The 142127-nt window shown below is 47.5% G+C and overlaps 5 protein-coding genes, 1 long non-coding RNA gene and 1 other non-coding gene across 10 annotated transcripts; 4 read left to right on the plus strand and 3 right to left on the minus strand.

The window, feature by feature from the left end:
- Window positions 1-1870: 1870 nt before the first annotated feature.
- On the plus strand, window positions 1871-2677 carry Pnma8c (PNMA family member 8C). Its single transcript, XM_076926969.1, is given in 2 exon segments — window positions 1871-2463; window positions 2465-2677. Coding segments are annotated over 2 exon segments (606 nt in total). The 5' UTR covers window positions 1871-2061; the 3' UTR covers window positions 2669-2677.
- Window positions 2678-11971: 9294 nt separating this feature from the next.
- On the minus strand, window positions 11972-12128 carry LOC143440525 (small nucleolar RNA SNORA76). The gene has a single exon (XR_013108173.1). It is a non-coding gene; the product is annotated as a small nucleolar RNA SNORA76 (small nucleolar RNA).
- Window positions 12129-12815: 687 nt separating this feature from the next.
- Window positions 12816-16574, plus strand: Ccdc8 (coiled-coil domain containing 8 subunit of 3M complex). Its single transcript, XM_076927382.1, has one exon. It carries the CDS (start codon window positions 13610-13612, stop codon window positions 15713-15715), a length of 2106 nt encoding a protein of 701 aa, XP_076783497.1. The 5' UTR covers window positions 12816-13609; the 3' UTR covers window positions 15716-16574.
- A 6735-nt stretch (window positions 16575-23309) lies between these two features.
- Window positions 23310-49453, minus strand: Ppp5c (protein phosphatase 5 catalytic subunit). The gene is made up of 13 exons (XM_076927383.1): window positions 49238-49453; window positions 43866-44107; window positions 36766-36913; window positions 30301-30422; window positions 27998-28063; window positions 27608-27706; window positions 26729-26834; window positions 26112-26254; window positions 25884-25971; window positions 25189-25229; window positions 24917-25095; window positions 23929-24010; window positions 23310-23839 (listed from the first exon to the last, which is right to left on the minus strand). Exons 1-13 carry the CDS (start codon window positions 49356-49358, stop codon window positions 23777-23779), a joined length of 1500 nt encoding a protein of 499 aa, XP_076783498.1. The 5' UTR covers window positions 49359-49453; the 3' UTR covers window positions 23310-23776.
- A 3335-nt stretch (window positions 49454-52788) lies between these two features.
- On the minus strand, window positions 52789-81136 carry Hif3a (hypoxia inducible factor 3 subunit alpha). Of its 2 annotated transcripts, none has more exons than XM_076927384.1 (15): window positions 81076-81136; window positions 75092-75282; window positions 73267-73412; window positions 71051-71135; window positions 70312-70424; window positions 69734-69942; window positions 68549-68655; window positions 68146-68293; window positions 64650-64762; window positions 63854-64044; window positions 62229-62330; window positions 60705-60976; window positions 59687-59798; window positions 58228-58309; window positions 52789-57052 (listed from the first exon to the last, which is right to left on the minus strand). In XM_076927384.1, the coding sequence occupies exons 1-15, from the start codon at window positions 81099-81101 to the stop codon at window positions 56955-56957; spliced, it is 1995 nt and encodes a 664-aa protein (XP_076783499.1). In that variant the 5' UTR covers window positions 81102-81136; the 3' UTR covers window positions 52789-56954. The 2 variants fall into 2 exon arrangements, with proteins under 2 accessions (XP_076783499.1, XP_076783500.1); XM_076927385.1 differs by lacking the exon at window positions 81076-81136 and adding an exon at window positions 75403-75699.
- Window positions 76951-93349, plus strand: LOC143440497 (uncharacterized). 3 transcript variants are annotated; one of them, XR_013108153.1, is made up of 3 exons: window positions 77309-81406; window positions 81712-81848; window positions 87340-87943. It is a non-coding gene; the product is annotated as an uncharacterized LOC143440497 (long non-coding RNA). The 3 variants fall into 3 exon arrangements; XR_013108154.1 differs by adding an exon at window positions 90221-93349 and having other exon boundaries at window positions 79719-81848; window positions 87340-87531; XR_013108152.1 differs by having other exon boundaries at window positions 76951-81848.
- A 14586-nt stretch (window positions 93350-107935) lies between these two features.
- On the plus strand, window positions 107936-118575 carry LOC143440310 (pregnancy-specific glycoprotein 22-like). The gene is made up of 5 exons (XM_076926970.1): window positions 107936-108017; window positions 110008-110355; window positions 113189-113548; window positions 114647-115006; window positions 118292-118575. Exons 1-5 carry the CDS (start codon window positions 107936-107938, stop codon window positions 118573-118575), a joined length of 1434 nt encoding a protein of 477 aa, XP_076783085.1.
- Window positions 118576-142127: the final 23552 nt, after the last annotated feature.

Raw genomic sequence — 142127 nt, forward strand, 5'->3', positions numbered from 1 at the left:
AATAGATGCACACTACATTTCCCACACTGCATAAGCAGTCAATGTCAATTTATATTCAGTACAATTACTTTGAAAATATTTTAATATTTATTTTTACTTGAGTGTGTGTGTGTGTGTGTGTGTGTGTATGTGTATCTACCTATGTGGGTGCCTGAAGAGACCAGGGAAGGCATCAGATCTCTGAAACTGGAATTACAAGTAGTTATATTAATTAATTAATATTTATTATTACTATTATTGGGGTTCTTTCCCAGACAGGATTTCTTTGTGTTCCTAGCTATCTAAGAACTCTCTTTGTAGACCAGGCTGGCCTTGAACTCACAGAGCTCCACCTGCACTTGCCTCCAGAGTGCTGGGATTAAAGGTAGATGCCATCACTGTCCAGGACAAGTAGTAAGGTTTTTAATATTTGCTTATTTAGTGCCAGGCTCAGTATGCAGCCTTTGCTGGACTGGAACTTACTTTGTTGATCTGGTTATGTAAACTAGGGTGGCTTTAAACTCACAAAGAGGAACCTTTCTTCCTCCTGAGTACCGGGAATAAAGGAGTTTGACGCTGCCCTCGGCTACAGGCACTTGTGAGCTACCGTGTGGGTTCTTGGGCCCAAACCCAGGTCCTCTGCAAGAGCAGCTAGTGTTCTGAACAACTGAGCCATCCCTCCAGGTCCACCTCCTGATTTACCCCAGGATCTGTGTTCAGTTGGATGTTTTCATGAGGGTCAGCTCCCAACTGTAATTCAAGTTCCAGTGGATCCAGTGTCCTCAGTCTGACCTCTGTGGCCCCAGGCAGGCATGTGGTACACAGACAGACATACAGACAAAACACTCAGACATAATATATAAAAAGACATTAAAAAAGGAAAGATGTTTAAAAATAACTTTCCACCTGTGTATATTTACATGGCCCCACCTGTTCTTATTTTATTCAGGAAGTGTCGATGTTTGTTACAATCTGTTGATTTTAACATTAATGCTAAGGCAGGGGTGTTTCTCAGTTGGTAGATGCTTGCCTGGCATGCTAGGAGCCTGGTTTCCATTCCCAGAGCTACGGTAGACCAGGCACCGTGGTGCAGGCATGTAGTAGCCCCGGATCTTGAGAGGTGGAGGCAGGAGGATCAGAAGTTCAAAGTTCTGGCTATATAGCAAATTCAAGACCAGCTAAGGTGACGAGATCTCAGGGACAAAAAGAATGAAAAAACGGAACCTTGTTGTGGTAGTGATGCTCAAATTCTCTGAATTGGCTCGTGGTTACCTTTCAAGCTGGCTTCTGCGTCCTTAACGATTATGTCCTTATTCTTTGACTATACCCCAACTTTCTGAACCCAAGCCTCATCCAAGGCTTACTTTGTATCTTCTCTGTGACCCTGCTCACACCCTGCCTGGAATCCTCTCCTATCTCAAACGAGAAAGGTATGAGACCTGACCCTTCACTGCCTAATGACCTCTCTTTACTGGCAGCCTGATCTGCCAGTAGTGGAGGTGAAGCTCTGGAGGTTGCCATAGTGACTGCATAGGGCTTCAGCGCACAAGGAAACTATGACATCACTGCTGGAGCAAGTGCAGCCGCTACTGCCACATCCTGGTCTTTAACTCTGTCACAGGGCACAGGGCGACCTCTGGGCCAGCAGTAAGAAGCGACCTACTCCACCTGTCTAGTCGACACTCACGATGGTGGCAGCAGCAGGTGGGAGACCAGCGGCCTCGGGTCCACAGAGATTGCCAAAGGCCACCGACAGTGCGGGGAAAGTTTGCATCTTCAAACTCTTCTTGGAGCAGCCTTGCCTAAGACCTGGGAGCCAGGATCACCCAACTCCAATTCTGTGGCTGACGTGATTCGTGAGTCGCTAGCAAGAGTGAGCTCACAAGGGGCAGGCTGCAGACGGCTGGGGAATCCCCTTTATTGAATTGGACCAATTGGGTCCATCAGTAGCCTCACCGGTGAGGCCTTGTTTTCTCATCACCCTTGGAAAGAGATCTCGGCATCCTGGATCCTTCTGTGGGTTCTCGAGGCAGCTCTACAACGTGGCAGCGCGCATACAGCTGCCTCAAGGAGTTGGGCAAGATGGTATTTGGAGTCCAGGACATTGCATTGTTAGAACATGGTTGCAAGGGCTTGGAGGTAGACAGTTACAAGTCCTTGATGATCCTGGGGATCCCAGAGGACTGTAGCCACCAAGAATTTGAAGACATCATACGGGTCCCCCTCAAACCACTGGGCAAGTTTGAAGTGGCTGGGAAAGCCTTCCTGGAGGAGGACAGATCCAAGGCAGCTATCATTAGGTTGGCAGAGGACCTCAATTACGATGTGGTCCCCAGGCAGATCAAAGGCAAGGGCGGTACGTGGAGAGTGGTCTACATGCCCAAATGGCAGGACATTGAATTCCTCACCAAACTCAACTTGTTCTTGCGGAGAGAGGGCAGGACGGTAGAGGATATGGCACGCATCCTCAGGCAGGAGCTGTGTCCCACCAGGTCTTGGAGAGCTACCTCCCAGGAAGTGCTGCCTGACTCCGCAAGGGGAGAATGCAGACAAAGAGGGCATCATCAAGAAGGATGGGGTCCCGCTGGAGGACCCAGAGAAGGAGGACAAGCTCGAAGAAGGAAAGAAGGGCAAGAAGAAAAACAAGAAAAATCGGTGTCGACAGCAGGCTTCTGATAAGAAGCTGTGAGTTTAATTGTATGAGTGTGTAAGGGGGGCACGCTAAGGGAGGGCGGGAGTCATCTGAATGGGTTGGGGTGACTTCGGGAAAGTACATAGCATTTTGGGACAGAGTGTCTGTGGATAGGTGATAGACGACTTTATTCTGCTCCATCTGGAGGACTGAGGGAGTGCCTCAGGCGTGCTCCACAGTCCCTCTATCACTGAACCAAGCACCTGGCCCGTCACTGGGAGAGTCTAGGCAAACTCTTTGTTAATGAGCTATATCGGCAGTCTGAGCCTGGTACGTCTTAACTTGTGGGCTACATCTGGTTGAGTATGGGTCATATCTTTGTTGTTGCTACTCACTCTGTATATGCCTATTTCACTCCCACTATATTCCAGAATGGTATTTGGATCTTGGGATAAAAAGGGAGAAAAAGCCAACAAAAATATCAGTCTGTGACACTCATGATGATAGCAGTGTTACTCAGATACAGCTAAGTGTTTTCATTTAAGTAAATTTAGATAAAGTTGAGGGGTCATATGTGGCTGAGTGTGAACTTTTATTCATTCCATCATCAAAAATCTCCTTGGCATTGACAACTTGCCCGGTACAGGACATACAGTCAATGGTTCTTAGCCTTACCCTCATGACTCTAATTCTGTATTTGAGGAATTGTGGGTAATGTTTGAGACTGTGCAAGGAACATGGAAGTGTAGGTGTGTATATGTATGGGGGGTATTGCTTGAGCGAAGGAGAGTAACTTCTGACTGAGAAAGGTCCCAGAGACTTGTAGAAGACTTCTAGCAACTTTGAGGCCAGCAGGACCAGCTCCACAAAGGGAACCAAAGCCAAGACAGTGCACGTGACTGTTGCCATAGAGACAGCAGAGGGGACAGGTGCCTGCTAGCCATTGCTTGAACAGAAGATCCATAATGGCAAGCTTTTGAAAGTGTTTTGCTAGACTTGCCAAAACTGGAGCTGACCCCAGAAGAACCTGTCATGAAGGAAGATCCTTGCACGGAACTGGTCACTATTCTTCAGGCACCATCGCCAGAGACTTCAAGTGGAAGACAGTTCATGAACCACGGTTGACACACAGGCTGCCCACCGTGGCACTGAGGACTTTGCTGTTCTGCATGTGTCCTGAAAAAGGCTATGGCCGTTCAGTACATGGTGACTCTTTCTTACTGAAAGGAGGGTCAGGGGTGAGACCCTTCAACTCTGATTGGCACCTTGGTAAGCATGTAGGTCTCCCCAAATTAAATCCCAGGAATCATGACTTGTAGGGGAGAGACACACTCTTTTCTTTAAAGGGGGGGTGTGTGTCAGACTTTCCAGAGAGAGAGAGAGAAAGAGAGAGAGAGAGAGAGAGAGAGAGAGAGAGAGAGAGAGAGACTGACTAAACCACTAAACCAGCCATGATGGCCCATGGTATCTCAGCACTTGAGATGTGGAAGCAAGAGATCAAGAGTTTGAGGCCAGCCTTGGCTGTATAGCAAGTTTGAGGTTAGTTTGGGCTACATGGTACTCTCTCAATAAATAGCGAGTCCTCAACTATATAAACTGATAATCATGTGAGGATGAGGAGGAAGGAAAGCATCGGGAGTATCATCCTGTGAAGGTCTTGAGCCCACAGAGCTCCAGAGAATCCCAGGAATGTTAAGTACACAGGGCTGCCTCTCCAATGGGCAAGAAGATAAGCCTGTTCTCTGCAGAAAGCTGAGAACTGGAAGCTGTGATCTGTGTTCTGTTGGTCCAGGCTGTATTAAGCTCCCACGACTAGGACCAGAGGTGGCTAATAGCCCAGATGACCTCCACACTGTCTGTGTGACCAAGACCAGGCCACCCTTACTTAGGCCCTTAAGCTAGTACAGGTAGCCTATGTCTAGAACCCATCTTCTTGGAAGGAGTGACATGCACCCTGAGTTGAGTTTCAATGTAATTATGCTTCCTTGTGCAACAGGGGTTGTATTACACCAGGAAACCTTTTTCCAGTTGATTAAATACATTGGGTTAAATACACTGGGGATAAACCATCAGTTATTAGACTCCCCAAAGTCTGATCCAGGTCGAGGAAGTCAATCTGCACTGGGTTTTTATTATCTCTCCTCCCTGTTCATTTCTGTGTGTGGTACCTACCCCTTCTGAATAACAAGTACCATGGAGTCCAGTTGTGGATGGGTGGAGAGAAGGTCTCTTTGGGGCACCTACAAGCTTCCAGTACTTCAAGGATCTGAGAGGGCTCCAGGTGAATTGCATTTCACAAATGTAATTTGTGTGATACAACATTTAATGTTTTGAGACCAAGTCTTGCTATACAGCCTATGTTGGTCTGGAACTTACTACATACCCAAGGCTGGCCTTCATTTAACTCATGATCCTTCTGCCTCAATACCCCTTGGATAGTAATTACAAGCTTGCATCACCTATGCCTATATGATTTTTCTATTATAATATAAAGAACCCCTTGTATCTTTTTGTTTGCTTTTGGACACTGTAGCCCTGCAATCATCAAACTCACTCAATCCTCCAGCCTCAGATCTGGTCAAGAAGCCTGTAGCTCTATAGGCTGGAGAGATGATGAAGCCAGTTTAGCCCTTGAGGGCTTCGAAGCCCGACCACATGAGTTTGATCCCCAGGTCTCTGTAGTGGAAGGGCCTCCATGTGAGAGTCATGGCATGGCCACCGACCCCAACACAGAGACACAGATACACACACACACACACCACACATAGTCATACATACCACACACACATGCACATACACACACATAGACCACACACACACCCTAGACACACATCACACACACACTTAACACAGTACACCCAGACACCACACACACACAGGCACACACATACACATACACACACATAGACCACACACACACCCTAGACACACACCACACACACACTTACACAGTACACCCAGACACCACACACACACAGGCACACACATACACATTTTAATAAGGAAGAGGTCCTTGGCTCTATATTTAATTTTTCAGTCCTTGCCCAGGTGTTCCCACTCTCAAGAACACTGCGTCTGTGTTCATTATTACATTAGTCTGCTCTAATGCAGATGCTGCCCAGCCTGCAGCGTGTCTGCCTGATGCACGCTGTTTAACATTAAGGCACAATGGCTGAATAATAAAGGACAGCGTGACTTTTCTTGCCATTGTTTCGCAGCCTGAGATGTGCATGTGTTTTCGGGCATTTCTCCTATGGCCATTGTATTTGTGACAGGCAATCTGGGTCATTATTAAATTCTGCCCACGAATCCAGAATCCATGAAACCATTTCCCTCAGGAGATTGTTGGAACTGGGTGATATTTCCTGACATTGTTCTGCCGGCTGTTGTGTAACATGAACAATCTGAGGTACTTACCTGCATCCATGCGGCAGATGTCTGGCAGAAATCCCCAAAGAAATTACAGCAACCCTCCCCACAGCCCCACTTAAGAAGTGGGGTTTCCCTTCCTTTGTTTCTGTGGCTGATATTCTACTGTACAAATATGAGCTGACGAAATAAATAAATGCTAATAAAACCACAGTGTGTCCTGAGCATGTTGGGAGGTGGGGGAGCCGCGTGAGACTTCCTTTGGGAAAATGATCTCTTTGCTTAAAAAAAAAGTAGACCAGTAAAATGGTTAAGCAGATGAAAATGTTTTAAGCTAAGTCTGGTGACTTGAGTTTGATCTGAGGCACCCATAAAGTAAAAGAAGCAAGCAGACTCATAAGGTGTCCTCTGACCTCTACATATGCATGTGCTTGCTCTCTCTCTCTCTCTCTCTCTCTCTCTCTCTCTCTCTCTCTCTCCTCTCTCTCTCCTGTGTGTGTGTGTGTGTCTGTCTGCCTGTTTCTGTCTCTCTTTCTACACACACACACACACACACACACACACACACACATTATTTTTTAAATTCCAAAATCTAAAAAAGGAGCTGTTATCTGACACCATGGGCTGAGAGAACAGGAAACACACAGCTTTCTTCTGTCTGGTGGCTTCTGGGGACCCCAGGCTGTTTTCCAGTGCTGGAGTGAGAGGCCAGACATTTTGTTTAGAGTAAAAACAGATGGTGGAGAAACAGGTGTGCCCAGCTGTGATTCCGGGTCTTGGGAGGAGCAGACTAAAGGCTACACAGGGCTACCTTAAGGCCAGCCTTGGCTACATGAAACCCTGTCGCAAAAAACTTAAAAAAGGGTCTGAAGAGATGGCTCAGCGGTTGGTTAAGAGCACTGACTGCTCTTCCAGAGGTCCTGAGTTCAATTCCCAGCAACCACAAGGTGGCTCACAACCGTCTGTAATGGGATCTGATGCTCTCTTCTGGTGTGTCAGGGACAACATATTCCTATACATTGAATGAATGAATGAATGAATGAATAAATATGTTAAAAAGTCAAAACAAACAACCACCCCCCCCCCCCAAACAAACAAACCAAAATAAAAAAGCCAGGCTGTTTTTGTAGTTCAGTTGTACGGTGCTTGCTTAACCAGCTGGCATGCAGAAAGCCCCTGGGTAGGAGGTGTCATTCCAATACTGAGAGGAAGAGGCAGGAGAATTAGAAAATCAAGGTCACTGTCAGCTATATACTGAGTTCACTATGTCTCAAAAATGAAGTGAGGTGCTGGCAACATGGCTCAGCAGTTAAGATCACTCACTGATTGCTCTTTCAGAGGACCCGAGTTCGGTTCCCAGTACCCAAATAATGACTTAGTATAGTCTATAACTCCATGTCCAGGAGACTCACTGTTCTCTTCTGTTCTTTGCAGGTAAGAGGTACAAACATGTACATGCAGGCAGAACCCTCGTAAGTGTGAAATAAATTTTGTTTAAAAATTGAAACACACACACACACACAACAATGATAGGTCCCATGCTTCAGGCTAGGTATAGTGGTACATACTTTTAATTCCAGCAGAGGAGTTCTGTGAGTTCAAGACCAGCCTGGTCTACATAGAGAGATCAAGGCCAGCCAGGGCTGCCATAAACCAAAAAAACAAAAACAAAAAACAAACAAACAAACAACAAAAAAAAACCAAAACCACCACCACCAACAAAACAACCAGAAAACAAAAACAAAAATCAAAACAAAACAAAAACCCTCTTCTGATACTCAAACCATCCTTTCCTGTGCCCGAAGGGGCTGGGGGTGGAGGGAGTAGCCCCTTCCCACACTTTAAAAACATGGTTGCATTTATTTGTGTGTTTGTATTGGGATGGTGGTGAGGGTCACAGTACAACTGGGAACTGGTTCTCTTCCTCGATGGTATGGGTCCCCGGGATTGAAGCAGGCTTCAGTGTGACAAGTGGCAAATGCCTTTACCTGCTGAACCATCCTCCCAACCCCTTCATTTTCTGAGACCTAAATGCATCAGATCCTAAACTCCCAATCGATTTTCTCTGCTTTCCAAGAACTGGAATCGTGGTGAGCTATGCCCCTTGTTCTTGTGAGGATTCTGGCTCTGTGGTTGTAACTATTACAAAACCAAATTAACAAGAAAGAGCCAAGACAAGAATGTTTTGTTTTGTTTTCTTAAAGTTACATGTCTGGGGATCTTCCCGAGAAACCGGAAGTCTAAAGGCAGTAAGCAAAGCAAGACACAGATACTTTGAGATCTTAGAAAATAAAGAAGCATTGTTTCTGCTTGTGGGTGCTGCAGATGGAGCTCAGGGTGTCTTCCTCAGGCAAGAGCTCTGCCACCAACTATGCCCTGGGCCCAAGAACAATCAGAGCAAGACAAGACAGGCAGGGACAAAAGCCCGGAAACTGTGGAATGTGGAATGCAAATAAGGAGGAGGGGTTTCTGGCGGGGTCCTCGGGAGCTCTCCCCTAGGACAGCTCAGTTGTCCCGGTGGCAGAGGATTTGTGTCCTACCTTGAGGCAGACAGAGGGAACAGACAGTGAGAATCGCTGGTACTAACCTTCAGTTCAGTGACCCTCAGGACTGAAGGGAGAAAGATTAACATTTTCAAGTTCCTTCATCTGCAAACTACTGCACCACAGACCCATAATGCTCTGGTGTACTGTGGTTCAGATATCAAATTTCAGTGTTATTAAAACAATAATAATATCATTATTGATGTATTGATGGAACCCAACCCAGAGCCTTGCCACCTATAAGCTATCACTGTATCGTTAGGCCACGCTTCCAGCCCCTCACTGGGGGTTCTAGGCAGAGGCTCTACCATTGTGCCATAAAAACTTCTTTTAAACAGTATAAAGTTATATTATGGTTCTACCTCAGGCTGGATGATTTAAAACACCCAGCAGAAATGACCGGGGACTGGTAATTATAAGAATATCAAACATCTGGGATTTTCACTTCTAAGATGTATGTGTATATGTGTACACACACACACACACACACACACACACACACACACACACACACAGCTAGGAATTATAGTTAGAAATTGAATCCTTGAACTTCTGATCTTCCTGTCTCAGCCTCCAGAGACGCCTGGATTACAGATGAGCCATTAGACCAAGGTTAAGATTTTAAAATTAGATCTATTTTACCTTGGAAGTCAAAAGAAGGCATTGGATGCCCTGAACCTGGAGTTACAGATGGTTGTGAGCTACTATGTGGGAGCTGAGCTTGGACCTCGGCAAAGAGCAGGAAGTGCTTGAATTCCCCGAGGAACATCTCCAGCCCCAGGATTTAGGTTTTTTGTTTGTTTGTTTGTTTGTTTTTTGTTTTGTTTTTGTTTTTGTTTTTGTTTTTGTTTTGTTTTGTTTTGTTTTTTTTTTTTTTTTTATAACCCCCACCTAATGCTTGCTAGGCAAATGTTCCCCCACGGAGCTAAATCCCCAGCTTCAAGACTTAGAATTCATCGCATGCCATTACTATTAAAGCCCTTGGGAGTCTTGGTTTCTCTTCAAAGCACCTCTGCTTTGAGGAAGAGGCTTAAGGAACGCTAGAGGGGCCAGAGGAAGGGCTGCCTCTGTGCCTGCTGTGTGCAAGTTCCCAGCATCTCCCCTAAGCTCAGCCAGGGCCCCTTGCATGCCCGGTTGCGTTGGAGACAACTAGTCACCGTTCAAGGCCTAGGGTTGAGCGGCTGGAATTCTGCCTTGTGAAGAGGAAAGTTCAGTTAAGCAGAGCAAGCAAAAGCACCTTCCCCAACCCCCAACGGGGGGCGCTGTAGCCAGGACAGGACCCATACAAAGAGCCCCGCCCCACCCCACCCCAACCTGAAAGAGCCTCTCCCGCACCTTCTTTTTCTCCCTCACTTTCCCCTTCTTTCATTGCTCATGAAATGCCTCCAAAGTCTTCCATCACAAATGTTTATTTTACTTTATTTTTTTTTTAAAAAAAGATTGTGCATACGTGCTTCTTGTGGAGATTAGAAGGTGTAAGATCCCCTTCAACTGGAGTTTTGGGTGACTGTAAGCCACCATGTATATGCTGGGAACTGAATCCAGGTCCTCTACAAGAACAGCAAGTGCTTTTATTCACAGAGTCGTCTCTAGACCAGCCCGTAGGTTGTTGCTTTTTGAGAAAAAGTTTCTTATAGCTCAGGTTGGTGTGAACTCTCTTTGTAGCTGAGAATGACCTTAACCTCCTGCTCATCTCTGCCTCCAGTTACTGGGATCACAAATGTACACCCCATGTCTGAGATATGCTTTTATATTGATATTAACGTTACTTGCTTACCTGGCTTTTGTTGTTGCTTAAGCCTGATATGGTGGCCTCTGTAAAGTCTAGTAGACAGAGGCTGAGGCAGGAGGATCACTGAAAGTTTGAGGCCACATGGGATACATAAATTAAGAACTGAGGGCACAACAACTCTGTGATCTTAAAGATTTATTTTTATTTTATTTTTTTTGAGACAGGGTTTCTCTGTGTAGCCCAGGCTGTCCTGGAACTCACTCTGTAGACCAGGCTGGCCTCGAACTCAGAAATCTGCCTGCCTCTGCCTCCCAAGTGCTGGGATTAAAGGCGTGCACCACCGCCCGGCTTGTTTTTATTTTTAAGAAAATATTTTATTTTTTAAAAAAAATCTATTTTATATGCGTTGCTGTTTTGCTGTATGTTTTGTTGTGTGGGGGTGTTAGATCCTCTAGAAGTGGAGTTACAGACAGTTGTGAGCCACCATGTGGGTGCTGGGAACTGAACCCAGGTCCTCTGAAATGCTCTTAACCATGCCAGTGCTCTTAACCATGGAGCCATCTCTACAGCTACAAGAAATGAATTTACTTTAAAAACTTTTTTTTTTTTTTTTTTGAGACAGGGTTTCTCTGTGTAGCCCTGGCTGTCCTAGAACTCACTCTGTAGACCAGGCTGGCCTTAGAACTCAGAAATCTGCCTGCCTCTGCCTCCCAAGTGCTGGGATTAAAGACTTGCGCCACCACTACCTGGTGAGTCTACATGTCTCGTTCACTGGTCTTTCTCTGCAGTAACTAAAGGCAAGACAAGATAGACCACAATTGGAGATTCCAAGACTGCACCCTGCTGAGCTTAAAATAATGTGGAAACTTACAATCACTTGCATTGTTTCACAAAACAAATCTCTCATGTCAAACAGCAGACAAGCATTTTATTTTTCAGAGAAGCCCACAGGAACATGAAGGCACTGAGACTCTCAACAGGCTAGTTTTAGCCACCCTTCAGCAATGTTGAGGTGAGACTTGCAACTGAAGAAATGCATTATTCTGTCCTTATGGAAAAATTAAGGCACCACAAAGATGGAGGAATTAATCTTGTTTTCTAGAAAAACTGGTCTTTGGGATCTGCCCCTTAAAGCTTCCTTTCTCTTGACTTTTGTTCCATCCAAATGCCAGGTCTCCTCATCTTTGTTAGCTACTCCGTTGTGATTGCTTGCTAGTAAGCTCCACCTAAGCAACTTCACTCTAATGCTATTTTCTTAATGGGAACATTAAGAATTCTGTCTGTTTCTAGGTTACTGATCTCAGTTATTCAAACCCGATTCTGCTTAATGGATTTGAGTGCGTGCTACTTGTCTACCCTACCCAGTAGTGCAGGCCCGACCTCTGGCTATCTGCTATCCAAGCACTCTGATCCCTAGCGTCCTTAACTCCCCTTGAGGCCTGATTCAATTACCAACCCCCACCCCCTTAAGGCTTCAGTCATCCCATTCCCCCGTGTGCCACAGATGGCATCCATACACCTCCGGAGTTCCTCCCATTTCATCTTAACGTAGGTCCACATATCTCTATTGCCCACACTTGGGGTTAGGACAAAGGACAGGACCTACTTGATCAAGGATCACTCGGACCATCGTTACTCCCAAACCTAGGCCTCTTAAGGCCTGGGGCACCCCATCTGCTCTCTACTCCCGAAGTGCCGTGTAGTAGGCTAGTCTGAGCCTGTGGCTAGCGGTGAAAAGGGCCGCCTACGAAGGGCAGGCCCCAGTTATGCGCCAGCAACGCGCTATGGCACCACAGCTTAATCCTGGCACCACGAGGTGTGCGGGGGGGGGGGGGGGGGGGTGGTGGGGGTGGGGGTGGCTCAAAGGCAGCGCGTTAAAAAACGTTTTTTATCGTGTGTAAATTTCTATATGTATAATCTTTGCATAGGGGTGCTCAAGTGGAGATTGAACAATAGCTTTGTTGAGTTGGTTTTATGTGGGTTCTGGAATTGAATTCAGGCCATAGGGCCTGCATGGCAAATGTTTTTACCCGCTATCTTGTGGGCCTCCTTTTTATGTGTATGAATGGCTTCTCTCTCTCTCTCTCTCTCTCTCTCTCTCTCCCCCCCCCCCCGCACCACACACACACACACACACACACACACACACACACACGCACACGGCAGTGTTCACAGAGATCAGAAGAGGGTGTTGGATCCCCTGGAACTGGAAATACAGAGGAATACAGAGTCATCATACGGGTTCTGGGAGTCAAACCCAGGTCTTACGAAAGGGCAGCCCATGCTCCTAACCACTGAACCACCTCTCTGGTCCCATCCCCTTCATTTTAAACCGACGTTCATTAATTGCAATGGCCTTCAAAGGATTTGGGCCTTTGGCATCTGCATTTCTTGAGCTTTCACGTCTAGGATGGCAGGTTGGGGACCCGTTGCCTTTCGGGAAGGATGATGACGTGGGTTTTGGCTGCAGCTATGGGAAGCCCTGGCCCCAGCGAGGCTCTGGGGGGCGGCCACACCTCTGTGGGGGAGGAGAGGGAAGCTGCTCTGAAGGGAGTGGACAGCCCCGCTGCCAGTCTTCCCAGGCTTAGAGTGTAAGATGAGAAGGAGAAGGTGGGCCTCACCCAGGAGGGGAGGGCGCCCAGAAACTTCCTGCGGCTCTCAGCTCCACGGCAAACTGAGCGCTAGGTCAGTTTGGAGAGGGTGGCAGCCTGCCTGGGGGCGGGAGACCCTCCTCGGGGCTGGGCGTAGGCCTTTAAGCGCCTCGCCATATTGAACGGCCACGCTGAGCGGTCTTTGTCTGCAGAGTCCTCCCACGAACTTTCAGCTACATCCTGGGTGTCTGGGGCAAAGGAGAAGCGATCGGAGCTCGGGCGTCTCCAACTTGGAGCCGGGACACTGTCGATTCCAGTTTGGACTGAGCTTTGAGTCTCCGGACTGAGGTTCATGTAAGCATCCTGGAAAACTGCTTGCTACAACTCCGAGGGGTTTGGGGGGGGACACAACTTGGACTCGTCGCCTGAAGAGAAAATTGCAGGGAGGTGAGACACTCTGCGTGAGTAGAGTTGTTAGGACCCTCCGCTACCCACTCCCCAAGACCAGAAGCCAAGAGTCTGGGCTTCTTGCCCCCCCACCCGAGAGTCCACGCTGGAGATCTTAAAGACTCTCGAGAAAAGCCACGTGGGAGGATGGTTCCCCTGGGGCTTCCTCCCCTCTCCCGATTGCCTGATCCTCTGGAGTGTCCCCGACGTCTGCAAAGATGTCGATCTGGATGTGTTAGTGGAGGCCTTAAAGCCCGTGGGCACCTTTAAGAAGATCGGGAAGGTGTTCCGCAAAGAGGAGGACTCCACAGTGGGGATGCTGCAGATTGGGGAGGATGTTGACTATCTGCTCATCCCCCGGGAGGTCCGCCTGGCTGGGGGCGTGTGGAGAGTCATCTCCAAGCCTGCAACTAAGGAAGCTGAGTTTCGGGAGCGGCTGATCCAGTTTCTGCAGGAGGAAGGCCGCACCCTGGAAGACGTGGTCCGTATCATCGAAAAGAACACTCCACATCCACCCCAGCCCCGCAAAAGAGCCAAGGAGCCCAGAGTGAGGAGAGTCCCGCAGATGGTCACTCCTCCACTTCGGCTGGTCGTAGGCACCTATGACAGCAGCAATGACAGCGATAGCGAGTTGAGTGACTTCGATACCTCTAAAGTCAAAGGCAACAGGGGCTCCCGGAGGACCAGGAAGGTGCGCAAAATGCCGGTCAGTTACTTGGGCAGCAAATTCCTGGGCAGCGATGTGGAGAGCGAGGATGATCAGGAGCTGGTGGAGGCCTTCCTCCGCCGTGGGGAGAAGAAGCCCAGCGCGCCCCCTCCACGGCGCCGAGTCAATCTTCCAGTGCCCATGTTTGAGAACAACCTGGGGCCCCAGCCATCCAAGGCCGACAGATGGCGGGAGTATGTCAGCCAGGTGTCCTGGGGGAAGCTGAAACAGAGGGTGAAGGGCTGGGCGCCCAGATCAGGCTCAGAGGCAGGCCAGGCCCAGCAGGCCTCCGTCGCAGCTGAGAGGGCTGGAGAAATGAGACACGGCCAAGCCAGCCCGGACAATGATAGCTCCAGAAACACAGGAGACCGGAGCAACCAGACGCTGGGTGCCAGACGCTGGAAGCCCAAGATCAAGTGGGTTTCCTTGAGAGGATGCATGAAGGAGCAGGTGCCACCCTCGGCTCAGGGGACAGGCATGCCAGCTGAGGAGCACCCAGAGGCTGCAGAAAACCAGGGCACAGGGGCTGCAGCTGACCAGAGGGCAGTGGCTGCAGCTAACCAGAGGGCAGAGGTTGCAGCTAATCCAAGAGTAGAGACTGCAGCCAACCAGAGAGCAGAGGCTGTAGCTAGTCCAAGAGCAGAGGCTGCATCTAGTCCAAGGGCAGAGGCTGCAGCTAATCCAAGAGCAGAGGCTGCAGCTAGTCCAAGGGCAGAGGCTGCAGCCAATCAGAGAGCAGAGGCTGTAGCTAGTCCAAGAGCAGAGGCTGCATCTAGTCCAAGGGCAGAGGCTACAGCTAATCCAAGAGCAGAGGCTGCAGCTAATCCAAGGGCAGAGGCTGCAGCCAATCAGAGAGCAGAGGCTGCATCTAGTCCAAGGGCAGAGGCTGCAGCTAATCCAAGAGCAGAGGCTGCAGCTAGTCCAAGGGCAGAGGCTGAAGCTGACCAAAGGGCAGAGGCCACAGCTAATCAGAGGGAAGAGGCTATAGCTAGTCCAAGGGCAGAGGCTGCAGCTAATCCAAGAGCAGAGGCTGCAGCTAGTCCAAGGGTAGAGGCTGAAGCTGACCAAAGGGCAGAGGCCACAGCTAATCAGAGGGAAGAGGCTATAGCTAGTCCAAGAGCAGAGGCTGCATCTAGTCCAAGGGCAGAAGCTGCAGCTAATCCAAGAGCAGAGGCTGCAGCTAGTCCAAGGGCACAGACTGTAGCTAGTCCAAGGGCAGAGGCTGAAGCTAACCAAAGGGCAGAGGCCACAGCTAATCAGAGGGCAGATGCTGTAGTTAGTCCAAGGGCAGAGGCTGCAGCTAATCTCAGGGCAGGAGTCCTACCTGACCAGAGGGCAGAAGCCATAGATAGTCAGAGGGCAGAGGGCCCAGCTAACCAAAGGACTGGTGCTATAGAAAATCAGAGGGTGGAGGTCCTAGCTGACCAGAGGGCAGGGGTCCTCTGTGACCAGAGGGAGGAGGCTGGACCTCAAGCTCTACCAGAAACCTCAGCTGATTCGGGATCTAGGGCTCAGAAACAGGTAAAGACAGTGAGGTTCCAGACCCCAGGACGCTTCTCATGGTTTCGCATGCGCAGGAGAGTCTTCTGGCACACTCCCAGGTTGCCAACTCTGCCCAAGAGAGTCCCCAGGGCAGGTGAGGCTAGGAGCCTCAGGGTGCTAAGGGATGACACCAGAGCAGAAGTGGGACATGGAGAGCAAGAAGAGCAGCTGTGAGGGAAGCCCAGTGCCCCTGCCTGCTTTGTGTTAGCTGCTAGGACTGCTCCCTCCCCTGTGGGCTCCTCCTCCTTCCATGTTTGAAAATGGAGGCTGCTGGAGTGGGGGGCAGGCAGCACCACCCACTTCTCCTTCCCCTTTCCACCCTCATTCTCTACCCTCTCCTATTTCTCCCTTTCTGCCTCCCTTTCTTCCTCTCCCTCTCCTCTCTTTTTCTTTCCTTCTGTCTCTATTTTTCATTGAGACAGAGTCTTGCTAAGCAGCCCTAATGGCCTGGTATCCCATATGTAATTGGTCTCAAACGCACACTAGTCCTCTACGTTAGCACCCAGAGCACTAGGGTTACGGGTGTGTGCCCAGTGACCCTCTTTTGTTTTGTTTTGTTTGAGACAGGGTCTCTCTATATAGCCCGGACTGACCTGGAACTTACCATGTAGACCAGGCTGGCCTTGAACTCACAGATCTGGATGTCTGCCTCTGCTAGGACTAAAGGCATGTGTCACCATGCCCATCTTCCAGTGGCCCGCTATATCATCTTGTTTTTATCTGACAAGATTGTGTGTTCAGGGTGGTATGGCTGTAGACACATTTAATTTTTTTTATACGTTGATTTTTTAAAAAATACTAAATATAGCATCTCAAAGACTGAAAGACATAAGGCCGTGGAGCCTGGCTGCCTGGGTGGTGTTTTAACTTATGTATTTTAAGTGCTCACAGCCTGGCAAAGGTAAATGGGGGGGGGAGGGGGAGGGGTTAGTCTGTCCTTTGTCTTCTGTCTGTAACTAATGTTGATTGATGACCTTTTTGCACTTAAAGAGAGAACTCAAGTTGATATGCAAATAAAAATGTGTACAAGGTGGTCTCTTGTTTCCGAGGTGACAGTGGACAGTGTTGGGCTGATTTGGCTGGCTCAACGGGGATGACGACCCAGTGCTTTACTTGTCACTTTGCCTGTCATGTTTAGGCTACTAAGGGCTGGCGGATCTGAGGGTACAGGGCCTGTGGGTCACATACCATACTGATCTTGGTGAGAAGGCACAGAAAACTCATAAGGAGTGAGGTACAGGAGGCATGGCTTGGTGGGTAATGGGCAGCTCTTGCAGAGGACCCGGGTTTGATTCCCAGCACCTACACGGTGGCTCACTGCCACGTGTAGCTCTAGTTCCAGGGGATCTGACACCCTTTTCTGATCTTCACTCACCAGGCACACACATGATACACAGACATACATGCAGCCTAAACACACAGACACAAACATAATAATTGAAAAACAACTAAAAAAAAAAAAAAGAAAGAAAAAGATGAGCCAGCAGGGAAATGCACTCAGAGTGGTGCACTGAAGACCCCTGATGTTAGACGAGGCTTCACCTGAGAAGGCTGTATGGCCCTTGAACATGAAGTCTTTTTTGTTGTCTATTTTCTGAGAGAGGGTCTCTCTCTCTCTCTTTTTTTTCCCCCTGAGACAGGGTTTCTCTGTATAGCCCTGGCTGTCCTGGAACTCACTCTGTAGACCAGGCTGGCCTCGAACTCAGGAATCTACCTGCCTCTGCCTCCCAAGTGCTGGGATTAAAGGCATGCGCCACCACCACCCGGCGAGAGAGGGTCTCTTATATAACCTCAAACATTCTGCTTTCTGAATGCTGGGATCGCAAAAGTGCAGCACATTGCTCAACCCCCAGTGCCGCCCCCGCCCCGGTGTGTAAGTCAGAAGACAACTTGGTGAAATCAGTTCCTTCCTACTATGTGGATTCTGGGGATCAAACTCAGGCTTGGCAGCAATCACCTTTACCTGTTAAGCCACCTCGCCACTCTCTTAGAACTGGATCCTGTGTGGCTAAGGGCCTGCAGGAAAGAAGGAAGGTGGAAGTGTCTCTGACGCTTGGCAGCGCTACAACTAGCGGAGAAAGAGAATAAATGAACACAGCCTCCGTAGAAGTGAGCAGGAGCAAGGAGCATTAGTGACAAAGGGCAGTCCAGTGCTCATGTAACTGAAGAATTATGTCCCAGCAGCCCTAAATCTCCTTCCCCCCGCCCCTGTGGGAAGATATCTGGGGAGATAACAGGCTCTCCCATGCTAGGTAGATGTTCTATCACTGACCACCCCCCCCCCAGCCCCTCACTGGGGGATTCTAGGAAGATGCTCTATTGTGTACCCTTGTATACCCACTTTTCCCTTCACTGCTCTGTTTGGCATGGTTCTCAGTGTGGTCAACCCAAGGTTTTTGTGGTTTTAAAGACAGGGTCTCATGCGGCCCTGGCTTGCCTGGAGATCCATATGCTGTTAATTCTGGATCCTCCAGACTTTGCCTACCAAGTGCTGAGATAGCCGGTGTGTACCACCACGCCAGGGTTATATGGTGCTGGGGATTAATTAAGCTCAGGGCTTCAGACATGCCAGGCAAGCACTCTACCAGCTGAGCCAGATCCTCAGGCTCACAAGGGATTTCTGCTAGGCCTCTTCCTGAATTCAGCCTGGCATGTAGAGAGGCCAGGCACGGCTTTGGTGCTGTTAGATGTTGAGCATGCCTAGGGCACCCAGTCCAGACAAGAAGCTTAGGCACCTGAATAGTTTGAACCTGGCAGATTGGATCGCCACCTGGTGGCTACAGTGAGAACTGCAGCTCAGGCTTCTTGATTGTGGCTGGCTTAGAAGTGAGGACTCGTCCCCCCTACTTCCCCACCCCCCCTCCATTCCAGACAATTCAAGAACCTGGTTACACCAAGGGGCAACATCTCAGCGTCCTGTGACCAGCAGTCATGACCAAGTTGGGATGATTCCTGATAAATGAATTCACATTTGAAGCCACAATCCAAACTGAATTTGGGGACTGGGCATAGCAGGTACTGCTCAAAATCTCTTTGTGACTGGGATGGTTATGCCAGGGCCCCTGGAGTAGGACACTGTGGGGCTCAAACTTATGGCCTCTCCAAGCTTTGTCATGTGGGAAGTGGGGGTGACTCCCCCCCTTCCCTATGGAGCAAAATGAAGACAGGCAAGGAAGCAACCCAGAACCTGAACCACCCCCTTACTTTCTTTTACTTGACTTTAAAAATCACATTTTAGGGCTGGAGAGATGGCTCAGTGGTTAAGAGCACTGGCTGCTCTTCCCGAGGACCTGAGTTCCATTCCCAACAACCACATGGTGGCTTAGCCCTCTTCTGATGTGTCTGAAGACAGAAACAGTGTACTCATGTACATAAAATAAATAAATAAATCTTTAAAAAATTAAAAAAACATTTTATCTAACATAGTAATGCCCAGTTACTCCAGGGACTGAGGCAATCACTTGAGCTTAATAGTTTGAAACCAGCCTTACCCAGGTGATATATATCCATACTCTGCATGGATAAATACATAGACAAACAGGTAAGTAAACAAATAAAACTTGGTCCCATGAAGCAGATCTGTGATTCTGGCACCTGGGATGCTGAGGCAAGGACTAGAGCCGACTCAGTAGTGAGTGTTGTGCTGCTGATGCAGAGGACCTAAGTTCAGTCCCTACAAGTCTACACCTAGAGGCTTACAGCCACCTCTAACTCCAGCTCTAGGGCACCCTATGTGCTTTATATTTGGTCTGACACCTGTCCCCTGTGTGTGTGTGTGTGTGCGGCCCCCCCCCATGATTTTACAAAAAGAAACAAAAGAATGTGTGTGTGGGGGGGGAGAGGGGGTGATGGGTGAAATCACACTTTGGAGGCCACAAGCTAAGTAGCACAATATTATTCTCTCCTTGCTGTTGTAGATGACACCTCTGATGAGTGGATGACACTGATGAGTTAATAGGATGGGGGACTCGAACACCACGTCTGTCTATCTCAGACTAATTGAAATCACTGGCTCTCACGAGGGCCCGGCCGAAAGCATGATGGGGGACACCTTTGCTATCAAGGGCATAGTCTGGTATGGTAACAAATGATGCAGGAGGATCAGGATTGCGAGGAAGGCTATAGAGTGAGTTTGAGGCCAGCCTGGGCTATATGAGACACTGTCAAAATAATGAATGAATGAATGATACAAAATGACAGGATATCCTGCACTAAGACCACATTAATATTGCCCATTTCTGAACATTATCCTAAGATTGATTACACATCAAATTGCATTTCCCTGTGGCCCTGACTTCCCTTGCTTTTTAAAAAAGATGAAGCTATTGACTTCAAAGTGGAACCCAGGGCATTATGTATGTCAGGCAAGTGCTCTACCATGAGACCACACTTCAGGGCCTCACTGGATGCTGGGGGATTCTAGGCAGGGGCTCTACCACTGAGCCATGACCCCAGCTCCTCACTGGGGAGTTCTGGGCAGGGGATCCATCTCAGCGGTATAGTTCCAAGCTCTTCAGTTTTCATCTGAACCAGTTTGGCTGCCATTCACTGTCACAAGAATGATGTGAAATAGCTCAGGCTCCCAGGCCCACGGTGAGGAAGGAAGTTTGATTACCGTTGTGGAAACAGGAGTCAAGAGGTGGTGGTGCTGGGTCTTTGGAGGATCGTCCCGGCCTCCTGCCATCTGGCCCCACCTCCATCCTCTTTCTGAGGCCTGTACACATCTGAAATCAGTCTCTTAGCCATCCCTAAAGATGGAGATGCTGTGTAGAGTCCAGTGGAGCCCCCAGCACTCTCCTATTCTCCACTGTTCCTGGCCAGTAAAGATTAACCAGTAGCTTTTTTTCTCATCTTACCCTTGACCATGACTACCATAGGGAGAGGGTATGCAGCGACCACTGCAAGACCAGGCAGGAGGCATCTGCACTCACCCGACTGCTCATCGGACAGTTTTCTGACTTATTCCTCATATCCACATTTCCCTATCTCAAGTTTGGGAGCAGCAAGAGGGATCATCATCAGATGAGTCAAGAAACTGTGTCCTATTTCAGGGCTGTGTGACTCTTGGCGAGTCATCCACCCTCTCTGAAGCCAATTTCCCTATCTGGAAAAATGTTCACAATAAGAGCATCTAGGACTAGGATGTAGCCTGGTTGTTGCCATCGTGCAGGAAGCCCTGGGTTCAATTGCTACCCCAAATCCAGGCTTAGTGGTGCATGCCTGAAACACAAGCACTCTGGAGGCAGATGCAGTAGGACCAAAAGTCCACCCTCTGCTACATGGGAGATTTCTGAGCAGCCTGGGTTATATGCTACCCTGTCTGGCTGGGGTAGAGCTTTAAACAGAGTAGAACATCACTAGCGAGATAGGAACATTAGCTTCTGTGGGTTTTGTAACAGGTATAAACTGCCCTCCTCCCATCTCAAAGGTGGATGGATCTGGACACACAATTCCACCCTGCACACTTGCGCCCTAAGTGCCATCCAGCTCTAGTGGGTTTTTAGCTGTGGTCCTGGAGCACCACCTGGTGGTAGATTCTAGTCTGGCAGGGACTTAGGGAAATGGGTCACCTGTCCCCAGCACCTTCATTCCTGGGACCCTGGCACATTTAACCACTGTATATGGATGGGTAGAGCAAAGTCCATTCCCTACAACTTGACTTCAATCTAGAAATGTTTTTACTGTGCCAGCAACAGTAGGGGGTGATAGTGAGCCAGACCTGGAGTCCCAGGCACCTTTCTGACTTTCGCTTTGTAGGGTCGTGTAGGATGTAGGATGACCTTATGATTTATGAACTTATGATTTTCCTGCTTCTACCTCAAGTGCATGTCCCCACACTCCCACCCGCACCCCCATTCTGAACCTGCTCTCTCACTTAGGTGGACACTTCACCCCATACTATGCTCTACTCCCAGGGTTGACTGTGGGAAAGGCAGGGGAGGGGAGTCTGCAGGTAGAATCCCTACTGCATTGTTTACAGGTCTGGTTTGGAGACTTATTTCCTAACCATTCTTTGGCACTGGACTTTGCTGTCCTCTCAGGCCCTTACTGGTGAATTCTGGGTAAGTGCTTTATGGTTGAGTCACATCTCTAGCTCCTCTTCAAATTGTCTGGGACTTCTTTGCTGGGCACGTGATGATTTTCAGGGAAGATCAATTAAGGAATGAAGACCCTGGCAGCAGGTGGCCCATCTAGATATAAAATAGCAAGCTTTTTCAGAGGAACACATTGCCTACCTTCATTTTAAAAAACAGTGTGTAGGCCGGGCAGTGGTGGTGCACGCCTTTAATCCCAGCACTTGGGAGGCAGAGGCAGGTAGATTTCTGAGTTTGAGGCCAGCCTGGTCTACAAAGTGAGTTCCAGGACAGCCAGGACTACACAGAGAAACCCTGTCTCGAAAAACCAAAACCAAAACCAAACCAAAACAAACCAAACCTGTGTAGAGGTGGGGGTGAAGGACAATTGTGCATGTGTTTAAGAGAGAGGATGGGGAATGATGGTTCTTCCTCCCTACCAGGGATCAAACTCATGCTGTTAGTCATGGTGCAAGCACCTGTACACACTGAGCCGACTCACTAGCCCACACTGTTGAGGCCGTTCTCAGGCTCTTTGGCATGTACAGATGGCCACTGTTGGACTACACCGCCCCTACTGTGTGACATATGCCCTGTTCTGTGCCTTGAGAGGATGCTGACACAGCACGCAGTTTCTATATTAGGAAAGATGTTAAAGGCAGTAAATCATGGGAAACTCATGGTTTAAACAAACATATAGAGAAACTTCATAGCCTACCTAAAAAAAGATACATGTTGCTACTGGGGGTGGGGCATGTCTACCACAGCTTATGTGAAGTCAGAGGGCAACTTTATGGAGTCAGCTCTCAGATTTTTGCAAGGGATCCAACTTGGACTTTGAGAGTAAAAAGCTTAAACACGTGACTTAGCTGGAGGATGCACGGCACTAAGGGTCTTGAATGTTACTTAAGATCTGCTGTCTGTTTTCTGCCCTCTACCATGTGAGGAGCTGGACATGAAAGCTCCTGCAGTCTTGATCCAGTGCAACCACACTGCCTTTCCTGGATGATAGGGCACTGTTCTCAACTGTGACTAGCAACACAGTGTGGAGAAAGCACCTGCTATACAGGGTAGTCCTACGGTGCCAGGGATTTACAAAGCACTGGGGACGATGGAATCTTCTGAGGGGTTGAGTACAACCCACCCTCCAGCTTGGAAATAAACACCCCACACCCACTGGCCACATTCTCAGTTATAGGATTCTTAAATCCCTGAAGCACTACTGAACTGAAGGCTCCAGGGCCTCTCAACCTACAGGACCAACAGAGGACTCCCAGACCAAAGAAATAGCAGCTTCTCAGGCAGAATAACTCTCCTGGCAGCCCAACCCTTGCTTGTCGCACCAGCACACAGAACAGTTGCTGGGCACTGCCTCTGCTGAGAACAGCTCCGGGAGCCCAGAGCACTGAGCATGGTGGCTTTGCAACCCTGCAGGGAGATGAGGGTTCAGAAGGTTCCCTGCGATCCATCCACTATGCTGCTTCCTTGCAAAGCTCAGCTAAGAGCAGAGGCTTCTGAAGGGGTCTGAGGTCAGACTGCAGCCTGCACAGGTCTCAGGGGTTGGAGGATGATTCTGTGGTCACTCTTGTCCCCTGTGATGCCCACATCACTGTGAGGCATCCAGAACCAAACTGTACCACCCTGGAGGGGCTGCATATGGTGGACACATGCTGATGTGGGTTTGAGATGAGGTGTGACTTACAATAATGACTTTATTTTATTTTAACATATTTAATTACAGAACATAAAATAGCTGGGGGGGTGGGGTGGGCCCCAGCTTGCCCCACCCTGAGCTACCAGGAGGAGGCCTCCCTGATGACCCTCTTTTGGGGTCTTCCTATGGCAGGGTCCTATTGCTTTACCAGGGGAAGAGCCATGCAGGTGAGGGGGCAAGACCTCCTCTTGGCCTCACCCCTACCAAGGTTGGCCTTCCTCCAAATGCCCAGGCTGTGCCCTACCCCCAGTCTCAACTCCTCCTTCCTCTGACCAGGAGCCTGTGGTCTGCTGCCCCACGCTGCCCCCACCCCCTCTGCAACCTAAAGGGGAATAAATACAAACTTTACAAAGTAAAAGGGGGTCCAACGTTGCCCTGGGGCGGGGCAGCAGGCCGAAGGCGGGGCCATCCAGCTGGGCAGGCCCTGGTTTACTGCAGTAGACAGCCTCACATCATTCCTAGCTGCAGCAGCGTGTTGGCGTATGCCATGGGCTTGACGTTGGGGTGAGGCTGCAGCAGGGGCAGAAGGAGAGAGACAGTCAGAGGATTTGCCCATACATAGCACACACCCAGGCTGTGCCCTGTCCTAGGTCACTCACCACTGCTGTGAATTGGTGGAACTGGGGCCGCAGGTCGGAGCCCTGAAGGTGGATGTAGGAGGCTTTGTTTCCCATCTGGTCACTGTAGGGACAGGAGCAGAGGGGCTTGTGTGGTTGGGGCTGGAGATTTTGAAAAGGTGGGAAACAGAGGGAGGGAGAGAGGTCTGAGACAGGAAAGGGATGCAGAGGAGAGAAGATGGAGGAGGCACACTTGCCATGGAGAGATGGTGGTGCCAAAGAAACCACATTGAAGAGCTGGGGAAAGCCACGGAGAGGTGGGGGAAGCAGAGGCAGAAAGAGGCAGTGGGAAAGCCTGGAGACCTGATCTATACTACCCTAGCACTGGAGGTATAGTATAGGGACAGAGTGACACGACACTGTCAGGTCACAGCCTATCCAGGAACAGGAGCCCATGCAGCCCCAAGTTCTGGCTTTCTCTACAGATACTAACAGGAGAGAGTAGACTTGGATGAAAAGGCTTTGTTCTAAGGGAAGACTTATCACCTGGGGGTGGGGGTAGGGGCAGCAGAAGGCCCACAGGTGTTCATCATATCAAGTATGATACCAAGTATCCACTCTTAGGTGTCCTTCCTATGGTGGAAGTTTCCCACCATAGAAGTTAAAGCCAAAACCTGCCAAGGTGGCTCATGCCTGTGATACCACTACTAGGGAGGCCAAGACAACAAACATGCTGTTAATTTGACACCAGACTGGACTAGGGTAAGACTCTGTCTCAAAAGCCATACATACATAATTCACACAGAATAACCCTGTGGTGCATGCCTTTAATCCCAGCACTTGGGGAGGCAGAGGCAGGAGGATTTCTGAGTTCGAGGCCAGCCTGGTCTACAGAGTGAAGTTCCAGGACAGCCAGGGCTACACAGAGAAACCCTGTCTCGAAAAACAAAAACCAAACCAAACCAAACAAACAAACAAAAAAAGAGAATAATCCTGTGGCTTGGGCAAAGAGTGAGAGGAGTAGACGCACCAATAGTTGGGGGCAGAGAAGACGGTGACACAGCGGCCACCATGGGCCACTTCGTAGCCCTCGGCTTTGACTTCATGGCTGCGGATGATGTAGTCCAGTTGATTCTCCTCCAGGAAGGCCTTGGTGACATCGGGTCCAAACTGGCAACTCACGCCACGCTTGCTGACGGAACGCCCATTCTGGTAGGAGCAAGGGAACAGGAGACTCTGGGTAAATGAGGGCCCGGCTCTACCCCATCTCAGTCCAAATCTACAGCCAGACACCCAGCTCACCTGTGGCTGGGGATCTGACCACAGCAGGTCACACATGGGACCTACGGGAGAAGGGAAGAGTGTCAGAGACTTACCTGTTTCCCAAGCTTCATCAGACAGGTGCCCACCCCACAGTACAGTTGGTAGGAAGAGTAGTGAGGTCTCACAGGGGTGTGTTGAACTGGACTCAGTTTTCCTGTATCTCTCATTCCATCCATTGTAAGCCTGCTGCTGGATGGAACTTTACCACTCCAATTTAGAGCAGGCCCTCTTCTTGTCCAAAGCCTCCTGTGGCTCCCCACTGCCAACAGCAAACTCCATGTTCCTACCAAGGTCTGTAGCTCTCAGGACATGGCCTTGGGTCTTATGTCTAGCAAAAACCTCTGAGAGCCAGTTCTAGTCACTCCACCCTTGCTGTCCCTCTGCATTGGCCACACCACTGCTTCTCTAGTGCAGCTCAAATGTCACCACCCCACAGAGTTCACTTCACCCACATCATTCATGTCCTCAATGACACAGTCTCTGGGACTTTAACAGGTGCCTTAATTCCTCATTCTGGGTTGAGGGAAGTCAACGAATGAATGAATGACAGGTGTGTGTCAAAGACTCTGATGTTCCCCAGCCGACACGGTCCCACGCATTCAGGCTGCAGGTGGGAAATCCACATAAGGTCCATATGGGTCCAGGCACTACTCTCCGTGCCTGGGCCCACTCACCTGAGTCTGGGGGCTGCCGATTCCGCTCAATCTTCCGGATGTCATCCAGAGTGACACCATCTTCGCTGAACAGGCCTCCATGCATGATCTAGGGGAAACACATGCCTCTGTGAGGAAGGCGCTCCCTCTTGCCCCCTCCCCCACACCGGCAGGTTGCCTGCCTTGCCCCCCCCCCCTTCCCCACACCGGCAGGTTGCCTGCACGGTGAGAGAGGCCGAGACTCCTCACCAGCACTTTGCCATTGATACACTGCGCCAGCGGCAGCCACTCGAACACCTCGCTGAAGAGCTCGTACATCTGGGCTGTGTACTTGGCCTTCACCTCGCCCTCGAACCCATAGATCTGGTTCATGTTGTCCGTCTCGTGGTTGCCTGGCCATAACAGAGGGACAGGAGAGGACCCTCAGCTTCCAGTTTATTTAGTATATACCTACCTGGTAATCTCAGGTACAGACTTGGGGACAGATGGCATTACTCAATGATGGCCAGCTGGCACTGAACCTTGATAATGAGTGCCCAGCTTGCTACTCAGCTGGAACTTTGTGCTAGATTAGTGTCCCCAGGGGGCTGTTCACACTGCTGTGTGTGAACTAGAAAAAGGCGCCTTTCGTCCTTGAATCTTTTGTCTGGCACCTGCCAGCAAAGGGCACAGTGAATGCCCATACTGAGCTGCCTATGGCAAGTGCTGCACCTCTTGTGGTGCTGCTGGGGCAGTGCAGAGCCTGTTCAACCTTACATGGCGGCCCCGTGTACAAGCTTGCTGAATTCACAAAGTGCATGGCTATACTACTCTAGGCTTTACAGATGAAGACAGAAGCCCAGGGGAGAAAGTGAAACCCTCCTTACCTCGAAGTAGATGAAAATGATCTGGATACAGGAGCTTAAAGCCAAAGAGGGTGAGGATAACTTCAACAGAGAAGGAACCGCGGTCCACAAAGTCGCCATTAAATATCTTTCTTGTTAAGGAAACTGGTTCAGGTGGTGGATGGGCCAGGAGGGCAGTCAGTCCTGTCCCCTTGGCTCCAAGGCTCCTGCCAGTACCTCCAAAGGGGGTGTACCCCTGGCCTGCCTTTGAACTGAAGCTCCCCAGGATGGCCCCAAGGACACAACCTTACCTGTCTTGGGGAAGCCAATGGCAGAGGCAGCCAGCTGTTCCCCAAGAGCAGTCCTCAAACTACAGGGGACAGGCCCCATCTCCCAAAAGTACACAGCCTAGAAACTCTACACAGAGGCTAAGCATCAGAAACTACATGTCAAACTCGTGAGTAAAGGCTGGGGATGTGGCTCAGTGGGTGGAGAGGATGCTGCACACAACAAAGCCTTGGGTTTCATGCCCAGCATTGCATCAACTGGGTGTGGTGGCCCATGCCTACAATCCTAGCATGAGGAAGAAGGGAAGCCGGAAGTTCAAGACCAGCAGGAGAGCCCCAAACAAAATAAAGCAAACACCCAGAGGCAAAATAGCACCACCCCCAACAACCCTGTGAGGAAGACCCTCTCACCCCATAGTACAGATGAAGGAAAGAAAGCAGGAGAGCTGGCCTGCTGGAGTGGAAGGCTAGGTGGCCAGGTGTTCAGGGTAAGTGCTGCCTGTGTGGCACCCTGTAGCAGTGAGGGAGAAGCGGGGCCTGCACCTACAGGCGACTGTGCTATCAGTAAGATGAGGTCCCTGTGTTCTTCCCTGGTGGGGTCAAACCTGTCCACATGAGGTAGTGCTGAGGATACATAGGGGTTGGTCTCTGAGGGTAAACCGTTGAGCTCAAATATGTTGAGGAGGTCATAGAACTGGCCATGGGTGTCTCCGCACACTGTAATCTTCTCTGTCTGAAAGAAAAGAGGCCACCGGAGAGGGAGGGGCCCAGAGAGAGATGTGGGGAGGGGGCAGAGGGAAATGAGGGGTGAGAGGTCACAACAGACCAAGAATCCATGCAAGACACAATGGTAGGGGACACAGCAATGAGGAAGGCAGACAAGTGGGAGAGGTGTCAGGCACAGAGAGGAGGGAAGGTTGTGTAGGTGGGTTTCTGAGGTTCTGAGCTGGGAGGGACCTCCCACTGCTCATCCTCCCTTGACCACATGCACCCCTCTACCCTGCACCCACAGCCCAAGGCGCACCTCTTTCAGCGTCGTCTCCACCAGCGTGCTCAGCTTGCAGAGGACTTCTTTCACCTGTACTAGGATCTGGAAGATAGGGCAGGCTGTTAAGTATGGCTGCCTGGGGCTGGAGTCCAAGCTGCTGCCCTTCAGAGGCCCACAGAAAGCCTCAGCTGCCCAGGAGCTACTGGGAAGGCCTGGACTACTGGATGCTACCCAGGAACAGGAAGAGAGGTAGCCCTCAAGTGGCAATCTGATCTGGCCTATGTGTCATTTAAACATCATGATCAGGGGCTTAAGACACGGCTCAGCAGTTAAGAGCATTGGCTGCTCTTCCAGAAGACCAGGGTTTGATTTCCAGTGCCCACGTGCTACTTCACAACCTTCTCCATCTTCAGTCCCAAAGAACTCAGTGCTGCTTTCTGCCCTCCACAGGCACTGCACACATGCGGTGTACAGATATACACAGGCAAACAATCTAAACACCACCATGATTTCATACAGGATTTTGGTTCATCTTTTAAAATTTGTCAACATTAGGAAACAAAACTGTGGGATTACAGTATAGGAAACCTTATAAAAAGAACCAGCCTAGAGCCAAGGAGATGGCTTAGTGGGTAAGAGCACTTGCTTGGCAAGGATCTGAGTTCAAATCCTCAGCACTTTGGTGTGTGGGTCTGCAGTTCCAGCATTGAGGGAGCAGAAACAGGCAGATCTCCAGAGCTTGTGGGCTAGCCAGCCCAAATGAAAGGTGACTTCCAGTTGACTAAGACCCCATCTGCCCTCCCCGGCATCTGAAGGTGTGTATAGGAGTGGATGCATACATACATACATACATACATACATACATACATACATACATACAAAGAGCTAGCCTGCACACATGTAAATGCCATGGTCATAAAGGTCCTGAAAATATAAGCTTTTGGGGGCTGGAGAGACGGCTCAGCAGTTAAGAGCACTGACTGCTCTTCCAGAGGTCCTGAGTTCCCAGCAACCACATGGTGGCTCACAACCATCTGTAATGGGATCCGATGCCCTCTTTTGATGTGTCTGAAGACAGAGACAGTGTACCCATGTACATAAAATAAATAAATCTTAAAAAAAAAAATAAAAAACACATTTTAGCTAACATAGTGAGGCAGGAGAATCACTTGAGCTTAAGAGTTAGAAACCAGCCTTACCCAGGTTTTGGTCTTTTGCTTTTTCAGACAGGGTCCATTCACAATGTATCTCTGGCTGGTCTAGACCTCCCTATGTAGACCAGGCTGGCTTTGAAGTGCTGGGATCAAAAGTGTGTACTATCATGCCCCGCACAGCCTGGGATAGTAAGACCTTGTCCCAACAACCCCCTCAACCACCTTAAACATATTTTGGGGGAACTTCAGGAGAAATGAAAGCACCAGGACATCAGTTGATACAACTTGCTCACACTGAACACAACCTTGAGGAAGTCAAGTGTGTCTAATCTGTGTTTTAGGTTTTATGGACAGCCTTTTGGGCTGTCTATAATAGTTAATACTCAATTGTGTCCCATCAAGGAGACTAGTGAGTGCAACACAGCCCCGTAAGGGGATGTCCTTATTTAGGATACATGTTATCATGGTTACAACTGATTCTCAAATGTTCCTGGAAAAGCAAGGAATGGAGTCCCCACACCTGTGAAAAGCATGTGGCTGTTAACTTCTTATCTTTCAACTTCCTTATAGGTTTAACCATTAAAAAAAAAAAAAAAAAAAAACTTGGGGAGAAGATGAAGTGTCATAAAAACCCAGGAGGCAGCCACTCTGGTCAGGTAAGGAAGCTGCAAAGGACTCTTGCTGCTCTATGGACGGGAACAAGCCAGACAGCCAGCACTGCACTCACAAAGAAAACCAACAAATCCACCCGAGAGCCACAGTACAAAACTCCTAAAGGAATCACACCACAAGGCTGGTGGCAGGAAAGTGGCTCCTGTTAGGGGTAAGTACCAGGGGAAGGCAGTGACACGTGTGGCTAGCTGTCATAGAAATAAATGACTTGAATTATCTGAGAGCTATCCTGACCATGCCTGTCCTCTCTTACTCTTGTCCCCAACTTAAGCCAGCTACACTCTTCAAGAATTCCTTTCTCCCATGCCTTCCCAAGGTCTTACTTCTGAGCTTGGGCAGTCTTCTAAATTCTGCCCACCACCCCCAAGTGCTGTGGTATTAGATGAGGTCAGTTTAGCCCTCAGCATGGTGCCCAGCACAATATCCTGTCCTAGGAGGGCTGGCAGTGGCAGGCCCATTCCCAGGTCCCAGGTGTGTGTGTGTGTGTGTGTGTGGCACAGGAGGATGTGTTACCTGGTAGGCGCACTTCCGGTGCAGTTTCTTCTGTTCCTTGTACCACTGCATGAGGTCTTTCATGAAGGTGATTGTCACTTTGCCGTCCTCAAGCTTGGGTCCGCTGTATTCATCTTCAATGGCTGGTGTATGGACAAGGGGATTAGTTATGGGCTTCAGCCGTGGAGGGGCAGGGAGGGAACCTGGCTCCCAGGGATTGGGTAAGAGATTGGGCAATGAAGTTTCCCACGGTACTGTGGTACTCCTGGATCTTAGCATCGGCCCACAATTCCTGCAATGCCTGGATTCTGGCCAGTTCTAAGCAGTGGCTTCCTGCTTTGGCAACTGTCCTTTGAGGAGTTGTTTCCCCTCCCTTTGCCCCACATTCTAAACTCAATTAGCAGTGGCTAAGGGGTGACTGCTAAATAATCTCTTCAGATTCAGAGCCCAGAGCACCTGCTAACCTTCGGGTGACATCAGAATGTGAGCCACTCTTTCTCCCTAGTCCTGTGTATCAGCAGTACACAGCATGGGGAGCGTTAGATTGCACTGCAGTCATACACGCATCTAAAGAACGGTGGGCACTGCAGGTCCAGAAAAGTCAAGGTCCACTGTGAAGATACTCTGGCCAGAAGAAAGATGCTGGCACACACCTTGAATGACGATGACCCCATCCTACATGTGGCATCCTCTCCTAGATAAACCGAGTGTGTGTGTCTGGGAGGGAGACAGACATGCTACCTCCTGCCACATTCTTAGGAGGCAGGCCTTCAAATACAGCCGATTTCTCCATCAACTTCTGGCTCCCAGGTACTGGCTCCTCAGTGTTAAGCAATGGCTAGTGGTTTAACTCAGTGTCTATGCCTACAAAATGAAGTCTCTGTAAAGACTGAGGCAAAGGCAGGTCTCTGGGAGTTCCTGGAGTCTAGGACCTAGGCAGTAGAGCCCATGGAGGTTGCTGGAGGGCAGTTCTTATGCTCATGTGCCTTCCCTCTGCAGCTTTTCATCTGCAGACTGTGTAACAGACTGGTAAGGATCCTTGTGGGTTCTGTGAGTCACTCAACAAACTAATGAAACCTGAAGAGCCGACTGTGGGAGCCCTGATTCACACCTAGTGGGTCAGAGGCAAGGTCAAAACAAATTTGGAACTCTGAACACACATCACTGTGGAGGTGGCAGGTTCTGCACAAGTACCATGGCACATACATACATACTCACACACATGATAATCAATGAATGGTTTTCAAAAGTGGGGAGTGGGGGTGACTTGGGGCTGTGTCTCAGTTTAAACATCGTAATCAGGAGCTTGAGACACGACTCGGCAGTTAAGACTATTGGCTGCTCTTTACCGACTTCAGTCAGAACTGATTTGAATCAGAGCAATGTACAGATGGTACCACTGCAGACTGGAGGGTCTGGTTACTGGCGGGAGAAATCTGGATACAGTCTTGGTGACCAGGAGTCTGTGCTGAGTGCTGAAAGAGATGGGGAAAACCCATGTGCTCTGCCCACACATCGTCAGCACTAGTGTTACAAGTAGGATTTGCTAGGATGGCTGTGGCTTACAGAAATGTGGTAGGGGAAGGGACAAGGTGAGGGGAAAAGTAAGGGCTATGACTTCTGGGTGGCCACGTGGTTGCCCACTGTACAGTGCTACAGCTGTGCTGTGCTCTCACTAAAGGCACCAACTCTACATTCTACTAAGAAAATGTGAACTGCTTAATCTCTTGGCGGAAGCTTCCAAAGATGGCTAAAACTGCAGCACAAAGAGTGTAGGGTCTGATGCTGGCCCGAGACCAACTTTTTAGCCTCCAATAGCAGCAGGGGAAGTCACACAGGGACAACAGACAGCACTTCCAGGACCTCTGGTCACCAAAAGTGAAAGAAAGGGCCAAAGGAAAGACTGAAAACACTCCTGAGAGCAGAAGGCCTGGGACTGAGGCTGTCTTGGACCTCATCATCAGCCTCCCAAGGAGCCTTACTGCAGTGCACTCTAAAGGCTTTGACTCAGAATGGTGCAGAGCAGAGGGACACACTGGTGCAATGGTTAGTGTTAGTTACTGTCAACTGGACAGAGTCCAGAATCACCAGGAGATGGGCAGCTGGGCATGTCTGTAGGAGGATTATCTTGATTAATCGAGGTGGGAAGACCTGCCCACTGTGGGTGGCACCATTCCCTGGCTGGAACCCTAGACTGTGTTAAGAAAAAGGAGCTGAGCAGCAGCAGCTACATACACTCATCTCTTTCTGCTTCCTTATTATGGAGGTAATATGATCAGTGCTTTATGCTGCTGTTGCCCTGGCTTCCCAGCCATGGCCTGTACTCTTAAACTGTGTGCCAACATGTCCAGCCCCCTTTCATTACGTCACTGTATTGTATTATAGCAACAAAAAAAAGAAACTAAGACTTCTATGGTACACTACAGATGGCTGCACACAGCCCAGACATGCCAGGTTACTTCCCAGGAACAGCTTGCCCGGCACCAGCTACTGTAATATGTGCTCGCCTTATATGGGGTGTCTGCCTCTGTCATCAGTGCTGAGAGGAAGGACACCCCAGAGGAGTAGCTGATTTGTTTCTTGTGCAAGCCATATGGGGTTGTGGACCCTCCCTGCCCCATGGAACTTAACTGCCACAAACCCAAAATCAATTCAGAAGCTCTGCTATATTTGGGGTCCCCACTCCCCCTTATAGGTCTGAGAGATGCTACTAAAGACATCAAGCAAATGAGCAGGAGCACAGACAAAGAAGAAAGGAAGCTGTACTTAGGGTTATTAAGAAAATAAGACAAGGGAGGGCTGGAGAGATGGCTCAGTGGTTAAGAGTACTGGCTGCTCTTCCAGAGGTCCTGAGTTCAATTCCCAGCAACCACATGGTGGCTCACAACTATCTGTAATGCCTTCTTCTGGTGTGTCTGAAGACAGCTACAATGTACTCATATAAATAAAATAAATTAAAAAAAAAAAAGAAAAGAAAAAGAAAATAAGACAAGATGTGTGCTGGTACGTGCATATAACCCTAAAACTTGGAAGGCCGAGGCAGGAGGATCTTGAGTCTGAGGGTTTTTTGAGCTTTACAGAGAGAAAAGATGAATAAAGGAAATGAAGAGGAGGGCCTGGCGAGATGGCTCAGTAGGAAAAGAAAGGCTCTTCCCGGGACCCACATAGTGGGAGGAGAGAACTGGAGAGAGCTGGGTTTCCACCCACAAGCCATGGTGTATACCCTCATCATGCACATACAAACACACCCCACACACTCTCACTCCACATACATGCACAAACCGAACAAAGCCAAGAGGAAAAGGGTCTAAATATAAATGACATCACAGCTGGGATGGGGCAAGGGAGGCCCTGCCAAAGCCCAAACATTAAGGGAGTCCACAAAAAGTTGCTCTATTTACCCGTTTGGAAATGTTTGACATTTCGAAGAGATTATGGTGAGAAATCTGCTTAGACATTGCTTGGAGCAGCAGACATACTAATAATACAAAAATAACAAGAATTGAGATTTTAGAGATAAAGAGTAGGTGTCTTGGCTCACTGACCCCACCCTACCCCAGAGACTACAAGCAGTAGATCAAAGGGTTAGAGGGATAGAGAAATCCCCAAGACCCCTTGATATGTACTGTGGTGCCTAAATATAAGGGTTGGAGTTGGAGAGATGGCTCAGCAGTTAAGAGCACTTGTTGCTCTTGCAGAGGCCCCAGGCTCAGTTCTAAACATCCACATAGTGGCTCAAACTACCTGTAACTTCAAGCCCAGAGGATCAATACCCTCCTCTGGCCTCTGAGAACACGAGACACATAAGTGATGTACAGATATACATACACACAGGCAAAACACCCATACGTGTTGAAATAAAATTAATAAAAGACTTCAAAAACTGGCAGGACTGCAAGTTGAAGGGTAACAGGTGTCTTAAATGTTCCCAGGGGCTGATGTATCTCAACACACGTGATGGACATACCCCCTCCACCTGGCTGTACTGTGGGATGTACACAGCACTGGGCTATGGAGTCCCCTTCCTGGTGGGACTAAGTGAACATGTAAACTGGAACTGAGCTGCTCAAGCCACCCAAGCCCACATCATATGTGGCAGGGACAGAAGGGCTGGCCTGGGCACATTTCTATGCTCACTAAATCAGGAACGGTCAATGACCACCAGTAAGTAGTTTCTAAATATCCCCAGTACACATGCAGGAAGTGAATGGCTGTGGGAAGCCAACAGAAGGTGGCTATCATCCTTGCAGCCATCTTGAGCCATATACCCTGACAAGAGACTTGTTTACAATAGCCTACAACAGCTGAGCACACTCTGATAACATCTTGTTTTAGATACCCAGGATCTTCCCTTGGGTGTATGAGACTTAAAGGTGTGATTTAGAGATAAGACCTAAGGGCGTGACTTAAAGGTGTGGCTTAGAAGTGAGACATATAAAAGGTAAGAGGCAGACAGAAGAAATTAGTAGGCACTTGAGACTCAAGACAGGCAACTAGGATTAGACACTTGTACTTGGAAGAGTACTTGAGACTTGAGGCAGGTAACTTGGAACTGGGAAAGAGACTAGCAACTGTAGAGTGAAAAATTATTCACGTGACTCTAATCATTTAGGATGAGTACCTCTGAAATGTTCCACTATTTTTATGTTTTGTATCCTTGACAACCCCTTACCCCCCTTCCCACTCCCCTGGTTTGTGGTTTTTCCCTTTAAAACCCTCCTCAGACTGGCTGGCAGGGTCGAACTCTACTCCTGCACGAGTATGTAGTTAGACCGCTGGCTGCCAGCTCTCTTCCCTAATAAACCTCTGATGATTGCATCCAGGTATGGTTTCTTGTGATCTTTGGGTGGTCGTGAGTTCCTGAGACTTGAGGAAGGGTCTCCCGAGTTTGGGGGTCTTCACAACTAGGAACTAGAAACTTGGGACTTGGTACTAGAAACTAGGGACTTGCCGGGCGGTGGTGGCGCACGCCTTTAATCCCAGTACTTGGGAGGCAGAGGCAGGTGGATTTCTGAGTTTGAGGCCAGCCTGGTCTACAGAGTGAGTTCCAGGACAGGCAGGGCTACACAGAGAAACCCTGTCTCGAAAAACCACAAAAAAAAAAAAAAAAAAAAAAAAAGAAAAAAAAAAAAAGAAAATAGGGACTGGGAGAGAAGAGAGACTGAAAAATAAACGGAATTGAATCACACCTGGTCTAGTCTCCATTCTTCACGTCTGTCCTCACTCTCTCTCTTGCTGAACCCCGACCCGCGGACTGGAGCAGCTTGGGGCAGTGCGGACTCTAATAGTTTAGCCCCCAAGGCTTTTGGCAGTGTGGGTTCCAACACTGCTAGAGCGGTCTGTGACATTTTGGCCCCCCAAGCGTGAGGCAGAGCAGTTCTCAACATTTTTGGCACCCAGTGTGGGGCAGCTCAGGCTGCAACAAACAGCCATGGGAGCTTCAGCACTGCAGAGCGCCGAGTCTAGACATGTCCCCTCAGGTACAGCATGACTGCTGGGAGCTATGGGATAGTCCTGTGGGTGAACTCTCTGAAGAGCTGGTGAGTCAAGGTGATGCTGGTGGCCTCAGGGGACTACAGATGGATTGTGACAAGACTCAACATTGACATTGCCTCTGGAGACTGCTCTTAACATCTGACCATGGCAGGGAAACATGCTCCTTAGAGCCAGGTCACCAGAGAAGAGGAACTAGCACCCAAAGAACTGGCTGGCTAAGCTGAGGGGAGATACCGGGTATGATGACTCAGCTCTGTAAGCTCAGCACTTGGGAAGTTGAGGCAGGAGGACCATCATGAGTTTGAGGCCAGCCAAGATTAGAATGAGATTCTTTAAGACCCTGTCCCAATTCACAGAAACCTTGGACTTGCACACCTGAGAAAATCTAAAGGGGTATGTGCCTGGATCCACTTGTCATCTGGAAGATAGGGAAAAGAGGACACAGCTCTTGTCAAGAGAGAAAGATGCCACAATAATCCCACTGTTGCTTGCTCTTCCCCTTCTCCCCTTCCAACCGTGAAGCACTGTCACAGAGTACTAGAACCTGGGGGGAGTCTTAGGCAAGGCACTATAAATCTTATGCCTGAATTCTTCAGGTCCTGATGGGGGCAGGTGATATCCACACTCCATCAGGCAAAATCAAGGGTGACAGTGAATAATAAGACCGCCTCACTCATAAGACATGGTGGGGAAATGGAACCAATGCACCCTGTGCTTAACCAGAAGTGAATGGACCAGGGCAAGGCACTGGTTAAGATGTGACAAAGGAAAAATCCTGACACCCTGAGCTTAGTCATAAGGACTCCCATTCTTATGATTAAGATGGAGGGAGAGGGATAGATGGAGAATACTGAGATGGAGGGAGAGTGCTAAGGAGGACAGCAGTTGTAGGTGACACCTACATTCTCAGATGTCCTCTGAAACCTTGGCTTTATCCATCAAGTGTGGCAGGGATGAGTGTGTAGGGGGTATACAGCTAGGCCTACTCACTCATGCTTTCGATGTCCAGAGAGTCCACAACAGAGCGTCTGTGCTCATCGCCTGCAATGGCTCTCTCAAAGGCCTTCTGCTTCACAATCTTGCTGCACTCCTGGTACTTTATCTTGGCATCCTTGTCATTAGGCTTCACCTTCACCACCTGGTCAGGAAGAGCAAGGGAGGAGGTGTCACTCTCTGGAGGACCAATCACCTATCCCAGAGGACCACCAGGGGCACTGTGATCTTGTTGGCTTGCACTACTCTGGGCTGAGTCAGACCACCCAGGGGCTACCACATGTAGCAGAACAACCCTGGACTTGTGTCACCCAGGACTCTTTTTACACTCCACACCAAGCACAGCAGAGCTGTCCCACAGGGTGGCTTTAGAGACCAGGGCTTTAGCCCAAGCAGGTGCTCTCACTAACAACTCTGACCCTGTTAAAACCAAACAGGTGTCCAGCTGAACACACAGCTCTCAGGTTCCCAGTGCAGCTGGTGGGCGGGGCTATAGTCTTAGAACAGCGGGACTCTTTGCACCTTAGTGTCCCGATCTGTGAAGTGGGGGTCTGTTGGAAGGACTAAGGACTTGGTATACAAGAGGGACTCTATAGGTGGCAGTCAGCAAGCAGTTTGCTTTCCCTGGGGCTTTTTTGAGAGACTGGGGCTCCAATTTTCCTGTTTCCTCTGGTAATGGGGATAGGAGACACAGCTCAAGTTCCAGCTTAGCCAGTGATGATGGGGGAGCCTGGGTTATCTCACCTGGCCTCAGTTTCTCCTCTCGGAGGGGACACTGGCAACAGAGTCCCCTCAGAGAGCTGTAAGAGTAAATTAGGGCCCACTTTTTAAGTCTCCAATAGTCAGTTGTGGGTGTGCAACTTTGGACTACAGTAGTTAAAGGAGTCCTGCCTGCTCTGCTCTGCCCTGATTCCTGCAAACCCGAATCCCAGGAGCTCAGAAGACAGAGCTGGGCCTGGTGATGCATGTCTGCATCTCAGCACTTGGGAAACAGAAGCAGGAGAACTGCACACCAGGCTAGTCTGAGCTATGGAGTGAGACCCAGGGCAGAAGACTTCTCTGAACCTCTGCTTGGTTACCATAACTATACCTGGACATGCCTGATGTTCTGTTGTTTAACAGATTCCTCGAGATTGAAACATTCCATCCTACAGGGAAGGTCTTTAAGCAGAGAGGTAAACAACTCAAAATAGCTTTCAGAAAGTCCATGAAACTGATTGGATTCACTAAGCACTTCCCACCCTTTAGAATAGCCAAGCTACAAAGAGGACCAAGACCAAATTAGCTGCCTAGAAGAAAAAGAAAATAGTTGAGGTGCCTAGAAGATGCTTAGATCAACTGAGTCATTCGGAAAGGACACTCTCCAACACGCTGAGCTGCCTGCATGCTGTGCAGGGTGCTCCAGGCCCCCAGCTTTGTGAGATGTCACCCATGCTAGAGTGGGCTTCGGTGGTATGACTTGATTCTGAGTCATTTCTGCTCCTGCTGTAAGTAACCCCTCACCCACACTCCTGTAAATAACCCCAATAAAACCCACTGCTTTACCATGTTGGACTCTGGTGGTATCTGAACTTTGGTCTGTTGTGGGTTCCCTATATGAGGTAAGTAAGTACACGTGTGTTGCAATCCCCACCCCCACCTCTTTGTCACTCACCTGCTGACCTACACAGCCAGCCTAAGATTGGGTTCCCCACAGCTTCCGTGTTATTAGATGGAGAAGGAAGTCCTAGGGTTGGTCCTCAGAATGCTCCCCAACCCCAAAGCTAGCTGGCTAAGTGAGTCAGAGCCTGGGCAAAGACAACCGCTACTCCCTGCAGGTGCTTGGCCAGCAGCAGGCTAGGCAAGCCTAGGCTGGGCCATCTGCCAGACAGCTCTACTGGGGTGTGGGTGTGGTATCAAGCTCCAGGACTGCCAGCTTTAGGCAGCCTCTGGAATCCTTCCTAGGGAGAGGCGGGGAGGCCAGTCTCTATTTCCCAGGATTAAAGTCCACATGGCTCCAAGCCTGGCCCTCAAGGCCCGCCCTATCTTTTTCTGTAGCCTGGTACTGCCTCTCACGGGTCCCCAGGATGTCAGCTCTCCTGTAGGCGAGGTCATGCTGCCTTTGCCCACACATTTCATTGTTAAATCTAACCTCTTTTCTGCTCCTCTCCTCCAGGAAGCCCCAAGGCTACAGACAAGTGTGTCCTCAAGCAGAGAATGAATGCCTCCTTGTGTCCTCAAGCAGAGAATGAATGCCTCCTAAAGGAAGAAAGGGTAGCAAGCAATACCTAGGAGATGCATGTGTCTTCAGGTAGGCTACAACTAAGGAGAAAGATGGAGCTGGTGAGTGACCCTTACTCACTGGATCTTCTGTACAGCTCTATGGGGTGGCTAGGACAATCCCCACTAGACAGAGTGGTAAAGTTATTAACCCAAAAGCCAGGGTTCTGTGCACTCCTGGATGGCAGCTCTCACGTGGGACAGTGCTTCCCTCCTGCAACCTCTCACCCCTGGGACAGGGCTAAAAGCTCTCCATATTCTGGGTTCTTGCCTTCCAGACAAGACACATGTCCTGCTTACTCAGGACCCCCAGTTTCTAGAAAACAGGGAGCAGTGCTAGCACTCCATAGAAGGTTGGTCTGAGATTTTACTGCTGGCCCACCCTTGACCCAGCTGCAGCAAGCAAGTACTCAATTCCAAGGCCTGTTATGCCAGTGTTTATGAGTGCTAGGACTTACTGACAGAAAGATGGCCCTATCAAGCTCCTCTCCTGGGGAAGGGTATTTGTTTCACACTACAGGGCTCTTCAGAGGCCCATTACAACAGAATTTAGTGCCAGCAACAGACATTTTCTCTCTTTTGTTTGAGGCAGGGTCTCACAATGTAGCCCAGTCAGGCTTGGAACTCATAGTGATTTGCTAGCCTATAACTTCTGTCTCACAAGTTCTGGGATTAAAGGCATGTAACCGTCACACCTGGCCCATAGACATGTTTTAAAAAGTGGCATCTGAAGCCAGGTGCAGTAATGTGTCCAAGATTCCTGTGATTCTGGAAGCCCAGACAGGAGAATGGCTTGAACCTAGGAGTTCAAGGCCAGCCTGGGTAACATAGTAAGCAAGGCTCTCAAAAAAACAAAACAAGGAGGCTGGAGAGATGACTCAGAGGTTAAGAGCACTGACTGCTCTTCTAGAGGTCCTGAGTTCATTTCCCAGCAACCACATGGTGGCTCATAACCATCTGTAATGGGGTCCAATGCTCTCTTCTGGTGTGTCTGAAGACAGCTACAATACACTCATATAAAAAAAAAAAAAAAAAAAGGAAAAAAGGAAAAAAAAAAAAGCCATAAACAATATACTCTATGTGGACTGCATCTGTGGCAGTGTTCTGTGATATCCATATGGTTCATGCAGACATGTCATTGGGTAAAACTAAGATCTGAGCAAGGTGCACGTGATCTACCACACTTTTGAAGAAATGAGTTTTTTAAAAAAACTGATACCTTAAAAAAAAACCAAAACCAAAAAACTGGTATCTTCAGGGACAGAAGGTACAGTTCTGTGGCACATGCTTAATATTTGGGAGGTAAATAGCATTAGATGAGGTTGTGAGGTTAGGTCCCCTTGATAGGATTAGGGGCTTAACACAAAGAACATAATGGGAGTGTGGCTCAGTGGTAGAGCCCCTGCCTAGAATCCCCCAGTGAGGGGCTGGGGGTGTGGCTCAGTGGTAGAGCCCCTGCCTAGAATCCCCCAGTGAGGGGTTGGGGGTGTGGCTCAGCTGTAAAATGCTTGCACATCCCCAAGTTTCATCCTTAGCACTGGAAAAAATATATAACAAATGGCATTGCTAGCTGTCAGGGTTCACTGGTAGTCACTACTATAAGCCTTGGGACATGTGTTTGGGAACTTGGATTTGCTGGGATTGCAGAGACCATTCAGGGCATGTACCCTCCATCACAACACTTGCAGCAGACCCAAGGCAGTTCCATATCAGCTGTATGGCTCTGTTGGCAACAAGAACTGCATTCTCTCCACCTGGGAGCAATCCAGACCATCAGAGCACTTCAGTCATTCAGGCCACCTGCTGTGGTGCCCCCCATTTGTCAGAGCTGGTATAAGGGATATAGACCAGCAAGAACATAGGGCATTATGGCTCACCTGTAGGGCATAGAAAGATACTAAGGTTTGGCCCAAAGGAGCCAGAGAGTGTATTACACAGCAGAGAAAAGCCAGGCTTCCAGCAGGTAGACCGTAAGGTGCCCCTTACACAACATACTCTTCCTCTAGTAAGTGAATCTACCAGGACATACCCAGTGTCTGAAGGATTAACTAGGTGTGATACCATCAGTACTACCTGCCCGGAGGGCAAGGATGATGCCAGGAACTTATATGACACAGATGGCATGGTTAGGAGCCTGACTCTGGGAACAAATACCACCTCCTGGGGTTCCTGGGAGACAGCATGAGAGTGACCTATCTTACCGCTGAACCTCAGTTTCCTCACTGTACGTACATCAGGGATCAGAGTGGCTCCTGCTGTGCAGGGGACCCTGGAGATAAAATGATTGTCCCAGCATGAAGGTTGCCGGCATGTGAGTGCTCAGCTGAAGACCAAGTGTGACTGTCCCCATTTTGTCTGTATCACTCTATCAGAGGTGTCACAATGTACGTCTAAGAAACACAAGGTAAAGTGTAGCATCAACCAAACAAAACCCACAGGCCCCTCAGGCAGGGTGAAGAGTACAGGACGACTCTCCCAGGTCTTGCCTGGGCTTGCATAGCTGATCTGTGTTCCAAGTGCATAGGAAAGAACACAAGTAATCCCAACTGAGATGTGATCCAGGAGGGGGGGGGGCATAGCAAGGAGTAAGTGTGTGCAGGGCCTCATGGTAAGGAAGACTGGCTACTACTAGGAGTCCAAGGCATGGCCCCAAGTGGGAGAGCAAATAGAGATATGGCCGGGTCTTTGTGCCTTTGCAATGTTCTGGCACCAGCATAAACTAGGGGCCTGAAGCCCACTTCACCATGGCCCAGCTTTGGAGCAAATCTGGAGGCCATGACTGATGCAGAGTGAAAGGCAGGCCCTCTCCAAATACACCCACTCACTCAACCCTCACAATAACACTTCAAGGCATGCCTATGTGATCCCTTGTTTCTGAAGACACACATATACCCAGTTCTGAGCTGAGCTGGCCACTAACTTAGACATCCAGGAGACTGAACACTCTGCGCCTACACCTGACTCTAGCCCATAGGAAGAACTATGCCAGTGGCCGTGGACAGCTCATGCACGCACCCATGGTAAACATGGTGTTTTACAGAATAAGCTATCTTTCTTCCTGCTGAAGATTGAGTGCTGGTCACAGACAAGTTCAACTATGGAGCAGGGTTCCTTCCAGGTGACCTTGCAGGAGGTGTCTCCTTTCTATATAGGAGATACAATCACGCATGCACAATGCTCGCAGCAGTGCTGAACTCTGTCCTTCAACCCCATGCGCATATAGATGAGGAAACTGAGGCTGAAACATACAGGAGGCAGAGTCATGGGCTCATTTGCTCTAAGCAAGGCCACACACAGTTCCTGACCCAGAGGCCAGGGCCTGAACATGTCCTCCACGAACTCCAACATCTTCCAGGAGGATGTCATGGGCTGGGAGCTGCCATAAGCCCAGCCTCTCAGGCTTGGAGAACCTAGGCTTGTGCTGGGGTTTCACAGGCTGATAATTTATGCTAGTTTAGTTTAGGGTGTGGCTCAACTTCAAGCAGATTCTGCAAAGGGCTCTGGACTTTCCTCATTCACCACTGACCCACAGAGTCTGGACTCCAGCTCAGATGCGGCATATCCACAATCTCCCAGCCTCATAGAGAATGCAGTTAGACGCCAACCTCAGGAGCACTTTAAAAAGAACCTATTCCTCACCCAAAGGAAAGACATTTCTCTCAGCCCAGAGTGGCAGAGACCATACACCAGAGCCACAGCTGCTCAGGATATGGTCACTGCTAGTCACCATATTCGAGATTAGGATGTCATGGGCCAATGCTTGGCTGCCCCTGACTCGTCGTCACTTCCTTCGTCCCTTCCTACTTCCGCCCTTTGTTAAGCCTTCATTTAGTTTGATCCTAGGCCAGGCTGAGTGACCAGCTCTCTCCTGCTGCAAACATGGCTCCTCAGCTCTCCTGGGGCCCTGTGCACATGACAGAAAGGACTATGTACAGCAAAGTAAGCAGTGATCCATTCCGCACTCAGAGTCCCCTAAGCAGACAGCTAACTGTCTGGAGGAAGAGAAATGCAGTCAAGGGCCACATTGGCTCCAATCCCAGCACTGACACGTATAAACTGGAGCCTCAGCCTCCTCACTTATATGACGGGGCAATCTCATCCCCCTCTCTGGGTGGTCATTGTGACTCAACCAGTCAGTCTCTGTGAGGGGGCACAGAGCACACCTGTCCCAAGGGCATGCTCTGGTAGTCCCTACTAGTCATGAAGGCTGTCACAGCACATCACCTGTAGATAGTGGGGGATGAGGAACTGTCCTCTGGGTCCCCTCTCTCACCTCCACATGGGAGCATGTCCCTGGGGGCTGCCCCTCTACAATGTATTGCCTTGCTCTACATTCTTGGAAACACTACTCTGAACCTACAGTCATTTTCCTTGCCTGCTCAGTGACATGGGACTCTCACCTGCCCCAGAATCTCAAGTTGTCAATGGTCTGTGCAGTCTCTGCTAATAACTGCTATCATTGTTACTAATCACCATGACTAATAACAACCAAAGCAGTTGCAAGGCTGAGCTATTATCGACCACAGACTATGTGCCCATGCTGCTCCAAGCATGTACACAGAAGAAACTCTCCTACAGCCACTGAGGCTGGACCAGTTTTCAACATACAGAGGTACACAGGAAGGCAGAGAGGGCAGGTGACATGCCCAGGGTCACAGAGCACATGATGGTCAAGATGTAGCACAGGAACTGGCTAGAGGCCGGCCTCATGGCCATTATCTGGATGAGCCCTTGTATAGAGGAGACACAGAATGGCTTCTCCCCACCTCTGGTGCCACCCCTCCACATCCACCTGGCTAGGGTGCCGGGAGCTGGCCCATGCCCGAGGCCCGGCTCACCGTCTCGTAGTCACGCAGGGCAGCCCGGAACTTGCCCAGTGCCATGTTGCTGGCTGCCCGACGGTAGTAGCCTTTGATGTACTTCTTGTCAAGCTCGATGGCCCGTGTGGCATCGCCCAGTGCATAGCCATAGCACTCAGTGCGCAGGTAGGCCAGGCTGCGGTTGCCATAGTAGATGGCATTGTTGGGGTTCAACTCGATGGCCTGACTGTAGAACTTGATAGCGTTCTCGTAGTCCTTGGCTGTGGAGGAGAAGAGGCATGAAGCTCTAATGCTGCAGGCAGGAATCCGCCCTAGGCTCGGATCCTTCTTACAGATGGGGAGACTGGGATTCAGCATGGAAATCTGCCCCAGATGTCTGACCACAGCCCAGACCTTATGGCTCAGGCCACAGTCTCCAGCACCTGAATTCTACAGTACAGCCCAGTACAGCCCAGCCCAGCCAGGTTCAGGCTTTCCCCAAGTCTCCCCATGATCAGAAGGATGTGCCAGGGAGTGCTAGGGCTGTGATCTGAGCCAGGCAAGCTGAGACTACCTGATCAGGGAAGGCAGACAAGTTCAAGGGGCGGGGAGACCAAGAGGACAAAGGAAGCTCCTTAGGATGCAAAGAAGAGGTGCAGCAGCTTCAGAGGACCAAGACCTGATAGTGTAGGAGGGCAGGAACTGGGGAGGGAAGGATACTATAGCAGGCCTAGACATTGGGGCTCCAAGTGTGGAGGGGCAAGGGTTCCAGCCAAAGGCAAAAGGTCAGGATTTAAGTGAACCATGCCACAGCTGGGCCCTGAGCTCTCTATCAACCTGTGGGATCCTCCTATCTCAGCATAGTACCATCTGGTGCTCACCTGACACAAGCCAGAGGGCTAGTTCAAGGTCAGAGTCCCAGTCAGTACAGGCAGAGGTAGGTCTGACCCCTCCTCCCAAGGATTCATTAAACAAACAACAGAACCAAGGCCCAGGCTGGAGGACCATGTGCCAGGGTCACAGAACACCCCAGGTCATATGTGCCTTCAAGCAACCTGAGGGAGAAAGCCATGTTACCTCATCTCCAGATGAGGGAGGGTTCAAGTTCAAAGAAGGAGAGCCTGTGCTTGATGTCATATGTCAAAGAGGCAGGTGTGGATTGAGGCAGGCAGAAATGGCAGTGTCTCCATTCCCATCCCACTAAGTGTCCTGGTAGGAACCTGGCACAGTGCAGGCTTAGATACTCTCAAAGTGGCCTGGCTTCACTTCTTTTAGGCTGGGGATACTTGGATGACTTAAACACGCTCTTGGTACTTGAGTTTCTCCTACCACTCAGCCTGGAGGCGTGGGTGTTCCTGCCCTGACCCCACTGCTCTGTAGAGCACTCACAGTAACCTTCATGTTCTGTTTGCTAAACCCACACACTATGAAGGACGGTGTCTGTCTCCGAGCTCCTGCCTTATCTAGGAACACAGCTCTGCCCTCAAGGGACTTAAGGTCTTTCCAGGAGCAAGATCTGACCCCAGATAACGGGGACAGAGTGCTTAGGGCTCAGACAGCCCAGGGGCCAGAGTCAAGCCCTGGGGGAGAAATGTGAGCTTGAAGTAATAGGCTTCATGACTGAGGAAGGAAGTGGCAAAGGATGATAGAGGAAGGAAGGATGAAGGAAGGGACGCTGTAGACAGAGACCAGAGCTGGAACAGGTGGTCCTAGAGGATCAGCGGTCCTTCCTGGACTTCCATCACATGGTACAAATGTCTCCTCTCAGGAAGCCCTTTTTGACCTCCCCCAGCTTCTCTGTTCCAGCTCTGCCACTCTGGTGGTCTCCCAGGCCTGTGAACCTTAAGATGGCAGGACCTAGAACTTCCCAGAAGGCACCAAAGGCAGAAAGACTTAGGCAGTACAGCTTAGAAGAACCCTCCCTGGAATGTCAGCACCCCTGAGGGCTTTGCTGTCCTGGCTGGGCTCCAGAGGCTGCTGGTTAGTACTCCAACCAGTGAGGTGAGACTTCATCAAGTGGACGAGGGAGTGCAGCAGGCACTTAAGTGCAGTTAGAGAGCTTCTCCCTGGAGCCTCAGACCTTTAGGCCACAAGTAAGCACCTGAGAACCTGGATGGGCTCAGCCTCACCCACACAACAAAGGAGGGAAGAGAGTACAAGTGAACAGGAGGCCTCCACCATGAAGGCATCCACCAGCTGTCACACGCCAGCCTGGGGCCATCCTTCAGCTGCAACCTCTGGGTACAGTGGGGTTCAACTGTGTATCTGTGTCCACGGGAGGAAACCCCTGAATCATGATGCAGTACTCCTTACCCTCAACCCTGACCTGAGACCATGAAGATCCTTGGGTGAGCACAGCCTTCTTCCTCAGGGAAAAGAAAGAGCAGAAGCTTACTTCCCTTGGATGCTGACTGAGCTGGCGGCTAGGCTCTGTCCCCAGAACCTTTACAGTGGGTTGCGCTCACCGAGGAACCCTCTATGTTTGGGGGTGGGGATGTTCTGAGTCCCTGAAATTTCCCCTTTTCCTCCACAGGGTACCCTTCTTCCCAATGAGTCTAACAGGGAGAGCTGAACTGAGCACGTGGAGAGGAAGAGGATATCCGCCTTCTGCTCACACACTCTGACCCTGGGCAAGAAGTTTCACTCTGAGTTGGCTTCCTCTATAAACCAAAGTGGCTGCTCCCTGCCACCCACAACGCCCCAGGCAGGGTTCAGCTTAGAAGTACATGGCCACCTTAGGGGTGCAATGAAAGTCAGCTGCAATTACTCTTTTATTGGAATCCTTATAGTCTGAGCCTGGGGTTCTGTGCTTGCCACTGCCTGCCCACAGTAGTGGGAGGTCTGGATCAGGAAGGGTACTCCTTCAAGCCAGCTCCAGGCCAGGCCCCGTGGCTGCTTGCCCAGCCCTAGGTTCCTGAGAGCCTAAATCTCAGGACCTGGGAGGTAGGGGTGGGGATGAAGAGTCCCTCCCGAGGGCTAACTCCTTCCCCCACTTACCCTCAGCAGCAGTAGCCCCGTTTCTGGTTGATCTTTTCAGGACCCAGTAAAAGATGATTGTGCCTCCAACCAATATACAGCTGGGCCTGGCCACCAGGTGCTGGCAGCCTCCAATTTCCCAAACCCTGCAAGCTGGGCATACTGTCCTGATAGTAACTCTCACACCCTTTAACTTCCCTTTTTTCTAGCAGCCCCACCCCACTCTAAGCTCTGCCCTCCCCTGCAGAGTCCTATTCTGCTCTAGCCTGTATCTTGGACTCCCAGCTTCCTGCCCCTTGTCTTTTAGAAGGCATGAATCTGGACCAGCTTTAGTTCTCCATGGCCTCAGCTGACAGCTCAAGTCTCCTCCCATAGCCTGCTGTACCCTTCTGTCTGTAGCTGCATCCTAACCCTTCTAGCCACCTTCACTCCTGCCCCACTCACCTTGGTGCCAGGCTCCACTCACCTTTGGGCCTTAGCCACCTGTTCCCCTCCCCCTCTCCAGGCAGCCAGCCTCAATTCCTCCCACCAGCCTGGTGCAAGGCTCCACCCCCTCACCTGTCCTCCCTCCCAGTTTCCTCTCTCCAGTCTGGCCTTTGAATCCAGTCTCTGAACAGCAGGGAGAACCAGTACCTGTACCCAAAGTAACTGGACTACTCTCTTAAACCCCTCCACAGTTCCTTGCCACTGTTAGGATGATACCTATAAACCCATGGCCCTCTAACTCTGGCCTCCCCTCTTTCCTTGCTATGTCTTCACAATCCTCCTGCTTCAGCCTCCTGAGAACTGGGAGGACAGGCATGCATCACTATGTCTGGGCTTATCCAGATGGGCCCACCCTTCCACTCTTAAATCCTTCTTACCCTTGCCCCCTCCTCCAGATCCATTACAGCTGGGTCTGTTTCTCTTTCGGGCAGTATCTGAAAAAGCATTCCTAGGGACCCCACCTACTCCCTCTTGGCATCTGCCCTCCATTCTCCATTCCCCTTCAGAACTGAGACACTTGTGCCTGTTGTCTCCAATTCCTCACTTGCATTCACCAGCCAGGGTCTTCTGCGCTATCAGCCTCTTTATCATCCACAACTGCTCTGTTAACATCACCATATTCATCTGGGAGCAAGACCTCCAACGGACAATACCTGGGGCTAGGTGATCGATCGGGTATGGCTTTCTTTCTGGAAGAACCTTGTTTTCTTAGCCTGTGGCACCTTTCCTGGTTTCTCTTCCATCTCAGTCACTTCTCCTTAGCGACCCCTTTCCAATGTAAACATGAAAACTCCATTCTAAGTTCTCTTTAGATCCCACTCTTGGGTGACTTCATCCATTCCCAGGGCACCTCCAACCATATAGGCTGGTTACACCCGGAATTTTCTCCAGTCCAGACTGGCCCATCTACCTACTCAATGCCCTTTTTTGGACAGCCGAGGAAACCCAAAACTCGTCTTTGCAATGATTTCACAGATTTTGCATGCTCTGGCCTCTTATCCTAATCTTATCTTGTATCAGTCTTCCCCTCATTCCCCCAGTTTGCTCAAGCTCCAACTAAGCCAGTCTGTTTTCATTCATTCTCCACCCCAGGGTCTTTGCACTAGATCAATGGTCAGACCCACGTGTAAAACTCCTTCCCAATTCTCCTTTAAAAGCCTCTTCTCCAGGCACTCCCGACCTCACCATCTAAAGCAGACTCTAAGCTGTATTCCCTACTTTGTCACTTTGACCCAAAGTGATCACAAGTTAGCAATTATTGGTTCTACTTAAATCCAAGTCATGTTTCATTCATTGCCACGGCCTCAGAGCCAAACACAGACCGTGGCACATGACACTTATTTAATACAAGTGTACTGAAAGAATGAATGAACGGAGGAGACATGTCCTCCCACATCGCACTCTTAACCCAAGATCACCCTATTCCTTCCTGCTCCCCCTCTATACCCCACTCCTTTCCTTGGATCACCCCAAATCGCCTTCCAATATAATTATCCACCTCCATCCCCATAATTCCCTTCTCTATTGGGCCTTCTCTCCTCAGTTGGTCATACTCACCTCAGGCCTCCCCGCTCGGCAGCGCCATCACTGCCCTAAACACATGTCACTATTTGGTAGCGCCCTCTTCAGGTCTGACCACCATTTAGCACCTCTGTCCAGGTCTCGCATTAGGTAGCACTCACATGTCGGCCCCCTGCTCGTCCCCTATCGTTTAGTAGCGCCTGCCTCAGTCTCTCCAGTGAGTGGCTTCTGCGTGGTACTCCACTTCTCAGTAGCTCTACCCCGTCTGTCGTCCATCCTGGGCCTCCTCCTCGCGCCGGGCTACTCAGTAGTGCTTGCCCGGCGCGCAGGCTGCCGCTCCGCGTTGCCATGGTTCCCCGCGGGGCCTGGCACCCCCACGGCCTGGGCCACTGTCCACCCTCCCTCACCCCGGTCCGGGCCGGACGCACCTTTGAAGTAGTCGTTGGCTTGTGTCTTGAGCTCCTCTGCCCGCTTCAGAGCGCCATCGGCTGGGGGTTCGTCTCGGGGGGGCTCAGCACACTCAGTCCTCTCGCCCTCCGCCATCGCCATGCCGCAAAGCGACCCCCACCCTGGCAACGGCCGCTCGCGGCTCCAGGCCGAACCGTCGCGAAGGAGTGCCGAGTGACCGCCGCCGCTGCCGCACAAGTGTCGTAAAGCGCGGGCCCCAAAGGCACTCCTGACGCGCCTGCGCGGCGTGCCCCCCCCCCCCCCCCCCCCCAGCAGAGCGCCCGGAGGACAAGGTGACCAGGGGATATCCAGACAGTACACTTAGAAGTAGCCAATCAGAAAGGCGATAGGGGGCCGTGGGTGTGGGGGCAGGCCCGGAGGGCGCCTGCTCCCAAAGTTTGCGAGGTTGCAAAAGTTTTATGGGCCTTGGAGATCCCGGCTCGTTAGGGTTTGGTAATTGGGTTGCGATACTCCGGCGGATGGGGCTGCTTTCAAGGCAGCACCCTGCCCAACCGGGAGCTTGCTCTGGAGCTGGGTACTGCCAGTTACTCCTGTGACCTTGAACAAGTGTATCTCCTGTTGCCCCAGTGACACTTCTGGAAAATGGGTGGTTTGTTAAGCAAACGAAATAAAACTTGAACGTTGCAAGTCAAAGCTCTTTCTGAATTATTAATAGGGTGTCCCGATCTTCAAGTCTTGAGCAAGTATCAGTTGAACTGTGTTTGTTCTGGGCCCAACAGCATCTTTATTATTTTATTTTTAAAATTTTGAGACAGGGTTTTTCATTATGCAGCCCTGGCTAGCCTGGAACTTGCTATATAGACCAGGCTGGCCTTGAACTCAGCAACCCAGCAACCTGTGTCTTCCAAATGTGGGGATTAAAGCTTTGCATCATTATATCGAGTCCCAGAAAAATCTTTTAAAGGGCCATGGGTGTAGCTCAGTTGGTAGAGTACTTGTCTACCATGCTCCAGGCTTGAATTTCATCCCCAGCGCCATATAAACCAGGCTGAAAGATGCACCTCTGTAGTCTGAGTGCCTGATAGGTAGAGGCAAACGAATCAGAATTTCAAGTTCAAGGCCAGACTGGGATGCCTGAGACCCTGTTAAAACACAAACAACCACACCAAGGGGATCTCTTAAATGACACTCCTGTTGCTGCCTGCATTTCCTGTGCCTGGATCCCCGCTTCAGCCTCAGCCTCTGCATTCATCGTCCCTCCTCCACCTTCCATGTGGCAGTTAGAGGCATCTTGCTAGAACACTGTAACACTGGCACCCTCCCCAGCCTTCCATGACTCCCCAACTCCCTTAAGAGAAAACCCAAACTCTTTCTGAGAAGCAATGGCCAGTCTAGCCTCCAGTAACATCTCCAGACCTCACTGTGTAGTTTCCTATTTGAGATCTTTAAGTCCTCAGGCTAGACACTAAGTGCTTTAAGGCCGTGTATCGGCCTCACCAACCTCCACTCTTGACCGCAACCAACCATCGTTCTGGAAAATCGATGTTGGTATATATGCCCATTTTATGTATGTCCACAGGAATCAACACACTCCTGAAAAGTCTGAATTAATTTCCAGGCACAGTTACTATTTGACTATCCCTGTCAGTGCCAGTGGGATCATGTAGGAAGTGAATTTTCTTTTGATTTTTTTTTTTTTTTGAGGCAGTATCTGCTGTAATTAATTCAAATCCAGTTTGGATTGTTCCTGAAGCTACGTGACCTTGGGCAAGCCATCATCCTATTATTTCCTCTGCACAGAGGAATAGTAATAGTACCTGCCTAATAAATGCTGAGGAGGTTTAAGAAAAGCCTGGCCTGGTGGCTCACCCTTGCAGTCCCAGCATTTGAGAGGCTGAAGAGGAAGATTTATCATGAGTTCCAGGCCAGCCTGGGTTATAGAGTAAGATGCTGTCTTGATCTCTCTCTCCTTTTCCCAGCTAAAAAAACCTAACCTAACCAAAAGTTCATATGAGTTACAGTATTTAACTGAGAGATTTAACAGAAGTACTCTCCATGTAGAGTACATTACAGGTAGCCTGAGTTCAACAAAGTGGATAAAGCTGGAACGAGGGGCCTTTCAGGGGGCGTAGGAAGACCTTGTCTACCTGGGGGAGGCAAGAATGACTTCCTGGAGGAGTGTTAGATCTGAGATCTCAAGTATTAGGTTTTTGCTGCTGTTGTTTGTTTGTTTGGACAGGGTCCTATATAGCCTCTGCTGGCCTTACACTCAGTGTGTAGCTGAGGATGACCTTGAACTACCTTCAACTAAGAAGTGCTGGCATCACAGGTCTGTGCCACTGAGCCCTGTCTTATGTGGTGCTGGGGATGGAGCTCAGGCCTTCATGCATGCTGGGCAGTCACTTTATAAACTGAGGCACATCTTCAGGAAAGACATTTAAAGCAGAAGGCACAGCACGTGCAACAACTTGAAAGTGGTTCTCTTGTCTGGGTTCCTGTGTGGGACATGGGAGAGGGATAGAAGAGTGACATGCACAGAGATGAAACAGAACAGACACATCCTCCTACACAGGAATCTGTAGACTCAATCTCCCACACAGACTCACTCACTCTCTCTCTCTCTCTCTCTCTCTCTCTGAATTACTGTGCTAAACAGTCCCACACACATATGCAGTATCATGACATCATACAGATATTAAAAAAGAAACCACAGTGCACTATGATCACTCCTGGCTGGAGATGCAGATCAATCAGTAGAATTCTTGATTAGCATGCACAAGCTCCCGGGTTCAGTCCCCAGGACCGAATAAAACAGGTGTGGTGAAAACATGCTTGTCATCCCAGCACGAGGGAGATAAAGATCAGGAAGACAGACAGTGAGTTAACCATCATCCTGCATTAAACAAACGGGCAAACTTCAAACTCCACAGCCTACTGAGAAGCATCAGCGAGTAAAGATGCTGCCTCCAAGCCAGAGGACCTGAGAGTGTGATTCTCAGGATCCTCGTGGTGGAAGGCAAGAACCAAGTGCTGCAAGTCATCCTTTAATGTACACACATACAGCATGCACGTACATCCAAATTCATGCATGCAAAGCAAATAAAATGAAAAAAAAATCACAATGCTTACATACAAGAAATCACAGAAAAATATCCAGATACTAACATCAACATGGAGAAGGAATCACACATCTTCCCACCACAGAAGTATAGTTGAAAGACCCACATGTTTACCCCAAATAGCAATATCAGCAATATCAGCAATATCAGCAATATCAGCGTGCGCATGCACACACACACACACACACACACACACACACACACACACACACACAGAGCATCAGAAAGTATTATGGAAGCTAAATGTAGTGGTACACCCCTGTTTTACCAGCGCTTAAGAGGCAGAGGCAGGCTGATCAAAGTTAAATGTCATCCTTGGCTACATAATGAGTTTGAGGCTAGCCTGGCTTACGATAGGCTCTGTCTCATTCTCCATAAACAAACAAGGAATCCCAGTTACACAGTGTACCCACAACCTCCAAAGCAACCCCACAGATGAGTCAACACAGGTCTCTCTGGTGCCTACCAAGGCGAGGTCTTTATGGTAGTTTTGGAGACATTTGTGGGTTTCTGAGCTAAGCATGGCTGGGACAATTCTTCCCATTAAGGGCCCACAACACCCATGAGGGGAGAGAGAATTCAGGACCTTTCTCCTGTAGCACCTGAACAGGCCACCTCTTGACAAGACAAACTGAATAGTGCCTTCCAAAGAGGGGTGAATAAGGTAGAGATGGGAGCCTTTTCCTGTGGAAGACCCAAAGTAGCACCATTGTAGAAGGGGAGCTGGGGGTTATGAAGATGCATAGCTGGTGGGAGACAGCTGAGGGGTCCTGCCCTCTTTCCCCACCCCAAGATATACAGATAGGGCTGTGCGTGTGCCTGTGTGCGGCTGGATTATGGAACCCCTAGGAAGGAGAAGGAGCCTCAGGTCCCTAGATACCTGGAGTAGAGTTAAGGTTAAATGCATGCCTGGAGGCTTCGGGTGGGGTATGGAAGAGGTTCCAGGGAAGAGAATTTTTAGGGCTATGAGACAGGAGAGGCTTGAGCATGAACATCATGATCAGAGCATGTGGGATGAAAAGACTTGAGGACTAAGAACTGAGACAAGATCAGTGAGGACTGGGAAGCCCAGACAGAGCTAGACGTATTAGATTTGGACCCAGGGAGTCAAGGGGTTCGAGATCTTGGATCAAGGAAATCTACATAGTGAGTTCTAGATTCTACAACAAGAAACACTTGAAGGTTGCATTCTACAGCCTGAGGAAGTAGGACCAGAAGCCAGGGGCAACTGGAAATTAGGAGGCCTACAACTCCAGGAATTCAGAGTGACACAATCAGAAAAAGCCTAAGACAGGGATGTGTCTTAGCTGGTAGAGTGCTTGCTATAGTCATGCACAAAGCTGGGTTCATTGTTGGCACCACACAAAGTGAGCATGCTGTTGAACATTTGCAATTGCAGTGTTTGAGAGGTGGAGGGTACAGAATCACAAGTTCAAGGTCATCTCTGACTACATAGTGAGTTGGAGGCCAGTCAGAGATGCATGATGCCCTGCCCCTCCCTGGAAAAAAAAAGCCCCCAAACTAAGTTCTAGAATCCATGAGGATTTTAGGATCTCAAAATCTAGAATCAGGAGTTGGGGTTCTAAGGTTTAGAACTAGAGAAATATATAAGGCAAGATATTAGATGATATTTTCAAGCCATGTTCTAGATTCAGGGTACTTTGAGTCATAAGGTCTGAAGTAAAGAGGACTTGGCAGTTGTGGAGCCTAGAACCAAAGGAACTCACGGAATAAGGTTTAGAAGCAGAAGACATTTGTAGAGGCTGGGTGTAGCTCAGTTGGTACAGTACTTGCCTAGCATGCATGAGGCTCTGGTTCAATCCCCAACGCCACATAAAACTGGGCATATCCGTAATCCCAGCACTTGGGAGGTGGGTGAAGGGGTATTACTGGTTCAGGGCCATTTGACTATATAGCAATTTTATGGTCAATGAGTTTAAGACACTGTTTCAAAACAGTAACAAACCCCAGAAGATATATGTGGTTTGCTTTTGTTGTTGTTGTTTGTTTGTTCTGTTTTGTTGTTTTTGAGACAGGGTTTCTCCTTGTAGCCCCGGAGTCCTGGGACTTGCTCTATAGATTAGCAAGCCTCAAACTTAAAGAGATTTGCTGCTTCTGTCTCCCAAGTGCTGGGATCAAAGAAGTGCACCACCACTGCCCATCTTGATATTTGAGGCTCAGTAATAGGCAGATCACCATGTCTGAGAACAGAGGATCCTGGAGGTTTCGAGGTCTAGAGTCTGCATGATCTAAAACATGTGTAATGATTGAAGGTAATGAAATCTGGAACCCAAGAGAATGGGCACATGGTATCTGGCTCCAGAAGGAACAGATCCAAGTTCAAGACATAAAACTCACTTTGCCCTTCCTCACTGGGGGAAAGCAATTCTTAAATTCTCAAGTGCAGAGAACAATAGGGTTGGAACTAAAATGATCTAGAAATGAGGTCTGGATTTGAAACCAAATATCTTACAGATCAGGAAGACTGGAACTAATAAGAAGCTTGGAGTTGGGGGATCCAGAAACAAGAAGAAATCATCAATTATAAGATTAGCTGGGGTCAGTCTCTAAGACCTGTAATTTCCAGCTACTTGGGAGACTGAGGCAGGAGGATCATGAGTTCAAGGCCTGCATAGGTTTACAGACTTGTGTTCAAAGTTAGTTTGTACAACCAATAAAGATCCTGTCTCAAAATAAGACGTAAGAAAGGACTGGGGATGCAGCTCAGTGGTAGGGTGTTTACCTAGCATGTACAAGGTCTTGGGTTTAATCCTTGCTCCTGCACACGTCAATGGTCTACAATGGCAGGGAGCAGAGGGCCTGAGAACCAGAGGATTTTTAAGAAGAGGATAGAGCCAGAGGAAATTACAGAATAAGTCTTGAAGCCAGAGAATTCTTGGTGGTTGTAGGCTTTAGATCCAGAGAGCCTTACAGATTATGTAATTCAAACCCCACTTTAAAATGTCAGGATTGGGAGTTGTGAGATCAAGCCCAAGAAAGAACTAAAGACCATGAGATGTGGAAGTAGAGGGGTTTGAAGAAACTGAGGTCTGTAGCAGACCATGTTGTAAATGATGCTATCTAGAACCAGGGGAGTCAATGATAGCACAGTCTAGAACCAGGGAATGCCAGAGAAGGCTAGTGGTCATATAATTTGGAACCAATGTAGATCAGAGGCAGCATAACCTAGAATCAAAGGTCATAGGCTGTTCTAGAACAGCAGTTCTCAACCTGTGGGCTGTGATCATTTTGGAGATCATTTATCAGATATCCCGTATATCAGATATTTACATTATGATTCATAACAAAAGAAAAATTGTAGTTACAAGTAACAATGAAATAATTTTATAGTCTGGGGTCACCACAACGTGAGGAACTGTATTAAAGGGTTACAACATTAAGAAGGTTAAGAACCACTGGTCTAGAACCACAGAAGAACAGAGGGCCTGTGGTGTAGAATCAGGGAAAGGGCCAGAAAAGTAGCATGGTCTAGAACCATAGCAGAGCCATAAGGCATGCAATCTAGAGTCAGGTAAAAGACTGAAGAATGTACAGACTAGAACCGGAGAAGGTCAGAGGTTGCACACTCTAGAGCCAAACAAGGCAGGAATAACACAGTTTAGAACCATGGAGGCCAGAGGCCACAGTGTCTAGAACAAGGGAAGGGCAGAGGTCATGATCTTCAAACTAGAGGAGACCACTGGTGGTACAGTCTAGAGCCAATGAAGCTCACAGGCTTCACAGTCTAGAAACAGAAAAAGAGAAGTATGGAGTTAGAAAGACAGGGAAAAGCCATGGATTATATGTTTTAGACCAGGAAGTAGAAAGTCTAGAACCAGAGAAGGCCCAAGGGCATACAATCTAGAACAAAGACCAGGCGCTGCATGGACTAGATGCAAAGAAGAGAGAAAGTGGTATAGCCTAGGTCCAGAGAAGACCAGAGGTTTTACAGTCCACAGACAGTAAAGGCAAGGCCAAGTGTTCAAGATGCAGAGGAGGCCAGAGAGCAGGAAGTCAGGAGCAGCGAGGACAAGCAGAGCTGGGCGGCAGCTTGGAAGGCTAAGACTTCGTAAGTGGCTTGAGGCGAGATCTGACCCAGAGGCTCCCCACATTTGCCACAGAAGAGGGGAAGACCAGAGTCCCATCCAGCAATTGCACGCAGAGTGACTGAATGCCCTACTGTGAAAAGAACAAAGTAGAGCTGATAGAAGAGGAACAGGGGGAAAACAAAAACCCAAAAACCATGATTACAGTTGTCTAAGCTCCATGGGGTCAGGATCAGAGATGGATCCCTGATTCTCCCAACCCCTCATTCTCCCAAATAAAGCAAAGAGAGTCAGAGAAAGGGGTAGTGAGGTATGGAGACCCACCCCAAAGGAAGTCCTGAGAGGAGGTGGGGGGGTCACACACCCCTCCTAGAGGTCACTGAGCTGAGAACACCCAAGAAGCCTCTGACTGGGGGAAGGCAGAAGGTTGGGGGTCTGAGGTAGGATTGTGGCTGGCTGGGGGGGGGGGCGCACTCAGAGGAGAGAGGCCCCATCCTGGGTGTAGGCTGCTGGTGTGGAGTGTGGCTGAGTCCTTTCTGGGGTAGAAGAAGAGGGCTGAGAGGAAGGCTGACTCAGTGGGTCTGGGCCAAGCCTGCTGCTGGTGGGAAGAGGTTCCTGGGCTGGATAGTTTCCTCATGCTGGTAGAGAGAGAGCAGCGAGGGAGCTAGGCCTGCAGAGAAAGGGAAGGTGAATCAGGAGAGAATCGGCACCCATGATGTACTTGCATCTAAAGCAGGGAGACAGGCTGACAAGATGGCTCAGTGGGTACAGGTGTTTGCTGCAAGCCTTGACAATCTGAGTTTGATCCCTAGTAGATTGGAAGGCAAGAACAGACCACTGGGTTTGATCCCCAGGACCCACCTGAGGCTCCAAGGGAAGCCAAAGCTTTTGGTAGCTGCAGGGAAGATCACTATAAAAAGGCAAACAAGCCGAAAGGCTGCAGAGCCAGCACCGCCCCACCCTGCAGCCACAAGAGGAGGTGTTTCTTGAACACTTAACTACTTAAGATTCTTGGGTGAATTCTGCCCATGCAGCATCTCCACAATTCATATCTCCAAACAGGTTCTCCAGGTAAAACTGTAGTCGTAGGACTCCACTGACAGGAGCTGAGGCTTCACAAGTACCCGTCCCAAAACCACATGGCTGGGAGTTACCTTGTGGAGTTACTTTAACCTGGTCAAGCCCTGAAGTGGAGCTGTATCTGGGTCTAGGAGACCTTGGCTTCCACTTCAAGGGGTAGCCTTCATAAGTCCTTACCCTTCCTCAGCATCTCTTTCTTTCCACAGGGCTCAGGAGAAGAGGAAAGGGTTGTGGGCACCTTCTGCATTGAACGGTTTTATGTCAACTTAACAGAAGCCAAGAGTCATCTGAGAGGAGGAAACCCCAACTCCTTAAGCCTGGGCTGTAGACAAGCCTGTAGGGCATTTTCTTAATTAGTGATTGATGAGCAAGAGCCCGACCACTGTGGGTGGTGCTATCCCTGGGCTAGTGGTTCTGGGTTCTATAAGAAAGCAGGCTGAGCAGACCAGGGTGGTAAGCCAGTAAGCAGCACCCCTCCATGGCCTCTGCATCAGCTCCTGCCTCCAGGTTCCTCCCCTGCTTGAGTTCCTGTCCTGACTCCCCTCAGTGATGGCCTACAGTGTGGAAGTGAAATAAATCCTTTCCTTTCCAACTTGCTTGTGGTCATGGTGTTTCATCACAGAGAAAAATAACCCTAACTAAGACACCTCCCTCCCTCCCTCCTCCCCTCTCCTGAGGTGCTTCCATTCTCCTTTCAGTTATTTATGGAAACATCCAGGGAGGAAGAGGCCTGATGTTTCTGTACACCCAGGCTTTATGACTCACCCAAGGGCTCATGAGAATCCAGGAGTGGGCCTCTGGGATCCTGCTGGTTCCCTGGGAGTTGTCGACCTTGCAGAAGGAAACTCTGGGGAGTTTGGGAGACAGAGTTGTCATCATCATCATTAACACCATTATCAGTACCACAACCATCATCATCAGCCTCAAACAGCCATTAGCATTATCATCCTATTAACTCTATCAGCATCAGCATTTCCACACTATCATCAACACCAACACCACCAGCAGCAGCATCACCCTTACCATTATTAGAATCAACATCAGCAGCATCTTTATCATCATCATCATCATCATCATCATCATCATCATCATCAAAGTATCTGACCAGGCAGTATGGTACAGTCTGGTAAGTACTAGTCATTTGAGAGACTTTGGGATAAATCAGTGTTCTGGACATCCTCTGGGTGGTCCTTCCTCCTTTCTCCACCTCTGTGCTCCAGGAGGCTGACCACACTGCTGTGCAATTTTGCTGTGTTTTCTTGCTGGACTCAGCAGACCCTTGCCCGGTGGGAAGAGGAAGGCAGTTGTCTAGCTGCTTTCCCGCTGGGGTGCTGTGGGTTGACCGTGTCCCACGCTGGAGGGTGTTAGCCCTTAATGGCTAGGGCAGTGCTGGGTGCTACAGCAGCTCACTCCATTTAGGTGTGCTATCTAGACTGGCTGACAATTCTCTTTTACTTCTGTGTAACTGTCTCACCATAATGATATTTACTGCTATTAAATTCTATGGACGTATACTCAGGAGGACTGTGTAAGTTAATCTTGTAGTTCAGTGCAGCAGTAAATGTGAGCTATTGATATTATTAGTCACACCCTTCATATTCAAACAGTTTTTGCAGACTATGGAGCAGAGAAGCCCTGTAGGAGATACGCATTAGACAGAGGGATTATGGAAGTCATCCAACCCAGGGTAGCTTTAAGGAATAAACCAGATTTTGCTGTTGTGCACAACATATATTTTTCCTTGCTTTGTCTTTCAAGATAGGGTCTCACTACACAGTTCAGGTTGACCTCCATCTAATCATCCTCCTGCCTTAGTCTCCCTAGGGCTGGGGTTTGGGCCATGGCCCCCACACTTGGCTCCAGTATTTATTCTTTAAACACTACAGTGGTACTCCAGATCTGAGGCTGTTCTCACTTTGGAGGGGGACCATGGAAGGAGAGAAGATTCCTCCTCATCTGATGTGCTGTTTCACTGCTCTTGACCTACTTCATGTCTCTTTTTGGCACTAGCTATGTATTCGCAAAGGCATTTCATGCCCCTCAGCAGACTGAGAGGATCAACGTCCTGTCTCTAGCTGGACCATTGATCTTCCATCTGACCTTCAGCCAGCCCCTGGCTTTCTTTGGTTTTCCCATCTATAAAACAGGAGGTTATACATCTGCTAGGTTCAGAGGATTGGAGAATACCCTCCCTCTCACACACAACCCGAGTCTTTAAACCTACCAGGCTGAGTGGAGGCAGCAGGAAGCTTCCAGGTTCTAGTCTTGGGGACCGCTTAGGGGGCTTCGTTTCCAGCAGCTCCAACCCTTTGTCCTCTGAGCTCTGGGCCAAGGCCCTGTAGGGAAACAGGCAAGATTCTCAAACTACAGCAAGCCTGGGCAAATGTAGGTACTGGTGTTGGAAGCTGATGCCCTTCCCACACAATGCTTACATACATACCTACCAGTCTACTCATCCACCCACTGAGCATCCTCTCATTTATCTGCACTGTGACCTACTAGTTTCCACACAGTGAGCCTTCATCTGTCTGCTCCCTGACTCCTGTCTATCCATTCATCCATCTACCCATTCCTTCCCCAATCTACTCATTCATTCTATTCACCTATCCACTCACCCAGGTCTACTCATTCATTCATGAATATATCTTCATTCATGAATATGTCCATTCATTCATTCATGCATATATTCATTTATACCTACATTCATTCATTCACTCATTCATCTACCATGCTCCTCTTGTCCATGCATTTATACTTCCATTCATCTATTGATTAATCTACCCTTTCAAGATCCATCCATCCATCCATCCATCCATCCATCCATCTATCCATTCATCTACTGAGCTTTCCATTTATCCATTTATCCTTCTATCCACCTACCAATTCATCCATCTAACTGCCCATTCATCTTCCAGCTACCATCCACTCATCCATTGATTCTTTCAATCTACCTATTTATCTATTCATTCATTTACCTACCCACCACTAAGTTTTCCCCACTTCTCTATTTACCCATCCATCTACCTCCCCACTGTCACTAAGTCATATGCAAATGTGTCATAATGACTGATCCTGGCTGCAGTGGGGTTTGGGTAAATGGTGAGAACAGTGGAAGGCAGTCCAGTAGGGGGCACATGGAGGGCCTGGCTGGAGAGATGGAGACAGGAAGCATGCTGTGCGATGGGGCTGATGCAGGGACATTCTATATGCCTGTGTTATACCACCTTCTCGCTGTGGCTCACCTCTTCCGAGTTCCAGGCGTCAGGGAGGCTGTAGGGGGATCCCCCCTGGAGGGGCTGGAACAGTTCAGTCGTGGGTCACTTCCCCAACGGGGCAGCAGGGAGGGCTCAGGGATGGGGGGCGACAGGCCATGGAAGCTCCGAGCACGCGGCCTACGGGCCACCCCTGGAGGTCTGCGGTGAACTTTGGGCAATTGCTCACTGGAGTTGAGCTGGAAGTCATCATCCATGGAGATGTAGGGAGCCAGCATCTCCAAGTCCAAAGAGTCAGAATCCTGTAAGGCGCAGGAGGGGTTTACAGCAGGTCCCATGGATTAGGGGGCCCTAGGCTGGGTTCTGGGTACTAACTCCTCTGAGGTGTTTGCCTGAAGAGTGAAACTTTTTCTTATCTCTCAAATGGGTACAAAGACTGTGGTAGTCAGTTCCTAAGGTACTCTAAAGATTATCCTTGGGTGCAGTCCCTTTCCACAGGATCAAGTGGAAAGGGTATAAAAGGACATGATTCTGCATGTCTTTCGAATTTAGCCGTAAGGCATGATAACTGTGACAGTGTCATCTGTGCCCGTTTGTTTCCGAGTTTCTTTTGGTGTCTTTGTGGTTTTGACCACATCTATCTAGCTCTGCCTATGGCTCTGTCTTTCTATCTCTTCCTTCTTTCTCTCTTTCTCCCCGTCTCTGTAACTATTTCTTTGTCTGTCTTTCACTCTCTATCTCTCCCCTTTCTATGTGTGTCTCTCTCCCCTTCATCTCTATCTCTTCTTAACCAGTCTCTCTGTCTTTCTGTCCTCCTATCTGTCCCCTTCTTGTTTTCTCTGTCTCCCACTCCTTCGGTGTCACCGTTTGCCTTTGTCTTTGTGTCTCTCTGGGGGCTTGTTTCTGTGTGTCTGCCCCTGCCCGCCCCCCCGCCTTGATTGTCTATCATTTTGTCTCTATATTTCTTTCTGTCTCCCTCTCTACTCTTTTGTCTTCTCTTTCAGGAAACAATGGTCTACTATGTATGTACATACACATATGTATCTACTATCAATCTATAATCTGTCATCTATTATCTACTATCTTTATGTTCTATCTATCTTTCTATCTACCAATCTATCTGTCATCTATTTTATCTATCTATCTATCTATCTATCTATCTATCTATCTATCTATCTATTGTCTATATCTTCTATCTACCAATCTAACTATCTATCATCTATCTATCTATCTATCTATCTATTGTCTATATCTTCTATCTACCAATCTAACTATCTATCATCTATCTATAATCTGTCATCTATCTCTTATTCCATCTATCAATCCATCTATTGTCTATCTATAATCTGTCATCTATTAATCATATTTATCTAATCTGTCATCTATCAATCATCTATCTATAATCTATCTATCTATCTATCTATGCATCTATCTATCTATGCATCTATCCAAATATCCATCCACCCATCCATGTCTCCATCTGTCCACACATCCATTCATCACATAACCCTTCTATAAAGCCAGATAAGCTGCCTCCTTCATGTCGGTCCTCACCTGAGTTGTATCTAGATTTGTCTCCACAGTCTTGTTTTTCCGGGCAGTGGAGAGTTTGTGTGCATTCTCCAAGCCCACAGCCAACTGATCTGGGAGATCAGCCTGGAGGGAAAGAGAGCAGAGATATGGGAGACTGAGTCTGAGGAGTGCTGACAGTAACAGTTCGGGGCAGAGGTGGGGGAGTTTTAGCTTGTATGGAGTCAAACAGCAATGCAAATGAAGGTGGTTTTGTTTGTTTGCTTGTTTGCTTTTGTTTTGAGACATTGTCTCATGTAGTCCAAGATGGCCCTGAATTCCCAAAGAGGCTGAAGATGACTTAGCACTTTGGGTCTTCCTGTTTCAGTTCCCAAATTCTGAGATTACAGATGTGTGCCTTCATTCTTGGCTTTATTTACTGATATATTATTTTAAGGCAGGGTCTGTGATGGTTAGCTTTCATTATCAGCTTGCCACAATCTAGAATCTCCTAGTCAAAGGGATTGTCTACGGTGAGTTGGCTTGTGGATGTCTGTGGGTGATAGTCTTAATGAAGTTAATTGAGGTAGGGCCTGGAGATATTGCTTGGTAGTTAAGAAAATTTGTTGCTTTTCCAGAGAATCCAGGTTTGATTCCTAGCAGCCATATGGTGACTCAAAAAAACATTCATAATTCCAGTTTTGGGGTTATCTGATGCCCTCTTCTGACTGCCACAGGAACTAGGCACATATGTGGTGCACATACATACATGCAGACAAAACATACATGAAAACTTAAACTTAATTGATGTGAGAAGACAGCCCACTGTGGGTGACACCATTCCCTAGTTAGGGGTCCTGAATTTCATAATGGGGAAATAATGCTGAGCACCTGAGAGCATACATTCATTCATTTTCTCTCTGCCCCATGACTATGGGTGTGATGTGACCTGTTGTCTCAAGCTCTTGCCATTGTGTCTTCCCTGCCATGATAAAATAAAACCTGGAATTGCAAATCAAAATAAACCCCTTTCCTCCTATGTTGCTTCTTTGAGTGAATGTGTGTGTTTGTGTGTGTGTGTGTGCGTGCGTGTGTCCGATGTGCATGAGTGCAGGTATCCACAGAGTCCAGAAGAGTATGCTGTTGGATCTTCTGGGACTGGAATTACAGGTGATTGTGAGCCATCCAGGGTGACTGCTGGGAACCAAACTCTGGTTCTCTACAATAGCAAGCACTCTTAACCACTGAGCAATCTCTCCAGCCCCTTTGTCAGGATAGTTTGTCACAGCAATAGAAATGAAAGTAGAAGAGGATCTCATTCCATGCTGCTCTAGAACTCACTATATAGTTAAGGCTGGCCTTGAACTCTTCCTGCTTCAGCCTCCCAAATGCTGGAATTGCAAGTGTGCACCTCCATGCCTGGCTCTTGGATTTTTGAGACAAGGTTTTACTGTGTAGTTTAGGTTGGCCTTAAACTCAGTCCTCCTGCTTCAGCTTCCCAAGTACTGGGATCAACAGTATGTATCACCATACCTATCTTGTAACCTACGCCTTAGAGAAACCCCATCTCATCCCTAAAGTAGAGAAATTGGCCACAGAGAACAGCAAGTCTCAAGCCAGAGGCCCCAAGCAGCACGGTTCCATGTGCTCAGACAGGAGACACTGTTTACCGGAAGAGGACTTTGGGGTCTCCGTGCAGCTTGTGGGGTGCTGGGGCTGGTAGCTGTGGGAGGTCCATCCAGGATGGGTGCCATGAGTCGGCGCAGGTCTGGACTACAGAAACGGCGAGGGTCAGCAGCTAGAGAGGCCTCACTCAGGGCTGGAGGGTGCAGGAAGGCCAGGATCCGTGGAGCAGGAGGGTCTGCAGGGTGAACAGAACACAGTTACTCAAGGCTGAAGGCCAGATTCTGCTCAGCTGTGCTAAGCCTAGAGGATGACTGTGACATTTTCAGTAGCACATCTGGATGGCCACTGTGTTTGCAGCTGGAGAGGGGTAGGCAAAGGGCCTCACTCTGGGCCATTTCACAGGAAGATTGCTGTGGGGCTCTGGAGGGTCCTAGGGGAAAGGCCCAGTAACTCTAGTTTGTGGTCATTCAGTTCCTGTGTGTTGAGACTAGCCTGATGCACCCACTTCTCCACATCCCTCCCACCCCCAAGGAGTAGGGAAATTGTGAGCTCCAGGGAACCACAGCGGGAAGAGGAGAAGGCAACAAAAACCTCAAGCTGTCATCCTACTCATGGCTATAAAAGGAGACTGGAGGGAAACACACTGTAAGCAGAGGACCAGCATGTGGAAGGCGTGAGTGTGGCATACTGGGGGCACTGAGAGGAAGCCAGCATGGTTTGGCTGCTGAGTGACAAGGGGAGAGAAGCAGCAGACAAGTTCACAGGGCCTGGTGAGCCTATGCAAATGCATCTGACCCTTTCTTCTTAGTGTCATGAGGACACAATGGCCTTGATCCATACCTAGACTGTGACCAGGGATACCCTTCTGTGAAGAGGTGCCCAGCTGAGGGGGTCTGCGAGTGTGTTGCTCTGTTTGTTCCAGGGACAGCACCACTCCGGTCTCTTCTACACGGCTGAGGGGAGGGGCAAGGCAGAAAGAAGAGTGGGAGTCAGAGAGGGTCCTTGCTCACCGCCTGCCCCCAGGCAGCTGTTTCCAATGTCTTCCTACAGAGGCCATTTCCCCTAGGAGCTGAAGGGAATTTGCCAGAAAATAATTCCTCACACTGCTTTTTCACCAGGATTTATTTTGTTTTGAGATGAGTCAGTCTTACATAGCCCAGGCTGGCCTCAGACTCATTACATAGCCATGAATAACCCTGATCTTCTGATTCTCCTGAGTGCTGGAATTATAGAGGATGGAGTCCCAGGTTTTGAGCTACATCCCCAGCCCCTCAGAAATGCTTTTAGTCCCAAACATTTGAGATAAGGGAGACTCAACCTGTAATGGCATTGATAGATTGATTGCTTAGTTTGTTTGTTTGTTTACTGTGCTGGGATTGAACCTAGGACCTCATGCATGCTAGGCAAACTCTCCTCCACTGAGCTATGTCCCTAGCTCCTGTAATGGTGTTGAAATGAAACTAAAAGCCTGGAGCAGTGAAGCCAACATACATTCTAATACTTGGGAGGCTGAGGCAGAAAGTTAGAGTTAGAGGCTATCCTGAGCTACCACTAGGAGACCCTGTCTCAAAAAGACCAAACAAAACAGAACTTGTTGCCACTGCCTGTAATCCCAAGACTTGGGAGGCAGAGGCAGGAGGGTCAGAATCTCAGCTACATAGTGAATTTAATGTTGGTCTGCTCTATAGAAGACTATGTCTCCAAAAATCTAAATTTAACAGATTCTTCCTCACTTTTCCAAATATGAAGAATTCATGGCTATATTTCTATGAATAAGCATTTATTTGAGAAGTGTCTATTCATAGACATCCCATCCTCAAGGGAACAGGTTTATAAATACATCCTTCTTCTGTCCCCCGCACCTCCCAGCCCACAGTCTCTGGCTCTGGAATCAACTCAAATGCTGGCTGGGTAAATTGGCTTTGGGGGAGTGGGTCTGAGGTTGAGAAACATGAGTTCATTTGCATCTCATTAGTATAAGCATCCTATAGGGCAGAATGCAGGTGGGTCTGGTACTCCCAGCAGCTCTTGGAGAAGTTTGACTCTTTACCTTCACTAAATCTAGCCTGGAGATGTATCAGTTTAAGCTAGATACCTTTATCCCCTTAAAAGACATGGTGTACTTAGTGATGCAGGCACACACACACTCGGTACACATAGACAGAGAGGAATACCTATAGACACCGAAATATCTATCTAGAGAAAGAGAGCATGCACAAAACCTCTATGCACTTGGTGTCATATCTATGCATACAGGCTACATGAGCTCATTAATTTATTCATTCCCCAAACACCTCCCAGTTAAGCATCACTACACAGAGGTTAATAACAAGGACTCTGAACCCAGTGGATGGGGGTCAAATCTCAGCTCTGCCATTTCTGAGCTGCATAGCCTTAAACATGTGGCTGACTGTCTCTGGACTGGTGGTCTGTAGGCAAGTGCTCTACCACTGAGATAAAACTCCTAACTGCTCTCTGAGGGATTCTAGGCAGGGGCTCAACCACTGAGCCATGCCCCCAGCCCCTCACTGGGGGATTCTAGGTAGGGGCTCTACTCCAGATTTTGCTAATTTGAAACTATGCAGCAACAGCAACGTGAAGTGTTGGCAAGGACGTGGAGGACTTCAATCCCCATACACTGTGGAAGGGAATGCAAAATAGTGCAGCACTGTGAAAACAGTTTGTTAGTTCCTTATGGAAACATATGACCCACCCATTCCACTCCTAGGTGTTCACCCAGGAGAAATGAAAATGTTCATTCTCACAAAATCTCACCTGAGAATGTTTATAATGACTATGTAATCCCCCAAATAGGACACAGACCAAAGTTCCCTGGCTGGCACATGGAACTCTGGTTTATTCATTCTCCAGTGAACACTAGTCAACCTGAGAAAGGAACTGTTGGTCTGTACCTAGCGGTTTACGTTTGTAATCCCAGAACCCAAGAGTCTGAGGCAGGAGGATTGTTTTGAGTTTGAGACCAGCCTGGGCTACATAGTGATTTCCATACTAACTGGAATTCAGAGTGGCACTTTGTCTCAAACAAACAAAAAGACAAACAGACAAAGAAAAGTTACACGTGCCCTGGCTCAATACCTGGACCCCTAGTAAATGTGGAGGGATCACACAGCCTCCTCAGTTCTAGGACTGCAGACATTCACAATTGATCAGTATAAGCCAGGTGTTATATTGTGCTACATTCCAATAAGGCCAGCATCCCAGATCAGGTGTTCAACATCATCCTTGGCTACAAAGTAAGCTTTGAGGCCAGCTTGGCCTGCAAGAGTCTATCACAAAGCACTGGTAGATTTAAAAAAAAAATAAATTAGCAAGGGTCCCTAGTGGTGCACACCTTTAGTTCTAACATTTGGGAGGCAAAAGCAGGAATATCTCTTGAGTTTGAGGCCAGCCTGGTCTACATAGAGTTCTAAAACAGCCCATGCTACATAGGGAGAGCCTGTCTCAAAAAAAGTTTTTTAAATTAAAATTTAAAAGTAGCACAAAAAACGGTTAAGAGCACTGACTGCTCTTCCAGAGGTCCTGAGTTTAAATCCCAACAAACACATGGTGGCTCACAACCATCTGTAATGGGATCTGATGCCCTCTTTTGGTGTGTCTGAAGAGAGCAACAGTGTACATAAAATATAAGTATACATAAAGTAAATAAATCTTTTTAAAAAGTAGCACAAAAGAAGTACACACAGAGATGCACATGTGTATTCACATGGTCATATATGTTCCACATACAGGGACACATTATATACTTTCTTGCACATGTACAATATGAAGGTCTGCCTGTGCACCACACACACACACACACACACACACACACAGATGCACACACAGGCACAAACACATACACAAACACACAAACACACACACACACACTAAGAGACATAGACACAGACACACAGACACTCACAAACATACATACTCTGACACACATGCAAACACAAACAGACACACATTCACAGACACATATACACTCAGACATGCACATACAGACACACATACACTCAGACACACACATGCAGACACATACACAGACACACATAGACACACACACAGACACAAATCAGAGTCTCACAAGCACACATACTCAGACATACATGCACACACAGACACACACATTCACAAACACACACACACAAAGACAGACACAGACACACAGACACACACACACAGACACAAATCAGAGACTCACAAGCACACATTCTCAGACATACATGCACACAAGGCACACACATTCACAAACACACACACTCACATAAAGACAGACACACAAACACACAGACACACAGACACACACACATACACCTTACATCTTTCTGCTCACCTGATCAGGAAGTGGACGCAGATGATACTTTCTGACTGGGGTCCCCGCCCCCCTGACACCACTGTAGCCTGAGTCTGAGTCCACAGATACCCTCCAGTTCGGGCCAGGAAGCGATACTGTCCCGTTACTGCTTGGCCTTTGCTCAGCACTGGGGAGAGGGTAGGTAGGAGTAAGGGTCACTTCAGGGACACCTGAGGACAGAAAGCTCAGGAAGCTGGAATTAGGAATGTGAGGTCATAGAAGACAAAATTTCTTTAGGCTATGCAAGCCCTAGTATTTGGGGTTCAGGGGGAGACAGGAGTCTCACAAAGCCCTGGGTTTTGTGGTTCAGAAGACCAAGAATTGGTGTCAGCTGGGGCCATACAGCAGCTGGCACTAGCTTGGGGGCATGTTGGTCACGTACAGGTGTGGATGCTCCTGCTGACTGCATCAGAGTCCAAAGCATGGATGTATTCATAGGCAGAACAGCCAATCAGGTCATCAGGGCTGTAGCCAGCAACTTCTGCAATCCTGGAGTAAAATGGAGAGGTACTGGTCAAGGCCCAGATGGAGAGAAGGGGCAAGTGTTATAGACAACACCAGCAAGATGAGAAACAGGGCAGCCACAGAAAGGCAAGAGGAGGATAATACACAGAGAAAGAGAGTAACATGTGGTGACTTACACCTGTAACTGCAGCACTCAGGCGGCTGAAGCAGAATTGCGAATTTGAAGCTTGGGATACAGCAAGGCCTTATCTTACAAAACCAGGGACTCAGGGCGTGGCTTAGTGGTAGAGCCTAGAATCCCTCAGTGAGGGGCTGGGGTGTGGCTCGGTGGTAGAGCCCTCCCTAGAATCCACCAGTGAGGGGCTGGGGGCGTGGCTCAGTGGTAGAGCCCCTGCTAAGCATGTGCAAAGCCCTGCATTCTACCCCTAGCATGACAACAATAAGTAAATAAATGAGAAAAGAAACATGGTGTATGTGTGTGTGTGTGTGTGTGTGTGAGAGAGAGAGAGAGAGAGAGAGAGAGAGAGTGTGTGTGTGTGTGTGTATAGCAAAGTGTGGGAAAGGAAGCAGCAGAGAAGATAAAGAAAAAGAATATGAAAGAATCATGAAGCAGGAACAGAAGCTGCAAAGAGAAAAGAATAAAAATCGATGTGGACAGAAACGGAGACACTTCATTGTGCTCTGCACTTTGCCACACAAGGGGTGCCAAGGACAACAGTAAACAACAGGGGACATTATTCTCCTATAGGACAGTAGAGAACACTGAAGCACAGAGAGGTGAAGTGACTTGGTCAATGATGCAGATCCAGGATGGAAACCCAAGAAGTCAGAACCTAGAGTCAGTCATTGTTTCTGAGCATGTAGCTGAGCCTGCAGAGTGCTTTTCTAGCATGCAAAGCCCTGGGTTCCGTCCCTGGCACAAGTGATCCCCTCCCTTAGGAGACAGAGACAGGGCAATCAGAAGTCTAAGGAGAATAACAGAGAGAGAGAGAGAGAGAGAGAGAGAGAGAGAGAGAGAGAGAGAGAGAGAGGAGAGACAGACAGGCAGACAGATTTGAGTAGGTGGTGGGTGGGTGTGGTGCTGCATAAAGCTACTGCCCACCTCTCGTCGCAGTATGTGAACTTCATGTCCAGGCTGTGGCGACTGAGAAAGGCCCCTCTGCCCAGCGGGGGCTCCAGACTGGCTGGGTGGGGGATGGCTTCACAGATAAGCACCAGGCATTGCAGGGGAGGCTCAGAGCGAGGGCTCCCGGCAGGGGAAGTCTGTGCAGGGGGCTTGTAGGCCCTCATATGTCCTGAGCAGTACAGCACCTTTGGGTGAAGTGGGGTGTTGTGAGTACTCATCTTAGCCCTGGGCAACCCACGGGGCTGGGATGCCTGCTGTGTCTGGGTACCATAAGGAACTGGGAGAAAAGGTTCTTGATTACTCCTGAAAGTCGTGGGGAGCTCTGGCATCTTTATTCCAACCCTCGGGAAACTTGCAAGATTTAATAAGAAGGCCGAGGACCTTTGCATCCTCAATGTCTGGCCCCGGGATACTCAATTTCATAGGTGCTCTGATAACCTACTGGATTCAGTTTGAAGGAGTTCCACCAAATCTCTGAGCCTGGGAAAGCCCAGATTCAATAGGGAACGAGACTTTCAGGGGTCAGACCCACCCTGAGACCAGGCCCAGCCTACCTTCCAGGTGGCAGCTTTGAGGTTGAGCGTGCGCCCCCTGCTGGTAAGTGTGCTCTTCATTCGCAGGGAAAAGTGGCGTTCTGTTGGGGCTTCCAGCTTCTTTTTTGACAGGCCTGGAGAGGGGGCAGGTCATTAAGTAAATGTTAAACTAGTCCCCCAGCCTCAGAGATGGCTTAATGGTTACGAGCGTTTATTGTTACCTCTTGCAGAGAATCCGAGCTTGGATCCCTGAATCTGTGTCAGGCAGCTCACAACTAACTATCTGTAACTCTGAAACCCACTTCCTGCCTCTGAAGTCACCTGCACTCATCTGCACAATCATCTCCTGCCCCTTCCTCTCCCTACCCCCTAAAATAAAATCAATCTTCCTTCCTTCCTTCCTTTCTCTCTTTCTTTCTTTTTTCCTTTCTTTTTGAGACAGGTAGACCAGGCTGACCTCGAACTCACAGAGATCTGCATGCCTCTGCCTCAAGTGCTGGGATTGAAGGTGTGCGCCACTACACCTGGCAAAAGTAAAATCTTAAAGTCTCTCCAGCCTCATCTCCAAAGTTGAGACCTGGAATCAGAGAAGGGACACCCCTCCAGGGAAGGGACCCCTGGGGGGCGGGTAAGGGAGCCCCCAGGGAAGGGACTCCCGGGGTGTAGCTAGCTAGCTCTGTCCACTTTTCTCTATGCAGATGTTCCAGATTAGGAAGGAGAAGCCCAGGTCTGTTTTCTACCCTGAACGGTGGGCACTCACTTGGCCTGGGGGTCAGGGCATCCTGGAGTTCCTCTTGGTCACAGGGATGGATAAAGTCAAAGATACTGTGTCCAATGAGCTCCAGCTGTGGTGGGGTGAGGAACAGAGAGTGTAATGGACAGAAGACACAATTAACAGGACCCCTGAGCTCCTCCTTTCTTTGCTTATCACTTCTTCCCCAAACCAGAAGTCTAGGTGATGTCATCAGCCCGTTCATTCATTCATTGATTCATTCATGCATTCATTCATTCAGCAACCATTCATTAACACCTAATATTTACTAGGACCCTTTCTAAATTACTGGACAGACCATATAGATCTTGCTTTTTTCGGGGTTTACTGGGTGATGTTTGTGCATGTATGTCCATGGGAAGGCATCTGGGTATGGTCACATGATAATAAGATGCTAGTTTAATGGCAGTGTTCTGAATAGTTCACTGAGGAGTCAACATTTAAAAAAATAAACATGTTGAGCTGGAGATACCGCTAACTTGGTAGAGTACTTGCCGAATGCAGACCAGGCCCTGGATTTGATACCAAACACAATGTCTGAGCATTGTGTCAAGCATCTATAATCCCAGAAATGGGGACATGGAGGCAGGAGGATCAGAAATTCAAGGTCATCCTTTGCTGTGTAGTGGGTTTGAGGCTAGCCTGGGCTATATGAGACACTGTTTCAAAAGCTCAACAAAGTAAATGAAGTGAGTCTGTGGCTCTCTGGAGTAAAAGAATACTTTAAAAATGGGAGTCATGAATGATGGGATGACCCATGCTTTAATCCTAACATTCAGAAGACAGAAACAGGTCCATCTCTGTGAGTTCCAGGCCAGCCTGGTTTACATATCAAGTTCCGGGCAAGCTATGGCTACATAGCAAGACCCTATCTCAAAAGGGGGTGGGGGATAGAGAGATGCAGATTGATCATTAGTTAAGAGCACCTGCTATTCTTCCAGAGGACCTGGGTTCAGTTCCCAGGACCCATATCAGGTGACTGACAACTGCTTGTAATTACAGTTCCAGGGGATCCAATGCCCCCTTCTAACCTCTGAGGGAACCTGTGTGATGCACACTTGTATATTCAGGATTCACCTGCAATGCACATGATGCATGCACACACACATGCACACACAAACACACACACACACTCAGGGCCCCCTACAATACACATAGGATAGGAAAATCTTTTACTAGTAATAAAAAAAAAATAAAAATAAAAACAGGAGTCACACATGTGAAGGCCCTGGGGAGTCACACTTTCTGGGCAGGTCCTAGAACCTGGTCCTTGTTTCCGTTTAGGAAGTGAGCCTGGTGGTACTGAGGAGGGGGACACATGAAAAGATGGCTCCAGTGGGACCCGACCCAATGGTGTCTGGATGACACATCTTCTAATAACACCTCCTGTAACTAGGTTTGGTAGTTGGCTCTATCACTTCCTAGTTTGGGACTTCGGGGCAGTCACTTGTCTGACTCTGAGAGCTCACACTCACAGAGAAATTGGTACCAGGAGTGGGGTTATGTATCAGGGAGGAGGAACAGAGGTCCACTGCACAGCCATTTACATGAAAGACAAAAAAGAACACAAACTTTCTCATATAGGGCTCACTTTAAGGATGAATTAAAAGCTTGTTCTAGTCCCCAGCTCCTTTTCTCCTGCCTGAGATTTGTGTCCACTCCCTGCTGATCCCTTAACCTCCAGCCTTTCTAAATCCATTCCCTTTCTAAACTGTAAATATGATTCTAACTCTTTAATGCAGCCTCCCTCTTCTATGGCTCCTCAGTGCCTTGGGGACACACATTATTTACCCGTTGACCTGTCTGACTCTCCCCCCCCCCAAGCCAAACTTCTGCTGTCCTCTGTCCACAAATCAATTTAGTCATTTCTCCAAAGTGTTTCCTTTTAACTTCACCTCTGGGCCTTTGCTCGTGCAGGCATTTCTCCATGTACACTCAGCCATATGACTGGCTAAGTCATTAAATTTCAGCTGAGCTGTTCTTTCTTCTCAAAAGCTCTGAGTTCATCTCCTCCCAGGCTGCAACAGGTCTCAGCTTCACATTTCCTACATCTAGCCTGTCCCAACACATTCTGAACCTTCTGTCTGGTGATATTCCTCTCTTCCCTCTGCCCTTAAAGGAGGAACTAAGGTTGTGTGGGGAAACCATGGTGTCCCCTCCCAATCACCAGTGGGGGTGTGGCAGTCACAGAGCAGGCAACTCACCTGACTGAGGCCCAGGTGCTTGCTGACATTTTCTGACAGGTAAGCCATGTCTCCCTCGGTGGTGAGCACCATGACGAAGCCCTCCAGGGCTTTCAGGTAGCAGGCATCCAGTGGCTCTCCCCCTTTTCCCACGTGGTTCCATTCCCCTGGATGGGGAAGGAGGGGGCAGCTGTGGTCAGTCATGGTTCTACCCTAGCTACTGTTCCTCCACCTTTCCTTACCCACATGAACTCATAGAAATGCTCAGCTGGCCGGGTGGTGGTGGCGCATGCCTTTAATCCCAGCACTTGGGAGGCAGAGGCAGGCGGATTTCTGAGTTCGAGGCCAGCCTGGTCTACAGAGTGAGTTCCAGGACAGCCAGGGCTACACAGAGAAACCCTGTCTTGAAAAACCAAAAAAAAAAAAAAAAAAAAGAAATTCTCAGGTGGATAGGAGAAAATTTTAGGGTCTTGGAGTCCCAAGGAAGAGGGCAAGGCCACTAAGCTTTGAAAACAGGGACATGGACTCCCAGAGGGGACATAATCCTCTAAGATTCCAAGACTAAACTCTGAATAGTTGAAACTCCAGGTGGCCTAGGGCCACGTGGAATTCCAAAGTTGTGGGTACATTTTCCAGAAATCTTGTGGATGAGGATGGTCTGCCAGATGGGCAGAATACTAAAATGTCAGGGACTTTCAGAAGACAGAGTTCCATCACATTTTATTTGATTGTTTCCTGTGGATGTGGAGGTCCGAGGACAACTGGCAGAATTCTAAAGGGGCAAAGTCTCCCCCAGAATTCTATGGGGCAAAGAAATTTAATGGGCAGAGCCTCCCTAACAAAAGCCTTTCAAGTCTCTAAGATTCTATGGTGTGTGTGTGTGTGTGTGTGTGTGTGGTGGGGGAGCATGCAAGCGCTTTCTTGGGTGACTGTTAAGAAAGTGAGAAATAGAATTACAGAAGGGAGAGAATAAAGGGAGACTTTTAAGGAATTTTGAAAAAAAAATGGTTGTAGAGCCTCTTGGGATGGACAAGAATTAGCTAATCATGGTGGCTATGAGCTGAGGCAGAAGGTTAAGAAATCCAAGTCTTGCCTGGCCTACCAAGCTAGGTCAAGGCCACTTAGTAAGAACTTAGTAAGACCACATGTCAAAATAAAACAGTTAAAAAAAAGAAAGAAAGAAAGAAAGAAAGAAAGAAAGAAAGAAAGAAAGAAAAAAAAGGGCTGAGTGTGTGGCTAGCCCCTGCCTAGAATCCCCCAGGGAGGGGCTGGCTGGGGTCTTGCATGGCTCAGTGATAGAGCAACTGCTTAGAACCTGTGAGTGAGGGGCTGGGGGTGTGTGGCCTTGTGGTACAATGTTTGCGTACCACACCCCTTGGATTTGGGTTTCAATCTCCAGTATGGCAAAAGGAAAACAAACACATAATTTGCCGATGTGGTGGCTCATTCCTTTTATCCCAGCTCTCAAAGGCAGGGGCAGGGGAGGGGGCGGCGGGGGTAGAAGCAGACAGATCTCTGTGAGTTCAAGGCCTGCTTGGTCTACATAGCAAGTTTCAGGCCAGTCAGAGCTACAGTGAGATCCTGTCTCAAAAACAAAACAAAACAAAACACAACCAAAAAACGGGGCAAAATACCAAGCCTAAGGCCTCAAGGGGCAGCTCTTAGATTCTAACGAGTAGGTCCTCCCATGGGGTCTTCCTGAACCCAGTGCTCCCACTGGTCCAGCAATCGAAGGGGAAGGACCTCGCCTAGAGAGCGGACGCTGGGGCCAGGGAGGCGGGACAGACGTGCCAGGGGCGGGGCCTCCGCGGCAGGCAGCGGTCGGGGGCGGGGCGTCCCGGCTCACCTGCAGCGCAGAGGCGGTGCATGCGCAGGTAGCTGATTGTGAGGCGCATGATGGAGGCCTTGTCCAGGTGCGCGCTGACGCCGCGCGCAAAGGGCAGAGTGTGCGCCAGCTGGTACAGCACCTCCGTCTCCTGGCTGCGCCGACTGCGGGCCGCATCCCGCGACTTCTCCTTCCGCAGCTCGGTGCTCGACCTGTGGAAAGGAAATGACACGCGACAGGTCGTACGTGGGACACCTCCGCTTGGTGTTCCGGCGACATCTCTTAGACATTTCTCCCCTTGGATTCTCCGCTTTCCTTACCCCAGATTTTACCTGTCTTGGTCCCAGTCCATGTGACACTCCCTGCGGGGGCCTTGCTCCAGGCTTCTACCCCAGGTTGTGTGCCTAAGGCCCTCCGTCCTCTCCGGGACTTAGCTGTAGCTCATTTCCCGAGTTAGAGACGCCGCCTGGGGGACTGGGAGGCCTCCCAGTGGGAGGGGGTGGTAGAGCTGGCTGGAGTCCAAGGGAGAGATGGAGCTCTGAGAGCCCCAGCCTCCTAGGCCCCTTCCCTCCTGGTTTCCCGTCCTCAGACAAGCTGATTCTCAAGACAGATATCTCAAAGTCTAACGATACACCAAAGGGGCCTTAAGAGGGGCAGGGCCCCACTAAAGGTGACACAGCAAAACAACCCCTGTGTTCTGCCCAGCACCTCTACGCTTTAATACATTTCAAATGCCTGGCTTTTCCGAGTGTGTGTGTGTGTGTGTGTGTGTGTGTGTGTGTGTGTGTCTGTCTGTCTGTCTGTCTGTCTGTCTGTCTGAAAGAGAGCTCTTTCATCAGTAATAATGTCTATCAATTACCCACTTTTATTATTAGGTTATTTTTCCCCTGCCAAGTGGTAAACCCACTTAAAACTCCGGGAATAGCAGCACATGCCTTTAATTCCAGCATTTAGGAGGCAGATTTCTGAATTCCAGATCAGCCTAGTCTACACAAATCAGGTTCAGGCCAGTCAGAGCTATTTAGTGAGACCCTGCCTCAAAAAACAAGCAAGCAACCAAAAAGAACCCTAAACTTTGTTTATCTGATACCAAAGTCTATTCGACAGGGTTTTCTTATGTAGCTCAGGCTGGTCACAAACACCCACTATAGTGCTAGGATTATAGGTATGTGCCTGTAGACACTTGACTTACGTCTTTTGTGTGTGTGTGTTTATGTATATTGTATCTAGTCTTATAGTTATCATTATTGATGCTTACAATATTTCTAACCCATAAGACAGCAGTTGATCAGCTTGTGTGTTTGTCATATGTAAGCATACATCTGGCCCTCAGGGGAGGCCAAAGGGGATATTATTATTGTTATTAATATTTATGTTTATGTGTCTATTTATTTGTTTTTTTCCAGACAGGGTTTTTCTGTGTAGCCCTGGCTGTCCTGGAACTTGCTCTGTAGACCTGGCTGGCCTCGAATTCAGAGATCTTCTGCCTCCTGAGAGCTGGGACTAACGGTGTGAGCCACCGCATCCAGTTATTATTATTTGAGACGTGTTCTCACGTAGCCCAAGCCAAGGATGACCCTAGGTTTCTGATCTTCAATACTGGGATTACAAATCTATAGGCATGTGACCAGGCCTGGCCTCAATGGGGCGCCTTTGAACCCACTTTGCAAAGGGGAAACTGAGGCTCTGAAAGATAAAGTCCTTTGTCCAAGAGATCACATAACCAGTACCTGGCTGGGCCCAGTTAGTGAGGTTCCTAGTTTCAAGCTTTCTCTAAGCAGCCCACGTGGTGCCCACCCCGTAACCCCGGGAAGCCTGCTGTGGGATAGGAAGGAGGCTCCTCTTTCCTAGAAGCCTTGAATTCGGGGAGCAGAGGCCACTTCTGGGGGGTGGGAGGGCTACAAAATGTTTTAGTCTGGGTGCGGAGGTGGGGCGGGGGAGCCATTAGTGCAAGGCGGTGAGAGGCCCGGAAGGGGGCAGACTGGCCTAGTTAGCATTGGAGGAGTTCAAGCGCCCCTATGAACTCCCTCTTGGCTGGTGGGGGCAGGGGCCTCAGTCCTGCCTGCCCAGAGGACATTCCGTCCTGTACTGTACTGTTCCAGCCCTGTTTGTCTTCCTGCCCAGAGGGTGGGGGTGGGCGGGCCTCACTGAGCTGGGGGCCCTAGGACAGAGGGAACTGGGAGAGAGTAGGGGAGTGGGGTGGGGGTGGGGCTGGCGCCCCACCTCCCAAGCAGCTGAGCTCTGTAATCCTACTCTCCACGGCTAGGGTGGCAGGGTTTCTTCCTCCATAGAAGGAGCCAGCTGGTGGCTGTAGAGGGACCCTCCTTCCCCTCTCAGCCTGTTCTCCGGATGTTCTGACGGGAAGTATGGGCCTCTCACTGGCTGTTTCTGGCCTTGCTGTGAAACAGAGTGGAGGCTGCCTCTTCTGGGTCAGGGTTCCAGTTCTGACACCATTACTCCCGTTGCTCATTGAGCTGATCGACTCTGGGAAGGTTGTTTAACCTCCCTGGGCACAGCAATAGCCTCCAGCTCCTCAAAGGGTGTTTTTTGTTTGTTTAGGTTTGTGGGTATGTGAGATGAGGCTGGGAGACAAAGTCTCTCTGGGTAGCTCAGATATGCCCCAAACTCATGATCCTCCTGCCTCAGCTCCTTCCTTGAGTGCTAGGCTTACAGAACTGCATCACCATGATGGATTCCTTCAGTGGACTGAAGATTAAATGAGTTAATATATGTCAGAGGCTTAGGAATCGAGGCTTGGCAATTGGCTGGTGTCAGTGACAAAAGGCTCTAGTCTGAGTCTCTTGTACCCTGGAGTAACCTATGGGCCTCTGAATGTGCAATTGCACGTGTGCAGTTAGTCATGCATGCAGATATGTGTGTCTGATTATGAGTGTGTATTCATATGCCCAGCTTTTACAGAAACATCTTGAAGGGATGAAATAACCGTGATGGTGTGCTACACACTCTAAAACTAGAGACCCCCTTTCCCACCTTATAGCAACGTCATGGACCAGAAGTGATTATCTCCCTTTTGAGAAAGTAGGAACACGGCCAAGCTTGACCACTTGAGTTTGATTCCTGGAACCCACAGGGTGGAGGAGAGAACTGACCTCTGACCTTCACACACTCAAAGGCAAACATGCACACCCCCTCCCCTATACACACAGGTACAGAAATAAATAAATAAAGTGATTTTTTTTAAAAGATAGAAACAGGACCTGAGATGTATGTAGTTCAGTTGGAAGAGCATTAGCCTAGCAGAGCTACATGCACAGGATGTGGTACCTGCCTGCAATTCTACCACTAAGGAGGTGGGAGCGAAAGAAGCAGGTTAGCTGTCTCAGACAGAGGTTGAGACCCAGAGTAATGACAGGGATGGCCTGGGTGGTTCATCCCCATTCCAGTCTGCCTTGCTCAGTTGCCTCTCAGGCAACTTTATTCCCACAGTGCACCCACTGTTACCTTCCCGCTTAGGAAGTCACCTCAGACAGGTGACAGAAATAGCCTGAGGCCACACAGTGATCCCTAGGAGAGTGAGGTCTGTTGACTTCACGAACCTCATTTGGTGTGGTGTGTGTGTATGATGTGTTGGGGGAGAGGTCTGTTTCCTCACTGGGAGAGTTCTGACTCCCATTATCCAAGACTTGGAGCTGGCACTCTGGGAGGGAAATCCCTGGGCCAAGATCACACAGCCAGGAAGTGGGAGCTTGGGATTTGAACCCTGACTTTAGGGCCTGTGTTCTAACATGCTATTTTTCAAGAGGGTGTGCCCATCGCCCAAGGGATCCCTGCCTGTTCCTTTCTGCCTGGTGGCCTAAGTCCTTTCCTCCTGTCCCAGCACCACTGTGCATCTCCCTAGCTGGCCCAGCTCTGGTCCAACCCCTTGGCAGTATGCCCAGCCTGGGACGTGCGCCTGGAACTTTGCCACCTTCACTCTGTGTTCTAGCTGAGAACAGAGGGTGGGGCCTAGGGGCCCAGGGTGAGGCCTGGGAAGGGGGACTTGGGGCCCAGTGGTGTCTCAGCCAAGACAGAAAAGGCCCCATCTCTTCCTCACCCTGAACAGCTCAGGGAATTAAGACAGCCCCTCTTCTCACATTCTGAGACACTCTGATGCTTAGCTGGGTACTGGGGGACTTGTAAAAACTGTAGAGGGCTTGAGGTGTGGTGGAAGCTTAGCTTTACATCTGGGCAGAGACCCCTTTGGTTTTGCTTAGAGGTGACCTAAGTGACCAGGGGACAAGGTTTGGGTTGGAGAAGGACTTGGGGTAGAGGTCAGTGGGGAGTCTCTCTGACCTTGATCCAATTTGTTCTCATAGGCCATTCGGTGGGGTGTCTGGCCATCAGTCTTGTTTTTCCAGGAACCCCTGCTTTCAAGTGGGCTGTGCTCATTCTTGATCTCCTACAAATACTCCCCACAAAGAGTAAAAGGGCTAGGAGGCAGAAGCTAGAAGGAAAAAGGGGGCACACAGTGCCGGAGGTAACCACTCACCCTCACCCAAGCCCCCTTTGTTGCCAAGTGCCATCCTGGGGATGCAGGAGAGCCCGAGCTCAGTTGTGAGGTGGATGAGAGTTACGAATGGGTGTGTGGTGGTGTGGGATGACACCACAGGAAAGGGCTGGCCTTGGGTGCTGATGGGGCTGGGGGGGGGACACCCTAGTTCAATTAGGAGAGGCCCCTCACACAACCATAAGGGGGCGCTGTCACGGCTTAGAAGGAGTGGGGATTGAGTTCCCTGGTGGGCTCAGGGCCAGAAGTTGGAATAGATGGGCCAGACAGGGCCAGAAAAGGGGGAGCCTGGGTGGGTTGAGGTAGGGAGAAAAACTGGTAGAGAAAACCAATCAGACCTAGGAAGCCAGAGAGGAGGAACAGGGGTGAGGCTTGAGGGATGCCCCAGTTTAGACAGGGAATGCCAAGAGTCTAGGGAGTTTTTCTGGGGTCTCCTGTGGCAACCTGGTCAAATGGGTCCCACAGCCTCTGCACCTGTTGCAAGGTGAACACAGAATCCACTTCTCCTTAGGATGACCCCAGCTGTGTCCAGTCACAGGAGGGCGCTGCCTCCCTTGATCAGCCAAGGCATCTTTCTGAAGGATGTCCCTCAAATAGGGTTTGGGTGGGGCCCTCCTCCCTCAGTTACAGACTGGGTCCGGGTAGATGAAATAGACACAAAACCAGGCTGTGGGAAGTGGCTCAGGTTTGTTCTGTTGGTACTGAAAAGGGGTGACCCTACTTTTTTAATGCTGTTTTTTGAGACAAGATCTCTCTCTCTCTGTAGACCAAAGTTGGTCTGAAACCTGGCATGTAGGCCAGGCTGGCCTTGAAAGTATCATTCTACAACTTTCCAAGTGCTGGGTTTACAGGCGTGAATCTCCTTCCCTAGCTATCATTTCACTTTTTGAAAGGAAAAAAAGCCCCTAGTTGGGTCCTACACAGCCTCTAGTGACACACACACACACACACACACACACACACACACACACACACACATTTCTAGGGCAATTTGAAGCTTGGGAGACTGTTAGAAAGGGCATGGTAAAAGTAACCTCTCTTTTGGAATTTAGAAGAGTCAGGGACTCCCTAGAAACCTCAGTCTGGGGATCCCTTTTTAACCTCACAAGAGTTAGACTGCCAAGAAAGACTCGTTTCAGGGACTTGGAGGAAAAGGCTCTCTTGGAAGAGAGGCCATTGCTCAAACTCGACCACCTCCCATCCGTAAGGAACTTGGAGTTTCACTCCCAGATGGAGGATTGAACCCGATGTATCAGGAAATCGCAGCTAATAACCCCAAAGCCGGTCCAGGGGAGGGGGGCGGGACAGCTGGAGCTCTGGGATTAAACCCCAGATACCCTGCAACCCTCTAGAGTGGAGGGAGCACCGGGGATGTGCCCCCAATCACGCTCCTCAGGGTGTCCTTAACTTGAGCCACACCCCAGAGATGAGGGGTTCCCCTAAGCCCCTGTCAAGGAGAGCCCCCAGTCCCCATCATCCTGTCCCCGAAGCCCTGTACCTCACGCGCTGCAGCCCCAACGCCATGGCTCGCCCTTCGCGGTTCCAGAGCCCTCGATGCCCAGCGTCCCCCTCCCCTGTCCGTGTGAGCCCCCTCCCCAGCTCCACCTCTGCCACTCCATTGGCTCGTCTTTGCCCAGCCCGCGGTTCTGATTGGAAGGTGGGCTTGTTACTTCCGAGGAGGAGGAGGGTCTAAAGGAGAAGACTTGGAACTTCAAGGGGTGGGGGAATCCAATGTAATGCACACCCCCAGCCACGCCCCTGCCCCAGACTTCCTTGGCAGTCCGGAGCCCGCCGGGCGTGATTTCCCTCCAGTCTCCGAACTCCCATATGTACACTTCTGAACCATCTGATTCACCGTTCTCTGCGTCCCAGCTCCTGTCACAGTCTCTCCCTCCACTCCCACTCCTCCCAACCCTCCCTCCTCTTTTTCCTCTGTCCTTTTCTTGACTTACCAAGTCCCCACTTCTCTCCACCCCGAGCTCTCTACTCCACCCGTATTCTACAGCCCCTTGCTTTGCCATACCCCATGCCCCTCCACTGTGTGGCCCCACTGTGGACCCCGCCTCCCCGAACCTTCCTTGTCCACTCCTCCCACCCCACCCTGACCCGTGGCCTCTCTTAACTCCCTGTGCAGGTTCCTGCAGATGAATAATTAAGCTTCTGTCAAGTAAATATGCTTTAGCTCCATCACACCCACTTGTAAAGGGAACAGAGAACCGATGAGAGATACGTGCGCAGTGACCACGGACAGGTGGAAGACGGTACAGCTGGGTAAGGAAAAGGAAGGAAGTTCCTGTGTAGGCTGGAGAGGGCGTGGGACACTAAGGGACAGGGGTGAAGGAGCAGTGTTCCTTCCGCATGTAGGTTTGGGCACACTACACTGCGGCAGAAATGGATTTACTGTTTTTGAGTTATTGGGCAAGCTCCATCATAGGACTTTGACACTTACCGCGCTCTCTCTTTGGAGTGCTCTTCTTCTAGGCTAAGAGGGTTGACTTCAGGGTTGCTGTCAACCCTGAAGACCAGCGTTCAATCTCCAGGACCCACATCGTGGAAGACTAGAACCAACTCCAGAAAGTTGTTCTTTGATTTATCTGCATGCGCGTGTGTGCATGCGCGCGCACACACAATGTAATTAAAAAAAACTTAAAAGAATTCTCTAAAAATTCACATGGCTCCCAACCTCAACCCAGGAAAACACTAAGCTGCCTCCTCCCACTGCCTTCTCTTCTCCATCTTCCTTCTCCTCTTCTCCTTCCTCCTCCCTTTTCTTCCTTCCTCTTCTCCATTTTTTGAGACGAGGTCTAATGTAACCCCATCAAGGCTGGCATTAAACTCACTATATAGCAAAAGCCTGCTTTGAACTTCTATACTCCTGCCTTCACCTTTCAAGTGGATTACAGGTGTGTACCACCATGCTCAGCTCCCATGCAATTTAGTTTCACTTGATTTTATTTGAACAAAGCTGAATATATTCATGCTATCAGCAACTCCAGGGAAGAAGGCAAAATCCAGACAGAGTCAATCATTGTAGGATTTCCTTGGCCACGGTGATTTCTGGTTTGGGGAAGACATATGAACCAACCTAGTACAGTGAAGACTAATTCTGAGGACTTTGCTGTAACTGTCAGGAGAGAGGGTTTACTTATTTTTTATTGTTTTATTGTGTTTGTAGCATAGAGGATTGAATTTAGGGCCCAACTCAACCAGAGTCATATCCCTAGCCCTTCACTGTAGTATTAAGATTCTTAGGCAGATGCTCTACCACTGAGCCACACCCCTCAGCCCCTCACTGGGGGATTCTAGGCAGGTGCTCTACCACTGAGCCATGCCCACAGCCCCTCACTGGGGGATTCTAGGCAGGGGCTCTACCACCAAGTCTGAACTCCATTATTTTTTTTTAAAGCAATCTAGCTCACAGAGCAGCTACCCTATGTGTATATTATATTTCACAATAACAAAAATAATTTGACAGTAATTGTCATTGAGGAGTGCTGAGTTAACTGGAGGTCAGAACTGGAAGCAGAGAGCTGGGATCCTCAAAATAGAATTTGCAGGTATTTGGGGGGGGCACTCTGAAGTGTTTTCGGTGCTCTTTCCCCTCAGCCCCCATTGATCTCCAAGGGCAAAGCTGTTTTTATAACACTAGTAAGATGCTCTTGCCACACTCTTCTCCCTGTGTACACATACAGTTTCCAGTGGTCATGGATATGTGATAGGAGACTTGCTCTGATGTTGAGGGCTCTGTTATATTTTATTATTATAAATTTAATTTTAAAATAATTCCATACAATGGATTAGCGTCAAACTCATTTCCTTACAGCTTTTCTTTTGATTTCTTTTTTCTTTCATTCATTCTTTTCTTTTCTTTTTTGAGTTTTGAGACAGGGTCTCTGTGTAGCCCTGGCTCTCCTGGAACTCACTCTGTAGACCAGGCTGGCCTTGAACTCAGGAATTCGCCTGCCTCTGCCTCCCAAGTGCTGGGATTAAAGGCATGCGCCACCACTGCCCGGCTTCTCTGTAACTTCTCTTATCCTTTCTTGCTCTTGCTGACTTCTCTCCTTTTCCCAACGAGTCCCCTTCCTGCTTTCATGTCTTTTGGGGGTGTCTGGGGGCAGGCCTTGTGCAGGTAGCCATGGTTGCTGTGTGTCCATGATTGCAATGACCACGTCATATCCAGAAATCAGCATTTTGGGGCTCTCTTCTCTTACAGCATCTCTTTCACAGCCTTCCCTTTGGTGATAGAGATGTCTTGTTTAGGTCTGAGCACTAAGCATTCTTTTATTCTCAGCTATTTGACAATTTATGAGTTTCTGCTTTAACTGTTGCCTGCTTCCAGAAGAGACTCATCTGGCCAAGGCTGAGAGCTGCATTAGTCCGTGGGTATAAACAGAAACGTTTAGAAGGCATTTTCACTACATGTTTATTTAGGGAAACATCAGTAGTAGATTCTCTCATAGGACCCATGACCCCTTAGCTATACATTTTTGGCCAGACTTATAGTGCCAGGTTTGAATCCTACAGTTGGATTGGGCCTCAGATGCAAGGAGAAAGCGGTTGGTTACACCGGGAACATTTATGGCACTACCACAGTGCTGAACATACTTTGCCTTGTGGGCCAGAATCACAGCAAGCAGAGCCCAGAGCTGAGTGAGATTATTGATAACTCGTCCTCAGCATCCTGCATATCACCTTTCCAGCAGCACTGTGAACTCTAGCCAGCAGGAAGGAAGCTCCCAGGTCACTTCCAGCCTGATTTCTCTGTGTCTTCTGCAGCAGGGTTTTATTGTCTCATTCTCATGGGTGGCCAATGACAAGCCGCTGTCACCTTTGGAGCTTTCAGGGGCTCCACAGCCAACAGCTCCTAGAGAGGTATCCTGCAGCTGGCATGGGCTTTTCATTAAAAACCCCATGACTTTTGGGAGCAGCATGGTCCACCATGCAGGACATCTCTGTTTAAGCTCCTTAGTGTGTGTGTGTGTGTGTGTGTGTGTGTGAGAGAGAGAGAGAGAGAGAGAGAGAGAGAGAGAGAGAGAGAGAGACTGGCCTTGAACTCACTAAATTTTAGAGCAGTGGTTCTTACCCTTCCTAATGCTGTGACCCTTTAATTCAGTTCCTCATATCGTGGTGATCCTTGATCATAAGATTATTTTCGTTGCTACTTCATAACTGTAATTCTGCTACTGTTATGGATTGTAATGTAAATATTTGATATGCAGGATATCTGATATGCCAACCTTATGAAAGGTCATTCGATATCCCCTTCCCTCCTGTGACTCAGAAGTTGAGAACCATTGTTGTAGAGGCTGACCTTGAACTCCTGATCCTCCTGTCTTTGACCCTCAAGTGCTGGGAGTGGGTCACCAAGCCCAACCTCTCCATTTCATATGGCCTGCTTTAGAAGTCCTCCATACTTTGAAAAGATGTAAAGGAGTTTGGGGAAGCCAAACCCACATGCAATGAAGCTTTAACTAAGCCTGGCGTGCCCTCTGGTGGTTGGAGTTGGGATGACTCTGCTGATGCCTGCGCCTGTCTAGTTGGTTGTGAAGAAATAATTGCATAAGGATGACTTCACATTGGTAACATATTTTTAATGGATTGATTTTATGTTTTAAGATTTTTTTGGGTGCTCTGGAGAGATATCCCAGATGGAAAAGGTGCTTGACACTCAGTACGTCAATTTAGGTTGAAAGAGAGAACAGACTCCTGCAATGTCTTCTGACTTTTACATTGATCTCTCTCTGTCTTTTGTCTGTCTGTCTGTCTGTCTGTCTGCCTGTCTGTATCATACACACATGCAAATAAACATAATTTAAAAATTTCAGTTTGGGGCTGGAGAGATGGCTCACTGGCTCAGGACACTGACTGGTCTTCCGGAGGACCTGGGTTCAAATCCCTGCACCTACATGGCAGCTCACAACTGTCCATAACTCCAAGATCTGACACTGTCACATAGACATACATGCATGCAAAACACCAATGCATATAGAATAAAGGTAGATGAATTTTTAAAAATTTCCAATTTTCTTTTAAATGAGTGTTCTTATTTTGCTTCTATGGGTGTTTGGCCTGCATGGATGTTTGTGTACTATGTTCATCAGTGCCTGTTGAAGTCAGGCGACAATGACAGACCTCTTGGAACTGGAGTTACAAAAGATTGTGGGTGCTGGGAAGTGAACCTGGGTCCTCTGCAAGAGCAGCCAATGCTCTTAATCTCCAGCTTTCCAGCTCCTGCGTGTGTGTGTGTGTGTGTGTGTGTGTGAGAGAGAGAGAGAGAGAGAGAGAGAGAGAGAGAGAGAGAGAGAGAGGGAGAGAGAGAGAGGAGAGAGAGAGAGAGAGGGAGAGAAGAGAGAAGAATAGAGAGGGGAGAGATGGAGAGAGAGGAGAGGGAGAGAGAGGGGAGAGAGGGAGAAAGAGAGGGGAGAGAGGGGGAGAGAGAGAGGAGAGAAAAGAGAGGGACTATGAAGCCCAGGCTGGCCTGTAGCTCTTAATCCCCCAATTTCTACCTCCCGAGTGTTAGGATTTTGGTCACGCACAATCACACCTCCGTTCATTTTACATTTTAGTAAATGCACTGACATATTATATGTCAAGAAGTCTTGGGCTGGAGAGATGGCTCAGTGGTTAAGAGCCCTGACTGCTCCCAGAGGTCCTGAGTTCAATTCCTAGTATCCACATGGTGGCTCACAACCAACTGTAATGTGATCTGATGTCCTCTTCTGGTGTGCCTGAAGACAGCGACAGTGTATTTGCATATATTTAAAAAAATCTTTAAAAAAGTCTTTCTAGACTTTCCTGTCATGTATTTAATGTCACCATTCTTTCTGAGGGAATTGTCCTTGCCGTCCTATCTGAACCCATTGAGAAGAAGTGGTGAACACCACCTGGATTTTTTTTTTTTTTTAATTTTTAATTTTTGAGACAGCCTCACTGTGTGGTCCTGGATGTCCTGGAACTTGTTCTGTAAACCAGGCTGGCTTGGGATTAAAGATGTACACTATCATGCCTGGATGAAAAAATTACATTGTATTTATTCATTTCCTCTACACACATGTATGCACTCACATTTGTATAGATGCATACACGAAAGCATGCAAGCTAGCATGTCCCAACACACACACACACAGAGGTCAGAGGACAACTTTCAGAAGGTGGTTCTCTCCTTCCACTGTCTGGGTCCCAGGGATCCAACTTACCCCTTCAAACTTGGCATCAGGCAGATCACCAGGTGAAGAGTTTCACCAACTTCTGAATGCTTTCATGTGCAACTCTCATGAAGAAGAACACTTTCCTAAGGTAACCAGAAGCTAACAGTACTGTCACTGTCATCCCATTGCTGGGTGCCCTTAAATTTGTTTGTTTGTTTGTTTGTTTTTTGGTCTCACTTTCCAGTGAATGTTTGTCCTAGTTAAGGTTACTATTGCTGTTATGAAACACCATGACCAAAGCAAGTTGGGGAGGAAAGGGTTTATTTCAGCTTATGCTTCTAGGTAACTGTCCATCACTGAGGGGAGTCAGGGCAGGAACTCAAAATAGGGCAGGAACCTGAGGGCAGAAGAGCTGATGCAGAGGCCATGGAGGGGCGCTGCTTACTGTCATGTGCCCCATGGTTTGCTTAGCCAGCTTACAGAATCCTGACCTACCTACCCAGGAATACCCCCACCCACAATGACCCCTCCCCCATCAGTCACTAATTAAAAACTATACTCTACAGCCTGATCTTATGGAAGCATTTTTTCAATTGAGGTTCCCCTCTTTTCAGATACTGCTAGTTTGTGATGGAAAACTAGCCAGCACGGTGGTGAAGACTCATCAGTGCACAGATTGCTGAGAATAAATGCTGTTGGAATGTTCAGCCCCAAACGAGGCATTTGTACTCCACAACAAGACCCTGGAAACCCTGCTGCTTTGGAAAGAATTTAAGACCGGAAGTCAGGAAGAAGGGCGGTAAAATGTAAAATGTCATTGCAATCATGAACCCCTTCAGGCTCTAGATGATCCCAATCTAAGAGTCCTGGTCTTGGTTAAAGGGAACAAGTCACAGAACACAACCTAAAGTCCTGAATCTGAGGAAGAGTCAGGGGTTTGGGAGGGATGGGAAGGAGATAAGAGGTGAGGGAGAGGATAACCATAATACATTGTACATATGCACGAAAGTGTCAGAGAGGTAACTACTAAAGCACATTACACAAACGGTTTGTTCCACTGTCCAGCTTCCATTCATTCTAACAGAAGGGTGGACGGTGTTTGCTTGTTTAAACACAGTTCCGCTTTCACAGTCTCCTGCTCTTGATCATCAGCTTCTTATGTTCTAGAACTTCCTCCTGTTTTGTTTTCTCATAATTGGCATAAAAAAGCTTATTTCAGTTTGTGTTTTCTTTATTGCTGAAGCTGTTGCCTGTCTGTGGAATATGTTCTCCTAACTGGGCTGCCTTTTCTGGCCTCAGTGGGGGAGGATGAGCAGAGCACTGCAGAGATGTCCCAGGGTTGGGGGATAGGGGAGTGGGGAGAGGCTCCACACTCTCAGAGGAGAAGTAGGGTCATGGGAGACGGACAGTGTGTGTGGGAATCGGGGGCATCGATTAGGATGTAAAGTGAATTAAAAAATGTTAAAAAAAAAAATCTGAGAACATTAAAAAAAACAAGTTCCTTTTAGAGCAGTGCAGCCAGGGTGATCCCACCTGGGCACAGACTTCACAGATGAGTTCAGGAGATAAGTTTCTCACAGGTGGTCATGCAATTGTTTCTTGGAAACAATTGACTTCAGCAATCCTTGGAGGCCCAAATCCACTGATGCCCAAGGCCAAAAGATATTATGCAGTGTTTGTTTCTGGCCAGTAGTGCTGGTTGTTCTCTCTCTCTCTCTCTCTCTCTCTCTCTCTCTCTCTCTCTCTCTTCCTCTCTTTCTCTCTCTCTCTTTCTTCTCCTTCTCCTTCCCCCACCCCACCCTGTCAGTTTAATACAGGCTAGGATCATCCGGAAAGAGGGACTCTCCATTGAGACCATGCCCTCATCAGATGGCCTGTAGGCAAATACATTGTATGAAATTCTAAAAGAATTAATAAAAATTTAAAAAATGAAAAAATTAAAGAAGAGTTTCATGTAGCTCAGGTTGGCTCCAGACTTTCTGTGTAGCTGAGGATGGCTTTGAGTTTGTGATCCTCCTGCCTCCACCTCCTAAGTGGTGGGATTACAGGTGAGTACAACTATGACAGGTTTCATGCCATACTGAGGTTAGGGTTTTATTAGGGTTTTGTTGCTGTGAAGAGACACCATGACCAAGGGCTGGCTTAGAGTTTCAGAGGTTTAGTCTATTATCATCATGGCAGAAAGCACGACAGTGTCCAGGCAGACATGGTGCTGGAGAAGGAGCTGAGAGTTCTGCATCTTGATCTGAAGGCATCCAGAAGAGACTCTCATTCTACACTGGGCAGAGTCTGAGCATGGGAGGCCTCAAAGTCCATCCCCACAGTGACTCACTTCCTCCAACAAGGACATACCTAGTCTAATAAGGCCACACTTCCTAATAGTGCCATTTTCCATGGGTCAAGTATATTCAAACCAACATATGTGTGCGTGTGTGTGCGCGCACACGTGCACACACACACACATACACACACACACACATACACACATTGGTTTTTTGAGATAGGGTTTCTTCTGCATAACCTTGACTGTCCTTGATCTCACTCTATAGACCAGGCTGGTCTCTAACTCAGAGATGCACCCTCTTCTGCCTCCCAAGTGCTAGGATTAAAGGTGTATGTCACTACCACACAGTTATACAATGTATTTTGATGGTATTCACCCCTACATTGTGGGTCCATGTTCCATCCCACCGCTGGGGAGGTGAAACTCAGGGAGTGCTTGACTGCATCTCCCTGTACTGTTGCTGCTGTCAGGTGCTGGGCTTTACGGAAGTGCCAAGACAATGTTCAAGGGATGAAAAGACACAGTCTAAGATGGGGAAAGCCAAAGTTGGGGTTCCCTGACCCCTGGGCATTCAATCACCACTGGAGTGCCACACAGAAGAGTCAGGAACTAAAAATCTGGGGTCTGGGAGGCCAGGACTGTTGAGGGTCTGCAGGGTCGGCAGGCTGAGGACAATGACAAACCCAGTGCTGGAGAAATGGGGAACTCCGGCTTAGCTCATTAGTGAAGGTAGGTTGTCTGGAAGCGCGGATTCTATGGGAGACTTAGGCTGTGGCTCTGTGGGTGAAAGCCTTCTCCGTGTTTCCCACTGGGGCGGTTTCAATGGAAGAGACAGTCCATGTTTATCCATACTATTTATTGACTGTTCGTGAAAAATACATGTGTACCAACTTCTTAGGGTGGACCAGAGATTAAATACCTTTTGCAGGAAGGAATGTCCAGGAAGGGAGGCTTATTGGCTAAGTCCTCAGGGCCTCTAGGTACCCCATTAGCATGGAGAACTCTGTTCTGGGACTACATGACCACAGGTCACGTTTCCTTATGTGGAAAGTGTGGCACATGTTCCAAGCCAGGAATCTGGCAGGGAGCAGGGAGGTGCCTACTGTCTTAGTTGTATACCTGAGTGCTGGGCTCTCAGACTTGCTCTACCTTACCAAGTTTCCTGGTATGGTCAACTGTCCCACACTGCATCTTCTCCTAACCTCTCCTAGATGCATCCATGCTGGGGACAGCATACCATGACAGGGACTGCCCACAGCAGGCAGGGATGGAAACATCTTTGAAGACCGTGGCAGCTCCTCGTAAAAAAGAATGATGTCTGGAACCCTGAGAAGCAGGAGACACATCCCTCCAGGGGACCCACCATCTGAAATAATGGACTGCCTACAGTAGGCCAGGATGAAAACATCTCAGTAGCCTGCTGCAGCTCTCTGTAAAAAACAAAAACAAACAAACAAACAAACAAACAAAACCCAATTGTTCCCATTTCTCCTAACCTTAGCCCCGGACAACGTCTGTATAGATTTCATTTGTGTGTGACTGCTTTTCAGTTGGCCTTGGTGTGCATAATTATTCTATTATATCTGACTTTCCTACTTCCTTTTCCTTCTGCTCTGGTGAATTCTGTGAAACTAGATGTTCCTTGAAGTAATGATTCTTAAACAATCAAAAATTGAGGCACAGGGCACAACACAGCACAGTCCTAATGGCCCAGGTGCATGCTGTGTGTTTTTATCTTGGAAACAATGCAATAACTGCACAATGGTAGTTTCGGATTAATGTTTGACTTGCAAAGAAAGTTTTAAGAAATATTAGAAAATGAAGTGGAGCTAACATTGGGACCCCAAGAAAGGAGAAAGCTATTGAAGTTATGAAATGAGTTTTGCACAACATTTGAGAGTGACCAACGGTCTCCTTTGAATATGTATGAATAAACAAGTATAGAATACGTAAAATTATATGCTAGTAGAATTAAGTCAATACACTGGGACTCTTAGGAGACTCATTGTATGCAATGTACAGAAGTAGAAAGCTAGTGGAACTGCGGAGTTAAGGATCCAGCCTCAACACCGGATCGGAGTTCTCAACTGGAAGCAGGGCTATCTGGAAGGCACATAATAAATACACACAGACTACTTTTTCGGGTACAAGCTGACAGGCAATTTTTCAAGGCTTAAAGTTTCTCTCTCTCTCTCTCTCTCTCTCCCCCTCCCCCTGCACGATCTCAGCTTGCACTCACTCTGCATTCTCCTGCACACTCTGTTTTCTCCTGTGCAATTTTCTTTTTTCACACTCCCACACTCCTACCTCCTACACACCTCTCCTTTCAGGCACACATACACACCACATTCTCTCTCTCTCTCTCTCTCTCTCTCTCTCTCTCTCTCTCTCTCTCTCTCTCTCTCTCTTTCTCTCCCCCCCCCCCCCCGCGCGCCCTCTCTTTCTCTCAAGCAAAATAGAAGTAGTACATTTTTCCCTATGGCCCATGACTGGAGACATTGGTTGTTACTAAAAGTGCCCCCTCACATCCCCTCCCCTGCCCATCTTGTCCCAGGTGCTGTCTTGTTCCGGGTGTCATCTTGTTCCGGGTGCTGCCTGATGCACCGTTTTATAACGCCGCGGACTGTTTCTGCTGTTGAGCTTGTTTTCCTCACAATAAAAGACACAAGAAAACTGGGCTGCTTTTTAGGAGCCTTTGTCGTTAGTCATTCCACAGTCCGGGGCCGGCCAATGCCCAATCTTTTATGTGCATTGTGTCAGCCATAGCCCAAAATGTCCACTAGATGGCGAGCTCATTCCAGCTCCTGAGCCCTTATGTATGGCAAATGGTGGCGCTTAAATAATGAGGACATTTTAGGCTCTTGGCACTTGCAGTATCATTATGAGAGTGGGTGGATAGGATGACCAATGGAAAGCCAGCCTCATCTACGTGGTTTCTGGTTAATCTCCAGAGACCAGAAAGTGTTTATTGGCTCCACCTGACTTCACTGTTGTAAACACAGAGAAACCAGGAAAAGCAGGGCAAGAGCTTGCTGATTCCCTGGGTACAATCATCTGATGACCCAGATATCAGCCAGTGACCAGCTGGTGGGTGTGTATACAGCACAGATACGCTGGGCAAGGGTGGATCTTGGGGCTTTGCCGTAGTGTCGGCTTATTTGGCTAGTCATCTGCAAACCACAGCTTTTTTCCCCGTGTGTGTGTGTGTGTGTGTGTGTGTGTGTGTGTGTGTGTGTGCGAGTGTGTGTTTCAGCGTGTGGCCTCAGGCAGCTGCTACTGCTGTCTAGATAACAAAGCCCAAGTCACTCACCACTTTTGAGTCCTGCCTGGGTGTGGTAGTCCCTTCTATGGTGAATACTGTGACCATCTGTCATCTCGCACACTTGACTCAAGTTAGTCTGTTTTTGTTCCCAATCTCTAACGCTTAAAATAAAGACGACTTTACGGAAGAGCTAGGCAAAGGCTGAGTCAATTCATACAGCTCTTCCATTCTGATTGATGTGTGTCAATAATTTGGTTTCCTCTAGAGTCTTGACTTCTCCCATCGTTCTCAGTAAAGGCCTACCAGGAAAGGTGTGTTTATTAATCACCTAACATACCTCCACTGACTACTCATGGGTTACCCCCGCAACCACCAACTGCCAGCCACAAAGGGAAACTTTAAAATTTACTTATTTAATAAAAGCATCTTATTTTTGTTTTCTATTTAAAAGGATTTATTTATTATGTACAGTGTTCTGTCTGCTAGTACGCCTGCATGCTAGAAGAGGACACTAGCTCTCATTACAGATGGTTGTGAGCCGCCATGTGGTCGCTGGGAATTGAACTCAGGACCTCTGGAAGAGCAGTCAGTGCTCTTAACTCCTGAGCCATCTCTCCAACCTCTCTTTTTATTTATTCACTTTACAACCTGATCTTGGCCAATTGTTTCTCCTCTCCAGCCCCACCCTTATAAATCTTTCCCTTCATTGCCCCTCCCCTTCTCCTCAGAGAAGGAACAGCTCTCCTTGATGCTGGACCACCCTGGGACATCCAGTTGTTCTAGGCATCTTCTCCTACTGAGGCCCAACGAGGGAGTCCAAGTAGGGGAAGGGAACCCAAGGAGAAGCTTCTCATTTTATTTTCATGTATATGGACAGTTTGCTTGCATGTGTGTCTGTGCCACCACATTGGTACTGGGATCTGAATCTGGTCCTCTGTAAGAGCAAGAAGTGTTTTTCACTGCTGACCTGTCTCTCCAGCCTCCATAAAATGGAAACTTCTCACCCTCCTTCCTTCCTGTGAAAACCTTAAGAAGGGATAACTATCTTGCTACATGAGCCTGAACTTCACCTAGCACCCCCACCATGCTGTTATATGTCCATCTATAACATTTGTTATCATTATAAAATTATCTTTTAATAAATTTCTCACCAAATAGCATTCAGCTTCACTGTCCTTCTTGAATCCTAAATCCCACAGATTTCATTCCCAGGCTAGCACCATTGTTGGCTACACAGTTTCCTGCAGGGTTAGGTCACTATTGCCCTGGTTAACTTGGATTCCAGCTTACAGCAGTTTACAGTAAGACACTAACTAATGTAGGCTGGGTCTGGAATATCTCCCATGTTAAAAGCTTGTTGCTGCATGTGGAATTATTGGGACACTGTAGAAGCCTCAAGAGATGGGTCTTAGTCAGGCTTGGTGGTGTGTGCCTTTAATCCTGGTACTCACAAGGCAGACACAGGCAGATCTCTGTGAGTTTGAGACCAGCCTGGTCAACACAGTGAGTTCCAGGCCGAGCAGAAAACACAGTGAGACCTTGTTGCAAAAGAAAAAGAAATAACAGTGTTCTCCTGTAGAGAAAGTTAGTGTTATAAATTCCATAACCCACATCTGTGAAATAGGCCCTGGGCCCCATGCTACAGTTCCCCCAAGTTCCTATGTCCTATGATCTGCAAGTCACATGATCTGCATTTGAAAATACTCACCTGTGTTTCAAGAAAGATTTTTATGTGGTCTACACCATGGGATAAGGGGCAGGGAAAACAGAAGAGGAGTGTCCCGGCCTGAGCTGCCCCACGCTTGGGGGTCAAAATGTCCTGGACTGCTCTGCTGCTCCGGTCCGAGGGTCAGGGTCTAGCAAGAGAGAGCGTAGGGGGAAGAAGGGGAAGAGACTCGAAGAATGGAGACAAAACAGAGTGTATGGTTAAGTCTCGTTACCGTTTCTTATTGACTATGTCTTCTCTTACAAGGAAATCCTGGGTATTTATAAGCACAAGCAGGAGAACACAGGTGAAGACATTTTACCACGTGCACCATGCAGCTGGGGTCACTAAACAGCAAAACAAGCTATGTGGGATAAACAAGATGTTTATCAGAGTGTGCTTCAGCTGTTGTAGGCTGTTGAAAAACAAGTCTCTTGTCAGGGTGGATGGTTCGAGATGGCTGCAAAGATGATAGTTGCTTTCTAGTCGCTTTCTGCTAAAAGTTGGCTCCCAACAGTGGAGAATATTGGCTCTGTTGCAAAGCCTGTGTGCACACGACACTAGATCACGCAGACTCATGTTTGCTGTTTAGCAGCCCCTGGCTCGTGTCAGTCACTGACCAGAATATGTAGGAATAAGAGACCCAGATGGTGAGGTGTTGTGGGGTAGGCTCAAGGATGAGAAATAAAGAAGACAAAAGCAAAAGCTGGGACCAGGAGGTCTGATGGCTTATAGTAAGCAAGTTTATTAAGAAGTACAGCATCATATAGTGTAATTATAGGGGAGAATGAGCCAAGGTCAGCAGGGTGTTAATTGAGACTACATGGGCAAAGAGAAGACACAGCTTGGTGTTGATAACTGCAGCTTTTCAATGGAAAAAGCCCGTGTGGTGGTTTGAATATGCTTGGCCCAGGGAGTCGCACTATTAGCAGGTATGGCCTTGTTGGAGTAGATGTGGCCTTATTGGAGTAGGTGGCCTTGTTGGAGGAAGTGTGTCACTGTGGGGGTGGGCTTTGAGACCCTCCTCCTAGCTGCCTGGAAAAACAGTTCTCTTCTAGGTACAGTTGGATCAAGATTTAGAGCTCTTAGCTCCTTCTCCAGTACCATGTCTGTCTGCACGCTGCCATGTTTCCTGTCTTGATGATAATGGACTGAACCTCGGAACCTGTAAGCCAGCCCTAATTATATGTTGTCCTTATAAGAGTTGCTTTGGGGACTGGTGAGATGGCTCAGCGGTTAAGAGCACTGACTGCTCTTTTGGAGGTCATGAGTTCAAATCCAGCAACCACAAGGTGTCTCACAAGGATTCGTAATGAGATTTGATGTCCTCATATGAGTGAGCGGTGGCCTGGAGCAAAACTGGGCTGGAGCAAGAGGGAGAAGGTAAAGGGAAAAAAAAAGAGTTGCTTTAGTTAAGGTGTCTCTTCACAGTAATGGAAACTCTAAGCCAGCTGGGTTCCCAGGAACTGAAACCTAGGTCAGAGACATATAATTCCTGTTATCTTTTCATCAGAGCTTCTGCGCAATCCTTGGGTTTGTCTGGCTTTCAGCAAGTCATCATCAAACACATGAACAGAATGGTCTAGCTTGGACACTAGGCTGAATGGCTGCCCTGTTCCTGGTCTCCTGCATGAGATTTCTATTTGAATATCAAGTCTTGAGGACAGGTTGTGAGGCTCCCTGTGGAAGTGCAGTGGGAAATATCACCATGACTCATCTCTAAGACAGCCTTGAGTTGGAAAGTCTTGGAGATATGGGCCCAAGCTGAGCTGTGGAGGTCAGTGCAGCTGGATGGACACAGGACTTCATGTTGCACTGTAGGTGGTGACGCTGGGACTCTAGTCTGTACCATCAAGCTCTTCAGTTTAGCTCACAGTGACAAAGACCTTTTCTCCCTCACAGTACAGAGGCCCACCATCTCTGAACACTCAGCTCCTCCTGCATCTGCCTGTGATTGTTTCTGCCTGATTCTCTAAGAATCAGATCTAAGATTGAGGGAGGAGGTTAGAGGGACCAACACTGGTTGAAAGAGGCTTTTGCAAGGAGCAAAGGTCCCATGAGGGCTATCTTTGTTGTGTTAGATGAACGGCTCACATCCAGAAAGACCAAACCAGGCCGAACAGTTCCATGTGAAGTTTATTGTAGAGAAAAACTGTTGGGGACCACTTTGCCAAATGTTGGAACCTGCACTTTCAAAAGCTTGGGGGCCAAAATTGTCAGAGCCCACACTGCCCCAAGCTTTGGGGGCTAAATTGTCAGAGCCTGCACTGCTGCTCCGGTCCGAGGGGTTCAGCAAGAGAGAGAGTGAGGGAGGACACAAAGAAAAGAGACCAGACAGAGTGTGATTGAGTCCCGTTTATTCTCAAGTCTCTCTTCTTCTCTCTTTCCAAGTTTCTTGTTCCTAGTCCAAGTCCCAAGTCTTGAGTCCCTAGTCCCTAATGCCTCCAAGTTCCAAGTTTCCAGTCCTTTCTTCTGTATCCCTCTCGCCTTTTATAAGTCTGACTTCTCAAGTCACGCCTTTAAGTCACATCTTTAAGTCACACTCACACCCAAGGGAAAGTCCTGGTTATATAAAACAAGATGTTATCAGACTGTGCTCAGCTGTTGTAGGCTGTTGAAATGTCTCTTGTCAGGGTATATGGCTCAAGATGGCTGCAAGGATGATAGTCGCCTTCTGTCGGCTCCCCACAAAAAAGGGCAAAGGTGGAGGCAAAGAAGGAGGTGGGGAAAGAGAGATAGAGGTCAGAGGGGTCTGCCTATTTATTTGGATAGTGACATAGCCACTTGCAGGTGAAGGTGGGAGGTGAGCCAAGTGGATTCTGGGAATTCGTGGCTGTTGCTGTCACCTAGGTGTGATGTCACTGGGTTCGGAGCCGATCCTGATACCAACAATCTTGTTTCTGTTCCACAGCACTGCTACCCAAGCCCAAATAATAAGTGGCAGTCCTGACCCCATGGAGGACTTGGTAACCGTAACATGTAGACTGAGGCTTAGAATACAACCTGCCTGTGGAAGACACATAGTCAGAACCTTTCAGAAGGTGACAGGTTGAACCTGTCTGAGGGCAGCAGTGTAGGGTGTAGAGTAAACCAGGTCTGTCAATCCTCTAGGCCTATTTTCTTCAAAGGCAAGGAATAGTCACCTGGAAGGCCAGAGTGAAAGTGGTTAAACAATCTGGTAATTCTTTGCTATTCTATTAGGAGTCAGCTTCAACTCGAATCCATCCAATAGTCTGAGAATTGTTTATGCACTAACAGCGAGTCAAATCTATCATTTGAAAGAGATTTCATCATGTACTTTTGCATCCTCCACCAGCAGATTCTATCTTTATTACAAATCCTTTTTCTCTCTAGAGCCCTAGACCTGAGCTGTTTATCTGCCAATTGTACTCATTTTTATTGCAAAGGCCACAGGTGCAGAAGGCTTTGTTGTGATCATTGTTACGTGGAAACCTATCCTCCAAAGATGTTGGATTTAGTCGTGGAAACCTATTATTTGTTATGTATACAGCATTCTGCCTGCATGTATGCCTGCAGGCCAGTAGAAGGCACCAGATCCCATTACAGATGGTTGTTAGCCACCATGTGGTTGCTGGGGATTGAACTCAGGGCCTCTGGAAGAGCAGCCAGTGCTCTTAACCTCTGAGCCATCTTTCAGGCCCTGACACTGGAAGTTTTTGACCCAATGCCTGCTAACACGGTGCTGACCCTAGTTCATTCTTCACCTCACGTGAATAATCTTACTGTTAGCCTTGAGACTGGCAGAGTCTCTGACACAACAGGACTTTCACTTTATTCATGTCACAACTGACACAGAACCCCATGAGTGTGCAAACTGCAGCACAGTGAGTGTCATCTAACATGACCCATTCAACCTGAACATTACCTATGAGTAATTCCTGTCCCATCCTTGCTACAACGGTCTAAATACAGAGGGAGCCAGGACACTTGGTCTATCTTGAGGTTGGTGACACTAACCCATGACATAGATACTTAGCCTGGCCAGGACATCCTGGCCTAGCCCAAGCACATGCAGCCAGGCCTAGCATTGATCTAGAATGAGTTGGAGGGACTTCCCCACCTAGAGAGGCTCATTGCTGTGAAGAGACACCTTAACTAAAGCAACTCTTTTTTTCCCTTTACCTTCCAAGAACCTCCTTAAACAATATAGGCTATTTCATTTGTCCTAAATACACATCTTTATACTCGCAGATAAATGCAGCTCTCATTGTCATCAAAGAACCCTCTTTTTGCACAGATGAGGACCACCAAAGAAATCTAAAACTGATCCAAATGCAGAGAACAATGGGCGTCATTGTCCAGTCCCAATTGAACTATCTACAACACAACCTCCTTGGCCGAGGCTTGGGCATATCTTGGAAGAGGAGGTGAAAAGAGTGTAAAAGCTAGAGGACCAGAGCACTACTGTGAGATTTTTGTCTTCTATAAATGACATGGAAGCTGCACCCCCAAAAAACTGATATATGGCTGCTTACACAAACCTGAACAGTGACAAGATGAATTGATATGGCAGCATGGATGGAGAAGTCTCATGAGGACCCACTCCTATATAAAGAGCTACAGTAATTAATAAGTTCTGAGAGAGGGAGAGTCAGTATGCTCCATGGATGAGCCCCTGATGGGTTATCCAACCACAAGTGGTCAAGGAAAAACATATTCATATGAGGAACAGTAAATATACCCCGCAGATTATATATATGTATGTATATTCATATATATTTATATTATATTACATATACATAATTATATTATAAATAATATAATATATATGAATATATAAAATCTTCTGGGTCCACATGTATACACATATATTTATATACATTATACATATATGTTCATATACATACACATATATCTATGTGTATATACATATATATACACATATATGTCATGAATTTGAGAAAGAGTGGAAGGCATGGGAATAGAAAGAGGAGGAACAGGAGGGGTGGAAATGTAAATATGATAAGAATGAAGGTAATTCTAAAAAATAATAATTTTTAAAAGCTTTAAAAAAGAGATTGAAAATGAGAGCGAGCTAGAGAGAGTGAGAGAATGAGAAACAAATGTCCTGAGAGTGATCGTGGAGGGACTGAGGGGCCTCTCCTAGGGGCACTTTCTATTTCTGGGCTACTCCATTTAGCAGTTTTCTACCATTTCTGGAACAAAGGAAAGGTCTGATTTTTTTTTTTTTTAAAATAACCTTTTCAGGGCAGTGGGAAGTCTCACACCATGTGTTTAGTTCAGCATAGTGGAAGTGACAAGGAACATGGAGGAGCATGGGGTTGTAAACTGAGAGTAGATGGGTCTTAGCATAGACAGCTCCTTCACTGTGTCCTAGAGTGAGCTGCAGGAGGTGCCACCTGATTAAGGGTGTGGCCTAAAGCTGCAGCCCTGTGTTCTAGTGATCTCCAGGGGGCTATGTGAAAGAGAGAGGACCCCAGGGACTCTAGAGGAAGAGGTTAGTGAAGGCATTCACTATCCACAAATTCTCCTAAGAGTGAGCAGAGATCTGAAGGCTGTCAGGGGTGAGCCATTCAGAAACCTGAGAATATGTCATTCTCTCACATAAGGGGGAATAACACATTCAGGGGCACTGACTGAAAGCAGGCCATGTCACATTGCTCCAATGTACTCCAAAGTCTCCTCCAAGTACTATAGACACACCCAGACACACTGAGGCAGAGGGATGAACACTCCTGCTTAAGACAGAGGGCTCAGTTTTTCACCAAATGGAAAGGGCCCCAAATTTCTCTCTTCCCTTCTAGCTTCATTTTATTTATTTTAAAAAGGGCATTAAAAGATTTGTTTACTTTATGGGAGTTTTGCTGCAAGTGTGTGTGTGTGTGTGTGTGTGTGTACCACCTGTATGCAGTGTCTACTCTGCCCAGAAGAGGCATCAGACTTTCTAGAATTGGAGTCACAGGCAGGGGTGAGCTGCTCTGTGTGCTGAAAGCCAGCTTGACATCCAGATAAACTGAGGAAGGCAGCGAGGTGTGACATTGGTGGGGGCCAAAAGCTAGTGGCTTTTGGCTATTTAACTCTCTCTTGCTATTGTGGGACTAAAAGATGATGGCTTCTGGCAATAGACTCCTGCTGATAGCAGCAGGGGTTTAAGAAAAGAAACTTAGTTGGGCTCTTTACTCTGTGATGCAGGGGCCTCTAGGTGATTAGGTTATAGGCTCTGAGTTCATTAAATGAAGAAAGAAAAAAGTCAGTCACACACACACACACACACACACACACACACACACACACACACACACTGGTTGAAACATAAATGGGCTACACTGCTATTTTAGTTTTGTTCTTAGCTTTTATACTTTCCCAGATAAAAATTACCTTATACAATTATCAGGTGGAACCATTACAGCAGGATAATTGATTACATGGTGTTCTAAGCACTTTTACATTCCCTAAGTTGATGGTAAGTTTAAAGTAATAGTTGATGTCATAGGTCGTCAAGGTTTAAGGATTCACGGCAGAATTGTTTACTTGTTTCTCCATTAAGACTAGTATCTGACTCAACATTTCTTACCTATTTTCTAGTTCCACAAGTTCATTATAAGTTTAAAGCAATAGTTTTTATTTCACAAGTTAGCATGGTTTTGTCAAGAGACAAATCATCTGCCTTGTGTCTTATTATTTTGAAGTCTTGTGTAAATAAGTCAGTCATTTATTTTCTGTCTTTGTATTTACAATGAATTGTCCATTCCCAGTTTATGACCTTTAGTTACCAGATAGTGGCCTCATTCCTAACCTAGAAGGAATGTTTTCCTTCATCAGAAATTTGTTCCAAGCCTCTTTTCTTTTCTCAGTGTGATTAGATCATGATACATGAAGATTTACAGAGTTCTATTTGCACCTTTTATTCTAATAGGGAGCTTGAGATAACTTATATCAATTTAGGAATTCTATAAAATTATTAACAGGAATTATGAGATCATCAGTTTATCTAAACAGTATTACTACATGAACGTACAACTTCATAACAATTCTGCAGGGAATCTCCCCAACAGAGTAGGTAAATACCTGAGAAACCATTAAGCTATGTGATAGTGGCAGGAAAGGCATATCAGCAGTGAGAAACAATCCCGGGATGAAGTCTTGGGGGTCCCTTGCCTCTCAGAGAACACCTATGGCAGACATGCAAAATGGCCATCTCCAGAAAACTCGCTTGCTGTAGCCTTTCCACTATGGCTTCTGTCCCCTCATGGTGGTGGGAATTAAATCCATGTCCTCTGAAAGAGAAGCCTGTGCTTTTAACTACTAAGTCATCTCTCCAGCTCTTAGCCTTACTTGCAACTGCTGGTACCCTCCCACACTACTCAGCTCACTATTGATCAACAATGCAGATGAAGGGGAAATGTTTTATTTGTTCTTAGTCTGCCAGGGAGTGTTCAAGCCTTTTACTGACACAAAGGGGTAACTGTGCTTGATAGCCATGAACTTGCACAGTTTATAATTATTCCGCGCACCTCCCAAATCCCTTTTCGCCCGCGAATCAGGACACAGAGGCAATAATCGGGTATACTGCAAACGAGGACTTTACTTCTTGTCACGGTAAAGCGGAAAGACGGAAGAAGCCGGAAGCGGCCTAGCTTAAATACACCCTAGAGTGACGTATTCACTTCTGATTGGCTGTTCGCTCACCACCCAATATTACGCCTCGGGATTGGCCAGTGACTTGGCGGTCTTTCTGCCTAGCAGCTGCGCAGTTAATTGTTTACAAGTGGGAAGACACGAGGCCAGCGGCATCTTGAAATGGAGCCACTGACCGCGGCTTCCTACATATAATAGCCACCCATCAAAGCCTGCTGGGGTCTGCACACAGTGTCAGAGACACAATGTATGCCAATGGATCACTGCTGTTTCAGAACACCACCCAGATGGACAGAGGCTGTTTTGCCCTTCAACTCTCAAATGCGGAGGTTGAACCCGAATAAACACATGCGTATCATCATATAAACAGTTCTTTCTGACATCTGGGTGCTACATGGGGTTGTCTCCATGTTGCACACACAGGTTGTTTCCATGTTACACACTGGACTGTTCCTGCTTCCTGTCATTATTTTATGCCCATTTGAGGTTTGAGCATTTAGTGCAGGACACTCCCAGTGTAGACAAGCTGCAATTTCAATCTTTTATCTGAATTCACCTTATCTGATAGGGTTGTATGTGGTGGGGTAACTCATCCCAAGGATCAGAATAAGCTCAGATTGTGTGGCACTCATCATAAAGGTAGTCTGAGAGAGATCCTTTAGACTCAGGCACGGTCTGACTGAGGAATCCTTATTAGAGTGGAGACCACCAGGGAAGTCCCGCCTCCAGATCATTGTCTAGTTTCCTGACTCCAGGTGACATGGGGAACTATGCTTAGGGTTGGAATCTGACCTGCCAGAGCTAACAGAGAAGAATGATTTATTAGATGTGTGAATTTCCTAGCTCACAGAACCAGTCAGTGTAATGCCATGAGAGCCACAGTTAGGCTAGGTCACCTGGGCATCTCCTTCTGAGTCTCAGCATGGAGACTGCCCAGGCCATCAGCCAACTGTTCTGATGGATTTATGAGACTTCATATTATTATCAGTGTCCCCAAGGGAGGGACACAGGACCTAGGTCCTCCTGATGACTCCATGTCCTCGGGAGTAAGTCTAGCAAATTCTCTCCTGCAGGCAAATAGTAACAGACAGTGCTGATTTGGACAGCCGTGCTGCCCCAGTGTCAGGTCCTTTCTCATATTTAAGACACTTTATAGACATTGCAACATTTGTTCCCCAAGAGTGCTGTCTGTCACTGGGAAACTGAGACACAGGAACACAGTGTCCACATGAGCCTCACACAGACCACAGGTGACAGATGTGAAGCACAAGCTGTCTGTCTGCAGCCATGTATCCAGGGTCTCCACCCTGGAGGCCTTCTCAGGTGTCTGTAGAGCAGAGAGGATCTGCTGTTGATCTTGGTCATCAATAGTTGAGGGGACATCTTGTCCAAGAATTGAAAACAAATGGACAGTTAGATCTGACTCTAGAATTAAGCCACCTGTCTCTGAAAAACTTCTGAGGAATTCTAGGTCTGCCAGTCCTTGTACTAGACAGAAAATCATGTGTTTTCTGGTGTGCCGCTGTCACTCCTGCTGGAACACAATGGACAGGGTTTTGCTTCACCCTCCCGTTAGATCCTGCTTCTACCACAGGGCTCCTTTGGCTCAGGAGTCATTGATTTCAAACTACTTTACCATGTCCTTCTCATCTCACCTGATTGTGCTCTTTAGAGAAATCATCCTTGCAGGAATTGGCAGTAGATCCTGGGTATTAGTAACAATGGTCTCATGAAGAAAGTGAGCACCCCAAATTCCTATTCTAGATCTGACAAACACACCTGTCCGTCTACCCTGAGTTCTAGCAAGTTCTTGCCCTCTACCTTCTACCAGTCAGATCGCTGAAAATATCTACCTGGGAGGACTAGGGAGATGGGCCAGTGGTTAGAGCACTGGATGTTCTTGAAGACCTGAGGTCTGCTCCCAGCACATGCATGGCAGCTCACAATCATCTGTAACTCCAGTTCCAGGGGATCCAATGCCCCCTTATGGTGGACACCAGGCATTCTTGTGGTGCACAGCTATGCGTGCAGCCAAAATAACCAAACACATAAAAAAGTAAAAGGAAGAAAACAGCCACCTGCTTTTCAGGAAATATCCCTGCATGATCCCCACCTGTGAGAGACAGGACATTGTAGGCCGGGGAGAAAACAATGGTTTGTTTCAAGCTCATCTGAATCCCATTCTCTTCTCTCTCCCAGATCATTCTGAGACTCATCCTTTGCCCTTTTGTGGTCCTGTGCCTTATGTCACTCACCATCAAACCTCTGGGAAGGCTGGCCCAGGTTATGATGGTCTAGCCTGGGTAGTGAGCTGAATACCAGTTCTGCTCATTGTCTCATGTGAGATTTCTGAACACACATCAAGCCCTGAGGATAGGCTGTGGATGTTTCTAAGGGAAGTTCAACATGTAGTATTCTTATGTCTGACCTGGAGGACAGGTTTAGGCAGCATTGCTATGAAGGCCGCTGGCCCAGGCTCAGCAGTGGAGGTCAGTGCACCTGGAGGGACACAGTTCAAAGGTACAAGGCAGGCAGTGGGTCACTGAGGACCAGGAGAAACACTGGGGCTGTGCCTCCAAGTCTTAGGTCTGTACCATCAAGCTCTGCAGCCCAGCTCCCATGTGACAAAGGCCGTTTTTCCCACACAGCACAGGAGACCCACTATGTCTGAGCACTCAGCTCCTCTTGCATCTGCCCGAGTCAGCTTCTGCCTGGTTCTCCAAGGAATGGATTGGGGTGGAGGTTACAGAGACCAACATTGTTTGAAAGAGGCCTTTGCAAGGATCAGAGGTCCCACAGGGAGCCATGTCTGCAGAGCACTGCCACCCAAGGCCACCATGACATGTGACAGTTCTAACCCAATGGAGAGTGAGGATAGTAGCTTAAAGAGTGAACATGAGACTCAAATAAACCTACCTGTGGAGGGTAAATGGTCAAAATCTTTCAGCAGGCGACCAGCTGAGGCTGTCTGAGGGCAACAGTACTCTCAGGACTCAGTGTCTCAACTGACACAGGACCCTAGGAGTGTGAAACCTGGAACCCAGTGAGTACCAACCCAAGTGACCCAATCAACCTGGACATTACCTGTGACTAACTTTTGTCTCATCCTTGCTACAACTGCCTAAAGACAGAGGGCTGGAGCTAGGACACACAGTCATTTCTGGGTTCATGACAGACCCACCCTACAGATATCTAGGCAGACCAAGGCACCCTGGCCTAGTCCAAGCCCATGAGGGGGCCCAGCATTGGGCTAGAATGGGTTGGAGGGACTTCTGCCTAGAGAGGCTCAGGGGCACATCTGGAACTCAGGCTCAGTGAACACATGAATACCAGTGGGGTTGTTCTGTGTATTGTGGTGGTGATGGGTCAGGGCTCATGCATGCTACATGAGTACTCTTCTACTAACCTGGCACTGGCTGGAACCTGCTGATCTGAGGTTATAACATAGATACTGTAGCCTTCTACAAACAGGATTTCCCCTTCCCTCTGCTGACATCACATGTGGCTTTATTCTGTTTGCTCCAGATGGTCCAGGTGTCCTTTTTATGTCTTCTCAGACATTCATTTGCATCCAGTGTCAAACCTCAACCTCCCCTGCCATGCAGCCTCTCATCCACCTGCACGTTAGTCTTGGATCTTCAATGGGAAGCCTCAGTCATGCTCGGAAGAGCTCTTTATCCCCACCATCACTACTAATAAAAGCAGAGTCATTTGACTCTTCTTCTTGTCTGGAATTCTACCATTGTTATCAATAGGACAACAGTAAAGAAATGTAAGGTTCTTGGTAAATGGATCCCTGAAATGTCAGCACTGAACCTTTGGGTGAAGCCTTGGTTTTATGAGTAGATGCAGAAGTTAATTCCCAGCCTGCACCCATGGGAACAAGCAAATCCCAATCCTCTCATGAGGTTCCAGCTTGGTCTCTTTCTCATCTCCTTCCACCTCTGATCTTCTGGGTGACCTTGGATTGGTCCTGGGATGTGGTTGGGGATATTTTTCCACGTAGCAGGATGTTCCCAGGGGAAGGATGTACTTAAGGTCAACTAGGGTTTTCTTCAGTCACTGATTCATGCCATCCTGTTCTCTCCATTTGCTTTCATGGTCTCCATTCTTCATGACCCAGAAGGATCATCTAGAGCTTTGAACCATGCTCATGTTCCTTTACCCCAAATGCTCCCAGCCCCTGTCTTGTCTTAGCTGGAGACTGGTTTCTGCTCTGATTCCAGTGGAGCCAGAAGAAACAGGTAATGAATGTGTCTGGGAGGCCTGTCCTGAGTCAGGATGATATCAATGCTTTGAAGACACTGTCTTACTTCCTGTTCAGAATGTCAGTGGTGTACACCAGAGCATCTCTGAGCTCAGGATATGGGGGAATTTGGAAAAATTAAACTCAAGGTAGATGACCCTGAGCTGTGTCCTGGCTTTCAGGTCCAGCTATGAGGGGCCGTGGATTGCAGCTCATGTGATGACTGCAGGGAAATGAAAGGGACACTCACTTGGAGAATGAGGGTACATATTTTAGTCTCCCTGTGGAGGAGAAAGACTTAACAGTTTGAAGTAGTGTTCTACTTAGCATTTACTGACAAACTGACACAGTCCAAAGTCACTCGGCATAGGGAGAAGAGTCTCAACTGTATAACCGTTCTTATCAGTTCTGGCTGTGGATTTGTCTGTGAGCAATTGTCTTAACTGATGCAGGAGACCCAGGCCACTGCTAAACATGAGCTAGAAAACCAGCCAGTGAATGAGCCAGCCAGAATCATGTTTTTTGCTTTCATATCCTTCCTTGCTACAAAATGACCCAGACCCAGAAAGGAAATAAACATTTTACTCTCTCCTAAAGTGCTATTGCTCAGCATCTTCTTTATCACACCAAGAAAAAGAGACCTGGTGCGTAAGTGAAAGTGCAGATGGCATATCCATTTGAATCAATGTTCTATGTACTCAAGAGCAGATGCCTTCATCATCCTGTGGGCAAAGATAAGGAAAGATTGAGATCCCGGAGACAGACCAGCAGGTAGAGGTGCAGTCCCTTCATTACTTTCTTCTTTGAGTCTGAAGAGAAACGTCTCAGGAATTTCCTTTGAAATTTTCTGAGCACAAGGCACCTCCTGAGGGCGCCCATTTTCTGGATGCAATCTTCTTCTAATTTTAGTCCAGGTCTTTCCAGGAAGAATCTGGAACCCTGCCTAGACTCACCCTACACTAGATGGAAACAGGAGTTCTGCAGAGCACAGTGAGCAGGATGACAGGCCCTGCATCCCACCTGTGCTGAAGGGGTCAGGGCAGGTCACATTTGATCTCTTGACCACCCCTGTTGAAGCCCTAAACATGAGATTACAGTTCTCTCAGGGAACTCTAGGGTGGCGATATCAGGATGCCTACTCAATACTCAGGCAATTATTTCCCTGAGCCATGCTTGACCTTGGCTTGCAGACAGATTTCCATTCCTGTCTGTAGCAACCTGGAGCTCACTTCTAAGACCTTGCTGTTACTTGTGTCTGAGAATATCCCTCTGTCTGGAGAACCTGAAAGTCTGCTCATTCCTGGCATCTCCCATAGAAGAAGACAGGATTTCTTATGGGGAATCACCCAGACAAAGGGCATAGGTGACAGAGGAAGACCAGAGAGAACCTAGGCTCACCCGACACACAGCTCGGCCAACCCATAATGCTGGAATGTTTCCTTGAAAATCCATGTAGGAAGAGGCACCCATGGTCCTTTCCAGGACACACATGTCACCTCTTCCCAACACTCAGGACATGAAAATCCTCACACAACATTTTTTCTGTGTCTTTCTCCTGAATCAGGAACTTGACTGGTGACTGTAGTGATAAAGGATTGATCTTCATCCCTAGTTATCACTCAGTTGGTCTACTTCCAGCCCTCACAGGTATCTCTGTCACCTTCCTGCAAGGGAATCCCACCTTCCAAGAGCACTGAGGACACAGGGCAGACTGGGTGCTCAGCTGGGTCTGTGTCACAGGGACATCTAGACAGGATGGAGGCTTCCTCTTTGATGCTGACAGACTCAAGGCCAGGAGTCAGCAGACGTCAGCCTTGGGATGAGCCATTGTTCTCTGAGGGCACAGGGATGCTTATCATCCTTGTTGCTCAAGGTGTTGCTTAGAGGAGAACTATAAAGAGGGAAAAATTGGAGCGATGCAGGGTAGCATTTAAAGAGGAAGGGACCGAGCTTTGGAGACGGACTCACCACCCATAGCCGATTGGATTCTGGGACGTGCTTTTGCCTGAGAAAAATTCAGCTCAGAAGGAGGAAGGACAGCAGAGGTGCCTTGCTGGAGCTGAAGGTCTTCTCCTCAGAGCAAGGACATGACAATGATGGTGAGAAGACAGATGGAGGAGTCCTCTGTGCTTCCCTGCAAGAGGTGTATCCCTTGGCAGGGCCTCCTGCTCACAGGTAAGATACTCCATGATGGTGTGTGGGAGGAGAACTCAGAGAAAAGGTGGAGTTTCTTGAAAAGAGAGGAGCCCAAGAGGAGACTCGGGGCTTTTGTTTGTACTCATAGGGCAGAAGGTGCACTGAGGGTTTAGGTTTAGCAGGCTGATGCTCTCATTAGACAGGAGCTGATGAGGGAAGAGAAAATTCCCAATGTTCCCTACTGAAAGTCAGTCTCATTGGCTGCTCTGTTGTGAATCACTTCTATTTGACTCCAAATAGAAGCCAAACAAATAACAAGATAGCTCAGTGCATAGAGACATGACAATCTCAATTCAGTCCTCAGTTTCAGCATGGTAGATGGGTAGAAGGGACTCCTACAGGGTCTTCTCTGCCCTTCACACCCATGTTGTGGCTGCATCAGGACATGAAAACACTGAGACATTTGCCTTCACACTTGTGCTGTGGCACGTACCCACACATGCTCATGCTGAGACACATGCCTTCACAAACCCACACATACAATACAGAAGTAAATGTAAAAAAAATTACATCACCTTTGAATATAATTATTGTTGTTAGCTACAAACCTGGGAACTATGTAGATTAACTCATGAACACATCCACTTATCTGTGGGGGAGAAATCTTTCGGGCGGGGGGAAGAGGGAGTCCGGTGGCTGGGTCCCAGGGCAGTCTGGCATCAGGGTCCCAGGTGGGCTTCCCACACCGCCTGTGGAGGGTCCCACATTGGTACAGCCTCCAAGGGCTGGCAGTGGGCAGCTCAAGTTTCCAAAGGCTGGGAACCTGGCGGTGGCAGATCAGGCAGATCAGGCGACACGTGGAGTCTGGTTTTCCAAAGCTTTTATTGTTCATGACATGGTAAATGGATGTAGGTGGTACGAGCTCCCCCCCTCCCCCCAGCCAAAAGCCGAGGGAGCCTAATTTTATAGGGAGGGGGAAAAGGGGAGGGAATAACTTAATTAGCTACGCCCCTGGCCTTTTGATAATTCATTAATATTTAAATCTCTGGAGGTGGAGACTTGTTAATCACGCCCTCTGCCTGTGTCCTACGTAACTGAAGGTGGCAGGTTAAATGGAGTTACCTCGTCCAAGGCCCAACACTTATCCATCCCTCCCTCCATCCATCCATCCTTCTTCCCTTTCTTCCCTCCTTCTCTCCTCCCTCTCTCCTTCTTCTTTTCCTTCCTTTCTCCTTTCCTTCCTCTATTGATGTCTAAAACATTTCCAGGAACTGAGTCTTCCTAATGTCAGATTATTCCCTGTCCTCCCAAAGCCCTAACTCTAGTGGGCCAGAAGTCAGAGTATCTGGAAGATGATACCATGGGTTGACTGGTACTACAAAGGGAACAGAGAACAAAAATTCACTAAGTGAGGGTTTTCTGGAGGAGGGGGTCAGCCAGACATCCTCCCACCAAATATTCAGACACTCAGGGGTGAGCCAGGCAGACAATTGAGCAGAGAACTGTGTAGAAAGAGTTGACGACACAGTGAGAGTCTCTCAGGGAATGGAGGTCATGGTGCTCACCTTCATCAAGGAGGGTAGGTACACCCCTTCCACCTCCCCTAAGCTGAGTGCTGATCTCTGTAGAGGGATGCATTGATTTCTTAATTGGTTCTTGATTGTGTCAGTAAAGGAGGCAGAAGCCAATGGCTGAAATAGGTTAGTTGATAAGAGCCCAATAATTGTGCTATCTGGCTAGTTTTAAAATATTAAAACTGTCTAGAGTTTTCCATCTGCAGAGTAAAGGTGGGCAGAAGAGTGCAGCCAGGGCGGTTGTTGGAGGCTTGGCAAAGATAGCTGGTAGGGCCTGGGGGAACAATCATAGTTCCTGGTCAGGGAACCAGCTGGCTGTTGGTAGAGCTAACAACAGCCTAGCCGGGAGTGTGAGCAGAGCTCTGGGGAAGGCAGAAGTGGGATTTTTTAAAAAAAATTCACGCACCAGAACTCACCTGCTCAATATTGATGGTTGCTTTTCTCTTCTCTTTTAGCCTCCCTTTTAACCTGCTGGCTCCTGCCCGCCACTGCCCAGGTCACCATTGACTCAGTGCCATCAAATGTGGTTGAAGGAGAAAATGTCCTTCTTCTTGTTGACAATCTGCCACAGGATCTCATAGCCTTAGCCTGGTTCAGAGGAATGAAGAAAATTGTCGTATATATACTGAACACTAAAGTAAGTGTGACAGGGTCCATGTACAGTGGTAGAGAGACAGTGTCCAGCAACGGGTCCCTGTGGATCCACAATGTCACCCAGAAGGACACAGGATTCTACACCCTACGAACTGTAAATAGACGTGGAGAAATTGTATCAACAACATCCATGCATCTCTATGTGTACAGTAAGTGATACTTTGTGAACTCTGGGTGCTGGGTGGGGTTCATTTTAGTAGATACACACAGAAGTGTCAGGCCTACCTACCCTTTGCATTGTGTCCTCATGTTGGGGTGTGAACGTTTAGTGTAGGACACACATGGGGAATAATGGCAATTGAACAGAATCCTTCATCTCCTTGCAGTCAACTGGATGTGTGGTTGATACACCCATGAAGGACATCACTGCTTGTCTAGACTTCTGGGGTTCTTAGCAGTAATGTGTCCTTGTGAAAGACCTTGAGGGAGGAAGGTTGAGTCTGAATGTGGAAGCCATAGGATCCTTGTGGAAGTGAGCACCAGGAAGCCCTGGCTTCAGACTTCTGTTCTGACTCATTTCCCAATGGCCCTCAGAAGCATTTTTAAAAGGCTGTATTTTGACTTTCTGTTGGGAGGAAACAGTGCTTCTGAGGAACAAATTCTTGTGCCATGTGTAATGAGGCAGTGTACTGCCATGTAGAGCCACAGTTAGGTGAGGTCTCCTGGACATCTCCAATGAATCAGCAGGGAGAGCATAGAAGGACAGATGCTCAGGCTTCTAACTAACTGTCCTGATGGACGTATGAGACTCCCAGGAAGGTCGTGGTTGCCAAGGAGAGGAACAGAGAACACAGGGGCTCCTGACAATTGCTTGGTCTTTGCTTTCCCAGCTCAGGGAAATGACAACAGGGTATGCTGATGTGGACAGCTCCCCAGATGTTAGCTGCAGTTCTCCCATGGATCAGGGGGGCAGCCTCAGGGAAACACAATTGACACTCTGAAGAGGATTTGCCTGAGCCAAGACTTACCTCCTATCCTGGCTTCCTCTTCTGTTCCTACAGACCTGGGGGTGGGGGGGAAGTGTCATACAGTCTTCTCAGGACTATTAGCTGCTTCCTGTATCTGCTGCCCTGCTAGGGAACCATGGTTAGTTGTAGCTTTATGTATTTTCTTTGGAAAAGATAGAGTATCCTAAGGGAATCACCTAGACAGAGGTCCAAGGCATCTCAGAAAGGCCAGGGAGCATATGAGCAGACACAGCTCAGCAAACAGATGAAGTAGGGGCATTGCCTTGAAATCTTGCATGAGATGATGGAGTCCAGAGCCCCCCTTCCCAGGACTCCAGTCACCTCCTCCCACACACTCAGCCTGGGAGCTCCTGACACATCTGCTCCTGGGCCTGTTTTCTCCCTCAGAATCTTGACTGGTGACTGCAGTGGGAATGGAGCTGTCCCCTCCCCACTCATCATGAAGCTGGTCCCTTTGGATCCCTCACAGCATCTCTGTTACCTTTCTGCTGAGAGCAAATTCCTTATTTCCAGATCCCTGAGAACACAGGATAGACTGGGTTCCCAGCTGGGTTTCAGTGCCACACAGGGAGTGCAGAGGCTCCCTCTTTGACACTGATACACAAAGGCCATGGTAGAGCGGCTGCAGCCCTTGGGTGAACAGCTGTTCTCTCAGGGAACAGGGATGCTCAGAAGTTTGCTCCTCACTGTGTGCTCTGGAGGACTGAAACAGAAAGAGCCAAGTGAAGAGGCGAATAGCTCTGAGAACACAGAGCTGCCCACAACCCATGGGACTCTGGGAGATGCTCCTGTCTGGGAGGAGGCTCAGCTCAGAGGATCAGAGAACTGGGGAGCTGTACTGGAGCAGATGTGTTACAGATTGAGGACAGATCTGGCCACAGAGACCAGAGAGGTGCTCTCTGAACCATGTTCAAGTTGGTGCCCCTGCTCACAGATGAGGAGACCACATTTCACAGTGTGTGTGAGGAGAGGACTCACCTACTGTCTAGAGTCTCCTCAAGGGGAGAGGGACTGGAGAAGTGAATCAGGGTTGGTAGGGGAGAAGACACAGCAGTATAGAGGTTCATCATCATTGTCGTCATCATCCTCATCATGCTCTTGGCAAATAAGAAGTAGCAGGGGGAGAGGGAGATTGTTCTCACTCACAGTTAATCAGCTCGAGCACATTGTTCTGAAGACTGAGGTTCTCAGCTGTGATGTCTCAAATAAGAAACCAAGCTGTTGTTGATCAGCGACATAGCTCAGTGGATATGGTTATTTGCTTCATGTCTGATGACCTGAAGCAAATGAACACTAGTGGTCCCCTGACCTCCACCTAGGGACTGTGCCCTGCACTCACCCACACACTGGGACATGCCCTTGCACATGAGCAGATACACAAATATAATAAGTAAATGCATAAAAACTATAGCAAATGGGAGTAATCAACACAGTATTCTCAAACATATGGATTTGTTAGATAAATCCATGGCTGTGTATGGTCCTGAGACACCATTTACTCACTCATTCATTCATTCATTCATTCATTCACTCATTCATTCTCCACAGATATTTGAGGGTTTTTTAAATGCAGCCTTTCTTTAAAAATAATATAAGACAAATCCCGGTTCTCATAATTCCCTAGCCCTAGTGGACTGGAAGACAAACCAGTAAAGAAAGCCAGAATGCAAATCAGGTGTAGGGCATAATCACTAAAGGAACAGATACAAAAGAGTCAGAGTGTGAAGGTCAGGAGGCATCATCCCAACACCCATCTACACTAAGTGTGAGCAGGGATCTGAAGACAGTGAGGCAAAGCCATGTTGACACCCAAGGAGAGAGACTGATAAAGAGGAAATGACAAGAGATGGCCACAGAGTGCATGGAGGTAATGTGCTGACCTCCACCAAGTAGGACAGGGAGGCCCTCACCCACACACCTCAGCTGAGCAATGGACAGAGCTGCTTAGGACACAGGGTGCCATCTTAGTCAAATACAAATGTCCTAATACTGATGGATCTCTCTTCCCTTCCAGCCTCTCTTTACATCTGTGGGCTTCCTTATCAACCCACAAAGCTTATTATTGAATCCGTGCCGACCAGTGTTGCTGAAGGCGGAAGTGTTCTTCTTCTTGTTCACAATCTCCAGGATAAGCTTCGAGGGCTTTCCTGGTACAAAGGGGCATCTGTGTCTAGGAAATTTGAGATAGTCCGACAGATAATAGCCACGAATTCGAGTGTGCCGGGCCCTGCCTTCAGTGGTAGAGAGACAGTGTACAGCAACGGATCCCTACTGCTCCAGAATGTCACCCAGAACGACACCGGATTCTACACCCTACGAATTCTGAGTAGACTTCGGAAAATGAAATTAGCACATGTTGAACTTCAGGTGGACAGTAAGTGATTCTCAGTGATTACTCAGTGTTGGGTGGGGCTTTGAAACACAAGACTGTCACCCCTGGCATGTGGCTATGATCCCTTTTCACTGTGTCTTCATTTTTGGCCTTGACCACATGTGCTGGACACATATGGAGGGAAATGCCATAGATCAGACTCCATCGTCTGACTCTCTCCTGTATCAAGGAGGACCTTGGCAGAAAATAACTCAGCCTGAGATGCCAGACTCTGCCCATTCTTCTGGGGGCTCTTGCCATGCACTTGAGGAAACCATGGCATTCTCAGAGAGTGGTGAGCACCAGGAAGTTCTGGCTTCAGTCATCTGTCCCAGGCTTGACTGCAAATGTCTCTGGGGAGCATTTTGTCAGAAGTGCTGCTTACTTCCTCACGTCTCCTCACAGCTTGCCCATCCTGATCTGATAGCACCTAGAACACTGAGGCCAGAGGTGGAAATGCTTGCAGTGGACTGGGCTCTCCCACATCAATCACCAATTAAAAAAAATAAAAACGCACTACAGGCTTTCCCACAGGCCATTCTGGTGGTGGCATTTTAAATTGAGGCTCCCTCTTTCAAAAGATTCTAGCTTGGGTTAAGTTGACATAAAGCTAGCCAGCATAATTTCTGAGCCCTTCCGAATACCTGGGCCTTCCAAGACCAGACTGGTCCCAGCCATCACCTAGCCTTAGTCTTGGGGCTGCAGGCTGAGCATTAAGACATCCAGAAGGTGATGTCAGAGGCTGAGTACAGGTACAAAGGAGATGAGAAAAGCCAGAAAGTGAATTTCCAGGATGTGTAGAGACCAAGGTCAGAGGGAGGCATCATCTCAAAGCACCGTGTGATGAGTGTGTGCAGAGTCTGACTGAGGGCAGTGAGGGGGCAGCCATGGAGACACTGAGGAGAGAGCTCCACGCAGAGGAAATGACAGATTCCAGGGCACTGAGGGAATGGAGGCCATGTTGCTGAATTCCACCAGGTGGGATAGACACATCACACCTGCATCTCTAGGCTTAGTGAAGCATCCATCTGCTCAGGATGCAGGCTTCCATCTTCACACCAAGCACAATGATCTCATGTGCTTTTCTCTTTTCCCTTCCAGCCTCCCTTTCCACTTGCTGTGACCCTGTTACCTCTGCCCCACTCATGATTGATCCAGTGCCACGGCATGCTGCTGAAGGGGAAAGCATCCTTCTCCGTGTTCTTAATCTGCCAGAAGATTTCCAAATTTTTTGCTGGTACAAAGGAGCATCTACCTTTCAGGTCTTTAAAATTGCAGAATATAGCAGACCCAGGAACTCCATCACCAAGGGGCCTGCACAAAGCAGAACAGAGTTAGTGTACACCAATGGATCCCTGCTGCTCCAGGATGTCACTGAGAAAGACACGGGCTTGTACACACTACAAATTATAGACAGGAATTTCAAAATTGAAAAAGCACATGTGCAAATCCACGTGAACAGTAAGTGACTATCTGTGGCTTCCAGCTTCTGGGTGTGACTTATCCTATTCCATAAGTGGATGGTGAGGACTGGGCTGTGCCTGTTCTCTCCCCTACTGCACTGTGTCCTCACACTGGGGTTTGGGTGCTTAATGCAGGGCACACATGGGGTGGACCAACAGCATTAGATCAGAACCCCTCCCCTGTATTTACCTGCAGAGAGGAAGGCCTGTGCTGGGTAAACTCAGATCAAGGATGTCAGACTCAGCCCTGACCCTTGGGTTTCTCAGCATGCACATGGCCCTGAGGAAGACTCTGTGGGGGTCAGTCAGGCCCTGCCTGAAGAAATAATTCCAGATCCTCACAGAGAGCACCAGGAATTCCTGTCTGCTAATCTCAATCCCTGTTTAGCCTCCAAGGGACAGTGGGGAGTGTTTTTTTCACTACTTGGTTTTTTTTTTTTTTTTTTTTTTTGATTCCTGTTGGAACCTACATGGGACAAGGCTTTACTGGCACTTGGAACCAGCCTGTGAACTGCCAGGAGTGCCATGGTTAGGCTAGGTCCCCTGGACATCTACCTCAGAGACTCAGCAGGGAGAGCATAGCTGGACAGGTGCTCAGGCCATTAACTAACTGTCCTGATGGGCTCATGAGACTTAACGGGAAGGGCAGGATTCCCAAGGCACAGGTCCTCCTCTGCAATTGGTTGTCCTCTGAGGCTCAGCTTCTGGAATTGTCTCCTGCAGGCAAATGATTGCAGAGTAGCTGAATTGAACAGATCCAGGCATGAGGTGTAATTTACTTCCTGGTCACTAGATGACGAGATAAGATTGAAAATAACTCAGCCTAAGGCTTCACACTGGGGCTTTTGCCATGCTCAGAATTGTAGACTACTCAGAAATACTCAGAAAAGCAATTTCAGGAGCCACAAGCTTAACTTGTAGCCTGGCTCCATCCCTGTCTCTACAGACCTGGAGGTCTCTTGCACAGTCTCTCAGACCTACTAAACGTATTGCTTTGTCAGCAGATTCAGTGTTAACATCTCCCAACCCCCACATATCCTATGGGCAATCACCTAGACAGAGGACAGCTGCCTCCCAGGAAGGACATGGGCAGACTCTAGGTGAGGTTCAGCCAGTATAGGATGCTGAGAGTCTCTCTGAAACTCTCTTTAGGTTTATGGAGGAACAACTGTCCTCTCTCTAGGGTCCAGATGACCTTCTGCTGCACAGCCACATGAAAGTCCCCACACAACTGCTTCTGGGTGTCATGACAATGCTCCCTGACTGTGCTGACTCCAGTGAGAATGAAACTGTCCCTTTCCTAGACATCAGTCATCAGGTCCCTTCCTAGTGCTCACAGGCATCTGTGTTACCTTCCTGCAGGGAGTCGATGCCACCTCAGAGCATTGAGATCAAAGGGCAGCTTAGGATTCTGTGTCATAAAGGACACATTGGGAGGACACAGAAGAGGACAGTCCTGGGGTGAGCTGTTGCTGCCCCAGGTCACAGAGATGATTATCAGCCTTGTTGCTCACTCTGTGGTCTTGAGACCTGAAACATGTAAATATGGTGAAGCCATCTGGGACACCAGGCAGGACCAAGTGTGGAAGAGACAGAACAGGACCCTGAACACCATCCCTGACAGCAGTCAGCATTGTCCTGGGAAGGGCTCCTGCTTACTAGGAGTTTGTGCTCAGAGGAAGGAAGACAGCAGAGCTTGGGGGCAGTGGTGTAGCAAATGTTTTTCCAAGAAGGAGGGCAGAACAAGTATGTACTTGCCTGTATTGAGTGCAGCCCCTGGTAGTGTCGCCTGCTCACTGATGAGGAGAACAGTGTCTGACTGTGTCAGAGGAGGAGAACTATGGTGGAAGGAGAGGAAAGGCTCCCTCAAGTTGACCTCTGTCCTCCATGTAGGTGCTGAGTCCTGCACTCACCCATACACACGATGGTGTACAGCTGCTCCTACACACACACACACACACACACACACACACACACACACACACACACACTCATACATGCACAAGGTAATGTGAGCTGAAAGTTTAACCGCTGTCAGTAGCTTTAAAAATGAGAATTTCACTAACACCTGGCCTTGCCAGGTCCAGAGATGATCATTCTTTCATCCACCCACATGTCTGAGCCTGCCCACTTACTGGAATTTCCAGAAAGATTAAACTACTTTGTAATAATCAAGGTCCTAGCTTTAGTGGACTAGGAGTCAGACTGGGTAGTCCATCTTGAAGTAGAGTCAGGGTTGACTGCATCCAGACAGGGAAGAGATCAAAGAGGTCAGAAGGTGAACACTGGGGTGTGTAGAGGAAGAAGTGAAGAAAGTTACCCCCATCCCCCACATCTTCTGAGTATGAGCAGGCATGTGAGGACAGTGAGGGTGGAGACACAGGAGGACAAAGTTCCACACAGAGGAAGTGACACACAGTCAGGTGCACCGAGGGCGTGGAGGTTGTTTGCTCACTCCCATGCACTTCTGCTGAGTGATGGATCTAAGCTTTGGTCTCAGGACCCCATCTTTTCACCAAAGACAAAGCTCTCAATATTGATGGATTTGTCTCTTTCTCTTTTATCTTCACGTTTACTTTGTGTTCACCCTCCCTCCATGGTCCAGCTCACTACTGAATCAGTAAAAGGAGCATCAGGAAGCCAAGGATCCAGACTCAACTGTAGTTGTTGCCAGAGAGCCTTTCTTCAGGGCTAGCATTAGACTTCCAGTCAGAGCTGACAGGGAACAACTCTGACTGACCAAGCCCCATAGGGCCTGGGATCAGCCGTGCACTGTCATAACACCTGAAGTCATGTAGGTCACCTGTGCACCTCCTTCTCCTGAGCTTCAATGGACAGGTGCCAGGACAGAATACAACTCTTCTGATGGACTTAGGAAACTCACAGGAAAATAATGTCCCCAAGGGAAGGGAAAGGGGTGACAGTTCTCCAGGCACCTTCTTACCCTCAGGAGTCCAGCCTAGGGTAAGTGGAATAGATGCTACTGATATGAGCAGCTTCCCATCCCCAGATCAGAACATTGCTCATACCGAATCTTAACTCATAGGTACTGCAATGATTATGCAAAGTGTGTCCTAGTATAGGGAAACTGAGGCACGCAAACTCAGTGGCTGAATTAGGATCACACAGTCCATGGGTCGCAGATGCAAAGCACAAGTTATGATTGTAGTCACAGCTCCAATTTCTGCTCCCTGGAAGCTTTATTAAGGGTGAGCTTTGGAGGGGTGGATTGAGCTGACTGAATGACAACTGTCATTTGGTCCCCTCCTCTGTTTCTTTGCAGAGCCTGTGACACAGCCTTTCATGAGAGTCACTGACACAACAGTCAGAGTCCAAAGCTCAGTGGTCTTCACTTGCTTCTCAGACAATACTGGGATCTCCATCCGTTGGCTCTTCAATAATCAGAGTCTGCAGCTCACAGAGAGGATCACACTTTCCCCATCAAAGTGCCAACTCCACATAAATCCTGTCATGAGGGAGGATGCTGGAGATTATCAATGTGAGGTCTCCAACCTTGTCAGCTCGAAGAAGAGTCTCCCAGTCAGCCTGGGCGTGTTGAATGAGTGACCCCTCCTCTCATGCTACAGCAGGGGGGCATTCCTTTGTCAATGGGGTACAAAATGGGTAAAAGTTACATAGTAAAAATTGTCAGTAACTGTTCATGTACTGCCAGCATGGTGGCTTCTGCCTGTGATTCTGCCTGTGATTCTGACATAGCAGTGTGTAGAAGGACAGCTCAGCATTTAAAGTGAGACTTGGTGTTCAAAGAAAAATAAAGACATCAATATGGTAAACAGTACTACAAATGTGGTAGGAGTTTGTTTATTTATTTATTTATTTATTTATTTATTTATTTACTTACTTATTTATGGTTTCTCTGTGTAGCCCTGGCTGTCTTGGAACTCACTCTGTAGACCAGGCTGGCCTCAAACTCAGAAATCCGCCTGCCTCTGCCTCCCAAGTGCTGGGATCAAAGGCGTGCACCACCATCGCCCGGCTGTAGTAGGAGTTTAGCTTTTGGCTCTAATATCTCAGGAACCCTTGAGAATCCATGGCAACTAGATTCAGGAGTCCTCAAACTTTGGGATGTTCTGAGTGCCCTGTTAACATGATGCAGTTTGCACAGAGACAAATATACTCTCATATGCTCCAATAGCTTCACCTAACCCCAAGGCAACCTGGACACCTGTCACCCATGGGAAGTGAGGAAGTGACAGAAGGGACTGTGCATGTTTCTCAGTGCACATAACTGGCTACTAAATAGTTTTGATCCACAGTTTCTTTGACGCACAGAATTGAAGTTCTTTGTGGAAAGGCCAACTGGAGTGTTTCTATCCCAAGGGTGGCATTCACAGTGTGACCTTGCACAAATTCTTTGTTGTATAAATATATGTAATATATATTATATATATATAATATATATAAATATATAATATATCCAACTTTATATAATGTATATTAAATCTATATGGGATTTCTCCCTTTAGCTGTTTTGAAGCACACAGCTGGATGGCATAAAGCTTATATTGTCATGTGATTATTGCTAATACTGTCCATTTCTAAAGCATTTCTAAACTTATCCTGCTCCTTCCAGCTGTGTGTAACCCCATCTACTCTTGTCTATGCATTTGACCAAACATGTCATCTAGTTATTTGAGGTCAATATTAGTTTCCAGAAGTACAGTGCATGTGGGTGTTTTTGTACACCAGTTCCAGAAACTTCTATAGATTTTTAAAAGTTTTCTCCAAATAAGTTTCATGTCATATATATTCTACAGATGCACATATATTCTACAGATGATTGACTGGCCATCTTCCGTTTCTTTGTGTTGCTGAATTGTTGTGTCTAGGACTCCTAAGGGAATACTGAGCAGATGTGGTCACAGCAGCATCCTTGTGTGGATCATGCTCTTAGAGGGAAAGCTGTCAGTGTCCCCATCAAGTACTGAGTTGGCTCTGTGTTTTGTTTTCCTTTAAAAATTATGTATTCCTTTTACATCCCAGTATCAACCTCCCTCCTCTCAGTACCTCCACCCCCATAACGACTCATTTCCTAATCTCCCGCTTCTTCTTCCTGGGTATCTCCCGTCAATCCCCCTCATCTACCCTAGCACATCAGTCACTGCAGGACTAGGTGTGTCCTCTCTCACAGAGGCCAGACAAGGCAGCACAGTTAGGTGGATGGGATCCTCATGCAGGCAACAATTCAAGGACAGCCCCTGCTCCAGTTGTTGGGGGAACCCACATGAAGACCAAGCTACACTTATGCTACGTACGTTTGGCTGTGGGTCTGCATCTGTTTCCATCGGCTATTGGCTGAAGTCTCTCAGGAGACAGCCATGCTAGGCTCCTGTCTGCAAGTATAATAGAGTATCTATAGTGTCAGAAATTGATGCTCACCCATGGGATGGGTCTCAAGTTGAGGCAGTCATTGGTTTGGCCATTTCCTCTGTCTCTGCTCTATCTTTGTCCCTGCACTTCTTGTAGGCAGGACAACTTTTAGGTGGAAGGTTTTGTGAGTGTATTAGTGTCATTCCTATGCTGAGAGTTGTGCTTGGCTACAGGAAGTGGAAAATTCAGGATCCATATCCCCTACTGCAAGAGTTTCAGCTAAAGTCACCCAAATAGCCACCCTGGGGGCCTACCACCTTCTTGTCCCAGGTCCCTACCATATCATAGAGATGTCCGGTGTGTGTCCCCTTCTCCACTGACTTCTGTCCTCTCTCCCTCCGCTCCCCATACATCTGATTTCCTCTACTGTACTCCCCTCCCCATCCTCTCTCCCACCCAATTCTCTCCATCCCAATCAAAGCATGCTGGGGTCTGCACACAGTGTCAGAGACACAATGCACACCAGTGGATCGCTGCTCTTTCAGAACATCATCCAGATGGGTACAGGATATTTTGACCCTATAACTCTCAAATGCTGAGGTTGAACCTGTACAAATACTCGTGTATCACCATGTAAACAGTCAATGATTTGTGCTACCTCTGAGTGCTAGGTTGGTTGTTTTCACTTTGCACACACTGGTCTGGACTGTTCCTGCTTTTTGTCAATATGTTATGCCCACACTGGGGTTTTAGAATTTAGTACAGAAACACACACAAAGGAGACGAAATATTTGAATAGACAGTTAGATTTGACTCTAGGACTAAGCCACCTGCCTCTGGAGAATTTCTGAGAAATTCTGGGTCTGTCAGCATAAGCACTAGACAGGAAATCATGTGTTTCTGGTACGACACTATCATTCCTCCTGGAAGGTGAAGAACAGGGCGTTGCTTTGTTCCCCTTGTTTCAGTAGGTCCCTCATGGAACACAGGGCTCTTTCTGCTCAGGGAGTCACTGATCTCAAACAACTTTAGCATCTGTCTCTCATCTTACCCTATTTTGCTCTTTAGAGAAATGCTTTTGGCAGAGATTGGCCTTAGATCCTGTATGTTGGTAACAATGGTCTCATATGTCAAAAGTTATATTTTTTCCCTATTCCAGATCTGCCCAAACCACACCTGTTTCTTAGAGCATAGTTCCAGCACGTGCTGGCTCTCTACCTCCTTCTAGTCAGATCTGCTTTGGAAAACATCCACTGGGAGGTCTGGAGAGATGGGTCAGTGGTTATGAGCACTGGATTTTCTTGTAGAGGAGCCAAATTCACACACATGGCAGCTCTTAATCATCCGTAATACCATATTCAGAAGATCCAGTGTCCCATTCTGACCTGTGTTGGCACCAGACATGCTTGTGGTACACAGCTATGCATGTAGCCAAAATTATCATGCACATAAAATATTGAAATCAAGCAAACAGCCAGCTGTGTATCAGGAAATACTCCTTCACGATCCTCACCTGTGTGAGACTGAGCACTACAAGCCAAGGAAAAATACTGTGATTCTGTTTCAACCCTGTTTGCCTGTCCTTCACACCATTTCTTCTTCTGAGGCTCACCCTCTGCATTTTGGGGTCCTGTGCCTCATGCCAGTCATCATGGAGCTCCTGGGAGCACTGGCTCAACTTATGGTCTAGCCTGGATAGTGAGCTAAATTCCTGGCTTGCTCATTGTGTCATGTGGAATTTTTGAACATACGTTAGGTTCTGAGGACAGGCTGTAGATGTCTCTAAGGGAAGTTCAGTGTGTCAAGGACCAGCTTTGGCTTGGAGAGGGGTTCTGAGGAAGGGGTTTCTGGGAGCAGTGAAAATTTACTGGAAATAAAACTGTGACTTACAAGCTGACAATCTATGTTCTGCTTGAGACAGCTTTCCAGACAGCTCTCTGTTCTCTACAGCTTTCTCTTGCAATTCTAAAAATTCTCTGGATAGCTATCTTTTACTGACTAAAAGCCCAGTCTTTTATTTACATATCAATTCAACCATCTACTCTAGGTTCCCTTTTGGTTATCTCAAGAATAGGCATCCCATGTTCCCAGCCCCTTGATTCTTAGAAAGAGACAGCAAACATTTTTTTAAAAATATTTTTATTGGATATTTTATTTACATTTCAGATACTATCCCCTTTCCCCATCCCCCCACCCAGAAACTTTCTATCCCATCTCCCTCCTCCTGCTTCTATGAGGATGTGTCCCCACCCATCCACCCACTCCCACCTCCCTACCCTGGAATTCCCCCACACTGGGGCATCCAGCCTTCATGGGACCAAGGATTTCTTCTCCCACCTATGCCCAACAAGGCCATTTTCCCCTACATATACAGCTGGAGCCACGGGTCATTGCAAATGAGTTCAGATATGCCTTCGTAAGCACAGACAATCAACTTAGCTGGGTGTGATTGATCCCACCCTGAAATCACCATTTCTTTTTTTTTTCATATTTTTATTGGATGTTATGTTTACATTTCAGATTTTATCCCCTTACCCCATTCCCCCACCACCCAGGAACCCCCTATTACATCCCCCTCTCCTGCCTCCACAAGGGTGTGCCCCTACCTACCCCCCACTCCCCTCCCCACCCTCGAATTCCTCCCCACTTGGTGTTTGCCTTCATGGGACCAAGGATCTCCTCTCCCACCCATGCCTGACAAGGCCACTCTCTTCTAAGTATACAGCTGAAGTCATGGGTGCCTCCCTTTGTGCTCCCAGACTGGGAAATCACCATTTCTATCATGCTTGGGCCTTGACATAAATTCCCTTTTCCCTTGGGTGACCTTGAACTGAGAAATCTATCTGCCTTTGTATCTTTCTGACAAACTGGCTTATAGTGAGTTCAGTTGCCCCTCTTCTTTTAGGTCAGTGTAGCCCCTCATATAATTCGTATTGCATGCTTATATTTTACATAGCTGAGAAACTTTATAATTTTGAACTCATGTTTTCTGAGTTCTCTCCACAGCCTGAAGGGCTGCCCTGAAAGTTTCACTGTTTACCGTATTGCTGAGACATAAACATGCCCTTGCCTCCTAAACTTAAGCTGCTTCTAATTATCAAGTCATTAACCTTGGCAAGGAGAATATTTCCTGAAGGAAGAACATGAAGAAAAAATATATTTGTACAAACAAGCCTCACACTCAGCCACTGTCAACACTCATGGAGGCCCACACTCTGATGGCTCTGTTCCATGGGCAGGAACCATGTCATTCAGTCTCTTGGCAATGCCAGATGAGGCATCAATGGAAAGTCTTATGTCTGATCTGGAGGACAGTCTTGAACAGCAAAGCCATGGAGGATGCTGGCCCCAGCTCAGCAGTAGAGGTCAGCACAGCTAGAGAGACACAGCTCCATAGTGCAAGGCAGACAGTAGGTCAGTGAGGACCAGGAGAGACACTGGGGCTGTGACTTCAGGTCCTAGGTCAGTACCATCAAGCTTTGCAGCTCAGTTCTCATGTGACAAAGACTGTTTCTCATACACAGCACAGGTGACTCACCATGTCTGAGCACTCAGATCCTCCTGCTTCTGCCTGAGTCACATTCTGCCTGGTTCTCCAAGGACGTGGATTGGGAGTTGGAGGTTACAGAGACCAACAGTGGTTGAAAGATGCCTTTGCAAGGATCAGAGGTACCACAAGGGGCCATGTTCTCTCTAATGTCTGTACAGCACTGCTATCCAAGGCCACCATCCCAAGGGATAATTCTAACCCCATGGAGGGTGAGGATGTTAGCCTTAAAGCATGAACCGGAGACGTAGAATAGACCTACCTGTGGAGGATAAATGGTCTGCCTCAGAAAGTGACAGGCTGAAGTTGAGAGGACAGATGGACTCTCATTTACTCATGTCACAAGTGACACAGGACTCTAGGAGTATGAGACCTGGAACACAGTGAGTGCCATGTAACATGACTCATTGACGTGGACATTACCTGTGAGTAACTTCTGTCCTATCATTGCTACAAGTGTCCAAATACAGAGGGCTAGATCCAGGACACATGGTCACTTCATGACAGACCACACAGACACCTGGGCTGGCCAAGGCATCCTGGCCTAGCCCAAGTACATGCATCCAGACTCATCCTTGAGCTGGAGGGACTTCTCCTGCCTTGAGAGGCTTAGGGTGGTGGAGAAGCAGGGGACATCTCAGACTCAGGTCAGTGAACACATGAGTGTCCAGTGGGGCTATTCTGTGTGTGTGCATGGGTGACAGATCAGAGCTTTTGCATGCTAATTGATTATTGTTCTACTAACCTGCATGTTAACTCTGTCAGAGTTCTGCTTAATTGAGGTTATAGCACAGATACTGTAGTCTTCTATAGAACAAGATTTCCCCTCCCCTCTGCTAACATCACATGTGGCTTTATTCTGTTTGGTCCATATTGTCTGAGTATCCTGCTAATATTCCCCTCAGATATTCATTTGCATTCAAGGTCAATCCTCAACCTCTCCTTCCACACAGCCTCTCACCCACCTGCATATTACTCTTGGATTTTTAATTGAAAGGCCCAGGCAACCTCCCAAGAACTCATAATACCCAAACTCATTACTAATAATAGCAAATCCTATATCTTCTTATCTAGAATTCTGACATTGGCCTCCATAGGAAAACAGTGGAGAAACTTACAAGTCTTGGTAAATGGATCCCTGAAATGTCAGCACTGAACCTTTGGGTGAAGCCTTGGTTTTATGAGTAGATGCAGAAGTTAATTCCCAGCCTGCACCCATGGGAACAAGCAAATCCCAATCCTCTCATGAGGTTCCAGCTTGGTCTCTTTCTCATCTCCTTCCACCTCTGATCTTCTGGGTGGCCTTGGGTTGGTCCTGGGATGTGGTTGGGGATATTTTTCCACATAGCAGGACGTTCCCAGGGGAAGGATGTACTTAAGGCCAACTAGAGTTTTCTTCAGTCACTGATTCATGCCATCCTGTTCTCTCCATTTGCTTTCATAGTCTCCATTCTTCATGACCCAGAAGGATCATCTAGAGCTTTGAACCATGCTCATGTTCCTTTCTCCCAAGTATTTCTGGCTCCTGTCTTGTCTTAGCTGGGGATTGGCTTCAGCTCTGATTCCAGTGGAGCCAGAAGAGGCCGGTGAGACACATGCCCTGGAGGCCTGTCCTGAGTCAGAATGATATCAATACTTTGAAGACACTGTTTTATTTACTGTTCAGAATGTCAGTGGTGTACACCAGAGTGTCCCTGAGCTCAGGATATGGGAAATTTGGAAAAGTAAACTCAAGGTAGATGACCCTGAGCTGTGTCCTGGCTCTCAGGGTCCGACTGTTCAGGGCTGTGGACTCCAGCTCATGTGATGACTTCAGGGAAGAGAGGACACTCACTTGGAGAATGGCAGAACTTCCTGTGGATTCTCTATGTGGAGGAGAAAAAGTTAACTGCACTATTGGCCCATATGCACTGAACACTAAAGTAAGTGTGACAGGGTCCATGTACAGTGGTAGAGAGACAGTGTCCAGCAACGGGTCCCTGTGGATCCACAATGTCACCCAGAAGGACACAGGATTCTACACCCTACGAACTGTAAATAGACATGGAGAAATTGTATCAACAACATCCATGCATCTCTACGTGTACAGTAAGTGATACTTTGTGAACTCTGGGTGCTGGGTGGGGTTCATTTTAGTAGATACACACAGAAGTATCAGGCCTACCTGCCCTTTGCATTGTGTCCTCATGTTGGGGTGTGAACGTTTAGTGTAGGACACACATGGGGAATAATGGCAATTGAACAGAATCCTTCATCTCCTTGCAGTCAACTGGATGTGTGGTTGATACACCCATGAAGGACATCACTGCTTGTCTAGACTTCTGGGGTTCTTAGCAGTAATGTGTCCTTGTGAAAGACCTTGAGTGAGGAAGGTTGAGTCTGAATGTGGAAGCCATAGGATCCTTGTGGAAGTGAGCACCAGGAAGCCCTGGCTTCAGACTTCTGTTCTGACTCATTTCCCAATGGCCCTCAGAAGCATTTTTAAAAGGCTGTATTTTGACTTTCTGTTGGGAGGAAACAGTGCTTCTGAGGAACAAATTCTTGTGCCATGTGTAATGAGGCAGTGTACTGCCATGTAGAGCCACAGTTAGGTGAGGTCTCCTGGACATCTCCAATGAATCAGCAGGGAGAGCATAGAAGGACAGATGCTCAGGCTTCTAACTAACTGTCCTGATGGACGTATGAGACTCCCAGGAAGGTCGTGGTTGCCAAGGAGAGGAACAGAGAACACAGGGGCTCCTGATAATTGCTTGGTTTTTGCTTTCCCAGCTCAGGGAAATGACAACAGGCTCTGCTGATATGGACAGCTACCCAGATGTTATCTGGACAGTTCCCCAGATGTGAACTGCAGTTCCTCTAGTGATCAGCAGGGGCAGCCTCGGGGAAACACAACACCCAGAAGAGTATTTGCCTAAACCAGGAACATAACTGCCTTTCCTGTATTCCTCCCCTGTTCTGGAGGTCACAGTCAGTCTTCTCAGGCCTACTAGTTGCTTTCTGTATCTGCTACCCTGCTACGAAACCCCGTTTAGTTGTAGCTTTACTTTTTTTTTTTTTTTTTTTTTTTTTTTTTTTTTTTTTTTTGGAGAGATAGAGTATCCTAAGGGAATCACCTAGACAGAGGTCCAAGGCATCTCAGAAAGGCCAGGGAGCATATGGGCAGACACAGCTCAGCAAACAGAAGAAGTAGGGGCATTGCCTTGAAATCTTGCATGAGATGATGGAGTCCAGAGCCCCCCTTTCCAGCACTCAGGTCACCTCCTCCCACACACTCAGCCTGGGAGCTCCTGACACATCTGCTCCTGGGCCTGTTTTCTCCCTCAGAATCTTGACTGGTGACTACAGTGGGAATGGAGCTGTCCCCTCCCCACTGATCATGAAGCTGGTCCCTTTGGATCCCTCACAGCATCTCTGTCACCTTCCTGCTGAGAGCAAATTCCTTATTTCCAGATCCCTGAGAACACAGGTCAGACTGGGTGCTCAGCTGGGTTTCAGTGCCACACAGGGAGTGCAGAGGCTTCTTTTTTGGTGCTGACTGACCCCAAGTCAAGACACAGCAGATGGCAGCCTCTAGGTGAGCAACTGTTCTCATAGGGCACAGAGATGCCCATAAGCCTCTTTGTTCATAGTGTGTTCTGTAGGACTGAAACATAGAGAGAAGAGGAAAGGGGCATGGGACAGCCACGAGAATAGAGAAGGTAAAGCAGTATTTTCAATACAGACCTCGCACCCCCGACAGCCCATGGAAGTCTGGGAGATTCTCTTGCTTGGGAGGAGGCTCACTTCAGAGTGCAGGACAAGAGAACTGGGGAGCTGTACCAGATGTGGCAGATGTGCCACAGAGGGAGGACATATTGGGCTCCAGAGACCAGGGAGGTGCTCTCTGTATCATCTGCAAAGGGGTCAACATCTATCCAGGCTACTGCTCACAGGGAGAAGACCACACTGTAGAGTGTAAGAGGAGAGAACTCACCTACTGTCTGGAGTCTCCTAAGAGGCACAAGGACCTGAGAGGAGTCAGTGTTTGGGTAGGAAAGACACTTGGTGATAGACGTGTAGCAGCAGAAGGTTCTTGGTGAATAGATGAAATAAGGGGAGAGCAGATTGTTGTTACCCCAGTAAATCAGCATGACCTTACAAATAAGAAACCAAGCTGGTGTTGTTCAGTGACATGGTTCAGTGATAGAGGCATTCAGTTAATTTTCTGATGACCTGCAAACTAATGATCACAAGTTTTCCCTTGACCTTCACCTAGGGACTGTGTCCTGCACCCACCCCCACACACTGAGATATGCCCTTGACAGAAACACACACACACACACACACACACACACACACACACACACACACACTGAGACACACCCTTGCACACAAACTCATACACCAATAAACAAAAGTGAAAAAATCAAAGCCAATGGAAGTAATCAACACTATGTATACCCTAAAATATGAATTTCTTTTTTTCTTTTATTTGTTCTTCATTTTGTTTTTGTTTTTTTATTAGATATTTTATTTACATTTCAAATGTTATCCCCTTACCCCATTTCTCCCCCACCCTGGAACCCCCATCCCATCCCACCTCCTCCTGCTTCTATGAGGATGTGCATTCACCCACCCCCCCACTCCCACCTCCCAACCCTCGAATTCCCCCATACTAGGCGTCTAGTCTTCATGGGACTAAGGATCTCCTCTCCCATCTATGCCCAACAAGGCCATCCTTCCCTACATATACAGCTGGAGCTATGGGTCCCTCTCTATGTGCTCCCAGGCTGGTGGTTTAGACCCTGGGGGCTCTGGTTGGTTGGTATTGTTGCTCTCCTCATGGGGCCGCAAACCCTTTTAGCTCCTTCAGCTCCTTCTCTCTAACTCCTCCATTGGGAACCCCTTGGTCAGTTCAATGATTTGCTGTGAGAATCTGCCTCTGAATATGTCAGACTCTGGCAGACCTCTAAGGAGACAGCTACATCAGGCTCCTGTCAGCATGCACTTCCTGACATCCACATCCTTTGGGACTACACATGGGATGGATACCTAGGTGGAATGGTCTACAGAAGGCCCCTCCTTCAGTTTCTGTCCCACACTTTGTCTCCATATTTGCTCCCTTGAGTATTTTCTTACTCCTTCTAAGAGGGACCGAAGCACACACACTTGGTCTTTCTTCTTCATGAGTTTCATGTGGTCTGTGTGTTGAATCTTGGGTATAGCTAACTTCGGGGCTAATATCCAATTATCAGTGAGTGAATACCATGTTTGTTCTATTGTGATTGGGTTACCTCACTCAGGATATTTTCTAGTTCTATCCATTTACCTAAGAATTTCTAAAATTCATTGTTTTCTAAAATTTTTTATTGAATATTTTATTTACATTTCAGATGCCATCCCCTTTCCCCATTTCCCTTCCCTAGAAAATCCCTATCCATCCCCCCTTCTCCTTTTTGCTTTCATACAATTTTTTAAATGTTAATCAAAGGCTTTATAAGTTTGGTAATGCTCAATAACAAGATGCTCATACAATCATAAGTGTAACCCAATACCAAACCTAGATATATCAACTACCTTTGACTGACAGAGACACATGAACATCCGCCTCCATGTCCCCCACCACGTCACCTAGCTCCTCCTCTCCATCTCCTCCTCCTCTCCTTACTCCTCCTCTTCCTCTACTTACTCCTCCCACCTTAGCTCCTCCCACATATCACCCTTCTTGTTAAAATAAATCTTTTCTCTTAAAATACAATTAGAGCATAACTATACCAATTTGTGTCAGTAATGTACAAGATAGACCTAATACCCAGTCCATCATTTAGTTGACTAACCAGAATCTCTGTCATCCCTCCTAACTAAAAGACTTAGTTCTGAACCTGGCTTTTTTCTTGGCTTTAGAATGAATGTCAGCTGAAAACCATTCTCTCAAATCTTTTCTCTCAAAGTAAGTAGCCAGGATTGGCTATGAGACTATAAGTTATCAACCCTGTCAGAAATCCAGAATGACTGAGTTAACTGAAATTATGAGAAGCACAAAGCATAGCTTCTAAAACTTAGCCAATTTATAGAGACCACTGAACACCTGGATACTCCTTATACTACTGAATGTTGGAGCATCAAATCTTCAGCCTTCTGGCCCAGGATCATCTGACAGACCTAGTGATGCAGAATTATTAAGGGCTGATTACTCTGTCTTGGCAGATATAATCAGTCGACTATTCTGCAAGTCCTTTTCTGTCCTTTTCTGGACAGTGATTTGTCTGTAGATGAAAAGAGACAATCCTTGCCTAGTGGGTGTCTCACCACAATTGGAGTAACTTCAAAGATGCTCAATTCTTCTTAGAATCCAAGACAGGAAGCTGTCAGGAACAGACAGGTCTCTAATCAAAATGAACATCAATATAGAAATGTTTGTAACATCAATTCTGTGGGCTTCTGACGTTTTGAAAACCAACTATCCATGTAAGGCAATCTGGACTGTTGTCTGTTAACTCCTCTCAGCTATTTCTAAATAAAATATAGAAAACACACTAACAATAAACTCAGAACCATGAATTTGCTATAGGCCCTTAACTCACAGGCCAATCATCTCAAATCAGTTAGAAAAGTTAAAAAAGGACTGGGTCTAAGCCTTGTATTCCTAAATGTGCTATATAGGCACAATGCCTATGAGAGTAACAATATTAATCTCACTTTTATACCAATAAGAAGCTCATACCAATGAAAACCTTAAATTTGAAATCAAAGTAAATTTCATACCACTTAAGAAATTATAACTTCATCTTAATAACAATTGTACTTACTTCTACCAATAGGTTATGGCTATGCAATAAATCCTAGCTAATCCTCCCTGTTCCAACAAAACCACTACTTTTCCCTAGAAAGACAGACCAATATTAACCACCACAGTCCCCAAGCCCAGGGAATAGGGGCACCAACTCTTCATTAACTTCTTCAAGCTGATTATGGGTGTTGAGATATTAGAAGAGGGGTGGGGGGAAGAGTAAATTGATAAGCCTCTGATGCTGTGTCTTCACTGCATCCAGCTGGAATTCCAGGATATCAGAGGTTCGAGCAGGTTTACTCAGCTTTCGTGATGAGTAGATACACCAAGGCTGTATATTCTGCAATATACAATTCTCAAAACAAATTTTAATATCAAGATAATTTTTTGTTTGAATTCTGGAATCTAGTTTTCTGGTGGCCTGCCTCTGTCATATCTAATTCATATAATTCTGGGAGTTTCTATGAGGGTGTGCTCCCACCATCCTCCCATTCCCACTTCCCTTCTCTTGAATTCCCCAACACTCGGGAATCCAAACTTTCAGGCACCAAGGCCGTCCACTTCCACTGATGCCTGGCAAGGCCACCCTCAACTACCTATATAGGTGGAGCCCTGAGTCCCTCCCTTTGTGTTCTCAGGCTGGAGATTATAGAATGGCTACTCCAGCTTGTTTCTTAGGACCATTTGCTTGAAAAATTGTTTTCCAGCCTTTTACTCTAAGGTAGAGTCTGTCTTTGTCACTGAGGTGGGTTTCCTGTATGCAGCAAAATGCTGGGTCCTGTTTATGTATCCAATCCATTAGCCTATGTCTTTTAATTGGGGAATTGAGTCTATTGATGTTAAGAGATATTAAGGAACTGTGATTGCTGCTTCCTGTTATTTTTGTTATTAGAGGTGAAGTTACCTTTGTGTGGCTATCTTTTTTTGGATTTGTTGGAAGGTGATTACTTCTTGCTTTTTCTAGGGTATAATTTCCCTCCTTGTATTGGAGCTTTCCTGCTATTATCCTTTGTAATGCTGGGTTTGTGGAAAGATATTGTGTAAATTTGGTTTGTTGTGGAATATCTTGGTTTCTTCATCTATGGTAATTGAGAATTTTGCTGGGTATAGTAGCCTGGGCTGGCATTTGTGATCTCTTATGGTGTGTATGACATCTGTCCAGCATCTTCTAGCTTTTATCGTATCTGGTGAGAAGTCTGGTGTAATTTTGATAGGTCTGCCTTTATGTGTTACTTGGCCTTTATCCCCTGCTGCATTTAATATTCTGTCTTTGTTTTGTGCATTTGGTGTTTTGATTATTATGTGACGGGAGGTATTTCTTTTCTGGTCTAGTCTATTTGGCGTTTATAGACTTTTTGTATGTTTATGGGCATCTCATTCTTTAGATTAGGGAAGTTTTCCTCTATAATTTTGTTGAAAATGTTTACTGGCCCTTTAAGTTGGGAATCTTCACACTCATCTATACCTATTATTCCTAGGTTTGGTCTTCTCATTGTGTCCTGAATTTCCTGGGTGTTTTGTGTTAAGAACTTTTTGCATTTTGCATTTTTTTTTGAGATTTGTGTCAATATTTTCTGTGGTATCTTCTGCACCTGAGATTCTCTCTTCTATGTCTTGTATTCTGTTGGTGATGCTTCCATCTATGACTTCTAATTTCTTTCCTAAGTTTTCTATCTCCAGAAGAGTCTCACTTTGTGATTTCTTTCTTTCTTTTTCTTTTTTTTTTTTTTTTGGTTTTTCGAGACAGGGTTTCTCTGTATAGCCCTGGCCGTCCTGGAACTCACTCCATAGACCAGGCTGGCCTTGAACTCAGAAATCCGCCTGCCTCTGCCTCCCAAATGCTGGGATTAAAGGCGTGTGCCACCACCGCCTGGCTTCTTTATTGTTTCTACTTCAATTTTTATGTCCTGGATAGTTTTGTTCAATTTCTTCACCTGTTTGGTAGTGTTCTCTTGTAATTCTTTAAGGGATCTTTGTGTTTCCTCTTTAAGGGCTTCTACCTGTTTACCTGTGTTCTCTTCTAATTCTTTGAGAGTGTTATTTATGTCCTTCTTAAAGTTTTCTATCATCATCATTAGAAGTGATTTTAAATCTGAGTCTTTCTTTCCTAGTGATATGAAGAATTCAGGACTTTCTTGTGTGGGAGAACTAGGTTCTAATGATGCCAAGTACCCTGGGTTGCTGAAGCTTATGTTCTTGCGCTTGCCTTTTGCCATCTGTATCTCCTTAGTGCTACCTGTCCTGTCTCTTATTCAAGCCTGTCTTTCCTATTATTTTGGTTGTATCAGAACTGTGTGGGGTGGGTGTTACTACTGGGGTTAGAGCTGGGGCTCAAGATCTGCTCAGTGCTCAGGTGCAGCCAGGAAGGAAGCAGTGCTCTAGGCCAGGAGTGACTTCCTGGGTTGTCGTGCATCCCAGTTATTACCTGTTTGTGGCCAGTGTTGCCTTTTCCTTACCTAAGATACTGCCCAGGTTAGAGCTCCTAGAAGGCCCTCTTCCTCTGGGTTCTGTGAGATTGGGGACAGAGCTGACACCTGGGATCTGTCAGTGCTCTTGCCAAGACCAGAAGGAACCAGTGCTCCAGGCCAAATTCATTGTTTTTAAAGCTGAGTAATACTCCATTGTGTAAATGTACCACATTTTCTGTATCCATTTCTCTGTTGAAGGACATCTGGTTTCTTTCCAGCTTCTGGCTATTATAAATAAGGCTGCTATGAACATAGTGGAACATATGTCCTTGTTATATGTTGGAGGATCTTCTGGGTATATGCCCAGGAGTGGTATAGTTAACTGCCAGACTGATTTCCAGAGTCTTGCAATCCCACCAACAATGGAGGAGTGTTCTTCTTTCTCCACATCCTTGCCAGCATCTACTATCACCTTTGTTTTTGACCTTAGACATTCTGACTGGTGTGAGGTGAAATCTCAGGGGTTGTTTTGATTTGCATTTCCCTGATGACTAAGGATGTTGAGCATTTCTTTAGGTTCCCTTCTGCCATGTGAGTTTCCTCAGTTGAGAATTCTTTGTTTAGCTTTGTATCCCATTTTTTAATAGGGTTATTGTCGGGAAAAACTGAAGGGCCTGCAGCTTGGGTGTGCAGGCATGGGTCTCTGAGTCTTGTTGGGCATTTGGTGATTCCCACTGCTTCGAAGAGACTGGAGCACAGGAACCTTGACTGATTTCATTCCCCCTGACACTGGGCAGGCGCTGGTCTGTGAGAGGCCACTGGGGCGCCCCTGGGTGGGGAGTGAACTCAGCCTGATTCCTTAGGGATGCAAAGCTCTCAAGTGAGCCTGGAGGCCGGTGTCTCCATTGGGGGCCCCCAGATGCCACGGGAGGGCTGTGCAGCAGAAAGGAGACTGTGCTGGCCTGTGCACTGAGAGAGACCAGAGAGCTCTGGCTCAGGACATAGCAGGAAGTGCTCACTTGTTCTACTTGCCTGGCTTGAAAGATGCCTCCTGTGGCTGGAAGTCCTCCATGACAGCCCCAATTACACAAGAAAGTTGGGAGTTCCAATGAGCTTTATTGACATGGCAGATGGTAGATGGTCTGGATGTGCACCCCCCCTTAAGCCAGAGTGGGCCTGATTTAAATAGGGAGGAAGGAGGAAAAAGGGTCTGGGAAAAGGAATACATAATTGGCTAGGCCCTCTGGCCTTTAGGTAACTCATTAACATGAAAATCTCTTGAGGCTGAAGCCTGTAGTCATGCCCTCTACCTGTGCTCTTTGGGAGTGGATGGTAGGATCGTTGTCATAAGTGACTGAACAGGGCAGGTTAATGGAGTTCCACGCCACGTGTTAGGAGCCTGGATTCCAGGGTCTCTGGGGTACTTCCTGCCAGCACTTCTACCAAAAACCAATACCCCTTTCATGGCCCTACAGGTTATTTGGTTGTCTGGAGTCTAATTTCTTGAGTTCTTTGTATATCTTGGATACTAGTCCTCTATCGGATGTGGGATTGGTAAAGATCTTTTCCCAATCTGTTGGTTGCCATTTTGTCCTATTGACAGTGTCCTTTGCCTTACAGAAACTTTGCAATTTTATGAGGTCCCATTCGTCAATTCTTGATCTTAGAGCATAAGCCATTGGGGTTCTGTTCAGGAACTTTTCCCCTATGCCCATGTGTTCAAGGTTCTTCCCCACTTTCACTTCTATTAGTTTCAGTGTATCTGGTTTTATGTGAAGGTCCTTTATTCACTTGAACTTGAGCTTTGTACAAGGAGATAAGAATGGATCGATTTGCATTTTTCTATATGTTGTTCTCCAGCAGAACCAGCACCATTTGTTGAAAATGCTGTCCTTTTCCACTGTACAGTTTTAGTTCCTTTGTCAAAGATCAAGTGACCATAGGTGTGTGGGTTCATTTCTGGATCTTCAATTCTATTCCACTGATCTTCCTACCTGTCTCTGTACCAATACCATGCAGGTTTTTTTTTTTTTTTTTTTTTTTAATCACTATTGCTCTGTAGTACAGCTTTAGGTCAGGGATGGTGATTTCTCCAGAAGTTCTTTTATTGTTGAGACTAGTTTTTGCTATCCTGGGTTTTTGTTATTCCAAATGAATTTGAGATTTGCTCTTTCTAACTCTGTGAAGAATTGAGTTGGGATTTTAATGGGGATTGCATTGAATCTGTAGATTGCTTTCAGCAAGATGGCCATTTTTACTATATTAATCCTGCCAATCCATGAGCATGAGAGATCTTTCCATCTTCTGAGATCTTCGATTTCTTTCTTCAGAGACTTGACATTCTTGTCATACAGATCTTTCACTTGCTTGGTTAGATTCACAGCAAGGTATTTTTTTTTATTATTATTATTATTTGTGACTATTGTGAAGGGTGTCATTTCCCTAATTTCTTTATCAGCCTATTTATCTTTTGAGTAGAGGAAGGCTACTGATTTGTTTGAGTTGATTTTATCTCCAGCCACTTTGTGGAAGTTGTTGATCAGGTTTAGGAGTTCTCTGATGGAAGTTTTGGGGTCACTTAAGTATACTATCATATCATCTACAAATAGTGATTTTTCCCATTTGTATTCCTTTGACTTCCTTTTGTTGTCTAATTGCTCTGGCTAGGACTTCCAGTACTATATTGAATAGGTAGGGATGGAGTGGGCAGCCTTGTCTAGTTCCTGATTTTAGTGGGATTGCTTCATGTTTCTCTCCATTTAGTTTGATGTTGGCTACTGGTTTGCTGTATATTACTTTTAGTATGTTTAGGTATGGGCATTGAATTCCTGATCTTTCCAAGACTTTTACCATGAAGGGATGTTGAATTTTGTCAAATGCTTTCTCAGCATCTGGTGAGATGATTATGTAGTTCTTTTCTTTGAGTTTATTTATATAGTGGATTACATTGATAGATTTCTGATTATTGAACCATCCCTGCATTCCTGGGATAAAGCCTACTTGATCATGATGGATGATTGTTTTGATGTGTTCTTAGATTTAGTTTGTGAGAATTCTATTGAGTATTTTTGCATCAATATTCATAAGGGAGATTGGTCTGAAGTTCTCTTTCTTTGTTGGGTCTTTGTGAGGTTTAGATATGAGTGTATTTGTGGCTTCATAGAACAAATTGAGTAGTGTTCCTTCTATTTCTCTTTTGTAGAATAGTTTGAAGAGAATTGGTATTAGATCTTCTTGGAAGGTCTGATAGAATTCTGCACTGAAACCATCTGGTCTTGGGCTTTTTTTGGTGGGGAAACTTTTAATGACTGCTGCTATTTCTTTAGGGGTTATGGTATTGTTTAGATGGTTTATCTGCTCCTGATTTAACTTTGGTACCTGGTATTTGTCTAGAAAATTGTCTATTTAATTCAGATTTTCCAGTTTTGTTGAGTATAAGCTTCGTAGTAGGATCTGATGATTTTTTGAATTTCCTCAGTTTCTGTTGTTATGTCTTTTTTTCAGTTCTAATGTTATTAATTTCGATACTGTCTCTGTGCCCTCTGGTTAGTCTGGCTAAGAGTTTATCTATATTGTTGATTTTCTCAAAGAACCAGCTTCTGGTTTTGTTGATACTTTGTATAGTTTTTTTCTACATTGTTGATTTCAGCCCTGAGTTTGATTATTTTCTGAGGTCTACTCCCCTGGGTGTATTTGCCTCTTTTTGTTCTAGAGCTTTCAGTTGTGTTATCAAGTTGCTAGTGTATGCTCTCTTCAGTTTCTTTTTAGACACTTAGAGCTATGAGTTTTCCTCTTAGCACTGCTTTCATTGTGTTCCATAAGTTTTGGTATGACGAGCCTTCATTGTCATTAAATTCTAAAAAGTCTTTAATTTCTTTATTTTTTTTTCCTTGACCAAGTCATCATTGAGTAAAGTGTTGTTCAGTTTCCTCATGTATGTGGGTTTTCCATTGTTTTTGTTATTATTGAAGACCAGCTTTAATCCATGGTGATCTGATAGGATGCAAGGAATTATTTCAATCTTTTTGTATCTGTTGAGGCCTGCTTTGTGACCAATTATATGGTCTATTTTGGAGAAGGTACCATGAGGTGCTGAGAAAAAGGTATATTCTTTTGTTCTAGGATAAAATGTTCTATAGATATTCATTAAATCCATTTGGTTCTTAACTTCTGTTAGTTTCATTGTGTTTCTGTTTAGTTTCTGTTTCCATGATCTGTCCATTGCTGAAAGTGGGGTGTTGAAATCTCCCACTATTATTGTGTGAGGTGCAATGTGTGCTTTGAGTTTTAGTAAAGTTTCTTTTATGAATGTGGGTGCCCTTGCATTTGGAGCATAGATGTTCAGAATTGAGAGTTCTTCTTGGTAGATTTTTTTCTTTGACGAGTATGAAGTGTCCTTCCTTATCTTTTTGATAACTTTTGGTTGAAAGTTGATTTTATTTGATATTAGAATGTTTACTTCAGCTTGTTTCTTGGGACCATTTGCTTAGAAAACTGTTTTCCAGCCCTTTACTCTGAGGTAGTGTCTGTCTTTGCCACTGAAGTGTGTTTCCTGTATGCAGCAAATTCTGGGTCCTGTTTACATATCCAGTTTGTTAGTCTATGTCTTTTTTTTTTGGAGAATTGAGTCCATTGATGTTAACAGATATTAAGGAACAGTGATTGTTTCTTCCTGTTATTTTAGTTATTAGAGGTGTAATTATGTTTGTGTAGCTATCTTCTTATGGGTTTGTTTAAAGATTAATTTCTTGCTTTTTCTATGTTGTAGTTTCTCTCCTTATGTTGGAGTTTTCCATCTATTATCCTTTGTAGGCCTGGATTTGTGTGAAGGTATTGTGTAAATCTGGTTTTGTCATGGAATATCTTGGTTTCTCCATCTGTAGTGATTGAAAGTTTTCCTGGGTATAGTAGTCTGGGCTGGCATTTGTGTTCTCTTAGGGTCTGTATGATATCAGTCCAGGATCTTCTGGCTTTTATAGTCTCTGGTGAGAAGTCTGGTGTAATTCTTATAAGTCTGCTTTTATATATTACTTGACCTTTTTTCCTTACTGCTTTTAGTATTTTTTCTTTGTTTTGTGCATTTGATGTTTTAATTATTATGTGATGGGAGGAATTTCTTTTCTGGTCTCTTCTACTTGGAGTTCTGTAGGCTTCCTGTATTTTTCATGGGTATCTCTTTCTTTAGGTTAGGAAAGTTTTCCTCTATAATTTTGTTGAAGATATTTACTGGCCCTTTAAGTTGGGAATCTTCACTCTCATCTATACCTATTATCCTTAGGTTTGCTCTTCTCATTGTGTCCTGAATTTCTTGAATGTTTTGGGTCAGGAGCTTTTTGCATTTTGCATTTTCTTTGACAGTTGTGTCAATGTTTTCCATGATATCTTCTGCACATGAGATTCTTTCTTCTATCTCTTGCATTTTGTTGGTGATGCTTACGTCTATGACTCCTGGTCTCTTTCCTAGGTTTTCTATCTCCAGGGTAGTCTCCCTTTGTGATTTCTTTATTGTTTCTACTTCCATTTTTAGATCCTGGATGGTCTTGTTTAATTCCTTCTCCTGTTTGGTTGTGTTTTCTATAATTCTTTAAGGGATTTTTTTTTGTGTTTTCTCTTTAAGGGCTTCTACCTGTTCACCTTTGTATTTCCTTAAGGGAGTTGTTTATGTCCTTCTTCAAATCCTCTATCATCCTCATGAGAAGTGATTTTAAATCTGAATCCTGCTTTTCCGGTGTGATGGGTTGTCCAGGACTTGCTATAGTAGGAGTACTTGGTTCTGATGATGCCAGATAACTTCGGTTTCTGTTGTTTATATTCTTGTGCTTGCTTTTTGCCATCTGGCTAACTCTAGTGCTACCTGCACTCACTGTCTCTGACTGGAGTCTGTATTTTCAGTTATCTTGCTTGTGTCAAAACCCCTCAGAGTTCAAATGTCTGTGATCCTGTGATCCTGAGCTCCTGAGTGGAAGAGCTCCTGGGACTTAGGCTTCCTCTAGGAACCTGAAATCCTGCTGCTCTGAGTACAGTGGTTCCACCAGTGCTCTAAGATGGTTCAGGATATGGTGTCTTCACAGGAGCAGACCCGCTAGGTGTCTGCCCCAGCCAAAAGGACCAAGCAAGGGGTGGAAGGGGAGTGGTATTCCAGAGGTGTAGCTTATAGGTGGGTTGTGACTCCAGGGCCTAGGGTTATAGAGGAGGGTTCCTACCTGCTGCTCTAGGAAGGTTCAGGATATGATGTCTTCATGGGAGTTGACCTGCTATGTGTCTGTCCCAGCCAAAAGGACCAAGCAAGGGCATAAATTTCTTTCTTTTTTAGAATATAAATGTATTTATTAATGCATATATGCACTTACATTTAAACATATATAAAATATCATTTTATGTCCAAGTAGCTTTTCCTGACACTCTAGTGGACAAGTAAATACTAAAATATTGATTTTCTTTTTTTTTGGGGGGAGGCTGGCATCATGAAACAGCAATAAACCTGTCTTTTTTGTTCTTATTTTTGTTTTTTTTTAAAAATTTATTTATTTATTTACTTTACAACCCCATATTAGCCCTTTCTCTCCTCCGAGTACCCCTTTATGCTAGTCCTTCCCCCATTTCACCTTCTTGTTCCTGAGAAGGGGAAATCCAACTCTTGATGTCACCCCTTATCTTTCCCCCCCTTACACATCAAGTCACTTCCACTCCCACTGAGGTCAGACTAGGTGGTCCAGTTAGGATTGGGAAATCCATAGGTAGGCAGGCAGGCAATAGGTTTAGCGATAGCCCCTGCTCCAGGTGTTGGTCTTTCTGTGGAGTTCCTGTCTTTTTCCTTCTCTCAAGTTTTTGTAAGTCTCCCTGAGCTCCATCTAATGTTTTTGTGTGAATCTTTGCATTTCTTTCCATTAGCTGCTGGGTGGAGCCTCTCAGAGGATAGTTATGCTAGGTTCCTGTCTGCAAGCATAACAAAATATCATTAATAGTGTCACATATTGATTCTTGCCCATGGGATGGGTCTCAATTTGGGACAGTAGTTGGTTGGTCATTGCCTCAGCCTCTGTTCTATCTTTATCTGGGCACATCTTGTAGGCAGGACACATTTTGGGTCGAAGGTTTTATGGGTGGGTTGCTTATCCTTCTGCTTGGAGTCCTGCCTGGCTACAGAAGATGGTCACTTCAGTCAGGCTCTATATGCCCCACTACTAGGAGTCTAAGTTAGAGTCACTCTGTAGCCACTCTGGTGCCTCTCCCAGCCAAGGTCTCTGGCATGTCATAGAGATGGTCCGCACCCCAACTTCCTTTTTTCCCCCTTCACTTTCCTACATTTGATTCTCTCTCCTAGCCCACTCCCACTCCCATTCCCTCTACCATCTAGTTTCCTCCTGTTTCCTCTTGTGAGAAAGATTCAACCATCCTCCCTTGGGCCCTGTTTGTTATTTGTCTTCTTGGGTCTGTTGATTATAGCTGGTTATCCTGTACTTTATGGCTAATATCCACTTATGAGTGAGTATATAGCATGCATGTCATTTTGGGACTGGGTTACATCACTAAGGATGATATTCTAAGTTCCACCCATTTGTCTGCAAAATTCATGATGTCTTTGTTTTTACTAGCTGAGTAGTACTCCATTGTGTAGATACACCATATTTTCTCTATCCATTCTTCAGTTGAGAGACATCTAGATTGTTTCCAGTCTCTGGCTATTACAAAGAAAGTTGCTATAAACATAGTTGAGCAAATGTCCTTGTGGATGGTGGAGCATCTTTTGGGTTTATGTCCAGAGTGATATAATTGGGTCTTGAGTTAAAAGTAGTCTCAGTCTTCTGAGAAAATGCCGAATTGATTTTTCAGGGTGGTTGTACAAATTTACACTCCTACCAGCAGTGGAGAAGTGTTCCCCTTACACCACATCCACCCCAGCATGTGCTGTACTTTAAGGTTTTGATCTTCGTCATCCTGATGGGTGTAAGAAGGACTCTCAGAGTCCATTTGAAATACATTTCCCTGATGACTAAGGATCTGCGTTTAACTTCTTGAGTTCTTTATATATTTTGGATATCAGTCCTCTTTCAGATGTAGGTTAGTGAAGATCTTTTCCCAATCTGTAGGCTGCCTTTTTTGTCCTAATGATGGTGTCCTTTGATTTACAGTAGCTTTTCAGTTTTTTTGAGGTCTCATGTTTTATTCTTGACCTTAGTGTCTGAGCCACTGGTGTTCTTCTGTTCAGGAAGTTGTCTCCGGGATAAAGTCTACTTGATCATAGGCATGCATGGTACTGAGACATCATTCATTCATTCATTCATTCACTCCCCACAGATATTTGAGTTTTTTTTTATATGAAGCCTTTCTTTAAAAAATATAAGACAAATCCTAGTTCTCACAATTTCCTAATCCCAGTGGACTGGAAGGTTGACCAGCAAAGAAATCTAGAAGATGAAATCAGATGTAGGGTGTAATCACTAAAGGACAATAAACAAGAGTCAGAGTGTGAAGGTTGGGAGCTTCACCCCATCATCCATCTACACTGAGTGTGAGCAGGGATCTGAAGACAGTGAGGCGGGGTCATATGGACACCCAAGGAGAGAGAGCACCATAGTGAGAAAATGACAAATGAAGAACACAGAATGCATGGAGGTAATGCACTAACCTCCACCAAATAGAGCAGGGAGACCCTCACCCACACAAGTCAGCCGAAAACTGGACATACCTGTATTTACCTGCAGAGAGGGAGGCCTGTGTGCGTAAACTCAGATCAAGGATGTCAGACTCATCCCTGACCCTTGGGTTTCTCAGCATGCACATGGCCCTGAGGAAGACTCTGTGGGGGTCAGTCAGGCCCTGCCTGAAGAAATAATTCCAGATTCTCACAGAGAGCACCAGGAATTCCTGTCTGCTAATCTCAATCCCTGTTTAGCCTCCAAGGGACAGTGGGGAGTGTTTTTTTCACTACTTGTTTTTTTTTTTTTTTTTTTTTGATTCTTGTTGGAACCTACATGGGACAAGGCTTTACTGGCACTTGGAACCAGCCTGTGAACTGCCATGAGTGCCATGGTTAGGCTAGGTCCCCTGGACATCTACCTCA

The sequence above is a fragment of the Arvicanthis niloticus genome, chromosome 29, assembly GCF_011762505.2.
Source record: "Arvicanthis niloticus isolate mArvNil1 chromosome 29, mArvNil1.pat.X, whole genome shotgun sequence".
Classification (NCBI taxonomy): domain Eukaryota; kingdom Metazoa; phylum Chordata; class Mammalia; order Rodentia; family Muridae; genus Arvicanthis; species Arvicanthis niloticus.

What these genes read in the sequence shown, in the direction of transcription:
- Ccdc8 (XM_076927382.1), top strand. Translation starts at nt 13,610, where the DNA reads ATGCTGCAGATTGGGGAGGATGTTGACTATCTGCTCATCCCCCGGGAG.
- Ppp5c (XM_076927383.1), bottom strand. Translation starts at nt 49,358, where the DNA reads ATGGCGATGGCGGAGGGCGAGAGGACTGAGTGTGCTGAGCCCCCCCGA. An exon ending in AGCCAACGACTACTTCAAAG is followed by an intron (nt 44,108 to 49,237) that starts GTGCGTCCGGCC and finishes TCTCCTCCACAG; the next exon opens with CCAAGGACTACGAGAACGCT. An exon ending in ACCGGAAGTGCGCCTACCAG is followed by an intron (nt 28,064 to 30,300) that starts GTAACACATCCT and finishes CCTATCTTCCAG; the next exon opens with ATCCTAGTACAGGTGAAAGA.
- Hif3a (XM_076927384.1), bottom strand. Translation starts at nt 81,101, where the DNA reads ATGGCGTTGGGGCTGCAGCGCGTGAG. An exon ending in TGCGTCCACTTCCTGATCAG is followed by an intron (nt 64,763 to 68,145) that starts GTGAGCAGAAAG and finishes CCCTCCCCTCAG; the next exon opens with CCGTGTAGAAGAGACCGGAG. An exon ending in CAAATCTAGATACAACTCAG is followed by an intron (nt 60,977 to 62,228) that starts GTGAGGACCGAC and finishes TGCGCCTTACAG; the next exon opens with GATTCTGACTCTTTGGACTT.
- LOC143440310 (XM_076926970.1), top strand. Translation starts at nt 107,936, where the DNA reads ATGATGGTGAGAAGACAGATGGAGGAGTCCTCTGTGCTTCCCTGCAAG. An exon ending in TGTTGAACTTCAGGTGGACA is followed by an intron (nt 113,549 to 114,646) that starts GTAAGTGATTCT and finishes TTTCCCTTCCAG; the next exon opens with CCTCCCTTTCCACTTGCTGT. An exon ending in TGTGCAAATCCACGTGAACA is followed by an intron (nt 115,007 to 118,291) that starts GTAAGTGACTAT and finishes GTTTCTTTGCAG; the next exon opens with AGCCTGTGACACAGCCTTTC.